Raw genomic sequence first — 140,350 nt, forward strand, 5'->3', positions numbered from 1 at the left:
GTGGCTCAGGGTGGTCAAACCAGTGGCAGTCTTGTATAAGTTTTAAGTTAATTGTCCGACTACGCCACCCGTGGATTGCGGTCAGGGTGTACCGCCGCTGCGAGGCAGACCGCTGAGGCTGGTGTGATGTGTGCAGCAAAGGATGGAATAACTCCCCACGGGAAGAGTATAGCCTCAGGGCAGAGAATGTGGATGATGGGAGTGATGGTGCACGGGCGTCCCAGCACTAGTAGTGCTGTATGCGGTGAGAAAGCACAGAGACAAGGTGTTGCAGTTCAGGTTCTTTACTCACAGTTCTCATCCAGGTCACTTGTGCGCAGGTAGAACCGCCCGAGCCGTGCTGCGTCCACCAGGCAAGGGGCTCGACCAACCCCCAAGTGATTCCAGAGTGTGGCACAGGACTCCCTTCTGTCCTTTCGTCAGCCGTGCCCCACCAGTGACACTACTCCTGTCCAGCTGCCTCGGATCTTCTCCGGGGAGGACTGGGTGCCCACTTCCCTGACCCTATGTGGTGTGCCTTTCTAGTAGGTGTAGTGAGAGGTCGCACCAGTAAATGGTCACAACCGCCGGTTCTTGGTTAAGGATTAGTCACCTCCACCAACTTGGGATCCGGTACCCTGTTCTGCCAACCCATCACCCGTAATCTCCTGGGTCCTTAGGGTTCCTTCTGCCTTCGTGTCTCTGGGCCTCTCTTGGTGTTCTGTTCCTTTCTGTTTCTGTTCCTTTCTGTTTCTGTTCCTTTCTTCTGGCTCTGGCCTTCACTCTAGGCCTGCCTCGTGGAGCTGGGCCCAAACTGAGCCACAGCTCCCCGTCAGCCCTCCTGGCTGAACTCCTTCTCTCACTCCTCTGACTGAACTCTCTGACTTTCTTCTCTTTCAGTGCTGGCTGGCCTCACAGGCTAGGCCTGCCTCCGGAGCAGAGCTCCACAGAGGCACTGCTCTGTCACTTCCTCCCTCTGACTAAACACTGATCTAAGATGGTGCCCACCTTATATACCTCCCTCTCTGTGTATGAGCCCAGGTGACTTGCAACCAATGGGCTCCTACCTATGCCCAGAGACCGTCCCCTCCTGCTCCTACATCACTGGGTTTTCCTCCCCCCTCCCCACTCCAGCCAGGGACATGGTCTGTCGTGCCTGCATTACTGTCTAATGGGAGCACCGTTGAGCTGTCCCCCGGAAATGGGGTGAGTGTGTGTATGCAGCTTACTGAGTCCTGGTCCACACACTATCGTCACCCGGGAGTGGAATATCACACCCCTGGTTGAGGTGCAATACCCCTGTAGCAACCGAACCCTCGGGGCGCTACACATGCGTCGCATCTTTCCAGACCGCAGCATGTCAAGTTCTTTTGCGGAGACTTGCGTCTCCGCAAGAGAAACTGGATCAGTACAATGTATGCTTGGTTCAATGAACAGAAGCGGATTCACCTGCGTGCAGCACTTTGGATGCAGCATAAAGTGTAAAGTATACTGCATTCAAAGCGCTGCCCAGACCCTTACATCTCCCTATCCTCCGCTAGCCTCAAGCAAATGATACAGACACATTCCCTTTAAACAATAATGCCCTCTTAGCAATTAATAATACTCTAAGTTCCCCTAAAAGTAGTAATGCTCCCTGAGTGACCCTTTAATTAACCTTCAGTTAGTCGCAACAAAATACACTACTTAATACTTCCACTTCGCTGTGGCGCGTGTAGTCAATGTCGACTTTGTGTTTCAGCCACTCAACATTATTTTTTTAAATCTCAGCTAGCTGTCATTGAATAAGATCAATCTTTTTTTGTATCAAGATTCAAGAGACTATTTAAAAAAAAGCCATGTGGGTTACTCACACAGGTGAAGGGCTGAATGTGGGAGAGCACCTGCTTGTAATTGTATCTACTGGACTCAGACTGATACAATGTATCAGTGCCGGAGTATGTAACAAACTAAGAGATTTGTGATGAGGGCCATAGAGGATACAATTGAAGCAAACCCTCACTTGGTGACCAATCTTAATGACCTGTATCCAGTCGGCTTGTAAGCGCTAAAGGGGTTGTCCCAAAAGTGATTGCGATCATCTGGATAAATTGGGTATGGGCAATTTGGACCCCCACGGATCACAAGAACCTATGCCTCTCATAATCGGTGGAAGGAGTGAGTCCCATTTCATCATGCCACAGCCATTCTAGACCAGAGCAATAAAAGGGTTAAACAGCCAGGATGGGGGGGGTGCTGAGCATGTGATTCAGGAAGGCCCAGGACACCCCTGCAGGGTTTATTCTACAGTGCCGCAAAAACACATATTGGCTGCTTTAAGGGCTTCAGTAGCATCAACAGAAACTTACTGTTAAAACATGGACATTGACTTTAAACTGTACCTCTAGCAGGCAGAGGGGTGGAGGTGGTGGAGACAAGCAGGAGGGAGACCGTCAGGAAGTAGGTGAAGCCGGAGTCTGCGTTAGATCCCATTATTACCAGCACTGTTTTTGTATCATTATTGCACTGTGATGAGGATCTATGGAAATCATTCAGCACCCATATTCCACCCAAAACCAATCTTTTGCATAAATATTTCGTCCTGTTATTTATCCTCCTGCTGCCTAAGCCCCTGAGATAATTTCCCTGTTAGGTGGAAATAACCTTTCCTTATCTGCTGCATCCTGAAATAACACAGGCTCCATATGGAGTTTCCAATCTTCTTTCCCCGCGCTGATTACAGATCAGGACACGTTTCCATTGTGCTCGGTGCCCAGAATTCCCAGGATTTGGTGCAGAGATTCGGTCGGCTCTGGTTATTCTGCATTGTTGATGTAGATGGCAGGTAGCGACTTGCAGGGATTTTCTTCCTTGACGTGTAATTATTTACAGCGGGCCTGGGGGCCTCTAGGCTCATCCTCCTGACTTCAAGGATTAAGCCGCTCAGGGACAGTCAACTATATTTAGACCAAAGCGCAGATCAGTGCACAGAAATAAAGCCATGTCCTCCGTGCCGTTATCAATCGCTTTATACCTCATCATTATAAAGAAGAATTTTCCCCTTAAATCCCTACATTTTGACTTTTTGCTATCAAATTGTTGAAAGAAATGTATCATTGTTATATCATTTTCTGGAAAAGCTGACAAACATTATGCCTCAATGCATAGACATTTACACAGCAACCACAAGGGGGAGCTCACTGCATACAGATGTATACAGTCACCATTAGAGGGAGCTCACTTCATGCAGATTTATACAGTTACCACTAGAGGGAGCTCCCTACATACAGATTTATACAGCCACCACTAGGGGGAGCTCACTACATACAGATTTATACAGTTACCACTAGGGAGAGCTCACTGCGTACAGATTGTATAGTCAGCACTAGAGGGAGCTCACTACATATAGATGTGTACAGTCATCACTAGGGGGAGCTCACTACATATAAATTTATACAGTCACCACTAGATGGAGCATACTACATGTAGATTTATAGTTATCAATAGGGGAATCTCACTGAATACAGATTTATACAGTCACCACTAGGGGGAGCTCACTACATACAGATTTATACAGTTACCACTAGGGGGAGCTCACTACATACAGATTTATACAGTCACCACTAGGGGGAGCTCACTACATACAGATTTATAGTTATCACTAGGGGAATCTCACTACATACAGATTTATACAGTTACCACTAGGGGGATCTCACTATATACAGATTACATAGTTAGCACTACAGGGAGCTCATTACATATAAATGTATACAGTCACCACTAGATGGAGCATACTACATATAGATTTATAGTTACGGGGGAGCACACTACATGGTGGCTGTATAAATCTGCATGTAGTGAACTCTTTTATTATAAAAATACAAAACTTACAATAAATAAATAGCAAAATCCAAACCCCGGTAAAAGCAAAAGTACGTGTCCAGCATTACCCCCCTCCAGCCAAAGCAACCCCCAAAAAAACCTCTCTCTCTTCTTCTTTCTCAGAGAAGCTTCCTCCTTCCATCTTTCTCTCTTACGCTGTTTTCTGCCCTTTACTCTTGTCTTGTCACTTTAGAGAAGAAACATTTTATTAATACACACATCATACCAAACCTGACAAAGAAAACTCCGGTCCATCGCCCAAAAAGAAACATAAAAGCCACCTGGCTTAAAACACATCTATATAAACCACACAATTTATTTATTTATTTTATTTTTTTCCTTTTTTGTTTGTTACACAGCAAATACAATTATAACAAACCTGCCACTAACCCCCCCACCACTAAAAAACCCCACACAATACAAAAATTAAGCTCAACGAGGAACTCATGACCTCCTGCCTACAAGACAGGTGCATTAACCCAATAAGCCACAGGATCATCACCTTACAATACAATGCTTCATAACTCTCTACATTACAACACTTCCCCAGAGCCAGGATTGGTGCCTGTAAGCCATATATCAGTATTTCACTGCTGCAAAACAAAAATCTGATAGTGAAAAGCCACCAGGAGACCGGAGATGACAGGCGTCTATCCTAACAATCCTTACTCTACCAGCCGTCCCTACCTGTCTAGACATCTGCCCCTATTTATCTACCTACCTTTACCTGTCTCTCCCTGCCTGACCCTACTGCCCTACCTAACTCACTGCGTGCCTACCTAACTGTCCCTCGGCTGTCCCTGTCCTGTCCCTACCTATCTACCTGTCCCTACTGAAGCTATCTACCTGTCCCTACCACTTACCTGCTTATCTAGGCCCTAGGGTACATTAAATGAGAACCCTCTCCAGAGAAGAGGGGCCCTCGCTGCACCGAGCCCGTCATACTCCAGAGAGAGCACCTTCACCAGGCCACCCAGAATGTTCCTAACAACCTCGTCCCGGGGGAGGATTTTCTGTTGAGTTGAGACTAAGCACCGTGCGTTCCACGTGTAAAACGTGACGACTAAACTGACTAGAAATAAAGTGCCCCGATCTCGGCCACCCAAGGATCTGAATGCCCCATACGCCCACTCCACATAGGAAAGGTGTGCCAGCCGAGGCCAGCCTATGAAAGCACCCACCCCGTTGTAGACCCCTGTATTAAAAGGTCACTGAAGGAGGAAGTGCTCCATGCTTTCCAGCGTGTCGCAACACTCCTCACAGGGACAACCCTGGTCTTCGGAGTTCCTACACTTCAGGTTGTCCCTTACATACAGTTTCCCATGGAAGCAGCGCTAAACCAAGTCCCAAAACTTCAAGCGGACCCGTGTAGAATTCAATAACCTCAGCCCGCCCTCCAGATCCCGACTTGGGCAATCTTTGAGCACCAGAGGCTTCTGGAAATGGGTCAACAGGACCCTCCTGTCAAGGAATTTCCTCGACATGGTCCTGATCTCCCACATTCCCAGACCCCACCGGCGGATTACCTTCAGAACTGGGGTAGCATAAGCCGGGAGATGTCCATGCGGTGTGCATAGGTCCTTCACTTGCCCTCCTGTCTCCCATTCCTGGAAGAAGGGCCGAAGCCATCCCCTGCAGGAGAATACCCACGTAGGAGCCCTCTCTGACCAGAGGTTGGCGATGTTAGTCTTGACGAAAGTGTTTACTAGAAACACCACTGGGTTGACCATACCCAACCCTCCTAGTCTCCTCATGCGATACGTGACCTCTCGTTTGACTAGGTTCAGCCTATTTCCCCATAACATCTGGAAAAACAGGCTAGACCCGAGTCCAGAGCGGCTCTGGCAATATGCAGACACTGCCCAGGTATATTAACAAGGGTAGCAAAAAACCCTTAATCAGGCTAACTCTTTCCCTCAAAGACCAACCCTTCCACTGATCGACCTTCTGGGTGGCGATCTTTAGTCTCTCCTCCCAATTTTGCTCGGGCTAGTCCCCCGGGGCAATTTCAATGCTTATAATTTTTGCCGAAGCCTGTAGCTCTGGAAGAGTGTCCGGGAGACCAAAGCTAGGGTCTCCCCCTCCCAGCCAGAGACTCTCACACTTTTCCTGATTAATTATGGACCCAGAAGCCTCTGAGTAGCGACCAACCTCAGACATGTCCCACTCCGCCTCCTCACCAGAGGATACAAAAAGGGAGATGTCATCAGCATACGCCACCACCCTCAGAGTGGCTTCTGGGGCCACCTGGTCCATCCTGACTCCCGCCAACGGCCCGCGCTCAACACTCCTTAAAAGGGGATCTATCGCGAACACGTATAATAGCGGGCTCAACGGACAGCCATGGCGGATCCCAGACCCAACCTCAAAAGGGCGGCCAGATCAACCATTCACGAGCGGGAAAGTCTCTGCCCCCGCATACAAGATCTTTAGCCAATTTACAAACCCCCTAAGGCAGACTGAACCTCAGAAGGACGGACCAGAGGTAATCGTGGTTAACCGGATCAAAAGCCTTTGCCTGGTCTAAAGACAGCAAATACCCCTTCCAGTGACCTGCCCTACCCTGCCCAACTGCCTCTCGGACACCGAGTACTGCACTAAAAGTGCTGCAGCCTGGAACAGAGCAATGCTGGGCCCTCGAAAGGAGCTGGGGTGCAAACTTCACCAGTCGATTAAACAGCACCTTTGCCAGAACCTTCCAGTCCGTATGGAGAAGCGCTATGGGACACCATTTCTCAATACGGGACAAGTCCTTACCCTTTGACAGGATAATCAGGGCTGACTGCCTCATTGACCGGGAAAGAGCGCCCGAGGAGAGACACTCGTTAAACACCTCAGTCAAGAGGTGGACCAAGGAGTCCCAAAAGGTCTTATAAAACTCGGATGTTAAGCCATCTGGACCTGGCGATTTCTTAGGCCGAAGCCCATCAATGGCCAGTCGCACTTCCTCTTCCCTGATTGCCTCTGTCAAAATGTAGCGCTCCGAGGGTTCTGTCGCTACAGAGGTATTGCATCTCACCCAGAGGTGCGATTTCTCACTTCCAGGTAAGGATGGAGCGTGGCTCAGGACCCTAACACCCACATGCACTACACCACATTTCCGGGGGACAGGGCGACAATGCTCCCAAGAGTGAGCACAACTGTCCCTGATCCCTGGCTGGAGTGGGGGAGGGAACACCTAGAAAGGGGGAACCCGGTAGTGTGTGGGTGGGGAGAGTAGATCCAGGGTGCACTGAAGGAGGAGTATATAAGGTGGGCACCATCTTAGGAGTTGAGTTCAGTCAGAGAGAGAAGAAGACAGGGAGCAGGGGCTCTTTACGAGCTCTGCTCCGCGGGCAGGCCAAGTTACAAGGCCTGGGCCTGGAGGAGAAGGAAGGAGAGGAGAGGAACGGAGGAGGCTCCAGGAGTGGAGTGAAGGGACCCCAGGGGTGCGGACCGGCCAGTCGCCACCGTACGCCCGCCGCTACCAGAGTAGGGGGGTCAGGCCAAGAAAGGGAACCGGATCCCTCATCTAGTGGAGAAGAGCAACTACCCTCGGCTAGTAACCGGAGGCCTTGGCATTGCACGTGTTACGGCCCCTAACTACACCATATAGGGCCCAGGGAAACGGAACATACGTTTGCCCGCCAAGGCCCGAGGCAGCTGGATAGAAACGTGGTCAAATGTGGGGTACGACGGGCCAGAGAAAGGACACATGAAGGGGGTCCTGAAAAGCATTCCAAAGGTACCTGGGAGTTGGCCGAGCCCCTCACCTGGTGAGCACAGTACGACGTGGGCAGTCATTACCTGCAGAAGTGGCTTGGAGTGTAAAACTGTGTGTAAAGACCCTGGACTGCATCACTGGACTCTGAGTCATTACTGTTGCTCCCGCGCACCATCACCCCCACCATCTGCTCTCACTGCCCTGAGGCTATACTCCTCCCGTGGGGAGTTATACTACCCTTTGCTGCACACACAACATCAGCCTCAGCGGTCTGCCCCGCAGCGGCGGTTCTCAGTGACCGCAATCCACGGGTGGCGTAGTCGGACATTTAAACATTAAAAACCAAATAAACAGATCCGCCACTGGTTTGACCACCCTGAGCCACGGGACTGGGTCGCCGCCACGGAGACTACAAACCCCCAGCATTACACAGAGACCCGGCTCCGGGTATTTCCCCCACACACGGCCCAGGGGGCGCGTCAACTTTGGCGTAGTCGGCAGGATTTCGTGCCCGCAACCACCGGGTACTGCGTGCCTGAAAAAGAAAAAAAAGACTGTTTCACTGTAGTGGATGTGGCGCCCGCCCCAGCAGAACGGACGCCATTATGTGCGCGCCAAAAGACGACAAGAAGCCACCTCCCATCGTGGGCCATGTCCCGGAATGGCACCAAAGACGGAGCCCACCCCCAACGGCCATGAGTGCGGCTGTAGAGATGTCCATCAACGTGGAGGGGCTGCCCCTGAGAGTGATTGCCAGCAGGTTGCCCCGGGACCACCCCCAACAGGGGTGGAAGGGAAAGAAAACCGAAGGGCAGGGTGTGGTTTGGTTCAGTCTTGGCAGACCACACCCGGAGATGGCGAGCAGCACCAGCCCCAGTACCCGTGCCAGTGGCCTGCTGCAGGCCGAAGAGACTTCGTGCAGCTTCGCGTAGCTGATGGCCCAGCTCCCCAGAGAAGACCCTGAATTCCTCCGGGCTGGGCTGAAGGATTTGGACCGGAGGATGGTCCAGGCGCAGCGGGAGGCCATCGCGGGGTGGAGAGAGGAAATGGCCCGGTGGGTCGCGACCCGGCAGCAAGTGGCGCTGCCAGGACCGACAGCGTGCCTGCCCCTGAGGACAGAGAGAGGCGGTCGGAGGCCGAGAGCAGCGCTGCTGTGGAAGCAGATAAGGGGGACGCCCCTTCTACCAGCCCTGACGCCACTAGCCTGCCCCTGGACCCCATCGCGGAGTCGATCGACCCGGGAGTCGCTGCACCTCCTCCGCTCCCGCCGCCTACACCTAGGCCCCAAGTCCCGAGCGCAGCCGCTGGACCGCGCCCCACGCCGTGCCCCTTGATCCCGGGTGCGGCCGGAGGCGGCCCGCTCCAAGCCTGGTCGCAAGGCCTGATGCCCCCAGGCGCTTTCCACCAATTAGCGCCCCCGGTCCCAACATTACCACCCCTGGGCATGGCCTTATACAGTCAAATCACCGGTCCTGATCGAGAGCCGGTCCCCCTACTACGCGGATGGGTTCACCCTTGCCACCGGAGGGGCCCGTCCGCGGAGGCCAAAGCCCCGCTTCCTCTGCTCCTGCCCGCTCCGCAGCCAATCACCATCCTCCAGCTCCCGGATGAAGAGGTCCAAATTGAGTGGGATCAGACCGGGGATGACCTGATGGGGTTCTCGCAAGAGACACGGGCGGACGCAGCCCGCAGGCGAGAATTCTGCCGCCGGGAGATGGCGCAGCTAGAGAAGGAGGGGCAGGCGCGGCGCCAAAGACAGGAGCAGCTACAGGCCCGGAGCGTGGAGGAGAAGACCCAGGCCCGCCGAGACCCCCAGGCTGCATGGGGTCCCGAAGTCACCGGGACTGTGGTCAAGTTCCACCAGGAAAAGGGGTGGGGGTTCATTCGGGACCCGACGACAAACACAGACATCTTCGTTAACCGGAGGGATGTGGAGAGTCGCCTGCCCGAGGGTCACCCGAGATGGGATCTGTTCCCGGGAGATCTGGTGTCATATACCCGACACCGAGGCCTGCGGGGGTGGTACGCCCTCAACGTTCAGTGGGTAGAGGCACAGCACTACCCTGAACCCTGCTACATGGAGGACCCGGACGGGTCTGAACAATATGATGAGCAGGAACGTCCACCAGGGGGACACCGCTACTAGAGAGCAGCAGCCCGAACTGTATATAGTCACCCGTCAGGGTAAAAGAAAAAGAGTTTAAAGTTCACCCCGGTTGGGGATTGTTGTCCGTTTCTTTGTTAAAGTTACCAGAAAAGGGTCCGTGAACTATCCGGCTGAGGACTGGGAGCAGCCAATCCTTGTAAATAGTTGCACTTCTTAAAGTGCCCCCTATTGATTTTATAAGAATCTACAACAAACGACCTCAGAACACAAACCCATTAGAGGTGGCCGAAGGCGAGGTCCAGCATCTGGATTGTCTATGCCCTGCAGCCACCCCAGGGCCTCCGTTGAGGGTTTGGGATGGGTCTCTCAAGTTCGTGTTTGCAAGTTTGCACTTTAAAGAAAATGGACACCTAGTTGCAGACCGTGCTGTAACCTGTTTAAAAAAAAAAAGTTTTATCTGAAAAATGTTTTATATTCAAAAGAAGTGTTTATATGTGCGAAGAAAGTTCTATAATGTAGTTAAAGAAACGTAAACAGTGACGTTAAGAGAAAACGAGTCTCCCATAAAGGGAAAATAATTAATTGTTGGTAATTTTATATGTGAATGCATTCAAAAGTTTTTGCATGTCCTAATTTACGTTGTCTTTTGCTCTGTTCCAGCCCGCGGATGTGCTGTGATTTACCAGCGGTGAATGTAGCGCCCCGAGGGTTCGGTCGCTACAGAGGTATTGCATCTCACCCAGAGGTGCGATATCTCACTTCCAGGTAAGGATGGAGTGTGGCTCAGGACCCTAACACCTACATGCACTACACCACATTTCCGGGGGACAGGGCGACAATGCTCCCAAGAGTGAGCACAACTGTCCCTGATCCCTGGCTGGAGTGGGGGGAGGGAACACCTAGAAAGGGGGAACCAGGTAGTGTGTGGGTGGGGAGAGTAGATCCAGGGTGCACTGAAGGAGGAGTATATAAGGTGGGCACCATCTTAGGAGCTGAGTTCAGTCAGAGAGAGAAGAAGACAGGGAGCAGGGGCTTTTTACGAGCTCTGCTCCGCGGGCAGGCCAAGTCACAAGGCCTGGGCCTGGAGGAGAAGGAAGGATAGGAGAGGAACGGAGGAGGCTCCAGGAGTGGAGTGAAGGGACCCCAGGGGTGCGAACCGGCCAGTCGCCACCGTACGCCCGCCGCTACCAGAGTAGGGGGGTCAGGCCAAGAAAGGGAACCGGATCCCTCATCTAGTGGAGGAAAGCAACTACCCTCAGCTAGTAACCGGAGGCCGTGGCATTGCACGTGTTACGGCCCCTCACTACACCCATTAGGAAGGCACCATATAGGGCCCAGGGAAACGGACATATGTTTGCCCGCCAAGGACCGAGGCAGCTGGACAGAAACGTGGTCAATTGTGGGGTACGACGGGCCAGAGAAGGGACACATGAAGGGGGTCCTGAAAAGCATTCAAAAGGTACCTGGGAGTTGGCCGTGCCCCTCACCTGGTGAGCACAGTACGACGTGGGCAGCCATTACCTGCAGAAGTGGTTTGGAGTGTAAAACTGTTAGTAAAGACCCTGGACTTCATCACTGGACTCTGAGTCATTACTGTTGCTCCCGCGCACCATCACCCCCACCATCTGCTCTCACTGCCCTGAGGCTATACTCCTCCCGTGGGGAGTTATACTACCCTCTGCTGCGCACACATCAGCCTCAGCGGTCTGCCCCGCAGCGGCGGTTCTCAGTGACCGCAATCCACGGGTGGCATAGTCGGACATTTAAACATTAAAAACCAAATAAACAGATCCGCCACTGGTTTGACCACCCTGAGCCACGGGACCGGGACGCCGCCACGGAGACCCGGCTCCGGGTATTTCCCCCACACACGGCCCAGGGGGCGCGTCAAAAACTTGAAGCGAGGGGTCATCCCCTGGCTCAGGGATAGCCCGGCCAGGAAAGCCGACATCACTTACCGATCAAGATCCTTCTTTCCCAAGAGGTGTGAGTAGAAAGATCTGCTCACATCCAGGATCCCTGATTTGGATCTGTTTAGGGAACCCGTACCGTCGACCAAACCTGTCAACTCACTGACATCTTACATTTTCTGTAGGGGTCGGGCGAGCGGTACCTCCCGAAATCCCTCTCAAAAACCAAAGATGTGTGCCTATCTTACTGACACCTCTTGAGTAAAGACTTCACTTTGAAGATCTCCTCACAGTCATCTCCAGTCGAGATGAGATTTTTGAGTTTCCTCCTCAGTTCCTGATACAGGCGATACCTGTCCAGGCTCCTGAGGCTCAAGAGCTGGCGGAAGAATCTCGCAACCCGTTCCTTGAACATCTCCCACCAATCTGACTTATTGCTACAGAGATCCAAAAGGGGTACCTGGCTCTGAAGAAGTCCTCAAAGGATTGTCTTATCTCCGCTTCCTCCAAGAGGGAAAAATTCAGCTTCCATAGTCCTTTTCCCATCCGAGGAGTTTCTGCAACATTCAGAGAAAAATAAATCAGACAGTGATCAGAGAACTCCACCTCAACAACGGATACTGCTGAAGAGACGGCTTCCTCCTATAAATAAAACCTGTCTATCCTAGACCTGCAGCTACCTCTATGAAAGGTGAAACTACAGTGACCTGGGGTGTGCCGGATGTGGACATCCACCAGGCGAGCGTCACTAGCTATGCTATTAAGAGTTTTACTATCATAAGCCAGCCGGTCAATGAAGCCTTGTGACAGAATTAAAGTCACCTCCAAAGACCACCTGCCGGCTCGTAAAAAGATAGGGCTTAATCTTCAGGAAGAGACATTTACGGTCCCACTTTGACTGTGGACCATAGATGTTAATGAGCCGAAGCTCTTGTCCCCTCATGAAGACGTCTGAGACCAGGCACCTCCCCATTTCTACCTCGATAACTCTCCAGCATTCAACCGATTCAGTCTTAAAAAGGACTGCCACCAAACTACACGGCTCGGCCGCAAGAGACCAGTAGGAGGACGCGCACCTTCACTCGCTCTCCACCTTGTGTATGGCCCCCATATCCGTAAGTCTGGTCTCCTGCAAAAACAAAATTTCAGCGTCAAATCGGGTGAGAAAATCAAAGGCCGCAAATCTAGCCACATCAAACTTTATACTAGCGACATTAATGGACGCCAGAGTCAACGGGGTGTGTGCTGCCATCATGAGTGATCGAGTTAGATGGCCTTTTTCTTCACCCCACCCTTTTTCCTAGCCTGTTCATCTCCGGACGATGAAGCCCCTCCTCTTCTTTTCAGAGAGACAGAGGTATCCATCCCTACCACCTCTTTCTCATCTCCGGACCCAAGGATGGCCCCACCTTCCGAGGAAGACACACCCTCTGGAGAAGGAACCCCACCCCCCCTCCCAAGGACCCTGCCGAATGTTACCTCTGGAACCTCACCCCCGACCCCCATCTCAGAAGGGTCGTCAAGGACTTGGAACCGGTTGGAGAGGGGGATGAGAGGGGAGTCGGTGGGACCTTCCTTAGGCACCTTGGTCAGGGAGGGAGAAGATTTTACAGCTCCCTTCTTTTTCTCCTTTTTTTTACTTTTGTCACTCTTGGTACCCTTGTCACCCATTTCTTTCGGCTGTTCCCCTCCATCCTCATCAAAACTTTCATACTGGGAGAGATCTGAGAGATCAGCCACTTCCTCTTTCTCCATCCGTCTGATCTCCTCATTCACCTCAGTGACATGGGCCGCTGCCATTACTCCAGTTTCTGGAGGCTCCTCCTGCCCCATGCCCTCCTGACACCTTGCCTGCTTCCGCTGGTAAGAGGGGCCCCTAGCCCTGCCATTCCTCACCGGCCCCTCAGCTCCTCCCCCGCTGCCACCTCCAACCTCTGCAGAAGTTGCACAGCCAAGAACTTCCTCGCGGCTCCCCTCCGCCCAGCCGACCATGGCATAAGAGAAGGAACGAGGGCAGCGGCTGAACAGGTGAGCTAGATCACCACACAGGTGACATCGAATGACACCACAGGATGCGGCGAGGTGACCCACCCCACCACACAAGGCACATTTCTGCACCTTGCAGCCCGCGCTGAAGTCGAGGATCACCGCACCTGTGGCAGACCCTCGGCTGCCCCTGGTAGAAGACCAGAATCCGATCCATTCCCAGGAAAGGCGAGGAAGGGATGTGGGTGACAGTGCCCCATGAACGCTTCAACTTCACCATGAAGGTCCAGCCTCCTGACCAGATGCCAAAATCGTCCCGGTTCTTCTTAGGGACACCCACAACCTCGCCGTACTAGCTCAACCAGGTCATTATGTCGATGCCAGAAAGAGACTCATTACACGTTAAAACGGTCACTTTCTTCGGCCCACTTTGGCGAGAAATTGCCTCCATGGCAAACCCTCGCCAGCCAGGCTCCTCTTTTACCAGCTCATAATTCGACCGAAAGAGCTCCAAGCCCTCCTGCTGAGCAAATCTGATATCAAAGGTGGAGGTCCCAAAAGGATGTATCAGAGCAAAGATGTCAATAGCCCTGAAGTCCATCTTCATGAGGAGCTTCACCACATTTGTCCTGGATGGACACACCTCATCGTCCCTCAAGCAAAGACAAACCACATTTCTCCTGCAGACCCCCTGCCCGGCTGTCGGGAGGGACCACACAGTCCCCCCCCCCCCCTTTCTCTTGGAAGACAGCTAGACCAAACTTATCTAGCCAGAAGGACAACTCCACCTCTCTTCCCTCTACATTGATCGTTTGCTCCCCTTTTTTGAGGGCCTCCAGGAAACGGCGGCGAAAAGCATCATTCCCTGGGTCCGGAGATGAGGAAGACCCCTGTAGATCCCCATCGGCAGCAGCCGCATAACTAATGGTGCCTGCAGGCGAGGGGGGCGATGGACCAGCCCCTAAATTCCCTGAACCCTCAACCTCACAGTCAACCATCTCCACCTCGCTTACCTCAGCTTCGCCATTTCCACTAGAAGTCCCCGCGCTGGCACCATTCACACCAACCATTCCTCCAGCAGAATCCACATTGACACCATTCACAGCCCCCATTCCCACAGCAGAAACCGCCCCTCCAACACCTGACCCTACACCATTGTCACAGACACTATTCACACCACTTCCATTCTTATTTACATTTTCATTTGTAGTTTTTACTCTGCTTTCTGCTGGGGGGGTTGTTATTTGCAATGGAGCTGCACTCTTTAAGGGAGAAGCTGCAGGGTTTAATTAACAAACCCTGCTTTTCAGCATGTGCTGGCAAGCTGCTGCAGACTGTTGCTCCAGCCTCTCCTGCAGAGCATCTCCACGCTCCTGTGTGCACTTCACCGCCGGGTCCCCCGCAGATACAGGAGGTGACACACATGCAGAGGACCCCGGTGGCACAACCCCCTCCAGCGAGGGTGCGGTCCGGGCCGGCATTACCGCAGCCATTACAGCTGCACCCGAGATGATAACCGGTGCCGGGGTACCTGACTTTGACCCAGCATCGGATCTGCATGTGGGGGACCCCGACAATGATGCGGCCCCGGCTGACAGAGCACCGCCAACACTACGGGGAGCGGCGACCGTCGGTAAGGTACCCACAGTCTCCACCCCCCGAGCGTCAGCGGGTGCAGCAGGCGCCAGGCCATCCCCTGCTTTCACGGAGGACTGGACCTGGACACCTCCACAGATTTTATCACCGCCCGCCACAGGGCCATGCTCCAGACAACGCACATTGTCCGGCTGCAGCCACAAGCCCACTCTCGCCCCCTCTGCTACCGCCAGCAGAGACGGCGACCTGCGCCCTATGTCTTGTACTCTCCCCGCTCCCTCGCACCGGACCCACGGCAGGGCCCGGGCCGGGGTGGGTAGCGGGCTCCACACAGCGTGACCGGGGGGGGGGGTCCCAGGAATGGGGACAAACACCAACTTCTCCTCCGATATTTTCTTCCTTTTTTCTGTTTCTTTTCCCCCCTTCTGGTTGGCTCGTCCACGCAAACCTCATCCCCAAACTTCAGGTGGGCATAATTTACTGGGGATTCTAGCTGACAGATCTGCTGCATGACGAGGCAACCCCCACTACTGCTTTTATCGCTGCTGCTATCATCCGCATCACCCCCATCATCCTCTGAAATACTATTGTCTGATGGGAGTGGGACCTGCACTGGATCTATCCCGCTGTGTGTGGCCTGGAGATCACTTACCAAGCCCGCAGGTGGGTACGGTGCCTCCTCCATCTCCACATGGTCCACCTCCTCCACCTGGGTCGGACGCCGAGACCCCTCTGGCTCCTTTACAGCAGTCATGTTGTGGAACCAGTCCTCATTTTCCAGCTTTTCCTGAAACGGCCCGCTGTTGTCTAATATGGCCGCTCTCCGGGCTTCCATGCCCTCGATGCATATCCCCAGGCTGGATATCCTGGCTGTTAGGGCAGACTTGTCTGTGTGGGAGGCTCCGTCTGCAGCCTGCCTCGCCTCCTTCATCTCCTCCCGGAGCCTTCTCAGGGTCTTCCCGGCCTCTTCATACTCACAGAGGTACACATGGATCCGGGAGCCATAGCTGGTAACCGGCTCCCGTGTGGCCCTAGTGCCCCAATCCTTCTGCACCGCTTCTGCCGCACCTCTGCGAGTACTCCGCTCACCTCCGGGAGGAGACACCGCAGTGGCCCTCGCCTCAGCCTTAGGGGCTTTGCAGCCTTCCTGGGTCTTCCTGGGCTCCTCCATGCTTTGAGCCTTGTTGGATCTGGTGACCCTCTTTGCTGGTAGCAATGAGCTCCCACCCCTCGCCGGCTTAGACCGAGGGGTGGGAGGCGGGGACTCAGCCCTACAGTTCATCCATTTAAACCCTCTCTTCCCTGGGTCAGAGAGGGGGATTCCTGGGTGTAAAAAAACTGGTGTCTCCTATAGAGCAAACGAAGCAACACACCTTCCTCCACAGACTACAGGCTCCTAGTGGTGTCTGTAGAAATCTGTATGCAGTGAGCTCCCTCTAGTGGTGCCTGTAAAATTCTGTTTGTAGTGAGTGGTGATTGTATATTTATGTATGTAGTCACAGTTGCATACAGCTAGAATTATTAGCTATACAGAAATATTCTGAGATTAAAGACTGAAAGAGAGTAGTGCACATTACAGGTGTAGTACCTGTGACAGAGCTCGCACTAGAGTCCATTGCTATGGGGGTCTTGTCATCCTACAGCTTATAGTATTGCCCTGCAGGACATATTGATTGACAGGTGCATGATTTGTATCACTTGCACAACTTTGGATACAATTTGCATGATATCCAGCAATTGATGATCCTACTTCCTGGCGGCCTGAATGTGGAGTTTCCCATGTGCTGCCAGATAGTGATGAGCTATGAAAACCAGGGGGGACACTTGTTTCCACATTCACACAACGCTACTGGTGAAGCTTCTATAATTCTTGTCCGGGGCGATATTTGGGCTCAGGTTTCTCTGTTACTTTACAAAGCATCTTTGAGCCTCTTTCCTATTATGAATATGACATTTCTTGTTTTTGGATCTATATTAGGTTATGTTCACACATTGCGTTTTTGCTGTGTTTTTTTTAATGCAAATTTTAAGCTGCGTTTTTTCAGTACCAACAAAAGCTATGAAATTTCAGAAATCTCATGCACACGCATTGTTTTGTTATTTTCCTGACTGAATTTCTTAATTTTTTTTTTTTTTTAATGGATTTATCCCTGCATTTCTGCCCCATATCTCTCTCTTTTTTCAGTCTGTCTTTTAGTAAGTGTGTGTTTTTATTTTTATTTTCAGCTCACTTTTATCTCCCCCGGCCTCTTTCTATATCTGGAGCCCTATCTGACCATTGGAAGAGAACCTGATTGTTTTTGGATGACAAATTGGTTGAATCTAAATAGAACTCTTTCCCTTTAAGGATGAGGAGCGGACATGGACACCTATTTAGTATGGACATTTATTGCAACATCATCTGTTATGTATTATATGCATGACCTTTTGGTGCAGGGCGAATGGGGTGACACTTGTCACTCCACCGATATGATGTATCTCCTTCTCCGTTGTTGAGTAATCTGTCCTGCTCCATATTTATTCCTTATATGCTCATGATCGATTCCTGTGGTCCGACCTTGTGAGCATGCGCCGGATGCTGCGGTCATGTGGCCGCGGCGCGGTCTCGGGTGGGCGGCGTCCCGGAACATGTGACGTCAGTGTAGGAGTTCCCCTCTTCCTGGACGCCGCCTGAGACCGCGCCGCTGTCACCAATGTCTGCTGTTATGCGGTGACATGCGCCGCTATTGGTCAGTAACTAATTGCTTCACATGGGACCCACATGTATATAAGAGGCCCTGTATCCACACACACCCCCCACCACGCCCCCTGAGGAATTATGGAAAGATGTGTCGGGGCCACCCCTGGCACTGCTGGTCACCTGTTTACTTTCACTAAGTATGTCTTACTTAACCCTTTCCATGTGATGCTTGTACTTTTTATGTGTTGCTGAAAAAACCTCTGATGGTTGTTTATACTGTGACTTGTTACAGGTCACTTGATCTATGTTATTTAACTTTTTTCTGCACACATTGTCTGTGACTAATGGATTGTATGGGTTGGACTATGTGACCTAGTATAGGTCCAATGTGAATTTGATACCAGCTGTGTCTCTATCTACCCCCTGCTGCCTCACATGCCCATGTTATGTCTTTTCACACATGTTATTTATACCTGTTATTTCTTAAAAAATACATAAATAAAGCATTTCTCTCTTAGTCAACATATGGCGTTTTAATTATGTTATCTTGGGGTTTTGAAAATACCTACGGTCTCTCTGGTTTATATAATGAATTGGAAAACTGCTGCGTTTTTGAAAATTGCAGCATGTCCCTCCTTTCACCGTTTTTCAGACATAGAAATCTTTTTCCACTAAATAATTTGATCAAATTGAACTTTTTTTTCCAAAAATGGTTTTATGGTTTCACATATGTCTTGCATTGGTGACCTGTGTTCATGCTTCAGTGTTAGAAGCAAAGCTGAAGTTTAGTATCCTGAAAAACGCAGCAACAAAAAAAGCAGCAAAACCTACTTTTTGTAAGCAGCTTCTTTACTGCCAAGAGAGCAATGCAGGAAAAAAAACACAGCAAAAAAGCAACATGTGAACATAGCCTTATAATGGACTAAACACCTGTTTGTCCCCTGCAGACAGCAGGGACCCTATTTAGTATTTCTTCCTGTCAATGTATCAGTGGTAGTGTGGGTTATAGATAACTCAGTGACAAAGAATTTATAATTGGTGGAGAAAGGTTGAACTTCATGGACTCGAGTCTTTTTTTCAACCTAAGTAATGTATGCAGCCATTTTCCAGAATGCAAGGGGTTAATGGTGTGACTTGCATTACCCAGAAGGGCCTAGCAGGGGGCGCTGTGGTCACACTTCCTAGATTTGGCATTTGTAGATGGGTAGGGAGTGTTGTATTGAGAAAAGTCTTCTATCCACACCCAGCCCTTAATTCCAGACTTAGAGACGGGTCAGACCAGAAATCGACAGGCAGGAAGGAGGGTGCGACAGAAGCAGAGGTAAGAGAGGGGCATGGCTGATACCCAGGGGTACAGAGGATTTGGGGCATAGGCATTGTGTCAGCAGAAGCTCAAGATGTCACATGGAAATGTGTTTACTCTGAATTGTGTGGCAGGTGGTCTGAGGAGCAGGGAGGGGGTCTACACTGCAGGCATAGGCCGCTCTCACAACAAATAGATTGTCAGCTTTTCAGACAAGGGTTTGTACATTGTGTATATATCAGTTATATATGTGTGTGTGTGTGTGTTTTAGAAGGTTGGAGGGGATTAGGACCCTCCATCACCCCCCCTCCCCCATGCTTACTCTATCCATACATCTTTTTGGTTTGCAGCTCTCTGTATCCGATCTATGTACAGTATACAGCAATGTATAATTTATATACATCTACACCATACAGTACTTAAAGGGGAGGTTCTCTATGAACAACCAGGGTGCTGGAAACCGACTGTGTTTAAAAGTTTCTCGAAGTTTGTGAACTTTTTTTTTTTTTTTCTTTACTTGCTCTATGTATGATGTTTCTTATGATGTTTTCCCCGTTCGCTAGGACTTGAAAAACGAAACAAAAAAAGTTACAAATTAAAAAAAAAAAACACAAAAAAGAAAAAAATAAGGCACCGCTACAAATGTAACAACTAAAAACATCACCAGAAGACACGTAAAAATGCTGTAAAAATGTTTAAAATGAATTCCAGATTAAAAACAAACAAAGCTAAAGCATGTGTGAGGGCCCTTGGGAGCCAATCTCAGGGGCCACATCTGTCTGTTTGCATCACTACTTCCCTGTGACTTTCGGGACACATCCATGAATGTGTGTATACACGGATGCAGACGTGTAAATATTCTCTGTCATGGCTCCGCTGAGATCTATCGTTACAGGTATCAAGTCTAATAGACTTTTTAGAAAATGAACTTCCCCTTTAAGTGGCAGCATAAACCAGTTAGGTTGTGCTGTGGGTAGTACCAAGAGTAACACATGACTTGTATCTATTTTAATAGCAGAAGTTGCTTTGTTGCCATCTCATCATTTAGCAAACAAATTGCATTAGAAATCCGTCCATGGTACGGTGATCCGTGACGTTCAGATGTAGCAGAGCTTAGACGGACCCCATACTAATGTAGAATCCAACATCTGCTGAATGTAACTACTTCGGTGTAATTTATTGGGTCATTTTAGGTTGTTGTGGTACAAAAGAAACAAAAAAGCTGTTGCATTTTAGAAACCATCAACAAGCTGCTGTTGCTGGATCCTGTCTGTATCTTTGTACACTAATGATGCATTTATTGATGATCAGGATGGCCCTCCTAATTCTTCCATTATCATCTAATGTTATAATCAAGCAGGAAATCATTGTATCCTCACAGACAAACATAAAGGAACGTTATCAGTCAACTGCAAATTACTGACTTTTTCCAGTTAACACACAAGTTGGCAAACAGGTTATATTTGCTGAAAATAGTTAACGTTTTCACTTTCAGACCATGTACAGATAGCAGAAGCATCCTGGCATGTATTCTCCCCCAGAATCATAGAGCGCCTCCTGCTGGCACAGAACACCTTTCCTTGTACAGAACAGTAGGAATTGCTAATATATCACATGCAGAAGATGGGTGATACTACTGGGTGGAGTGAATGTCCCCTCCCCCGATCTGGATGCTTTACCTAAGACTAGTGCCATCGCATGTGACACAAGTGACATCATCGGTCTCCAGTTATAAGTTATAGGAGATGTCAGAGCGCCGAGGATATCAGCTTAGGGAATTACACAAATATCCGTGTCCCTTACAGAACGCATCAACCTAGGTAATTACCTGCTGAGCCTCCTATCATGGAGTAAGAACCGACACCGAACCGCTGCTGCCCGGGAGGAGGCAATCAGTCATAATTAATCATTACATAAGTGGTGACGACATGAACAAGGCGGAGTCTTATAATGACTATTATAGTAGTTATATTCTTGTACATAGAGGCAGTATTATAGTAGTTATATTCTTGTATATAGGAGCAGTATTCTAGTAGTTATATTCTTGTATTATAGTAGTTATATTCTTGTACATAGGAGCAGTATTATAGTAGTTATATTCTTGTACACAGGGGGCAGTATTATAGTAGTTATATTCTTGTATATAGGAGCAGTATTATAGTAGTTATATTCTTGTACATAGGAGCAGTATTATAGTAGTTATATTCTTGTACATAGAGGGCAGTATTATAGTAGTTATATTCTTGTACACAGGGGGCAGTATTATAGTAGTTATATTCTTGTATATAGGTGCAGTATTATAGTAGTTATATTCTTGTACATAGGAGCAGTATTATAGTAGATATATTCTTGCACATAGGAGCAGTATTCTAGTAGTTATATTCCAGTACATAGGGGGCAGTATTATAGTAGTTATATTCTTGTACATAGGGGGCAGTATTATAGTAGTTATATTCTTGTACATAGGGGCAGTATTCTAGTAGTTATATTCTTGTACATAGGAGCAGTATTATAGTAGTTATATTCTTGTACATAGGAGCAGTATTATAGTAGTTATATTCTTGCACATAGGAGCAGTATTCTAGTAGTTATATTCCTGTACATAGGGGGCAGTATTATAGTAGTTATATTCTTGTACATAGGGGGCAGTATTATAGTAGTTATATTCTTGTACATAGGGGCAGTATTCTAGTAGTTATATTCTTGTACATAGAGGGCAGTATTATAGTAGTTATATTCTTGTACATAGGAGCAGTATTATAGTAGTTATATTCTTGTACATAGGAGCAGTATTATAGTAGTTATATTCTTGTACATAGGGGGCAGTATTATAGTAGTTATATTCTTGTACATAGGGGCAGTATTATAGTAGTTATATTCTTGTACATAGGGGGCAGTATTATAGTAGTTATATTCTTGTACATAGGAGCAGTATTATAGTAGTTATATTCTTGTACATAGGAGCAGTATTATAGTAGTTATATTCTTGTACATAGGGGCAGTATTCTAGTAGTTATATTCCTGTACATAGGGGGCAGTATTATAGTAGTTATATTCTTGTACATAGGAGCAGTATTATAGTAGTTATATTCTTGTACATAGGGGGCAGTATTATAGTAGTTATATTCTTGTACATAGGAGCAGTATTATAGTAGTTATATTCTTGTTCATAGGAGCAGTATTATAGTAGTTATATTCTTGTACATAGGGGGCTGTATTATAGTAGTTATATTCTTGTACATAGAGGGCAGTATTATAGTAGTTATATTCTTGTACATAGAGGGCAGTATTATAGTAGTTATATTCTTGTACATAGAGGGCAGTATTATAGTAGTTATATTCTTGTACATAGGAGCAGTATTATAGTAGTTATATTCTTGTACATAGGGGCAGTATTCTAGTAGTTATATTCCTGTACATAGGGGGCAGTATTATAGTAGTTATATTCTTGTACATAGGAGCAGTATTATAGTAGTTATATTCTTGTACATAGGAGCAGTATTATAGTAGTTATATTCTTGTACATAGGAGCAGTATTATAGTAGTTATATTCTTGTACATAGGGGGCAGTATTATAGTAGTTATATTCTTGTACATAGGGAGCAGTATTATAGTAGTTATATTCTTATACATAGGGGCAGTATTATAGTAGTTATATTCTTATACATAGGGGCAGTATTATAGTGGTTATATTCTTGTACATAGGAGCAGTATTATAGTAGTTATATTCTTGTACATAGGGGCAGTATTATAGTAGTTATACTCTTGTACATAGGGGCAGTATTATAGTAGTTATATTCTTGTACATAGGGGCAGTATTATAGTAGTTATATTCTTGTACATAGGAGCAGTATTCTAGTAGTTATATTCCTGTACATAGGGGGCAGTATTATAGTAGTTATATTCTTGTACATAGGGGGCAGTATTATAGTAGTTATATTCTTGTACATAGGGGGCAGTATTATAGTAGTTATATTCTTGTACATAGGGGGCAGTATTATAGTAGTTATATTCTTGTACATAGGGGGCAGTATTATAGTAGTTATATTCTTGTACATAGGGGGCAGTATTATAGTAGCTATATTCTTGTATATAGGGGCAGTATTATAGTAGTTATATTGTACATAGGAGCAGTATTATAGTAGTTATATTCTTGTACATAGGAGCAGCATTATAGTAGATATATTATTATACATAGGGGCAGCATTATAGTAGTTATATTCTTATACATAGAGGCAGTATTATAGTAGTTATATTCTTATAAATAGGGGCAGTATTATAGTAGATATATTCTTATACATAGGGGCAGTATTATAGTAGTTATATTCTTATACATAGAGGCCGTATTATAGTAGTTATATTGTACATAGGGGCAGTATTCTAGTAGTTATATTCTTGTACATAGGAGCAGTATTATAGTAGTTATATTCTTGTACATAGGGGGCAGTATTATAGTAGTTATATTCTTGTACATAGGAGCAGTATTATAGTAGTTATATTCTTGTTCATAGGAGCAGTATTATAGTAGTTATATTCTTGTACATAGGGGGCTGTATTATAGTAGTTATATTCTTGTACATAGAGGGCAGTATTATAGTAGTTATATTCTTGTACATAGAGGGCAGTATTATAGTAGTTATATTCTTGTACATAGGAGCAGTATTATAGTAGTTATATTCTTGTACATAGGGGCAGTATTCTAGTAGTTATATTCCTGTACATAGGGGGCAGTATTATAGTAGTTATATTCTTGTACATAGGAGCAGTATTATAGTAGTTATATTCTTGTTCATAGGAGCAGTATTATAGTAGTTATATTCTTGTACATAGGGGGCTGTATTATAGTAGTTATATTCTTGTACATAGAGGGCAGTATTATAGTAGTTATATTCTTGTACATAGAGGGCAGTATTATAGTAGTTATATTCTTGTACATAGGAGCAGTATTATAGTAGTTATATTCTTGTACATAGGGGCAGTATTCTAGTAGTTATATTCCTGTACATAGGGGGCAGTATTATAGTAGTTATATTCTTGTACATAGGAGCAGTATTATAGTAGTTATATTCTTGTACATAGGGGGCAGTATTATAGTTATATTCTTGTACATAGGGGGCAGTATTATAGTAGTTATATTCTTGTACATAGGAGCAGTATTATAGTAGTTATATTCTTGTACATAGGAGCAGTATTATAGTAGTTATATTCTTGTACATAGGGGGCAGTATTATAGTAGTTATATTCTTGTACATAGGGAGCAGTATTATAGTAGTTATATTCTTATACATAGGGGCAGTATTATAGTAGTTATATTCTTATACATAGGGGCAGTATTATAGTGGTTATATTCTTGTACATAGGAGCAGTATTATAGTAGTTATATTCTTGTACATAGGGGCAGTATTATAGTAGTTATATTCTTGTACATAGGGGCAGTATTATAGTAGTTATATTCTTGTACATAGGGGCAGTATTATAGTAGTTATATTCTTGTACATAGGAGCAGTATTCTAGTAGTTATATTCCTGTACATAGGGGGCAGTATTATAGTAGTTATATTCTTGTACATAGGGGGCAGTATTATAGTAGTTATATTCTTGTACATAGGGGGCAGTATTATAGTAGCTATATTCTTGTATATAGGGGCAGTATTATAGTAGTTATATTGTACATAGGAGCAGTATTATAGTAGTTATATTCCTGTACATAGGGGGCAGTATTATAGTAGTTATATTCTTGTACATAGGGGCAGCATTATAGTAGTTATATTCTTGTACATAGGAAGCAGTATTATAGTAGTTATATTCTTGTACATAGGAAGCAGTATTATAGTAGTTATATTCTTGTACATAGGGGAGCAGTATTATAGTAGTTATATTCTTGTACATAGGGGAGCAGTATTATAGCAGTTATATTGTACATAGGAGCAGTATTATAGTAGTTATATTCTTGTACATAGGAGCAGCATTATAGTAGATATATTATTATACATAGGGGCAGCATTATAGTAGTTATATTCTTATACATAGAGGCAGTATTATAGTAGTTATATTCTTATAAATAGGGGCAGTATTATAGTAGATATATTCTTATACATAGGGGCAGTATTATAGTAGTTATATTCTTATACATAGAGGCCGTATTATAGTAGTTATATTCTTATACATAGGGGCAGCATTATAGTAGTTATATTCTTGTACATAGGAAGCAGTATTATAGTAGTTATATTCTTGTATATAGGGGCAGTATTATAGTAGTTATATTCCTGTACATAGGGGGCAGTATTATAGTAGTTATATTCTTGTACATAGGAGCAGTATTATAGTAGTTATATTCCTGTACATAGGGGGCAGTATTATAGTAGATATATTCTTATACATAGGGGCAGCATTATAGTAGTTATATTCTTGTACATAGGAAGCAGTATTATAGTAGTTGTAACGGGTCTGGGAGGTGGAACCTCTGAGCAACTCTACAAGGGGGCGGTCCTTGTGAGGAAGCGGGTGGCTCCCAGGGAAGACGGGCAGGTACTCACGGCAAGTGACAGGGACAGTCTCTGGGTAGAAGGGCTGGTAGTCACGGCAAGTGACAGGGACAGTCTCTGGGTAGACTAGCAGACAGGTAGCAGGTGGATGCTCCCAGGTGAGCGGGCAAGAGTCTCTGGATGGGCAGGTGGTACGGCAGAGTCTCCAGGTAGGCTAGCAGGTGGACGCTCCCAGGTGAGCGGGCAAGAGTCTCTGGACTGGCAGGTGGTCACGGCAAGTGACGGCAGAGCCTCCAGGTAGGCTAGCAGACAGGTAGCAGGTGAGCGCTCCCAGGTGAGCGGGCAGGCTGGTCCATAGACAGACTGACAGGTGTTGGAAGGCAGACCGTCGGACCGCAGGCTTGCTAGCAGGTAAGCGGATATCAGGCAGGTATCAAGCAGGAATCTGGCAGGTAACTAGCAACGGGACCTGAGGGCTGAAGCAGAGTGAAGGCTTTGCAACAACATTGCTCGGGCACCTCCATTTTGGAGGAGGTGCCTTATATATGGTGAGGTCCTCCGGCCATTGGCCGGGGACTCCTTAGGATGGCGCGCGCGGCCCCTTTAAGAGAGGGGGAGCGCGCGCGCCCTAAGCACAGTGGCCGGGAAGCAGCGCACTCTGCCAGCAGAGCGGGAGGAGGACGCCGGGCATGGAGTGGAGAGGTGAGGGGAACAGCGTCCCTGCCTAGCAGGAGGCAGGGACGCCGACGCTACAGTAGTTATATTCTTGTACATAGGGGCAGTATTATAGTAGTTATATTCTTGTATATAGGAGCAGTATTATAGTAGTTATATTCCTGTACATAGGGGGCAGTATTATAGTAGTTATATTCTTGTACATAGAGGCAGTATTATAGTAGTTATATTCTTGTACATAGGGGGCAGTATTATAGTAGTTATATTCTTGTACATAGGAGCAGTATTATAGTAGTTATATTCTTGTACATGGGGGCAGTATTATACTAGTTATATTCTTGTACATAGGGGGCAGTATTATAGTAGTTATATCCTTGTAAATAGGGAGCAGTATTATAGTAGTTATATTCTTGTATATAGGGGCAGTATTATAGTAGTTATATTCCTGTACATAGGGGGCAGTATTATAGTAGTTATATTCTTGTACATAGGGGCAGTATTATAGTAGTTATATTCTTGTACATAGGAGCAGTATTATAGTAGTTATATTCTTGTACATGGGGGCAGTATTATAGTAGTTATATTCTTGTACATGGGGGCAGTATTATAGTAGTTATATTCTTGTACATAGGGGCAGTATTATAGTAGTTATATTCTTGTACATAGGGGGCAGTGTTATAGTAGTTATATTCTTGTACATAGGAGCAGTATTATAGTAGTTATATTCTTGTACATGGGGGCAGTATTATACTAGTTATATTCTTGTACATAGGGGGCAGTATTATACTAGTTATATTCTTGTACATAGGGGGCAGTATTATACTAGTTATATTCCTGTATATAGGGAGCAGTATTATACTAGTTATATTCTTGTACATAGGGGGCAGTATTATACTAGTTATATTCTTTGACATATGAGCAGTATTATAGTACTTGTATTCTTGTAGTTTGGGGGCAGTATTATAATACTTGTATTCTTGTACATAGGGGGCAGTATTATAGTAGTTATATTCTTGTACATAGGGGCAGTATTATAGTAGTTATATTCTTGTACATAGGAGCAGTATTATAGTAGTTGTATTCTTGTACTTTGGGGGCAGTATTATAGTAGTTGTATTCTTGTATGTGTGCGTGTGTGTGTGTATATATATATATATATATATATATATATATTTACTATGTATTTATTATATAGGAATTATTGTAGTGAGTTGCGCTGCCCTGTAAATCTGGGTATAACTTGTATATAGATTCTATGTTGCCCCATCTACACGTGACTTAATTATAATTTAATGCCACTTTTCACAGTACTACTCCACCTGAGGCTTTGTTTTTTTGCACGTGCCTCTATCTTATGACATTGTTGTTGAGGCCATTAAAGTTTGGGAAACCTATTGGAATGTAGTCTGAGAGGCGCGAGTATTAAAAAAAAAAAAATAAATAAATATTTATTTATGGATTTCCTGATTGCGGCGGTGACATTACACAATCTGTGTCATATTTCTAGGAAGAGACTGAAAAGGAGAAATGTCAGGAAAGGTCAAACATTGTGACAAAAATATGAATCTCAAAAATGCACATGATATAAAGTATCAGATCGGCCTTCTTAGATGGAACATTGCAGTGAATGGTTGTTTCTCTGTTTTTTCCTTTTGTTTTCTAAAGGGAAAATCTGAAATAACATCTGCTTATATCTGGTGTCGCTGCTGCGATTTCCCAGAGGAGCAAATCCTGGAACGTTTCGTGGTTCTTCAGCTTTAAGATGAACATCACAGACCATCTGTAATGAAATGGTTCAGATGTGATAGTTTGTGTCCTTATATGAACCCGACCAGATAAGATCTGAGGGGTATACAGCCGGGTGCTGGGTAATATGGCATGTCCGTAAATTATAGAGCTACCTCAGTACGGTGCCAAGTGACCATGCAACTTGCATAGAGTGCAATATATTTCCAAAATCGGGGAGTGACATTTTATGACAGATTTAATTTAGCCTTGTATTTCTGTATAAAAGACTTCTTGATGTCAATGAATGGAAATGGTCATAGTTTACAATCAGAGTTTTTTACTATGGGGCTAAGAACTAACAGGCAGTTAGTTGCTGACTACCTGCCTGTTGTGCCCGGCATCGATCTGTGAGCAGTTACAGATCGCTCCTGCTGGCGATTCTGCAGCCTCCACTGATGTCACATCGACAGAGCAGTGGCTTCTTTTCTGCTCTCTTGACAGGGCATAACTGCTGACGTCATACTGATTGATAGCCGGCTCCCTGCTTCTTCACTGCAGGGAGTCAACTGTCAATCAGCATGATGTTGGCAGTCGCAGCCCCGAATAAGAAGAGATGCTCTGTTGATGGGGAGCAGCTGAGTTACTGGCAGTAGCAGTCGGTGACCACTCTGACACCAGGATCAACAGGCGGGTAGTTCCCTCTGTTAGTTTTCAGACCCATAGTAAAAAAAATATATATATATATACAGTACAGACCAAAAGTTTGGACACACCTTCTCATTTAAAGATTTTTTTCTGTATTTTCATGACTATGAAAATTTTACATTCACACTGAAGGCATCAAAACTATGAATTAACACATGTGGAATTATATACTTAACAAAAAAGTGTGAAAGAGCTGAAAATATGTCTTATATTCTAGGTTCTTCAAAGTAGCCACCTTTTGCTTTGATGACTGCTTTGCACACTCTTGGCATTCTCTTGATGAGCTTCAAGAGGTAGTCACTGGAAATGGTCTTCCAACAATCTTGAAGGAGTTCCCAGAGATGCTTAGCACTTGTTGGCCCTTTTACCTTCACTCTGCGGTCCAGCTCACCCCAAACCATCTCGATTGGGTTCAGGTCTGGTGACTGGAGGCCAGGCATAGGCGGATTATAATGAGGGCAATCTGAGCTACCGCCCGGGGCTCTGTGGGGTCCATGGCCAGATTGCTCTCATTATAATATGTGCGGCGCCGCGGCACATACCGGCAGTCAGAGGTGGGGGGCCCCCGGACTGCTCCCCCAGCACGGCCGCTGCTTCTTCTTCGGCTGGGCCAGCACTGCACCTGTTAACTTCCCTGTGCGCGGCCGTGTCTGCTAGTGTGACGTCACGCAGTGCCCTGCACTGCTACTTACCACCGGAGAGGAGCTGGACGACGGGAACCGGGGGATGGTGAGTGAGTGTGTGTGTGTGTGCAGATGTCATTGTGTGATGTCTGTTTATATGTATTTTTGTGTTTATGGGTGTATGTATGTATATGTTTGTGTGTGTGCGTGACTGCGTGCGGCCTCCTGCTGTGTATAGATGGCTATGTGTGGCCACCCGCTGTGTATAGATGGCACCGTGCGGCCCCCTGCTGTGTATAGATGGTGCCGTGCTGCCTCCCGCTCTGTATAGACGGCGCCGTGCGGCCTCCTGCTGTGTATAGATGGCTACGTACGGCCCCCTGCTGTGTATAGATGGCTATGTGCGGCCTCCTGCTGTGTATAGATGGCTAAGTGCGGCCTCCCGCTGTGTATAGATGGCTAAGTGCGGCCTCCCGCTGTGTATAGATGGCTAAGTGCGGCCTCCCGCTGTGTATAGATGGCTAAGTGCGGCCTCCCGCTGTGTATAGATGGCTAAGTGCGGCCTCCCGCTGTGTATAGATGGCTAAGTGCGGCCTCCCGCTGTGTATAGATGGCTAAGTGCGGCCTCCCGCTGTGTATAGGAGGATTGTGGCAGCTTATATTGTGTGTAGGGTCTCATACTGTATATAGGGGATGTCGACATACTTAACTGTGCTCAATATTAAGTCATACAATTAATGTAAAAAATATTATTATAATTAATATAGTAATATTATGCCAAATTAATTTCATGTGAACTATCACATGATCTATCACAGGGGATCACGTAACATGTCACGTGATACATCAGGTGTGTGTGTGGGGGGGGTCACGCCTTCTAAACTGCCCGGGGCCCTTGCTACTCTTAATCCACCCCTGAGGCCAGGTCATCTGGCGTAGCACCCGATCACTCTCCTTCTTGGTCAAATAGCCCTTACACAGCCTGGAGGTGGGTTTGGGGTCATTGTCCTGTTGAAAAATAAATGATGGTCCAACTAAACGCAAACCGGATGGAATAGCATGCCGCTGCAAGATGCTGTGATAGCCATGCTGGTTCAGTATGCCTTCAATTTTGAATAAATCCCCAACAGTGTCACCAGCAAAGCCCCCCACACCATCACACCTCCTCCTCCATGCTTCACGGTGGGAACCAGGCATGTAGAGTCCATCCGTTCACCTTTTCTGCGTCGCACAAAGACACGGTGGTTGGAACCAAAGATCTCAAATTTGGACTCATCAGACCAAAGCACAGATTTCCACTGGTCTAATGTCCATTCCTTGTGTTCTTTAGCCCAAACAAGTCTCTTCTGCTTGTTGCCTGTCCTTAGCAGTGGTTTCCTAGCAGCTAGTTTACCATGAAGGCCTGCTGCACAAAGTCTCCTCTTAACAGTTGTTGTAGAGATGTGTCTGCTGCTAGAACTCTGTGTGGCATTGACCTGGTCTCTAATCTGAGCTGCTGTTAACCTGCGATTTCTGAGGCTGGTGACTCGGATAAACTTATCCTCAGAAGCAGAGGTGACTCTTGGTCTTCCTTTCCTGGGTCGGTCCTCATGTGAGCCAGTTTCTTTGTAGCGCTTGATGGTTTTTGCAACTGCACTTGGCGACACATTCAAAGTTTGCCCAATTTTTCGCACTGACTGACCTTCATTTCTTAAAGTAATGATGGCCACTCGTTTTTCTTTACTTAGCTGCTTTTTTCTTGCCAGAATACAAATTCTAACAGTCTATTCAGTAGGACTATCAGCTGTGTATCCACCAGACTTCTGCACAACACAACGGATGGTCCCAACCCCATTTATAAGGCAAGAAATCCCACTTATTAAACCTGACAGGGCACACTTGTGAAGTGAAAACCATTTCCGGTGACTACCTCTTGAAGCTCATCAAGAGAATGCCAAGAGTGTGCAAAGCAGTCATCAAAGCAAAAGGTGGCTACTTTGAAGAACCTAGAATATAAGACATATTTTCATAGTCATGAAAATACAGAAAAATCTTTAAATGAGAAGGTGTGTCCAAACTTTTGGTCTGCACTATATATATATATATATATTTATTATATTCCTGAACAACCACATTAATATATCAGATGGTCCTGCTTACACAGCTGCTTGGTTTGTTAGGCTATGTTCACACAAGTTGTGTTTTGCTGCGTATTTTGCAGCAGATTTTTATGCAAATTTTCAGCTGCGTCTAGCAGTACCAGGAAAGTTTATGAGAAACCAGAATTCTCTGTTCACACACGTTGCTTTTTGTTTGCTGCATATTTTCTGCCTTGCTTGCGTTTTTGGAAAAATAGAAACTGTGACTTCTTTCAGCGTTTATGCAGCATTTTTGATGGCAAAATAGAATGGGATTCTTTTTTTCACAGAACTTTATGTACATGCCTAAATAGAGACAGAAGGACAGTGAAAAAAAAAAAAAAAAGCATCAAAAACGCAGGAAAACCTGCATTTTTGTTGCAGCCGTTTTCCTGCCAGAGAAAAGTTGTCAGCAGATTTAGCTGCAGAAAAAAACACAAGGTGTGTGAACATACCCCTACATTGATACTTTGTAAGGCTACATGCTGTTATCCTGGAGTCCAGGACACCAGAGATTTGCTGTGTTTAGCTCACAGAGGATTATTACTTACAATCAACAGTAACCCCAGTTCTGTGTCAGGCAGAAAAGTAACATTACTATTGCCTGCCTGGCAGCAGAGATGTTAAAAATAGAGAACAATTGAATTTAAAAGTGTATTAGAAAGTTGCAGAACTTTTTTAACATTTTTTTTTTATATACAATGTTTCTGCTTCAATGACGTAAGTCTGAACAATCCCTTATATTGCACAATAAACTCCAGGCTACATAGCAGTGCTACAGTTTCTGCACTGTGTAAACTGTAACCAACACTGTGATCTTTATATGCTGTCATCTGGGGAACAGAAATGAAAAATGTAGATGCGGAGCAGCACTGACGACATTACATAGAGCTTCCCAAGACTACAGAGTCAAACTGATACTTGCAAAGTGTTCAACAAAGGGTTACGGAGACGCGTGGCTAGTTATAGCATGGTGGACTACGTTTATCCATCACGGTGAATATTCGTCGCTCAGTTTCCAGTTACTGTGATATTTTTGTTCGCTTGTCGTTTCCTCTCCTACAAGGGGGGATTATTCGTGCGCCGGAGCCGAGTACAGTGCCTTCTTGTTGAGTCATGTAGGTGCGGTTAGTGGGGGTGCGGTGCGCCTGCTGCACATATAAACACGTCCTGGACAGGCAGACCTCTTCCCAGAATTCCCGGCTGGGGCTGCCAGGAGGAGCACTCTGAGTGCTTATAGGAGAAGCAGCAAATGTGCCCGGGGGAACAGTCTGCGCGGCCCCTACACGCAGCGTACCTTCCCAGCACCACACCCCATCTGCCGTGGTAACATGGAGCGATGTCGTACAGCTGCTCTCTGGAGGATGGCGCGGATGGCGCGGAGCTGCAGTTCCTGTACAGTGTCGCGTTGTGTATCCTGGGCAGAAAAACTCTGCATTTCTACCGCAAATTACTGCCTTTATTTATTTATTTATTTATTTATTTATTTTACTCACTTATATAGTACTATTAATTCCACAGCGCTTTACAGACATTATCATCACTGTCCCCATTGGGGCTCACAATCTACATTACCTATCCGTCTTTGGAGTGTGGGAGGAAACCGGAGAACACGGGGGAAACCCGGGCAAACACGGGGAGAATATACAAACTCCTTGCAGATGTTGTCCTTGGTGGGATTTGAACCCAGGACCCCAGCGCTGCAAGGCTGCAGTGCTAACCACTAAGCCACCATACAGTGCTAACCACTGAGCCACCATACAGTGTTAACCACTGCGTCACCATACAGTGCTAACCACTGCGTCACCGTGCTGCCCTCAATTAGTTTTTTTCAGCGCAGTAGTTTCTGTGTTTTTTTGGTCATTGTTTACCATGCTAGTACCGATACATAAGTGAATGAGTCCTACACTGTCATCAGGCCGTGACATGTGCGCACAGTAGAGCGTTTGTTGCAATGTATCAGGCACTGCTCTGTGGACTAAACCCACTGGCATAAATCAGTGGAGTGGCTGGTTTGCAGTTTATGGATGTACATTGGAACTTTTCTTTTCTCTGACATAAATCAGAGATCTTACATATGTGAGAGTCCAGAGAAACTGCTTTGTTTGCAATGTGTGGAATAGAAAATCCTAGATGAGGATCCTCCGCCCTGGGTGGGAACAGCTAGCGGAACAATGAGGGCTTATTTCGGTTGCAGTAGTTGTCACCATTACTGATCATTCAGTTCATCGCAAAGTAAGAAGGATGTCGGCTATAGGGGGTGCAGAGCCAGCAGAAGCTGCAGAGGATGCAGGGCCCTGGTGCCTGAAGGGGTGCAGACATCTCAACTACATTACGCCATGTCATATATGGACATGAGCTACTCACACAGCTCACGAATTGTTGCAGTGTATCCGTGTAAATTAGGTGTGGGGAACCTCTGGCCCCTGGGTCCTTTACAGCCGTTGGGTAGATTTCTGGGTGCTGTGGTGCTCGGACCACCAGCCACTTAATCCTTCCCTAGAGTGTGCGCACACAGCGTTCACTACTGAAAGCCAAAGCGCATGCAACACTGGATTACATCCTGATGCTGCTGGCATGCGTCCGCATCAGAATTTTCTTTGCAGGAGGAGTTGTAGCGAAACCTGTCACACTCTTTGTAATGGATTCACGAGTTGCAATGTCTTCTATGTGATGTATATACAGCAGTCTGTGTCTCCTGTGTGATGTATTCACCACTCCCAGTGTATCTTATGCGATGTACTGTGTATTCATCAGTCTGTGTCTCCTATGTGATGTATATTCCGCAGTCTCTGTGCCTCCTATGTGATGTACTGTATATTCAGCAGTCTGTGTCTCCTATGTGATGTATATTCCGCAGTCTCTGTGCCTCCTATGTGATGTACTGTGTATTCATCAGTCTGTGTCTCCTATGTGATGTATATTCCGCAGTCTCTGTGCCTCCTATGTGATGTACTGTATATTCAGCAGTCTGTGTCTCCTATGTGATGTATATTCAGCAGTCTCGGTGCCTCCTATGTGATGTACTGTATATTTGTAACGGGTCTGGGAGGCCGAACCTCTGAGCAACTATACAAGGGGGCGGCCCTTGTAAGGAAGCGGGTGGCGCCCAGGGAAGATGGGCAGGTAGTCACAGCAAGTGACAGGGACAGTCTCTGGGTAAACGGGCAGGTGGTCACGGCAAGTGACCGGGACAGTCTCTGGGTAAACGGGTAGGTGGTCACGGCAAGTGACCGGGACAGTCTCTGGGTAAACGGGTAGGTGGTCACGGCAAGTGACCGGGACAGTCTCTGGGTAAACGGGCAGGTGGTCACGGCAAATGACCGGGACAGTCTCTTGACAGGCGGGTGATCACGGCAAGTGACGGCAGAGCCTCCAGGTAGGCAAGCAGGCTGGTAGCAGGTGGATTCTCCCAGGTGAGCGAGCAAGAGTCACTGGACAGGCAGGTGGTCACAGCACGTGACGGCGGGGCCTCCAGGTAGGCTAGCAGACAGGTAGCAGGTGAGCGCTCCCAGGTGAGCGGGCAAGAGTCTCTGGACAGGCTGGTGGTCACAGCACGTGACGGCGGAGCCTCCAGGTAGGCTAGCAGGCAGGCAGCAGATGTGCGCTCCCAGGTGAGCGGGCAGACGGATCCATAGACAGACTGGCAGGGCTGGTAGGCAGACTGTCAGACCGCAGGAATAGAAGCAGGTTGACACAAGACAGGCAGGTAGCAGACAGGAAACTGGCAGGTAACTGGAAACGGGACCTGAGGGCTGAAGCAGAGTGATGAACTGTGCTACAACATTGCTCGGGCACCTCCATTTTGGAGGAGGTGCCTTATATATGGTGAAGTCCTCCGGCCATTGGCCTGGGACTCTTTAGGACGGCGCGCATGGCCCCTTTAAGAGAGGGGGAGCGCGCGCGCCCTAAGCACTGTGGCCGGGAAGGAGCGCGCGCTGCTAGCAGAGCGGGAGGAAGACGCCGGGCACGGAGCGGAGAGGTGAGGGGAACAGCTTCCCTGCCTAGTAGGAGGCAGGGATGCCGACGCTACAGTACCCCCCCCTTTAGGCCCCCCCTTTTTTAGGCCAGACAGGAATTTAGCAAGGATGAGAGGGGCATGGATGTTCTCCCGGGGCTCCCACGTTCTCTCCTCAGGACCAAACCCCTTCCAATCTACCAGAAAAAGTCTTTCCTCTTACTCTTTTGGTGGCCAGAATGTTCTCTACCTCAAACTGGTTTTCAGCGGAAACCGGAGCAGGAGGCGTACCTGTAGACTTGGAAAAGGAGTTAAGTACCACGGGTTTGAGGAGAGATACATGGAAGGAGTTAGGGATCCGCAGGTTGGCCGGGAGTTTCAATTTATAGGCCACCGGGTTGATCTGTTTGATAACCTCCAGTGGGCCGATGAACCGAGGCCCTAACTTGTAGGAGGAAATCTTGAGCCGGACATACTTGGACGAGAGCCAGACTTTATCTCCAGGACGGAATTGTGGAGGATCCAGGCGTTTTTTGTCAGCGTGTTTTTTCATCCGCTCGGACGACTGAAGGAGTGCGGATCGGGTACTCTCCCAAATGGAGGAAAATTCGCTAACGAGAGATTCCGCAGCCGGATTGTCCACCGAGGTGGAGACGGGAAATGGGATCCGAGGATGCTGACCGAAGACTACAAAAAACGGGGATTTGGAGGAAGATTCGCTCTCGTGATTGTTGTAAGAGAATTCGGCCCATGGCAGGAGATCCACCCAGTCTGAATGGTGGGCATTAACGAAGTGCCGGAGGTAACTGGTCAGGATCTGATTGATCCGCTCCACTTGACCATTGGACTGTGGATGGTAAGCGGAGGAGAAGTCCAGGGTGACGTCTAGCAGTTTACATGTGGCTCTCCAGAAGCGAGAGGTGAACTGAACCCCACGATCCGACACGATGTGGAGAGGCAGGACATGAAGACGGAAGATGTGGCGGATAAAGTCTTTAGCCAGCTCGGGTGCAGACGGGAGGCCTGGCAGGGGAATGAAATGGGCCATTTTGGAAAAGCGGTCAGCGACCACCCAAATGACTGTACAGCCGGCAGAGACAGGGAGATCTGTTATGAAGTCCATAGCTATATGCTGCCAGGGGGCAGCAGGTACTGGAAGAGGAAGGAGGCGACCGGCTGGCAGGTGTCTTGGAACCTTGTTGCGGGCGCAGGACACACAGGCAGAAACAAAGTCTATTACGTCCTTGTGCAGGGTAGGCCACCAGTAGTGCCGGGTAATAAGCTGGAGGGTCTTTTTCTGACCGGCGTGGCCAGCTAGTTTAGACGAGTGACCCCAGTGTAGGATCCTCTCCCGATCAGGTACAGTGACGAACGTCTTACCGGGAGGGAGACGATTTAGACTCACGGGAGCCACCTGCATTACTCTGGCGGGATCGATGATATGTTTAGGTTCCTCCTCTAGATCAGACACCAGGAAGGATCGGGACAAGGCGTCCGCTTTGATGTTTTTGTCAGCCGGGCGAAAATGAAGAACAAAATCAAAGCGAGCAAAAAACAAGGACCACCGGGCTTGGCGCGGGTTAAGTCTCTGGGCACTCTGGAGGTAAGCCAAGTTCTTGTGGTCAGTGTAAATTATTACCGGGTGAAGAGTCCCCTCGAGCAGGTAACGCCACTCCTCCAAAGCCAGTTTAATGGCCAATAACTCTCAGTCTCCAATAGAATAGTTGCGCTCAGAAGAGGAGAAGAGTTTGGAGAAGAAGCCGCAAGTTACCATTCTCCCGGAAGACGATTTTTGGGTAAGTATCGCTCCGGCTCCAGAGGAGGAGGCGTCAACTTCCAGGAAGAACTGCTTGTTGCCGTCCGGACGATGCAGCACCGGGGCGGAGGAGAAAGCCTGTTTTAAGGAAAGAAAGGCTTCCTCTGCTGCGGGCGGCCATTCTCTGGGATTAGTGCCCTTACGGGTGAGCGCGGAAATTGGGGCAGTCCGGGAAGAGAAGTGCGGTATAAAGAGGCGGTAATAGTTGGCGAAGCCCAGGAACCGCTGAATAGCCTTCAACCCCTCTGGTCGAGGCCACTTCTCGATGGCAGACAGTTTCTCAGGATCCATTCGTAGGCCGGTCTGAGAAATTATGTAGCCCAAAAACGGAAGCGAGGTCTGCTCAAAGAGGCACTTCTCATATTTAGCGTAGAGGTGGTTCTGCCTGAGCCTGAGCAGGACCTGACGAACATCCCTCCGGTGAGTCTGGAGATCCGGAGAGAAGACCAAGATGTTGTCCAGGTACACCACTACGCAGGAGTAGAGAAGGTCCCGGAAGATGTCATTGACCAACTCTTGAAAGACGGCGGGAGCGTTACAGAGACCAAAGGGCATTACGAGGTATTCATAGTGGCCGTCCCGCGTGTTGAATGCCGTCTTCCACTCATCTCCCTGACGGATACGGACCAGGTTATACGCCCCACGGAGGTCCAGTTTGGTGAAGATTCTAGCCCCCCTCAGGCGGTCAAATAATTCAGGAATGAGCGGGAGGGGGTATTTATTCTTCACTGTAATCTGGTTAAGGCCTCCATAATCTATACATGGACGGAGTGAGCCGTCCTTCTTTTTGACGAAGAAGAAGCCTGCTCCCGCCGGGGAGGTAGATTTCCAGATAAATCCCCGGGCCAGATTCTCCTCAATATATTCAGACATGGACCGGGTCTCTGCTGCGGACAAAGGGTAGATACGCCCACGGGGAGGAGTAGAGCCGGGTATCAGGTCGATTGGACAGTCATATGGTCTATGAGGGGGTAATGTCTCTGCTTCTTTTTTATTGAAGACATCCGCATAAGACCAATAGGGAACCGGTAGACCGGGTAGATTGACTGGGGTAGGAGAAGGACGAACAGGATGAACGGGAACTAGACAAGTCTTATGGCAGTCCTGTCCCCAGCGAAGGACCTCTCCGGTCTGCCAGTCTAGCACGGGTGCATGTTTCTGGAGCCAAGGTAGACCCAGCAAGAGTGCGTGAGAGAGTCCAGGTAGAACATGAAAAGAGATGCTCTCAGAATGCAGCATTCCCACCTGCAGAGTTATGGATTCTGTGATGAGTTGGATGGGATGTGGTAAGAGGCCCCCATCCACGGCGGCGACAGATAAAGGTACGGCCAGAGGTTTGGTAGGAATGCGGTACCTCTCTACCAGGGATTGAGAGATGAGATTACCAGCAGCTCCTGAGTCAAGTTGAGCCAGTTCGAAATAGCGGTTCTCTCCGCAGGTGATAGAGACTGACAGCATCAGGGATGGAGAGGGTTTACTTTTGTCTAGGGCGACCTCTCTGAGCGACCCTAGACACAGGCGTTTCCCGATCTCTCTGGGCAGGAACGGATCCGGTGCTCCTTACTGCCACAGTAGAAGCAGCTCCCCTCGGCACGGCGTGAGTCTTGACGGGTTTTGACCATCTTGGTCTGGTCGACCTGCATAGGCTCAGGTGAGTGTGCCTGGGGAGTAACGGAGGGAGTGACGGGTTTCTGGAAAGTAGGGGCTAGACGTGGAAACCTCCTCTCACGGGTGACCTCTTTGGCGCGCTCCTGGAACCGGATGTCAATCCGGGTGGCAAGTGTTATCAAGTCGTCGAGAGTGGTAGGAATGTCCCGACTGGCAAGTTCATCTTTAATACGGCCGGACAGACCCTCCCAGAAGACAGACACCAGAGCGTCGTTATCCCAGGCCAGCTCCGAAGCAAGGGTACGGAACCGTATGGCATATTGGCCCACGGTGAGATCTCCTTGACGGAGGCGTAGCAGAGACGATGCGGATGAGGTCTTCAGTCCGGGTTCGTCGAAGACTTTCCAGAAAGCCGTGAGAAAGGCTGGCAGGTCGGACACCAGGAGGTCTCCTCTCTCCCATAGAGGATTTAGCCAGGCCAGGGCCTCCCCCGTGAGATGAGACATGATGAAGGCAACTTTGGCCCGGTCGGAGTTAAACTGGTGGGACAGGAGTTCAAAGTGCAGGGTGCACTGGTTTATGAAGCCCCGAGCTTGAGCGGGGTCGCCTCCGAAGCTAGGAGGTGCAGAAAGCCGGGGTCCGGGGCAGGATACCATGGTATTGGTGGGCAGCGGCGCTGCCGGGTTGCGAGTCATGACGCTAGCGGTGGTTGCTGGTGGAGCAGTCAGAGTGTCCAGGCGAGAGTTGACATTCCGCAGGTGACCCAGGATGGACTCCTGTTGGGACCTCTGACAGGACAGTTCATGACATAGATCCGAGAGCAAGGGAGCTTGGGTGCCACCGGGTTCCGGTGCCCGAGCAAACTGTAACTGGTCTGGGAGGCGGAACCTCTGAGCAACTATACAAGGGGGCAGCCCTTGTAAGGAAGCGGGTGGCGCCCAGGGAAGACGGGCAGGTAGTCACAGCAAGTGACAGGAACAGTCTCTGGGTAAACGGGCAGGTGGTCACGGCAAGTGACCGGGACAGTCTCTGGGTAAACGGGTAGGTGGTCACGGCAAGTGACCGGGACAGTCTCTGGGTAAACGGGCAGGTGGTCACGGCAAATGACCGGGACAGTCTCTTGACAGGCGGGATCACGGCAAGTGACGGCAGAGCCTCCAGGTAGGCAAGCAGGCTGGTAGCAGGTGGACGCTCCCAGGTGAGCGGGCAAGAGTCTCTGGACAGGCAGGTGGTCACAGCACGTGACGGCAGGGCCTCCAGGTAGGCTAACAGGCAGGTAGCAGATGAGCGCTCCCAGGTGAGCGGGCAAGAGTCACTGGACAGGCAGGTGGTCACAGCACGTGACGGCGGGGCCTCCAGGTAGGCTAGCAGACAGGTAGCAGGTGAGCGCTCCCAGGTGAGCGGGCAAGAGTCTCTGGACAGGCTGGTGGTCACAGCACGTGACGGCGGAGCCTCCAGGTAGGCTTGCAGGCAGGCAGCAGATGTGCGCTCCCAGGTGAGCGGGCAGACGGATCCATAGACAGACTGGCAGGGCTGGTAGGCAGACTGTCGGACCGCAGGAATAGAAGCAGGTTGACACGAGACAGGCAGGTATCAGACAGGAAACTGGCAGGTAACTGGAAACGGGACCTGAGGGCTGAAGCAGAGTGATGAACTGTGCTACAACATTGCTCGGGCACCTCCATTTTGGAGGAGGTGCCTTATATATGGTGAAGTCCTCCGGCCATTGGCCGGGGACTCCTTAGGACGGCGCGCACGGCCCCTTTAAGAGAGGGGGAGCGCGCGCGCCCTAAGCACTGTGGCCGGGAAGGAGCGCGCGCTGCTAGCAGAGCGGGAGGAAGACGCCGGGCACGGAGCGGAGAGGTGAGGGGAACAGCTTCCCTGCCTAGTAGGAGGCAGGGACGCCGACGCTACAATATTCAGCAGTCTGTGTCTCCTATGTGATGTATATTCAGCAGTCTCGGTGCCTCTTATGTGATGTACTGTATATTCAGCAGTCTGTGTCTCCTATGTGATGTATATACAGCAGTCTCTGTATCTCCTATGTGATGTGCATATATTATACACCGCTGTGAGTTCTTTTCCATAACTTATCATTGTAAAGAGTCGCCTGTGCCCCAGACCCGACCCAAACCTGGAAGAGCAGTTTCAAGTAGCATCATCCATACCACCTAACATCACAACTCACCAAAGAGGAGCAGCTTCAGCCGTCACATTAAGGCTGAGTTAACTGTTTAACTAAATATAACAAGAGCATTTGTAACTTTATGACTTTGTACGGCTGTGAATGATGGTATAAATATCAGAGTGGCCGTGGGCAGAAAGGTAGGTCCCCCGCACCTGGTCCAGGCACTAACACAAGTGATCACCTATGTAGGCAGCGCTGGGTCTCTTACAGATGCACATTGGTTTGTTTACCTGCACAGACAGCAAGCAGAGATCTTAAAAAATGTGAGCAATTAGAGCATTTGAAGATACTATAGAATACAAGGGGGGAAAAGACCTTTCTTTTTTTATATCCATAAAACGTTTCTCCTCCATGAGCAGCGTCTAATATGCCCTTAAACTGCAATACTAGAAACGACCATTGACAAGAGTGGCGCTGTTGCTGGAAAAAGGTGAATTTAAATTTCCACCTGTGAACTGCAGATCTGGAGTATTTCAGGGATTTGATGTGACAGCAGTGTCCGGCTGTACCGGGCAGCAGAGTTCTCATTTCCAGCCTGTAGATAAAATAAACTAAAGCTTTCCAGAATAAAACTGATGGGGATTTGTACGAGGGATGTTGCAGTTTCATCACTATATGAGAATTTTTGGCTTTGTTGTGAACGCTCCCTCCTGTAAAGATTCTTTGGTCACACCCAGGTCACATTCTTAAACGGTGAGTTCTCCAGTATGCACGCACCTCTTAAAGAAAAGCGACCGCAAAATCTAAACCAATGGTGTTCTAGCGTTATTTTAGTGTTACGATATTTTTGTTTTGATTTATCAGCGGTTACAGATCAGTCATAAGATGAGTTTGTTTCCTTAGGCGCCAGCACATTAGTGGCATGTATACAGATAATGGCTGAGAGTGCAAAGGACCGCCCAAAGTCACCGCTCATGAGGCAAAGGGTTGGCAAGAAGTCCATATATTATTCCCCTGGACTAAGTGCAATGATCATTGGAGGAAAGAGGGCTCAGACTTCACCGCCCCAATAGTTTACATTTAGATTAGAATAATGTTCATACAATGTTGAGTTTCTGTGTACATGCATTACTGATCCTGAGATACATCCTGTATTATACTCCAGAGCTGCACTCACTATTCTGCTGGTGCAGTCACTGTGTACATACATTACATTACTGATCCTGAGATACATCCTGTATTATACTCCAGAGCTGCACTCACTATTCTGCTGGTGCAGTCACTGTGTACATACATTACATTACTGATCCTGAGATACATCCTGTATTATACTCCAGAGCTGCACTCACTATTCTGCTGGTGCAGTCACTGTGTACATACATTACATTACTGATCCTGAGATACATCCTGTATTATACTCCAGAGCTGCACTCACTATTCTGCTTGTGCAGTCACTGTGTACATACATTACATTACTGATCCTGAGTTACACCCTGTATTATACTCCAGAGCTGCACTCACTATTCTGCTGGTGCAGTCACTGTGTACATACATTACATTACTAATCCTGTACTGATCCTGATTTACATCCTGTATTATACTCCAGAGCTGCACTCACTATTCTGCTGGTGCAGTCACTGTGTACATACATTACATTAGTGATCCTGAGTTACGTCCTGTATTATTCTCCAGAGCTGCAGTCACTGTGTACATACATTACATTACTGATCCTGAGTTACATCTTGTATTATACTCCAGAGCTGCACTCACTATTCTGCTGGTGCAGTCACTGTGTACATACATTACATTACTGATCCTGAGTTACATCCTGTATTATACTCCAGAGCTGCACTCACTATTCTGCTGGTGCAGTCACTGTGTACATACATTACATTACTGATCCTGAGTTACATCCTTGTATTATACCCCAGAGCTGCACTCACTATTCTGCTGGTGCAGTCACTGTGTACATACATTACATTACTGATCCTGAGTTACCTCCTGTATTATACTCCAGAGCTGCACTCACTATTCTGCTGGTGGAGTCAATGTGTACATACATTACATTACTGATCCTGAGTTACATCCTGTATTATACTCCAGAGCTGCACTCACTATTCTGCAGCTTTAGAGATCAAGTCTACCAGCATTCGCAATCCCTGCAGAGCACTACTTTGTGGCATCTGACAAGTTTTCTTACTGTTTCCAATGATAAACTTGTGAATGCAGCTCTGGAGGACGCTGCAGGTTGTGGAGAGTTTGCTCCTTTCTCTACTTTTTCTCTTTACTGACACAGATTTTCCAGCTCTTTCTATTGAAAGGAAACAAAAACCAGATGCCGCTCTGTCACACTCTTTGTAATGGATTCACGAGTTGCAATGTCTTCTATGTGATGTATATACAGCAGTCTGTGTCTCCTGTGTGATGTATTCACCACTCCCAGTGTATCTTATGCGATGTACTGTGTATTCATCAGTCTGTGTCTCCTATGTGATGTATATTCCGCAGTCTCTGTGCCTCCTATGTGATGTACTGTATATTCAGCAGTCTGTGTCTCCTATGTGATGTATATTCCGCAGTCTCTGTGCCTCCTATGTGATGTACTGTGTATTCATCAGTCTGTGTCTCCTATGTGATGTATATTCCGCAGTCTCTGTGCCTCCTATGTGATGTACTGTATATTCAGCAGTCTGTGTCTCCTATGTGATGTATATTCAGCAGTCTCGGTGCCTCCTATGTGATGTACTGTATATTTGTAACGGGTCTGGGAGGCCGAACCTCTGAGCAACTATACAAGGGGGCGGCCCTTGTAAGGAAGCGGGTGGCGCCCAGGGAAGATGGGCAGGTAGTCACAGCAAGTGACAGGGACAGTCTCTGGGTAAACGGGCAGGTGGTCACGGCAAGTGACCGGGACAGTCTCTGGGTAAACGGGTAGGTGGTCACGGCAAGTGACCGGGACAGTCTCTGGGTAAACGGGTAGGTGGTCACGGCAAGTGACCGGGACAGTCTCTGGGTAAACGGGCAGGTGGTCACGGCAAATGACCGGGACAGTCTCTTGACAGGCGGGTGATCACGGCAAGTGACGGCAGAGCCTCCAGGTAGGCAAGCAGGCTGGTAGCAGGTGGATTCTCCCAGGTGAGCGAGCAAGAGTCACTGGACAGGCAGGTGGTCACAGCACGTGACGGCGGGGCCTCCAGGTAGGCTAGCAGACAGGTAGCAGGTGAGCGCTCCCAGGTGAGCGGGCAAGAGTCTCTGGACAGGCTGGTGGTCACAGCACGTGACGGCGGAGCCTCCAGGTAGGCTAGCAGGCAGGCAGCAGATGTGCGCTCCCAGGTGAGCGGGCAGACGGATCCATAGACAGACTGGCAGGGCTGGTAGGCAGACTGTCAGACCGCAGGAATAGAAGCAGGTTGACACAAGACAGGCAGGTAGCAGACAGGAAACTGGCAGGTAACTGGAAACGGGACCTGAGGGCTGAAGCAGAGTGATGAACTGTGCTACAACATTGCTCGGGCACCTCCATTTTGGAGGAGGTGCCTTATATATGGTGAAGTCCTCCGGCCATTGGCCTGGGACTCTTTAGGACGGCGCGCATGGCCCCTTTAAGAGAGGGGGAGCGCGCGCGCCCTAAGCACTGTGGCCGGGAAGGAGCGCGCGCTGCTAGCAGAGCGGGAGGAAGACGCCGGGCACGGAGCGGAGAGGTGAGGGGAACAGCTTCCCTGCCTAGTAGGAGGCAGGGATGCCGACGCTACAGTACCCCCCCCTTTAGGCCCCCCCTTTTTTAGGCCAGACAGGAATTTAGCAAGGATGAGAGGGGCATGGATGTTCTCCCGGGGCTCCCACGTTCTCTCCTCAGGACCAAACCCCTTCCAATCTACCAGAAAAAGTCTTTCCTCTTACTCTTTTGGTGGCCAGAATGTTCTCTACCTCAAACTGGTTTTCAGCGGAAACCGGAGCAGGAGGCGTACCTGTAGACTTGGAAAAGGAGTTAAGTACCACGGGTTTGAGGAGAGATACATGGAAGGAGTTAGGGATCCGCAGGTTGGCCGGGAGTTTCAATTTATAGGCCACCGGGTTGATCTGTTTGATAACCTCCAGTGGGCCGATGAACCGAGGCCCTAACTTGTAGGAGGAAATCTTGAGCCGGACATACTTGGACGAGAGCCAGACTTTATCTCCAGGACGGAATTGTGGAGGATCCAGGCGTTTTTTGTCAGCGTGTTTTTTCATCCGCTCGGACGACTGAAGGAGTGCGGATCGGGTACTCTCCCAAATGGAGGAAAATTCGCTAACGAGAGATTCCGCAGCCGGATTGTCCACCGAGGTGGAGACGGGAAATGGGATCCGAGGATGCTGACCGAAGACTACAAAAAACGGGGATTTGGAGGAAGATTCGCTCTCGTGATTGTTGTAAGAGAATTCGGCCCATGGCAGGAGATCCACCCAGTCTGAATGGTGGGCATTAACGAAGTGCCGGAGGTAACTGGTCAGGATCTGATTGATCCGCTCCACTTGACCATTGGACTGTGGATGGTAAGCGGAGGAGAAGTCCAGGGTGACGTCTAGCAGTTTACATGTGGCTCTCCAGAAGCGAGAGGTGAACTGAACCCCACGATCCGACACGATGTGGAGAGGCAGGACATGAAGACGGAAGATGTGGCGGATAAAGTCTTTAGCCAGCTCGGGTGCAGACGGGAGGCCTGGCAGGGGAATGAAATGGGCCATTTTGGAAAAGCGGTCAGCGACCACCCAAATGACTGTACAGCCGGCAGAGACAGGGAGATCTGTTATGAAGTCCATAGCTATATGCTGCCAGGGGGCAGCAGGTACTGGAAGAGGAAGGAGGCGACCGGCTGGCAGGTGTCTTGGAACCTTGTTGCGGGCGCAGGACACACAGGCAGAAACAAAGTCTATTACGTCCTTGTGCAGGGTAGGCCACCAGTAGTGCCGGGTAATAAGCTGGAGGGTCTTTTTCTGACCGGCGTGGCCAGCTAGTTTAGACGAGTGACCCCAGTGTAGGATCCTCTCCCGATCAGGTACAGTGACGAACGTCTTACCGGGAGGGAGACGATTTAGACTCACGGGAGCCACCTGCATTACTCTGGCGGGATCGATGATATGTTTAGGTTCCTCCTCTAGATCAGACACCAGGAAGGATCGGGACAAGGCGTCCGCTTTGATGTTTTTGTCAGCCGGGCGAAAATGAAGAACAAAATCAAAGCGAGCAAAAAACAAGGACCACCGGGCTTGGCGCGGGTTAAGTCTCTGGGCACTCTGGAGGTAAGCCAAGTTCTTGTGGTCAGTGTAAATTATTACCGGGTGAAGAGTCCCCTCGAGCAGGTAACGCCACTCCTCCAAAGCCAGTTTAATGGCCAATAACTCTCAGTCTCCAATAGAATAGTTGCGCTCAGAAGAGGAGAAGAGTTTGGAGAAGAAGCCGCAAGTTACCATTCTCCCGGAAGACGATTTTTGGGTAAGTATCGCTCCGGCTCCAGAGGAGGAGGCGTCAACTTCCAGGAAGAACTGCTTGTTGCCGTCCGGACGATGCAGCACCGGGGCGGAGGAGAAAGCCTGTTTTAAGGAAAGAAAGGCTTCCTCTGCTGCGGGCGGCCATTCTCTGGGATTAGTGCCCTTACGGGTGAGCGCGGAAATTGGGGCAGTCCGGGAAGAGAAGTGCGGTATAAAGAGGCGGTAATAGTTGGCGAAGCCCAGGAACCGCTGAATAGCCTTCAACCCCTCTGGTCGAGGCCACTTCTCGATGGCAGACAGTTTCTCAGGATCCATTCGTAGGCCGGTCTGAGAAATTATGTAGCCCAAAAACGGAAGCGAGGTCTGCTCAAAGAGGCACTTCTCATATTTAGCGTAGAGGTGGTTCTGCCTGAGCCTGAGCAGGACCTGACGAACATCCCTCCGGTGAGTCTGGAGATCCGGAGAGAAGACCAAGATGTTGTCCAGGTACACCACTACGCAGGAGTAGAGAAGGTCCCGGAAGATGTCATTGACCAACTCTTGAAAGACGGCGGGAGCGTTACAGAGACCAAAGGGCATTACGAGGTATTCATAGTGGCCGTCCCGCGTGTTGAATGCCGTCTTCCACTCATCTCCCTGACGGATACGGACCAGGTTATACGCCCCACGGAGGTCCAGTTTGGTGAAGATTCTAGCCCCCCTCAGGCGGTCAAATAATTCAGGAATGAGCGGGAGGGGGTATTTATTCTTCACTGTAATCTGGTTAAGGCCTCCATAATCTATACATGGACGGAGTGAGCCGTCCTTCTTTTTGACGAAGAAGAAGCCTGCTCCCGCCGGGGAGGTAGATTTCCAGATAAATCCCCGGGCCAGATTCTCCTCAATATATTCAGACATGGACCGGGTCTCTGCTGCGGACAAAGGGTAGATACGCCCACGGGGAGGAGTAGAGCCGGGTATCAGGTCGATTGGACAGTCATATGGTCTATGAGGGGGTAATGTCTCTGCTTCTTTTTTATTGAAGACATCCGCATAAGACCAATAGGGAACCGGTAGACCGGGTAGATTGACTGGGGTAGGAGAAGGACGAACAGGATGAACGGGAACTAGACAAGTCTTATGGCAGTCCTGTCCCCAGCGAAGGACCTCTCCGGTCTGCCAGTCTAGCACGGGTGCATGTTTCTGGAGCCAAGGTAGACCCAGCAAGAGTGCGTGAGAGAGTCCAGGTAGAACATGAAAAGAGATGCTCTCAGAATGCAGCATTCCCACCTGCAGAGTTATGGATTCTGTGATGAGTTGGATGGGATGTGGTAAGAGGCCCCCATCCACGGCGGCGACAGATAAAGGTACGGCCAGAGGTTTGGTAGGAATGCGGTACCTCTCTACCAGGGATTGAGAGATGAGATTACCAGCAGCTCCTGAGTCAAGTTGAGCCAGTTCGAAATAGCGGTTCTCTCCGCAGGTGATAGAGACTGACAGCATCAGGGATGGAGAGGGTTTACTTTTGTCTAGGGCGACCTCTCTGAGCGACCCTAGACACAGGCGTTTCCCGATCTCTCTGGGCAGGAACGGATCCGGTGCTCCTTACTGCCACAGTAGAAGCAGCTCCCCTCGGCACGGCGTGAGTCTTGACGGGTTTTGACCATCTTGGTCTGGTCGACCTGCATAGGCTCAGGTGAGTGTGCCTGGGGAGTAACGGAGGGAGTGACGGGTTTCTGGAAAGTAGGGGCTAGACGTGGAAACCTCCTCTCACGGGTGACCTCTTTGGCGCGCTCCTGGAACCGGATGTCAATCCGGGTGGCAAGTGTTATCAAGTCGTCGAGAGTGGTAGGAATGTCCCGACTGGCAAGTTCATCTTTAATACGGCCGGACAGACCCTCCCAGAAGACAGACACCAGAGCGTCGTTATCCCAGGCCAGCTCCGAAGCAAGGGTACGGAACCGTATGGCATATTGGCCCACGGTGAGATCTCCTTGACGGAGGCGTAGCAGAGACGATGCGGATGAGGTCTTCAGTCCGGGTTCGTCGAAGACTTTCCAGAAAGCCGTGAGAAAGGCTGGCAGGTCGGACACCAGGAGGTCTCCTCTCTCCCATAGAGGATTTAGCCAGGCCAGGGCCTCCCCCGTGAGATGAGACATGATGAAGGCAACTTTGGCCCGGTCGGAGTTAAACTGGTGGGACAGGAGTTCAAAGTGCAGGGTGCACTGGTTTATGAAGCCCCGAGCTTGAGCGGGGTCGCCTCCGAAGCTAGGAGGTGCAGAAAGCCGGGGTCCGGGGCAGGATACCATGGTATTGGTGGGCAGCGGCGCTGCCGGGTTGCGAGTCATGACGCTAGCGGTGGTTGCTGGTGGAGCAGTCAGAGTGTCCAGGCGAGAGTTGACATTCCGCAGGTGACCCAGGATGGACTCCTGTTGGGACCTCTGACAGGACAGTTCATGACATAGATCCGAGAGCAAGGGAGCTTGGGTGCCACCGGGTTCCGGTGCCCGAGCAAACTGTAACTGGTCTGGGAGGCGGAACCTCTGAGCAACTATACAAGGGGGCAGCCCTTGTAAGGAAGCGGGTGGCGCCCAGGGAAGACGGGCAGGTAGTCACAGCAAGTGACAGGAACAGTCTCTGGGTAAACGGGCAGGTGGTCACGGCAAGTGACCGGGACAGTCTCTGGGTAAACGGGTAGGTGGTCACGGCAAGTGACCGGGACAGTCTCTGGGTAAACGGGCAGGTGGTCACGGCAAATGACCGGGACAGTCTCTTGACAGGCGGGATCACGGCAAGTGACGGCAGAGCCTCCAGGTAGGCAAGCAGGCTGGTAGCAGGTGGACGCTCCCAGGTGAGCGGGCAAGAGTCTCTGGACAGGCAGGTGGTCACAGCACGTGACGGCAGGGCCTCCAGGTAGGCTAACAGGCAGGTAGCAGATGAGCGCTCCCAGGTGAGCGGGCAAGAGTCACTGGACAGGCAGGTGGTCACAGCACGTGACGGCGGGGCCTCCAGGTAGGCTAGCAGACAGGTAGCAGGTGAGCGCTCCCAGGTGAGCGGGCAAGAGTCTCTGGACAGGCTGGTGGTCACAGCACGTGACGGCGGAGCCTCCAGGTAGGCTTGCAGGCAGGCAGCAGATGTGCGCTCCCAGGTGAGCGGGCAGACGGATCCATAGACAGACTGGCAGGGCTGGTAGGCAGACTGTCGGACCGCAGGAATAGAAGCAGGTTGACACGAGACAGGCAGGTATCAGACAGGAAACTGGCAGGTAACTGGAAACGGGACCTGAGGGCTGAAGCAGAGTGATGAACTGTGCTACAACATTGCTCGGGCACCTCCATTTTGGAGGAGGTGCCTTATATATGGTGAAGTCCTCCGGCCATTGGCCGGGGACTCCTTAGGACGGCGCGCACGGCCCCTTTAAGAGAGGGGGAGCGCGCGCGCCCTAAGCACTGTGGCCGGGAAGGAGCGCGCGCTGCTAGCAGAGCGGGAGGAAGACGCCGGGCACGGAGCGGAGAGGTGAGGGGAACAGCTTCCCTGCCTAGTAGGAGGCAGGGACGCCGACGCTACAATATTCAGCAGTCTGTGTCTCCTATGTGATGTATATTCAGCAGTCTCGGTGCCTCTTATGTGATGTACTGTATATTCAGCAGTCTGTGTCTCCTATGTGATGTATATACAGCAGTCTCTGTATCTCCTATGTGATGTGCATATATTATACACCGCTGTGAGTTCTTTTCCATAACTTATCATTGTAAAGAGTCGCCTGTGCCCCAGACCCGACCCAAACCTGGAAGAGCAGTTTCAAGTAGCATCATCCATACCACCTAACATCACAACTCACCAAAGAGGAGCAGCTTCAGCCGTCACATTAAGGCTGAGTTAACTGTTTAACTAAATATAACAAGAGCATTTGTAACTTTATGACTTTGTACGGCTGTGAATGATGGTATAAATATCAGAGTGGCCGTGGGCAGAAAGGTAGGTCCCCCGCACCTGGTCCAGGCACTAACACAAGTGATCACCTATGTAGGCAGCGCTGGGTCTCTTACAGATGCACATTGGTTTGTTTACCTGCACAGACAGCAAGCAGAGATCTTAAAAAATGTGAGCAATTAGAGCATTTGAAGATACTATAGAATACAAGGGGGGAAAAGACCTTTCTTTTTTTATATCCATAAAACGTTTCTCCTCCATGAGCAGCGTCTAATATGCCCTTAAACTGCAATACTAGAAACGACCATTGACAAGAGTGGCGCTGTTGCTGGAAAAAGGTGAATTTAAATTTCCACCTGTGAACTGCAGATCTGGAGTATTTCAGGGATTTGATGTGACAGCAGTGTCCGGCTGTACCGGGCAGCAGAGTTCTCATTTCCAGCCTGTAGATAAAATAAACTAAAGCTTTCCAGAATAAAACTGATGGGGATTTGTACGAGGGATGTTGCAGTTTCATCACTATATGAGAATTTTTGGCTTTGTTGTGAACGCTCCCTCCTGTAAAGATTCTTTGGTCACACCCAGGTCACATTCTTAAACGGTGAGTTCTCCAGTATGCACGCACCTCTTAAAGAAAAGCGACCGCAAAATCTAAACCAATGGTGTTCTAGCGTTATTTTAGTGTTACGATATTTTTGTTTTGATTTATCAGCGGTTACAGATCAGTCATAAGATGAGTTTGTTTCCTTAGGCGCCAGCACATTAGTGGCATGTATACAGATAATGGCTGAGAGTGCAAAGGACCGCCCAAAGTCACCGCTCATGAGGCAAAGGGTTGGCAAGAAGTCCATATATTATTCCCCTGGACTAAGTGCAATGATCATTGGAGGAAAGAGGGCTCAGACTTCACCGCCCCAATAGTTTACATTTAGATTAGAATAATGTTCATACAATGTTGAGTTTCTGTGTACATGCATTACTGATCCTGAGATACATCCTGTATTATACTCCAGAGCTGCACTCACTATTCTGCTGGTGCAGTCACTGTGTACATACATTACATTACTGATCCTGAGATACATCCTGTATTATACTCCAGAGCTGCACTCACTATTCTGCTGGTGCAGTCACTGTGTACATACATTACATTACTGATCCTGAGATACATCCTGTATTATACTCCAGAGCTGCACTCACTATTCTGCTGGTGCAGTCACTGTGTACATACATTACATTACTGATCCTGAGATACATCCTGTATTATACTCCAGAGCTGCACTCACTATTCTGCTTGTGCAGTCACTGTGTACATACATTACATTACTGATCCTGAGTTACACCCTGTATTATACTCCAGAGCTGCACTCACTATTCTGCTGGTGCAGTCACTGTGTACATACATTACATTACTAATCCTGTACTGATCCTGATTTACATCCTGTATTATACTCCAGAGCTGCACTCACTATTCTGCTGGTGCAGTCACTGTGTACATACATTACATTAGTGATCCTGAGTTACGTCCTGTATTATTCTCCAGAGCTGCAGTCACTGTGTACATACATTACATTACTGATCCTGAGTTACATCTTGTATTATACTCCAGAGCTGCACTCACTATTCTGCTGGTGCAGTCACTGTGTACATACATTACATTACTGATCCTGAGTTACATCCTGTATTATACTCCACAGCTGCGCTCACTATTCTGCTGGTGCAGTCACTGTGTACATACATTACATTACTGATCCTGAGTTACGTCCTGTATTATACTCCAGAGCTGCACTCACTATTCTGCCGGTGCAGTCACTGTGTACATACATTACATTACTGATCCTGAGTTACATCCTGTATTATACTCCAGAGCTGCACTCGCTATTCTGCTGGTGCAGTCACTGTGTACATATATTACATTACTAATCCTGTACTGATCCTGAGTTACATCCTGTATTATACTCCAGAGCTGCACTCACTATTCTGCTGGTGCAGTCACTGTGTACATACATTACATTACATTACTGATCCTGAGTTACGTCCTGTATTATACTCCAGAGCTGCACTCACTATTCTGCTTGTGCAGTTACTGTGTATATACATTACATTACTGATTCTGAGTTACATGTTGTATTATACTCCAGAGCTGCACTCACTAATCTGCTGGTGCAGTCACTGTGTACATACATTACATTACTGATCCTGTACTGATCCTGAGTTACATCCTGCATTATACTCCACAGCTGCACTCACTATTCTGCTGGTGCAGTCACTGTGTACATACATTACATTACTGATCCTGAGCTACATCTTGTATTATACTCCAGAGCTGCACTCACTATTCTGCTGCTGCTGTTACTGTGTATATACATTACAGTACTGATCCTGAGTTACATCCTGTATTATACTCCAGAGCTGCACTCACTATTCTGCTGGTGCAGTCACTGTGTACATACATTACATTACTGATCCTGTACTGATCCTGAGTTACATCCTGCATTATACTCCACAGCTGCACTCACTATTCTGCTGGTGCAGTCACTGTGTACATACATTACATTACTGATCCTGAGCTACATCTTGTATTATACTCCAGAGCTGCACTCACTATTCTGCTGCTGCTGTTACTGTGTATATACATTACAGTACTGATCCTGAGTTACATCCTGTATTATACTCCAGAGCTGCACTCACTATTCTGCTGGTGCAGTCACTGTGTACATACATTACATTACTGATCCTGTACTGATCCTGAGTTACATCCTGCATTATACTCCACAGCTGCACTCACTATTCTGCTGGTGCAGTCACTGTGTACATACATTACATTACTGATCCTGAGCTACATCTTGTATTATACTCCAGAGCTGCACTCACTATTCTGCTGCTGCTGTTACTGTGTATATACATTACAGTACTGATCCTGAGTTACATCCTGTATTATACTCCAGAGCTGCACTCACTATTCTGCTGGTGTAGTCACTGTGTACATACATTACATTACTGATCCTGAGTTACATCCTGTATTATACTCCAGAGCTGCACTCACTATTCTGCTGGTGCAGTCACTGTGTACATACATTACATTACTGATCCTGAGTTACATCCTGACCCTGTATTATATTCCAGAGCTGCACTCACTATTCTGCTGGTGCAGTCACTGTGTACATACATTACATTACTGATCCTGAGTTACATCCTGTATTATACTCCAGAGCTGCACTCACTATTCTGCTGGTGCAGTCACTGTGTACATACATTACATTACTGATCCTGAGTTACATCCTTGTATTATACCCCAGAGCTGCACTCACTATTCTGCTGGTGCAGTCACTGTGTACATACATTACATTACTGATCCTGAGTTACCTCCTGTATTATACTCCAGAGCTGCACTCACTATTCTGCTGGTGGAGTCAATGTGTACATACATTACATTACTGATCCTGAGTTACATCCTGTATTATACTCCAGAGCTGCACTCACTATTCTGCAGCTTTAGAGATCAAGTCTACCAGCATTCGCAATCCCTGCAGAGCACTACTTTGTGGCATCTGACAAGTTTTCTTACTGTTTCCAATGATAAACTTGTGAATGCAGCTCTGGAGGACGCTGCAGGTTGTGGAGAGTTTGCTCCTTTCTCTACTTTTTCTCTTTACTGACACAGATTTTCCAGCTCTTTCTATTGAAAGGAAACAAAAACCAGATGCCGCTCTTCACTCGCTTCCTGTATAATATCCCCCCGGCCTCCCATATGCTGCGCTGACATTATATTCTGTAGGGTGGGCACTCGGTGGATGCAGAACTTATGAACCCCATTCTTACTACAAGTCGCAGATATTTAACCATTTCACGCTCCTCTTGCACTGACTTCTGAGTTTGTTTTCTTCTCCATTCACATCCAAAGTGAAGGCAAATATCCTGGCAGTCATTGTATCTGGCGATCCTGTGACGTCACAGCTTGTACCGGTCTCGTTATGTCCCCCGGAGCTGCAGACTTATTCTGTGCTTTGCTTTGGGTGTGAATGGAGACTACATCTACACGTCACTCAGGATGGTTTCCAGCGAGCGGGTGACTCTCCGTGGGTCAGAACATCCCACACCCAGACTGTGCTGTCAGGAGCTCCTGAGTCAGAGAGGGGACGTCCGCGCTGTCACAGCTCTGACATATAATGAGCGATATTGTTCCCTTACTGTCAGTGCCGATCATTCATCCAACATACTGAGACTTATCATTGTGTCACAGCCGCAGAACCCCCCCCCCCCATCACAGCGTGTCATCCGCAGATCCCCCCCCCATAACGGCACGTCATCCGCAGAACCCCTATAACAGCACATTATCCGCGTCCTCCGCAGTTCACCCCCCCCATAACGGCGCATCATCCGCAGATCTTCCCATAACTGCTTATTATCCGCAGAACCCCTATAATAGTGCGTCATCCGCAGATCTTCCCATAACTGCTTATTATCCGTAGAACCCCCATAATAGTGAGTCATCCACGGATCCCCCATAACAGCGCGTGATCTGCAGAACCCACATAATAGTGCATCATCCACACATTCCCCATAACGGTGCATCATCCACAGACCTTCGCCCCTCCCCCCTGTAACTGTGCGACATCCTGCAGGTGATTCCCCCATAACGCTGTGCATCCTTCGCAGGTGATATAGTGTTGTGTGTCAGCCGCTCAGGGTCCTGTTGTTCTTCAGCTTTGTGTGTTTGCTTTGTTCTTTCCTGGTTAGGGAGCTTTCACATTGCGCTCAGGCACTCGTTCGGTGGTCCCATTGGGGCTTAGGTCCAAAATCCCTCGCAAAATAGGATATGGATGTATGCACTGACGGGGCCATAGTCTATAATGGTGCTGACACAGCGAACGTGCGCTCTGCCGTGCATCATTTTCGAGAGTGTACGCCTCCTGGAGACGGACACACAGACTGGGCCACTGAATGAATGGGACAGCACCTTACATTGTCGCTTTGTTATTTCCTTTTTACATTGCAGCTTTGTGTGTTTGCATTGTTCTTTTCTTGTTACATTGTAGCATTGTTTTTTCCTTGTTACATTGTAGCATTCTCCTTTCCTTGTTACATTGTAGCATTCTCCTTTCCTTGTTACATTGAAGCATTCTTCTTTCCTTGTTACATTGTAGCTTTGTGCTTGCCTTGTCGCCTTGTCTCTTTGTGCTTTCCTTGTCTCTTTGTGCTTTCCTTGTCGCTTTGTGCTTTCCTTGTCGCTTTGTGCTTTCCTTGTCGCCTTGTCGCTTTGTGCTTTCCTTGTCGCTTTGTGCTTTCCTTGTCGCTTTGTGCTTTCCTTGTCGCTTTGTGCTTGCCTTGTCGCTTTGTGCTTTCCTTGTCGCTTTGTGCTTTCCTTGTCGCTTTGTGCTTTCCTTGTCGCTTTGTGCTTTCCTTGTCGCTTTGTGCTTTCCTTGTCGCTTTGTGTTTTCCTTGTCGCTTTGTGTTTTCCTTGTCGCTTTGTGCTTTCCTTGTCGCTTTGTGCTTTCCTTGTCGCTTTGTGCTTTCCTTGTCGCTTTGTGCTTTCCTTGTCGCTTTGTGCTTTCCTTGTCGCTTTGTGCTTTCCTTGTCGCTTTGTGTTTTCCTTGTCGCTTTGTGCTTTCCTTGTCGCTTTGTGCTTTCCTTGTCGCTTTGTGCTTTCCTTGTCGCTTTGTGCTTTCCTTGTCGCTTTGTGCTTTCCTTGTCGCCTTGTCGTTTTGTGCTTTCCTTGTCGCTTTGTGATTTCCTTGTCGCCTTGTCGTTTTGTGCTTTCCTTGTCGCTTTGTGCTTTCCTTGTCGCCTTGTCGCTTTGTGCTTTCCTTGTCGCCTTGTCGCTTTGTGCTTTCCTCGTTGCCTTGTGCTTTCCTCGTTGCGTTGTCGCTTTGCTGCTTCTTGTTCCTGTTGGCGCAGATCATTTACAGAGGTGGAGATAGCCATTAATAAAAACCTAAAAATAACTGATGGACACCTCCCGCGTTCTCCTTTTCCTGTACATATTGCGACAGAGAACTGAGTTGGTTACAAATCCGTCATTACTTCCACGTGATGGTGACGCCCTGACTCCTCTCATCACACTAAAATCACTTCATTCACTGACAACAAGCAGAGATCTTGTAACTAGTGAGGACATGAAACAAAAAGTATATACAAGGCAGTGACGGTGGTCGTATAAACAACAAACACCTTTTTTAAAGGGGGTTGGACAGAATTAAAAACACGTGTGCTTTCTTTTGAAAATAGCACCACCACTGTCAACAGGATGTGTGTGGAATTGCAACTAAGCCCCATTAATTTCAGTGGAGTCTCTGTATCAGACATTACCATGGATAGACGAGGCGCCATTTTTGGAAGAAAGGAGAAGTGTTAATAGGGGTAAAATAGTACAACTTTTTTGAGTACTTAGATTTTTCAGATTTGGAACTTCCCTTGAATTGAGAGTAATATCCTGTGGGTGTGATGTAAATGTTGTGATTTGGAAAACCCTCCTTTTATATTGAGGTAATCTTCACCATTTTGCTCTCCTCTGTCATTGTCATACAGGGGGCCGTTGGGGGTCAATCCTCGGTAGCAGCAGACACGTTGTGGTCGGGGTTATTCCGCTTCTCGCTGCTCATTCACATTTTCTGATGACGACGAAACGGAAATAATTTTTCTCCTTATTGAAATTTTAATGACCTGATGTTTGTGTCTGGAGCCTCGATGGGGAGCAAAGCTCAGCAGATCAGGATGCCGCTGTGTATCCGCCGAGCGGAGGCCTCGCTGCCCTGTCTGCGCCTGATAATGGCAGCATGGAGGGGGTCTCGTGTGTGTGCACTACTAGCTTATGTTTATCAATGGTCAGAAGTGGTCCTGGATTCATCTTCTCTTCCTCCGGTGGTCCTAGGGGAAGGAGAACACCTCCTTGCTGGCCGAGTGGTCAGAGAGCTTTGCTTCCTCACTCGTGGCCTCAAAGGTCGCGTGGGCATGGGGCCCCATCCGTGGCGGGGTGGCGTTTGGGCATGGGGCCCCGTCCCTGGCGGGGGGCCGCGTGGGCATGGGGCCCCGTCCCTGGCGGGGGGCCGCGTGGGCATGGGGCCCCGTCCCTGGCGGGGGGCCGCGTGGGCATGGGGCCCCGTCCGTGGCGGGGGGGGCCGGGTGGGCATGGGGCCCCGTCCCTGGGGGGGGGGGGGCCCGCGTGAGCAGTATCACGGTGCTTCTTAGTGTCCCTAGTGGACATAGAGATCTCTCAGTGATCAGAAAGTGCCACTCTGATGGCCCAGTAATGGATCGCTCTCCTGGTGATTTTTCTGAGCTCATCACCAGGAGACCATCACATAAGATAATATGAGGCTGGGGGGATTGTCAGTAACATCCACCTGTAGGGAAATGGCGATGTATATGACCCCATGTGTTGCCCTGCGGCCCCGGTGTGCACAGTGTCCCTGTATCTGCTCAGGCTCCGCACCGTTGCTCATCTGTCCGGACTGTGTGACGCCATCTGGACTCTCGGTGCTCAGATTTCCATAGATTGGCGTTCAGTGTAATCTCTGCACACGGTCAGGGCTCAGGCCGCTCCGTGGTACTGACTCTGCTCATTAACCTCACACAGGCGGATTATATATAACCATCTCCATAACGAGCCTGAGCCTGAGCCTGGTGCTGGGCCACAGCGAGCGCCACCGGTATTACACCGCGCACCATGACTGCAATATTCAGGAGCAGCGTCAGGAGGATGAGCGGCCCAGAGTCCCACTGGGAATATTCAGATATCCTTCTATAAATCATGTGGCGGGGCCGCCCGTGCCGGGATGTAGCAGGGTCGTCCTCATAAGAGCTATAGACACAAAATTTTAGGAGACTTCTGACGTGTTGGAGCCATAAAATCATTAGTTGTGTAAGGAGGTGGCGTACCAGTGAAGGCGCAGGGGTCCAACCACAAGAGGACGTGGGCGATAATGTATGGAGACAGAACACGACACACATGCCCACTTCTAGATGAGGATTTACTTGGGGCGCTTACACCATTTAGCCCAATCTGAGTAGATGCCTCAATAAAATCAGGATAGTTGTGGAGTTTGCAACATGCGTCGCCACCGCTGACCACTGTGTGCCGGAAAAACCTGTTGGGGGCAAATAGTCGTCTGTAAATCTGCCCCATGTAGCCGGACGGCAGCTCCATCCACCAGCTGAGGATATGATGGCCTCTGGTCACTGTTTACAAATGCAAAACTATAAAAACTATTTGAGCGGTCGTCAGTAGGGGGTCGCTGGTCGTCAGTAGGGGGTCGCTGGTCGTCAGTAGGGGGTCGCTGGTCGTCAGTAGGGGGTCGCTGGTCGTCAGTAGGGGGTCGCTGGTCGTCAGTAGGGGGTCGCTGGTTGTCAGTAGGGGGTCGCTGGTTGTCATTAGGGGGTCGCTGGTCGTCAGTAGGGGGTCGCTGGTCGTCAGTAGGGGGTCGCTGGTCGTCAGTAGGGGGTCGCTGGTCGTCAGTAGGGGGTCGCTGGTCGTCAGTAGGGGGTCGCTGGTCGTCAGTAGGGGGTCGCTGGTCGTCAGTAGGGGGTCGCTGGTTGTCAGTAGGGGGTCGCTGGTTGTCAGTAGGGGGTCGCTGGTCGTCAGTAGGGGGTCGCTGGTCGTCAGTAGGGGGTCGCTGGTCGTCAGTAGGGGGTCGCTGGTTGTCAGTAAGGGGTCGCTGGTCGTCAGTAGGGGGTCGCTGGTCGTCAGTAGGGGGTCGCTGGTCGTCAGTAGGGGGTCGCTGGTCGTCAGTAGGGGGTCGCTGGTCGTCAGTAGGGGGTCGCTGGTCGTCAGTAGGGGGTCGCTGGTCGTCAGTAGGGGGTCGCTGGTTGTCAGTAGGGGGTCGCTGGTTGTCAGTAGGGGGTCGCTGGTTGTCAGTAGGGGGTCGCTGGTTGTCAGTAGGGGGTCGCTGGTTGTCAGTAGGGGGTCGCTGGTTGTCAGTAGGGGGTCGCTGGTTGTCAGTAGGGGGTCGCTGGTCGTCAGTAGGGGGTCGCTGGTCGTCAGTAGGGGGTCGCTGGTCGTCAGTAGGGGGTCGCTGGATTCCGTTGAGTTCTAATTTTACTCTTGGTGATTCCTTTCTTCTTTATGGTGAGCAGAATATTGATGACGAATAAACATTGATGGTTTCTGAGGCTTCACGTTATAGGTTTATACATAATTTACACCTTTTGACTGGAGGCAAAAGTAAACGATTTGGGTCCCCCCAATCTGTGCACCGGACCCACCCACCATGACTATTCTAATTCTGGCGTCTTGTGGCAGAGCAGCTCTTGGGTCTCCTCTGTAACTACGTCCAGTCTTCTGACATCCAGGTGCCCGGGGAGAGGCAGGTGTCTTGTGCCCCCTTAACCTGTGAGCTGTTACCAATCCCTGGTTGCCTCCCCTCAGTCCAGTATTGAGACCCTTCTCCTCCCGGCACATGTATTGTATCTTGGATGATGCCCTTTTGACTCTTTGGTTTTATTCAGCTTTTTTCCTGAAATCTACCATGTATACATTGTTATACTTTTTTTTCCTTTTTATTTGTTTAATGACATTTTTCCTATTTTATGTAACTCTTTTATTACACCCGCTCTATCTACTTTAATTTCAGGTAGAAAAAGTGTTAAAATGGAACACTTGTTCTTAGTAATGAATGAAAACAGTACCGAGTCATGTGCGGTGTAGGTGATTCCTTGCTGTCTTCATTCATTAGCTGCTCAGCGTCTGTCATCTGGTTTGCTGCCTATGCAGAGTGCAGCAGCCCATGACAAACTCCTAGCGAATGCTGCGCTCTGCATTGGCAGATCACTGCCCCGCTCCAAGAATAAGCTTCACTTAACTGGGGCCACTCATTCAAGAGTGGGGCTAGGTCAAAATTTTGCCCCTAATAGACCTTGGTGCCCCAGGAGCCGCCCTTGTGTCCTCCCCATGTACTACGCCACTACTCCCACTCAACTTTCATCTTCAAGATCTTGAGGCTTCCAAACTGTGTGAATTGTCCCTTGCACCAGGATGGAAGGCCGCTGTATGGGCCGGTACCCCAAATAACAAAACATTATGGTATAAAAGGCCACTTCTACAAAGTCTGACGACTCACCCCTGTGTGTGGCCCTGATGGGGGTCTTCCTCAGTGCTTGTGCAGTGCGAGTCAGTCCAACTCCTGTCCCTGTCGCGCCCCATGTGCATTCAGAGAAGCAGAGGCCCATGACTGGGTGCGGACCTCCTGGGCCGGGGAAGCGGTGGCAGTGTGGCGCTCATCACAAAAGGGGACGAGACCTTCCCCCGATGTTTAGGGGTCACTCCTGAGCGCTACAAGACTCCTAATTCCAATGACGGAGGGGGTCCCGGCTCAGTGGTCGACATAGATGAGATCTCCACGTGACACCCCAGCTTTACCATTTACTTGTGGGGTCACCCGGACCCCCATTATGTCCTCTTTATATTTTGGGTGTCGGAGGTCTCACTTTGACCTTCTTGTATACAAGAATAATGTGAATTCGTGATGACTGATTCGTATCTTTCCTTTTCTTCCTTTTTAGGATTTTTGTTTTTTGATTTGCAGCCATGTCCTACCCCAATGCCCCCCCACCATACAATGATCGAGACCCATTAAATTACCCTGGTGGGTACAACCAACCTGGTGGATACCCTCCACCTGCTGGATACCCTCCCAGCAATTACCCCCAGCCCGGTGGCTATCCTCCTCCGTATGGACAACCTGGTGGATTCTACCCACAGCCTCAGCCCGGTGGATATCCTCAGCCGGGGGGATATCCTCAGCCGGGGGGATATCCAGAGCCAGGACATAACGAGCCCCCCAAGCCGGTGATGCCGATGCTTCCGAACATTCCTATGAACCCCGGTAAGTGCCAGCGGTCTTCAGACGTTTCCTCCTCGTGGGCGGTTTCTTCTTGGCCCAGATCTGGTCTGGGTTCATCATCGCACACGAGCTGCGGCGGCCGCCATTGCTGGAGAGATGTACAAGACACCTGACCAATTATATTAATTTTCGTTATCCCGCAGGCGATTCGGACATCTACAACACCACCACAGGGGACGGGGAGTTCGGCTCTTGGGACGACAAAGCCGTGCGACACGCGTTCATCCGTAAGGTGAGTCTCCAGAAACGCGAGGAGAAAAAAAAAATGTCCGTTATGTGTAAAATCTATAATAATGAAGCAATTCTGCAAATAATCTTGATGAAAAAGCACCTACCGTTTTGTGTTCACAGCTCCTCGACAGACTTATGTGTCTCCATAGTAACAGACTACAGGCACACTCTGTGTAGTCTGATCTTGCAGTCTTGTGTTACTCCACTTCCTTATCTATAGTGTATAGGCTATGAAGAAGAGGGGAACACATGCCGGGTCTGACTACGCAGGGTGTGTTTGTAGTCTGTTACCATGGAAATGCATGAGTTTGCATGGAAGCAATGTATGCAAAACGGGGGAACGTTTTTAATCAGGAAGATTTTGTAAAGTTGGCAGGTTTTTTGGTGCATTAGAACAAAAAATAAACTTGGTTGCAAAACTATTCATACCCTTTAATTTAAAAAAAAATGAATGATTTGTGTCTGCAGCTCAGTCTAAGCTCGGGGGTCCGCAGAATGCAGAGGAGAGAGGGGGTGGTAGTTACAGCATGGTCTGCGCTCTCGTTCTTGACCTCGTGTTCTTGTCTTTCAGGTTTACGCCATCATATCGCTGCAGCTATTGGTCACGGTGGCCATCATCGCAGTCTTCACCTTTGTGTAGGTTTCATCTCCTGCTCTGATAACATGTTGTCATATTCTGTCCTGATATCTTCCTGTAGGACGGTGTTCAGACGCAGTATTGTCATTGATGACTGGGCACACATTATCGGCTGATCTGATGGATTGTATTGGGCGCCGTTCACACGGGGGTATTATGGGGCCGGGAACTGGTGATCTTTTCTGTGTGCAGTGCTGCACAATAACGTCGCTGCATTATAACAAGCTGCTGTAGATTTTCCCCCTGAATGACGGCCGTGTATGTATCTCGTGCAGGGAACCGGTCTACACCTTTGTGAGGAGGAATCCGGCTGTGTATTATGCATCTTAGTGAGTATATACCGCACTATCTGTCCTGTATACCCCAGGAGCGCTACCGTGTGTATGACTGATGTGTCTGCTCTACTTCACAGCGCCGTCTTCTTTGTTACATACCTAGTTCTTGCCTGCTGTCAGGGGCCAAGGTAAGTCTCCTATACTCCAGAGCTGCACTCACTATTCTGCGGGTGCAGTCTCTGTGTACATACATTACTTTACTGATCCTGAGTTACATCCTGTATTATACTCCAGAGCTGCACTCACTATTCTGCTGGTGCAGTCACTGTGTACATACATTACATTACTGATCCTGTACTGATCCTGAGTTACCTCCTGTATTATACTCCAGAGCTGTACTCACTATTCTGCTGGTGCAGTCACTGTGTACATACATTACATTTCTGATCCTGAGTTACATCCTGTATTATACTCCAGAGCTGCACTCACTATTCTGCTGGTGCAGTCACTGTGTACATACATTACATTACTGATCCTGAGTTACATCCTGTATTATACTCCAGAGCTGCACTCACTATTCTGCTGGTGCAGTCACTGTGTACATACATTACATTACTGATCCTGAGTTACCTCCTGTATTATACTCCAGAGCTGCACTCACTATTCTGCTGGTGCAGTCACTGTGTACATACATTACATTTCTGATCCTGAGTTACATCCTGTATTATACTCCAGAGCTGCACTCACTATTCTGCTGGTGCAGTCACTGTGTACATACATTACATTACTGATCCTGAGCTACATCCTGTATTATACTCCAGAGCTGCACTCACTATTCTGCTGGTGCAGTCACTGTGTACATACATTACATTACTGATCCTGAGTTACCTCCTGTATTATACTCCAGAGCTGCACTCACTATTCTGCTGGTGCAGTCACTGTGTACATACATTGCAGGGGGTTGCGCTCCGCACCCACACTGCGGTTGTCATCTCGTCTCTGAATGTTGCGCTTCTTTCTCTTGCAGGAGGCGCTTCCCCTGGAACGTGATTCTTCTGAGTATATTTGTGAGTACGACGTCTCTATTTGTGGCGGCGGAGGTGGTGGTTGTTCTGTCCCTCTGTCCCCGATGTCTTTGTCCCTGTTGACCTCACGTGCACTTTATTCGCCCCCGTCCCCCTCATCTTGATTCCTGCCCCTCTCCCCCCCGACGCTCCGCTGCTTGCTGTGACGCCCGGTTTCTGCAGGTTTTGTCTCATGACCGTTCTCTCTCCGCAGACGCTCGCCATGTCCTTTATGACCGGGACAATCGCAAGGTCAGTAACTTGTCACACGCTGGGGCTGTAGAGGACGTCATCACTCCTGCAGCAGCCGCTGGTTTTCTAATTCTGTTGTTCTCGGGGTTTGTCTAAATAAAGTTAGTACAGAGTGAGTAATGTCATCAGATCCAAGGACATCATCAACCGAAGCTTCTAGACCTATAAAAGATTCCATGAGGATATTTTTCCCATAGGACACACTGGACAGGTGAATGGAGGAGTTGTGGATCCCACTCCCCTACTCTCTGACATCACCAGTTATCCTCCTGTAACTCCACCCCCTCACCAGTAGACTTCACCAGTCCACATCATATAACCCCACCCCCTGTATGACATCATTACTCATCTCCATATAACCCCACCTATATATGACATCATCTCTACTAATATAACCCCACCCCCTATATGACATCATCACGATATAACCCCACCCCCTATATGACATCACCATATAACCCCACCCCTATATGACATCACTCATCATATAACCCCACCTATATATGACATCATCACTAATAACTATATAACCCCACCCCCTATATGACATCATCACACATCACTATATAACTCCACCCCCTATGACACCACTCCTCATCATATAACCCCACCTATATATGACATCATCACTGATAACTATATAACCCCACCCCTTAAGACATCACCAGAACTTTAACCCCACCCTCTTTATGACCTCACCTGTATTCCTCCTATAACCCCACCCCTTACGACATCACTAGTACTCCTCACGTAACCCCATCACCTATGACATCACCATTCCTTACATAACCCCCCACCCCTGTATGACCTCACCAATTCTTAAATAACCCCCTCCCCCTGTATGACATCACCAGAAATGCTCATATAACCCCGCCCCCTTACTGTCTTATAACCTTTATACTTTGTGTGCCCACGATGCGTTTTTTTAAGCGTTTCCGCAGCGGCAAAAACTCTGCAGAAACGCTTGGTAGAAGGTCTGCCATGTCCCCCAATGATAATCCCCATGTGCTGTGCACATGCTGCGGAAATGTCCGCTGCGGATTATCATTGCGGAAAAAAACGCAGCACTACCAATTATTTTGCGGAAGCGCTGCGTTTTCGCCGCCATTGACTTGCATTAGACCACATGGAATCCGCATCACTGGATCTGTACATGCAGAATCCATGCGTTTCAATGTGCGGATGGTACCCGGGTGTGGAGGACAGGAGACTCTCCTCCGGACCTGGGTACCATGGTGGGCACATAGCCTTACACTACACCAAGGGTCTGTTTCTTCTTTATTTGCTGAGGCATGAATGTTATTTGTTGTTCCCTGTTATCAGCCACATAAGGACACAACCTCAGCCCTGTGATCTCTACATTATTATCTAACCTACAGAAGCTTTGATGTGAATAGGGTATGACTGATATTATCCGAGCCCCCTCCCCCCGATAAGTTGGGGGTCTCGGTAGTTCCACCTGATGTGACTGCGGTGACACCTGAAGAAGGCGAGAAGTCGTCTCTCCACGCAGTAACCACAGCCGCGCACAGTACGAGCCGCTGAGGAGCGTGCGGTCAGGAAATGGGTCACACGGGGCGTTTACGTGTCTGTAGTCGATGTAACCGTATAGTCATAGATGAAAAACCTCCATTCTTTACACTGCAGGCTATTCAGGGAACTGGAAAATTGGGTAGAACCTGTTAATAGGGCGCGACCATAAAACGGCCAAATGTTGCTTTTTTTTTTTCTCTTTGACGAGGTGTGAATGGTCACTATGGTTTTTCCTTCAGTTTCTACAGTTCTAGAGCCGTGTTGATCTGCATAGGAATCACTGCGATCGTCACCATCGCGGTGACCGTCTTCTGCTTCCAGACCAAGGTACGACGCCGTCACCCCCAGAGCCGCATTGTGGGGGCTTCTTATTTCTTCTACCCTCATGACTTGGTGTTATTTAAACAAAAATAATTAATTTCACCATATAAGTGCAGTGAAAAGCTGAAAAACAAACCGCGCCGCCATCGTATTTTTAAATTTTTTTTTTTTTTTTGTTCTTACACTTTTCATTGTGTGGAACTAGGAAGATCCAGCTGAACAAATCTTCTAAAATCCATATTTTATTGGGTCATGCAAAAAATATTTTAAAAGTCCACCTTGGAGAAGAACAGCAAACGCGTTTCGCACTAAAAGTTCTTAATCATTGCATAGCCACTTTTCATTGTGTGGTACGATTATGGGGAGACCAAACTTGTGATTTTGTTTTACTTTTTTTTTTTTTTTTATGGATAAAAAGGAAATCTGAACTATGCAAAAATAAATAAAATTGAAAATAAATAGTTTTATCACCATTTTCCGAGATCCGGAACTTTTCTTTTTTTATCGCTGGAGCCTACGGGGGGTCTTGTTTTTGAGCATCAAGCTGTAGTTTTTATCGGTAATATTTTACATATGATGTTTTCATCGCTTTGTATTGTTGTTGTTTCTTTTTATGGGAAGTGCAGGCATCAAAAAAAAAAAGTAAATTCTGTTTTTTCATTTTTTTTAGTAACGGGTAAAACATGTTTTGTTTCATTTTTCCACTCCTAGAAGGTTCCTTTAAGTCATATTTGGCCTTTGACTTGGTTTTCGTTTGTGTCTCCTGACAGGTGGACTTCACCTCCTGTGCTGGACTGTTCTCCGTGCTGGGAATCGTCCTCTTCGTCACAGGCATCGTGACCGCCATCGTCCTGGCATTTAAATATGTGAGTATAAAAACGTCTAAGTGACTAAATATGGTGGAAAGAGGGGAGTGGTGCTGATTCTGCTTCTTCCCTGTGATCTGTCAGCTGCTCGTCATCTGTAATAATCCCCTCTGGGATCCACTGATTGCTCCCTGGGGTCTCCCCTCCCCCCACCTCCGGAGCAGTGGTATATAAACTCCCCCCCCCCCCGGATTGTGTACGCAGAATGTACGTACAAACAGGAAACACGCCGGGGTCATGAACGGTTACAGGGTTTATACAAGACAATGAAATCTAAAGTAAATGAAAGAAGAAAAAAATTAAATACAAAAAGTTACACAATATTCTATACGATGGGCACCACCTGCTGGCCAGAGCTGGAACTGCTATGAAAAGTTTACAAAAATAAGTAGAAATAATGTAAAGACAATAAGATCTTTTTTTTTTTTTTTCTCTTACAAATTCATTGAATGCCATATTAATTGTTTCCTATGAGAATTTAAAAAAAAATATACCCCCCCAAAAAATTACAAAAATTAAAAAGAAATCTCTTGAATGGTGCATCACCCAAATTTCGCCTCTCACGAACAACTAGCAAGGTCATGCAAGGTTAACCCTATTAGCGTTTTCATTTAATTAAAGGGGAACATACTCCTATATATTAGATCATTGAGTATCTAGCATTGCCCCAGTATACGTCCCTGATTTGCCCCTTTTAAGATGGGATTCTCTGATAACGGCAGGCAGAGCAGTGGCTGCAGACGGTGAGGGTTGTAATACCGGAATGTCCATGTTGAAGGTGACAGCTCATGTGTTTCCTTGTCTCTTGCAGGTATATTGGCTACATATGTTGTACGCGGCTATTGGGGCTGTTGTTTTTACTCTGGTTAGTGTATTTTATTTTTTTACTAATTTGTTACTTTTTTTTGGATTATGCTGATTGTTCTTTAGCGATAAAGTGCGGTTCTGACACCTAATCTGTCCACCCTTATGTAAGTGATCTCCTAAAAGCTGTTGTCAGGAATTAGACAGACATGGCTGCCCTTCTCCAAAAAACTGCACCGCACTTATCTACAGGTTTCATCCAGTATTGCAGCTCAGCTCCGTTGAAGCGACTGCTTCAGAGCTGCAATACCATGCACAACCTGTAGACCAGGGGGGGGCGCTGTTTTTGGAGGCAGGAAGCAATGGTTTTGTAATCCAGGACAACCTACTTGGCACAGAGATTTCCCTGCTTTAGATTTTGGAAACCATATCTGGCCAGAAGATTTTTAACGCTGGGGGCCCGGGTGTGGAGACCCTCACCTATTGCTAGCCGGAGGAAATAATTTGCTTGCGTTTAATCCCCCTCCACTTTGTCTGTGACAGTTCCTGGCCTACGACACCCAACTGGTGATCGGAAACCGGAAGCACACGATTAACCCCGAGGAGTACGTCTACGGCGCCATGAAGATCTACACCGACATCGTCTACATATTCATCAACTTGCTGCAGATTGTGGGGAGCAGGACGTAGAAGACCCCCGGCTCTGAGCGGCAGCGCTGTGTCGGCCCCTGTGGGCATTTTTTGCAGTCTGATCACAACTTTTATATTTTTTTTGTATATCCAGCAGAACTTGTGCCGGAGGCTTTTACATTTGCAGACTGTCCACTGTCCCTTCTAATACTACTGTCCCCTCGCATTTACCCAATTTTTTTTTTTTAGCGTTACCTATTTTTGTAGGGTAACGTTTCTCATTGTGGAGACCACCACAGGTCAGGCAGTGCTCCCAGGGAAAAAAAAAGTATGCAAATTTGAGAGGAAGGGGAGGGAACTGCCTCCTCTGCTGCCACCTATTGGAGGCCATGTGCAACCCTTTATCAGAAATTGGTAAGACCACAGAGAAAGGTGAGGCCCCCCTCATTGCCTTTCAGTGAAGGATTGTAGATAGACCCCTGGCTGTCAGATGCGAATGGGGGGCAGAGGGGGTGTCCTTGATTTAAATGGTTAAATGTCATCTTCTTAGTGCATTTTTTTTTTTTTACAAACTGGTGCAAAGGCAAAACTTTTACACTATAGCGCCCCCTGCTGGTTGTGATCAGCTGTCCTCCGGTCTTCTCTTCTGTATAGGTCAAGCATTACTGATGTTTATTCATATATATATTATAAGTGCCATTTCTTCTGTATCACTGTATGATATTAAACCTGATTAGTCCTGGACATTGATCACCGCCTGAGTCTCCAGAAGACTGATACATTGTATCTGTTACTTCCTATTCAACAGTGTAGCAAATGCAGACAACATAAGAGAACAAAATGTATCGTTCTCTCATCAGCCATTCCAGGCTGCCTGTGCTGCTGGTCATTGATTGATTTAAAGAGAACGAGTCAGAAAGAAATGACCTATTTTTAAAATTTGGAGTTTTTTTGTTAAGCTTTTTTTTAACACTTTTGGCAATTATTTATATTTTTTCTACATTAAAAAAAATATATAGAAATCCTGCAATTTTCACACCGGACAAGTTATACACTTTCAGGAAATGCACATGTACATTAGCAGCAATGAACAGACTCTGACCTTGTCTGTTGTATTGAAGCATCTAATGAGCGTGTGCGAAGTCATTGTGAAGGAAGGAGGAGGAGGTGAGCCGTGAAAACACAGGATCCACCAATCACAATTGATATCTGCTCTGTATTGGAGGTATTTTGCTTGCAGTGTAATCCTGCCTCTGCTGATAAGGAGACTTCTGAAAAATCTTTCCTGAAACAGCCCAAGTCACCAGCGTGAAAATTGCAAGATTTCCGATTTTTGTTTTTTTAAATAATTGTGATATCAAAAAAAAATTACCAAAACTTTAAAAAAAAAAATACATGTGACAGTAAAAGCTGATTAATGTCATTTTCTGATGATTTCCTTTAAGAAAACCTTGCCTGCCCCTCCACGATTATTACTTTATATCACATCTCCAGAGCTGAAACATCCTGTGACCTTCATGTCCACATGTGACTGATATCAGCCGTGCGTCTTATAAAGCTGCTGAACTATTATAAGCTGATTTTAGTGTTGGGGGCTCTTCAAAATGCAATTCCAAAAAAATATGTGTATTGGATAGCTTGCTAATTGCAGGGGTCCGATTCCCCAAGTGATTCTGAGTCTAGGACCCTGGAAATCTATCCTGAATAGTTATTTCCAGCAGTCTCATAGACAATGAATGGAGCAGAGGTGCATTTAGTTATTTTGGCAGCCTCATAGACAATGAATGGAGCGGAGGTGTACTTAGTTATTTCCGGCAGTCTCATAGACCATGAATGGAGCAGAGGTGCACTTAGTTATTTCAGGCGGTCTCATAGACCATGAATGGAGCAGAGGTGCACTTAGTTATTTCCGGCAGTCTCATAGACTGTGAATGGAGCGGAGGTGCACTTAGTTATTTCAGGTGGTCTCATAGACCATGAATGGAGCAGAGGTGCACTTAGTTATTTCCGGCAGTCTCATAGACCATGAATGGAGCAGAGGTGCACTTAGTTATTTCAGGCAGTCTCATAGACCATGAATGGAGCAGAGGTGCACTTAGTTATTTCCGGCAGTCTCATAGACCATGAGTGGAGCGGAGGTGCACTTAGTTATTTCAGGCGGTCTCATAGACCATGAATGGAGCAGAGGTGCACTTAGTTATTTCCGGCAGTCTCATAAACCGTGAATGGAGCGGAGGTGCACTTAGTTATTTCAGGTGGTCTCATAGACCATGAATGGAGCGGATATGCGCTTAGTTATTTCCAGCAGACCCATAGACAATGAATGGAGTGGGGGGGGGTGCAATTAGTTATTTCCGGCAGTCTCATAGACCATGAATGGAGAGGGAATTCTGTAAGTTCCGGCAGACCCATAAACAATGAATGGAGCTATTTCCAGCAGTCCCAACTTCCGCTCCATACATTGTCTATGGGACTGCCATAAAAAAGCGATCGCACCTTCACTCCATTCAGGATGGAGCTGCAGCACTGCAATGTCAGGATCCCTGGGGGTCCCGGTGGTCAGACCCTCGGCAAACAGCAAGTTATCCCCTATCCTTTGAATGATTTTTTTGGGAATAACCCTTTAAGACTTTTCCCTCAGGATCAAAAGGGAACGTTTCTGAAGACTGACGTTTCGTACGACAAGCGCTGGAGTAGAAAGCGCTAGGTGTATTGCGTCACGCGTATTATTCGGTTTGGCGCCTCTTTTTTGCTGTCTATGCACCGGAGAATGTGCGCACGTATCATGTGCAAAATAAGAAAAACTGTAAAAAAAAAAAACTGCACTGAGTGAACGCGCTGCAGAGATTGCTCAGTCGTTTTGATTGCAGCCAGGGTCACAGCGCAGGAGGATGGGAGTTGCACCGGGCGCGGACAGTATCACTTGTAAAATAAAGATGCTTTTTATAATGCACTGAATTGTAAGCTGCGTTTTGTTAGCAAATTCTGATGAATATAGTACAGTGATAAAAACCAATTCAGGCTGCTGCTCTGTCCTTCCCCCATGCTTTACACTGCAGCTCCACTCAACTAGAACACAGATGCAATAAGCGACTCCAGCGTAGCTGCATGGTCGATTTGTTTCCAGTCTTGTCAAAGCCTCAGGCAGCAGCTCTGTCCCCCATGCTTTACACTGCAGCTCTGCTCACTTACAGCACAGATGTAATTAGTAACTGTATCTTAACTGAACTGTCTAATGTATTTCAAGATTGTACCTCCAGTCTCAGGCTGCAGCTGTGTCCCCCATGCTATACACTGCAGCTTTGCCTGTTCATAGTAGCTGTGTGTAAAAGCAAATCATCAGCCTGGAAAGAAGATTCCTACTAGAGCGCGGACAGAGTATATAAAGTACAAGAGACCAAACCAGCAGTGAGCAGGAAGATTATAGGAATCAGGATGACAACCACTATGGCTGCATTATAGCACTTGCCTGGAGGGGGTGCTGGTGCCTGGAGTGGCATTAATATCAGACTTTCCATAAATCAATAATACACATGAATATAAGAAACTTTCTAATATATGTTATCAGAAATCTGACTCTTTCTCCATTTATGAGCTCCTTCTCCTGAACTCAAGTGCAACTGCTCGCTCACTGAGGGGTCAGGTTACAGTTGCCAATTAAAATATCTATGTGGAAAAGAGGGGAAGAGCAGAGACAAAAAGAAGCACAGACAAACTGCTGCTTGTAGTGTTTTAGAACCCACACAACCTGGATTCACAGCTATACTATAATGGCTTCCAAGCTGTTGATTTCCTGTATTTTATCTTACTCCAGTGCTGGATTTACAGATACACCGCTCAGTACTGCCGCATAATGTCCTATAGGCTGCAACTTTCTATAAATATTTAAATTACATTTATAGCTTTTCTATAATTTCTCCTGATTAATTTGCTCAGTCTTGGTTTACTCAGTCCTCCATCCTGCAGTTTTCTAGTAAATGTTATATCTCACCCCAGTGCTGGATTCACAGTTACAGTGCTTATTACTGATGTATAGTGTCCTCCATGCTGCAGCTTTCTAGTATATCTCACTGCCGAACTGGATTCTCAGCAACACTGCTTAGTACTACTGTATAATTCATAGCATCTCCTCCTTCCTGATTAATTTGCTCAGTATTACTTTACACTGACCTCCAAGCTGCAGTTTTCTAGTAAGTGTTATATCTCACAATGGTGGATTTACAGCTACACTGCTTATTACTGATGTACAGTGTCCTCCATGCTGCAGCTTTCTATCGTTATAAAGCACCCCATTTCTGAATTAACAGCTACACGGCTTAGTATTGATGCATAGTGTCCTCCATGCTGCAGCTTTCTAGTGTTATAGCTCACTGCAGAGCTGGATTCACAGCTACACGGCTTAGTATTGATGCGTAGTGTCCTCCATGCTGCAGCTTTCTAGTGTTATAGCTCACTGTAGAGCTGGATTCACAGCTACACGGCTTAGTATTGATGCGTAGTGTCCTCCATGCTGCATCTTTCTAGTGTTATAGCTCACTGCAGAGCTGGATTCACAGCTACATTGCTTAGTATTGATGCATAGTGTCCTCCATACTGCAGCTTTCTAGTGTTATAGCTCACTGCAGAGCTGGATTCACAGCTACACTGCTTAGTATTGATGCATAGTGTCCTCCATACTGCAGCTTTCTAGTGTTATAGCTCACTGCAGAGCTGGATTCACAGCTACACGGCTTAGTATTGATGCGTAGTGTCCTCCATGCTGCATCTTTCTAGTGTTATAGCTCACTGCAGAGCTGGATTCACAGCTACATTGCTTAGTATTGATGCATAGTGTCCTCCATACTGCAGCTTTCTAGTGTTATAGCTCACTGCAGAGCTGGATTCACAGCTACACTGCTTAGTATTGATGCATAGTGTCCTCCATACTGCAGCTTTCTAGTGTTATAGCTCACTGCAGAGCTGGATTCACAGCTACACGGCTTAGTATTGATGCGTAGTGTCCTACATGCTGCATCTTTCTAGTGTTATAGCTCACTGCAGAGCTGGATTCACAGCTACATTGCTTAGTATTGATGCATAGTGTCCTCCATGCTGCAGGTTTCTAGTGTTATAGCTCACTGCAGAGCTGGATTCACAGTTACACTGCTCAGTACTACTGTATAATGTCCTCCATGCTGCAGCTACTGAACATGCGCTATATAGAGACAAGTAATAAGGAATCCCTCATGTCTGTGGGTGCGGTGTATGGGAGACATCAAAATAACTCATCTCCATTTACTAGCTCAGAGACAACTGAAAATTTGCCAGAAATAGTTATTCCTCATTTATACGTACAGGACAACTTATTCTGAACAATCACCTGGAACGATAAAGCTAACTTACTGGTAAATTTCACTTATTTTTATTTCAAAATGATTTTTAATACATAAAAAAAAGCTTAATATTCAGTTAAGTTGCACCCACACATCATATACAACGCAACATATCCAGAGAAGTCCAATGCGGGGGCTCCATTTCTGGATATGAACTGGTTAAGTATCGTGACAAAGAAAAAATAAAATAAAATGTGAATGCGACTCCCGATTTGTTCCCCGTGTGTTCTCGCTTCTGGCCAGCAGAGGGCGCAGTGGCTGCCGTTACGCCGGTCGGGTGAACCTGCCGCTCGTGTATTCCCCCTTGTTGGCGTCTCGCATTCGCTGCCGCGCTTTCATCTGCTCCACGCGCCTCTTGTCAACTTTGTTCTTTGCAAAAAGGAACAGCAGGATGCCGGACGGGAAGCCGATCACCCTGCGGGAGAAAGAACATGGCGTCCGGGCCGCGGAGACTGTAAAGGCGAATATGGCTGCATCACCAATACCATGACATTTATGTGATTAACTCCTTTAATCCATGCCAGAAAGCTGTAAAATGTAGAAGGGGTCCAGGTGGTGCCAAGCCCATCCCAGAATGATGTCTGCACTGAACCCCGACCCCAGGAAACCAATGGAGATGTATATGATCTACAGGAATTTCACACAGGAGATCACAGACATGGCATTTTAAGAGTTAAGCTGGACTTCCCCTTTAAAGGCGTGCTACAACCTTGATCAAAGACATACTATTGATGTAAACCTCTGCTGAAAAGGGGTATTATACTCCAGAGCTGAGCTCACTATTCTGCTGGTGCAGTCACTGTGTACATACATTACATTACTGATCCTGAGTTACATCCTGTATTATACTCCAGAGCTGCACTCACTATTCTGCTGGTGCAGTCACTGTGTACATACATTACATTACTGATCCTGAGTTACATCCTGCATTATACTCCAGAGCTGCACTCACTTTTCTGCTGGTGCAGTCACTGTGTACATACATTACATTACTGATCCTGAGTTACCTCCTGTATTATACTACTGAGCTGCACTCACTATTCTGCTGGTGCAGTCACTGTGTACATACATTACTGATCCTGTGTTACATCCTGTATTATACTCCAGAGCTGCACTCACTATTCTGCTGGTGCAGTCACTGTGTACATACATTACTGATCCTGAGTTACATCCTGTATTATACCCCAGAGCTGTACTCACTATTCTGCTGGTGCAGTCACTGTGTACATACATTACATTACTGATCCTGAGTTACATCCTGTATTATACTCCAGAGCTGCACTCACTATTCTGCTGGTGCAGTCACTGTGTACATACATTACATTACTGATCCTGAGTTACATCCTGTATTATACTGCAGAGCTGCACTCACTATTCTGCTGGTGCAGTCATTGTGTACATACATTACATTACTGATCCTGAGTTACCTCCTGTATTATACTACTGAGCTGCACTCACTATTCTGCTGGTGCAGTCACTGTGTACATACATTACATTACTGATCCTGAGTTACATCCTGTATTATACTGCAGAGCTGCACTCACTATTCTGCTGGTGCAGTCATTGTGTACATACATTACATTACTGATCCTGTGTTACATCCTGTATTATACTCCAGAGCTGCACTCACTATTCTGCTGGTGCAGTCATTGTGTACATACATTACATTACTGATCCTGAGTTACATCCTGCATTATACTCCAGTGCTGCACTCACTATTCTGCTGGTGCAGTCACTGTGTACATACATTACATTACTGATCCTGAGTTACATCCTGTATTATACTCTAGAGCTGCACTCACTATTCTGCTGGTGCAGTCATTGTGTACATACATTACATTACTGATCCTGAGTTACCTCCTGTACTATACTACAGAGCTGCACTCACTATTCTGCTGGTGCAGTCACTGTGTACATACATTACTGATCCTGTGTTACATCCTGTATTATACTCCAGAGCTGCACTCACTATTCTGCTGGTGCAGTCACTGTGTACATACATTACATTACTGATCCTGAGTTACATCCTGTATTATACTCCAGAGCTGCACTCACTATTCTGCTGGTGCAGTCACTGTGTACATACATTACATTACTGATCCTGTACTGATCCTGAGTTACATCCTGTATTATCCTCCAGAGCTGCACTCACTATTCTGCTGGTGCAGTCACTGTGTGCATACAGTACATTACTGATCCTGAGTTACATCCTGTATTATACTCCAGAGCTGCACTCACTATTCTGCTGGTGCAGTCACTGTGTACATACATTACATTACTGATCCTGAGTTACATCCTGCATTATACTCCAGAGCTGCACTCACTTTTCTGCTGGTGCAGTCACTGTGTACATACATTACTGATCCTGAGTTACATCCTGTATTATACTCCAGAGCTGCACTCACTATTCTGCTGGTGCAGTCACTGTGTACATACATTACATTACTGATCCTGTACTGATCCTGAGTTACATCCTGTATTATACTCCAGAGCTGCACTCACTATTCTGCTGGTGCAATCACTGTGTACATACATTACATTACTGATCCTGTACTGATCCTGAGTTACATCCTGTATTATACTCCAGAGCTGCACTCACTATTCTGCTGGTGCAATCACTGTGTACATACATTACATTACTGATCCTGAGTTACATCCTGTATTATACTCCAGAGCGGCACTCACTATTCTGCTGGTGCAATCACTGTGTACATACATTACATTACTGATCCTGTACTGATCCTGAGTTACATCCTGTATTATACTCCAGAGCTGCACTCACTATTCTGCTGGTGCAATCACTGTGTACATACATTACATTACTGATCCTGAGTTACATCCTGTATTATACTCCAGAGCGGCACTCACTATTCTGCTGGTGCAGTCACTGTGTACATACATTACATTACTGCTCATTAGTTACATCCTGTATTATCCTCCAGAGCTGCACTCACTATTCTGCTGGTGCAGTCACTGTGTGCATACAGTACATTACTGATCCTGAGTTACATCCTGTATTATACTCCAGAGCTGCACTCACTATTCTGCTGGTGCAGTCACTGTGTACATACATTACATTACTGATCCTGTACTGATCCTGAGTTACATCCTGTATTATACTCCAGAGCTGCACTCACTATTCTGCTGGTGCAATCACTGTGTACATACATTACATTACTGATCCTGAGTTACATCCTGTATTATACTCCAGAGCTGCACTCACTATTCTGCTGGTGCAATCACTGTGTACATACATTACATTACTGATCCTGTACTGATCCTGAGTTACATCCTGTATTATACTCCAGAGCTGCACTCACTATTCTGCTGGTGCAATCACTGTGTACATACATTACATTACTGATCCTGAGTTACATCCTGTATTATACTCCAGAGCGGCACTCACTATTCTGCTGGTGCAGTCACTGTGTACATACATTACATTACTGCTCATTAGTTACATCCTGTATTATCCTCCAGAGCTGCACTCACTATTCTGCTGGTGCAGTCACTGTGTGCATACAGTACATTACTGATCCTGAGTTACATCCTGTATTATACTCCAGAGCTGCACTCACTATTCTGCTGGTGCAGTCACTGTGTACATACATTACATTACTGATCCTGAGTTACATCCTGCATTATACTCCAGAGCTGCACTCACTTTTCTGCTGGTGCAGTCACTGTGTACATACATTACTGATCCTGAGTTACATCCTGTATTATACTCCAGAGCTGCACTCACTATTCTGCTGGTGCAGTCACTGTGTACATACATTACATTACTGATCCTGTACTGATCCTGAGTTACATCCTGTATTATACTCCAGAGCTGCACTCACTATTCTGCTGGTGCAATCACTGTGTACATACATTACATTACTGATCCTGTACTGATCCTGAGTTACATCCTGTATTATACTCCAGAGCTGCACTCACTATTCTGCTGGTGCAGTCACTGTGTACATACATTACATTACTGATCCTGAGTTACATCCTGTATTATACTCCAGAGCGGCACTCACTATTCTGCTGGTGCAGTCACTGTGTACATACATTACATTACTGCTCATTAGTTACATCCTGTATTATACTCCAGAGCTGCACTCACTATTCTGCTGGTGCAGTCACTGTGTACATACATTACATTACTGATCCTGAGTTGCATCCTGTATTATACTCCAGAGCTGCACTCACTATTCTGCTGGTGCAGTCACTGTGTACATACATTACATTACTGATCCTGTACTGATCCTGAGTTACATCCTGTATTATACTCCAGAGCTGCACTCACTATTCTGCTGGTGCAGTCACTGTGTACATACATTACATTACTGATCCTGAGTTACATCCTGTATTATACTCCAGAGCTGCATTCAATATTCTGCTGGTGCAGTCACAGTGTACATACATTACATTACTGATCCTGTATTGATCCTGAGTTACATCCTGTATTATACTCCAGAGCTGCACTCACTATTCTGCTGGTGCAATCACTGTGTACATACATTACATTACTGATCCTGAGTTACATCCTGTATTATACTCCAGAGCTGCACTCACTATTCTGCTGGTGCAGTCACTGTGTACATACATTACATTACTGATCCTGTACTGATCCTGAGTTATCTCCTGTATTATACTCCAGAGCGGCACTCACTATTCTGCTGGTGCAGTCACTGTGTACATACATTACATTACTGCTCATGAGTTACATCCTGTATTATACTCCTGAGCTGCACTCACTATTCTGCTGGTGCAGTCACTGTGTATATACATTACATTACTGATCCTGAGTTACATCCTGTATTATACTCCAGAGCTGCACTCACTATTCTGCTGGTGCAGTCACTGTGTACATACATTACATTACTGATCCTGAGTTACATCCTGTATTATACTCCAGAGCTGCACTCACTATTCTGCTGGTGCAGTCACTGTGTACATACATTACATTACTGATCCTGAGTTACATCCTGTATTATACTCCAGAGCTGCACTCACTATTCTGCTGGTGCAGTCACTGTGTACATACATTACATTACTGATCCTGAGTTACATCCTGTATTATACTCCAGAGCTGCACTCACTATTCTGCTGGTGCAGTCACTGTGTACATACATTACATTACTGATCCTGTGTTACATCCTGTATTATACTCCAGAGCTGCACTCACTATTCTGCTGGTGCAGTCACTGTGTACATACATTACATTACTGATCCTGTACTGATCCTGAGTTACATCCTGTATTATACTCCAGAGCTGCACTCACTATTCTGCTGGTTGCTGGGAATATTTGGGTAGACTGCAGTAGTTTCTGCTCACCATGCATACCCCACTTTCTTCATGGGATTCTGAGCTTTGGCCCCGGCGACATACAAGTTGCTCCTGTACTCCGGAGCCTCGCTCTTTGGGGCGGCACATGATGGGGAGGTTGTGTGCACAGATTTGGCGTTTTCGGTTATTGGAGGTCTCAGGAAGTTCGTTCTTCTGTAGATTGAGCCTGAAATCAAAAATATTATACAGATATAGAAAAACAAGAGTGGACTGTGCATGATACTGCGCGCACACTGCGGGGCCTCGTACCGCGCAGCGGTCTATGGCGGGGCCTTGTACCGTGCAGGGGTCGATGGCGGGGCCTCGTACCGCGCAGGGGTCGATGGCGGGGCCTCGTACCGCGCAGGGGTCGATGGCGGGGCCTCGTACCGCGCAGGGGTCGATGGCGGGGGGGGGGTTGTACCGTGCAGGGGTCGATGGCGGGGCCTCGTACCGCGCAGGGGTCGATGGCGGGGGGGGTTGTACCGCGCAGGGGTCGATGGCGGGGGGGGGTTGTACCGCGCAGGGGTCGATGGCGGGGGGGGTTGTACCGCGCAGGGGTCGATGGCGGGGGGGGGTTGTACCGCGCAGGGGTCGATGGCGGGGTGGGTTGTACTATGCATGGGTGTATGGCGGGGGCTTGTACCGCGCAGGGGTCTATGGCGGGGCCTTGTACCGCGCAGGGGTCGATGGCGGGGCCTCGTACCGCGCAGGGGTCGATGGCGGGGCCTCGTACCGCGCAGGGGTCGATGGCGGGGCCTCGTACCGCGCAGGGGTCGATGGCGGGGCCTCGTGCCGCGCAGGGGTCGATGGCGGGGGGGGGTTGTACCGCGCAGGGGTCGATGGGGGGGGTTGTACCGCGCAGGGGTCGATGGCGGGGTGGGTGGTACTATGCATGGGTGTATGGCGGGGGCTTGTACCGCGCAGGGGTCTATGGCGGAGGTTGTACTGTGCGGTGGAGAAGGTATAATCTCAGTACAATCTTATAAGACGTCATCACTGCATATAGCAGGAATCACATCTACACAATGGAGAGACATTATCTCATCACTAATAAGAACTATAAGTCCCAGCACACCCTGTCAGTCTGATCACACAGTGCCCCTGCCCTCCACAAGTCCTCTCCTCTCTACAGCACCCATCAGACCTGCACCATCACACCATTAGACACCTGCAGCTCCACATCAAACATGCACAGCCCCCATAACTCGCCCTGGGTTGCCCCCATTACCCCAGCAGCTCCTGACGCCCTCTGACATCAGCGCTGTGACCCTGGAGGCTGCCATCTTCTCTGAGCTCTGCCTGCACACAGCTGCATCTCCTGCTTCCTGTGGAGCACATTGCATTGTGGGAGTTGTAGTTTTCGGGTGCAGAAGTTTTTTCTTCTTGTGACTGCAGCCTGAGGCTCTTTCTTCTGCTCTCGGTTGTCAGCACAGGTTGGATTTTTTTCTGGCGCCACTCTAGGGTAAATACAACGTATTGTCCCTTATGTCACAGTTTGGGACAGGACGGAGATCACAGGAAGTCGCCATTGTTTTATGGTGTTCTCCATGCAGTGTGGATGACAATGGGAACTTTATTCTCTGGGTCAATAACAATACTCAGATATGAAATTTATATAGTTATTTTTGTACAATAAAAAAATCCCACTTTCTTTATAAAAAAAAATATAGATTTTTGTGCTGCCTTTATAGACCCAGAAGAAATGCAACTTTCCGTTATTGGAGGTAAGTGAAGATTCGTCTTCTGCGGGACGACTTGTAGTTCTCCAAGGCTCCATTATAAGGCACATTTCAGTTATTGAAAACTTTTTAATTTTTTTTATTGTAAAATAAAGTGACTTTTGTAATTTTTGTTAACTCTTACAGCTTGAAAGAAAACCATTTGTATTTCCAATATTTCTGCACAATTTTGTCCTAAAGCTACATCAGAATTTCACATAAGTCCTAAAAGTAGATAAAGAACAAAATGACAGAAATGAGCTAAAAATATTAGATCTGGTCATTTTTTTCATTGAGGAAAATTATCCCAATATCAGGTGTCTGTGAGTGGTAAAAGTAAGTGAACCTTTAGGATCAGCAGATAATTTGAAGGTGAAATTAGAGTCTGATGTTTTCAATCAATGGGACGACAATCGGGTGTGAGTGGGCGACCGGTTTTATTTAAAGTACAGGAATCTATCAAAGTCTGAAATTCACAACACAACACGACTGTGTATATGTATCATGGCCGGAACAAAGGAAACTTCTGAGGAGAAGAAGAGTTATTGATACTCAGACTGGAAAAGGCTAAAAACCATCTCTATAGAGTTCAGACTCCACTAATCCACAGTCAAAGAGATTTACTACAAGTGGAGGAAATTCAAGACCATTATTACCCTCCCCAGGAGCGGTTGACCATCAAAGATCAGTCCAAAGGAATCGTGCATAATAGTCTGGAAGGTCACAAAGGAACCCAAGGTAACCGCTAAGTAACTAAAGGCCTCTCTCACATTAGTGAATGTTTATAATACCATCAGGAGACACTGAACAATGGCATGCAGGGTAGGACTGTCAGGAGAAAGACGCTGCTCTCCAAAAATAAGATTGCTGCCTGTCTGCAGTTTGGTAAAGATCAGCTGGAGGAGCCAGAAGGCGATGGGAAAAATGTTTTGCAGACGGATGAGACCAAAATACAGTTTTTTTGGTTTAAATGAGAAGCGATATGTTTGGAGAAAGAAAAGCCGTAAACTAAAGTGTAGGAACCTCCTACACTGTGACACAATGATACTACCGCCACCGCGTATCAGGAACGGCCGCCATCACTGATGGAACAATGAGTTCTAGGAAAATGTCCAGGTGTCTGTCCATGAGCTGAATCTCCAAAGAACAGGGGTCACGGCAAGACGCCCTAAAGCCACAAGTCTTTCTACAAAACAAAGAATAAAGGAGAAGTTCTGGGAAGTCACAGTCCAGACCTAAATCCTATAGAAATATTGTGGAAGGTAATGAGAGAAAACCGCCAACATAGCAGAGGTGAAGCTGTTCTGTAGGGAGAAAAAAGCTAAAATTCCTCCATCCGATGTGCAGGAATAATCAGCAATTACCGGAGACTATTAGATGCCGTTATTGCTGGACAAGGAGATCACACCAGACACTGAGGGTAAAGGCCATGGCCCCACTATCAGTATTCGGTCAGTATTTTTTCTCAGGAGTGGGAGCCAAAACCAGGAGTGGGTGATAAATGCAGAATTGGTGACTTGTTTCTATTCTACCTTTTCTCTGATTGTTCCTCACCTGGTTTTGGCTCCAACTCACGAGAAAAAATACTGACCGAATACTGACCGAATACTGATAGTGGGGCCGTGGCCTAAAGGGGTCACTTACTTTTACCAATCACAGACATGATATTGGAACGTTTTCCTCAATAACAAAATACATTTTAGAAGTCTGATATTTGTGTCTCATTTGTTTGATTTGGTTCTTGAATTTTAGGATTTGTGCAAAAATCTGATGTTTTAGGTTAAATTTCTGCAGAAATCTGGAAAATTCTGAAGGGATCAAAAACTATGCAGATTGGTGAGGGAAAGTTATCACAAAGGGACATAACTAGAGGGTGCAGGGAGGACGCGCTGCAATGGGGGATGTGCTGCAATGGGGGATGTGCGGAGGACGCGCTGTTATGGGGGATGTGTGGAGGACGAGCTGTTATGGGGGATCTGCGGAGGACGCGCTGTTATGGAGGATATGCGGAGGATGCGCTGTTATGGGGGATCTGCGGAGGATGCGCTGTTATGGGGGATCGGCGGAGGATGCGCTGTTATGGGGGATGTGCGGAGGACGCGCTGTTATGGGGGATGTGCGGAGGACGCGCTGTTATGGGGGATGTGCGGAGGACGCGCTGTTATGGGGGATGTGCAGAAGATGCACTGTTATGGGGGATCTGCGGAGGACGCGCTGTTATGGGGGATGTGCGGAGGACGCGCTGTTATGGGGGATGTGCAGAAGATGCACTGTTATGGGGGATGTGCAGAGGACGCGCTGTTATGGGGGATGTGCAGAAGATGCACTGTTATGGGGGATGTGCAGAGGACGCGCTGTTATGGGGGATGTGCAGAAGATGCACTGTTATGGGGGATCTGCGGAGGACGCGCTGTTATGGGGGATGTGCAGAAGATGCACTGTTATGGGGGATGTGCAGAAGATGCACTGTTATGGGGGATCTGCGGAGGACGCGCTGTTATGGGGGATGTGCAGAAGATGCACTGTTATGGGGGATGTGCAGAAGATGCGCTGTTATGGGGGATCTGCGGAGGATGCGCTGTTATGGGGGATCTGCGGAGGACGCGCTGTTATGGGGGTACTGCGGATGATGCTCTGTTATGGGGGCTCTATAACCCCACAATGTTAGGGCTCCGGTTACATTTCCGGGCTTTTCACGCTTCTTTACTTTACCCTAATTTCCAACTTTATGACACATTTCCGCCTTCACAGAGGAAAATGGCAAAGTGAAACTACAATCCCCAGCAAACCCCCTGCGAGCATGCGCACTGCACCTTGTTTATGTGCCCAAACTGCGGTGTCACTCTAACGTGCTGGGACAGGAGACGTTTGTGATTGGTTGATGTCTGGCACCTTGTGATTCTATTGGCAGCGGAGAGGCCCGCCCTCGCCTCAGCTGACGGTTCAGGTTAGGTTGCGGGGTGTGCTTGGAAGGAGGAGCGCCCACGTGTGTCTGGCGGCGGCTGCAGGCCGGAGAGGGTGCGAGGGGTTTCCCCGCGGCGGCGCCTCAGTCTCCGTACACCGAGAAACTTTACTGTAAGTCCCTCCGGCTTCAGTCCCCTTCTGGGGCCCCAACTACAACCGGAGACACGTGGGGGTGAAAGTGTTAACTGTCTGGAGGGTCCCAAGAGCTACATGAGTGGGTGTGAGGTCAGGGCTGCTCTTACCACGTGATTTCCAGGCATGTAGTCTCACGTGACTCTGAGTTTAGTAAGTCTTGTATCACTAGTTCCCCGCGGTCAGACTCGCTGATTGCTGTCAGTGACTAGGAGCATCTGAAGGAGAACAGGTAGAGAGGAGTGATACACCGCACAGCTGAGGGTTCGCTACACTTGTATTCAGTCTCCTGGAGCGTCTGATACATTGTAACAACCCTCCAGCTGTGAGAAGTGTGACGTCTGCTCCGGTTCTCAGCCCTGGATGTGAGTCTTATGGAGTCACCCGGCCGTTCCTTCCACTGCTGAGGGTCTGCGCCTCTGCGTCATGCTTTACCTTTCTGGTGCTCTCTCCCTGTGTCATCAGCAGCAGCCGCCACCCTGTGTCCCGGTGATCGGAGGGCGATGGAAGGAGCGGGGGCCGGTGCCGGAGGAGGGGCTGGGTCGCCCAGTCCGGAGCCTGAGGAGGGGGCCGCGGCCGCTGTGGACTTTCACGATGATGAAGAGATTATTGAGGTCCTGGAGCTGAATGAAGGAGAACCGGACCCAGGTAGGTGGTCTGGCCCCTGTGTAATGGTGGGATGGACCCCGCTGCTGATCTCGGGTATACGGGGGTCCCGAGCTGACCCCTCTGTGCTGTCGCCAGTACCTGCCTCTGACAGCACCGATCAGTGCAAGCGCCGGTCTCTGCTGTGACACCTTGTAAGTCCATCTAGTTCAACCCATAGCCTAACATGTTGATCCAGAGGAAGGCAAAAAAAACCCATGTGGCAAACACTAAGCTCCACATTGGGGAAAAAAATTCCTTCCTGACTCCATACGACAATCAGACTAGTTCCCTGGATCAACGCCCTATCAAGGAATCTAGTATATATAACCTGTAATATTATACTTTTCAAGAAAGGAATCCCGGCCCTTCTTAAATGTTAGTAGTGAATCCCTCATTACAACATCATGCGGCAGAGAGCTCCATAGTCTCACTGCTCTTACAGTAAAGAATCCACGTCTGTGATTATGATTAAACCTTCTTTCCTCCAGACGTAGAAGATGCCCCCTTGTCCCCGTCTCAGGCCTCAGAGTAAAAAGATCAGTAGAAAGGTCTTTGTACTGTCCCCTCATATACTTGTACATAGTAATAAGATCACCCCTAAGCCTTCGTTTTTCCACAGTAAATAACCCCAAGTGTAATAACCTGTCTTGGTATTGCAGACCCCCCAGTCCTCTAATAACCTCGGTCGCTCTTCCAATGTGTAATGCTGCTGTCAGTCTCAGCTGTCGTCATCTGTGTGTTGTGCCCCTGGTGCGGTCCGTTCTGGCTTTTCTCGCCGGGTGCAGATTACAGGTTCAAATCCGTTAGAGAGGCAAAAAGAAAGTAATTTTAAGTTTTGTTTTTTTTTTAATTTATTAAAAAGGTTAGAAAAAAGCAAAAAAAAAAGTTAAATCTCTGCTCTTTTTCCCATAAAAAATAAACTTATTCAGCGTCACCACATCCAAACAGTCAGAGCCATCCAAATATACAATGATTAAGATAAAAGCCATAAAAATAAAAAAAAAATAACAATGTGCCAGAATTGGTGTCCAGAAAATTGCCCAAAAGAAAAATACCGCCAGGAATACCCACAGGAAAATTGCCCACAAGGAAAGTTGCCCACACGGTTAATATGACATCAGTTATCACCTCCCCCCTGACCTGTAATATGCTATAAAGCTCTGGAGCCTGTGTGCAGTGTGACCCCTGCTGTACCAAATTCTCTGTGTGTGAATACAGCCTTAGCCCTCTTTAATAAACTGTTACTTTGTGCTTGTGGGAATTCATGGCTGTGGGCATTTTTCATGGAGCCGCCATACAGATCCATGTGTGGGAAGTGAAACAATCTAGTCTCAGAAAATGACGACACAAATGCAATTTTTTATTTTTTCGCGGAGTTCAGAATTTTTTTTTTTTTAACATAAATAATTGAAAAAAATATGCAAGTTTGTCTTCTGCTTGCTGTCAGTGAATGAGAATATCCCTGGTAATGTCTATAGAGCTGTCCTGGTGTAGAAGTGGCAGAAACTGCCCTAAAAGTCGCAAAAAACTTTTAGAACTTTTGCAAAATACTCTGCACTTATCCTAATTCTTCCCTTGTGTGGCGGGTGCATGGAGGACCCCTGGCTGCTGCTCTCGGTGACCAATGTTTGATCCTCTATGGGGGTCCCGTAGGCGGTCTTCCAGGCTTTAGATTCCTTCTCTGATCCTCAGACGACCTGGCCAGCGACATGGAGGACGTGGACTTTGCTGATGAACCCGAAGATGGAGAAATGGGGGATGAGGAGTGGGACACGGAAGATGAGGGTGTGGAAGAAGGAGCCGAACCTCACGATGACAGTGAGCTGACTTACTCCAAGCACACAGGTACCTGTATGGTTCATTTTCACCATCTCTGCTTGCTGTCAGTGAGTGTAAACATTCTCATTTACTTCTAGAACATTTCATTGACAGCTGCGATTTTGCTACAAATTGTATCCATTAGCAACATAATCTGATGTTTGTTACAATGTGTTGGTGCAGCTGTTTAGCAATGCTTGGGATATGGGGTTGCAGTCTGCATTTTATGTCTTTGCTCTTCTCCTTGTTCAGCTTCTGTGTTCTGCGTCAGTCTGGACCCCAAGGAGAATAATCTGGCAGTGACTGGAGGAGAGGATGACAAGGCCTGTGTCTGGAGGATCAGTGACGGAGAGACGCTGTTTGAGTGCACGGGTGAGTGTCCTGTGTGACGTCCTGTCACTGACTGCACCGGGCACAATGCGCCTAGGTGACCGTTCACACCTGATGGTGAACATCTCCTCACCGGGAAATCCTATCTGTAAACCAAAAACAAGAAGAATGAATGCAGAAGCTTCATAATCCTCTGTACCCTGATCTGTCATCACCTATTCCCAGGTCACAAGGACTCCGTCACCTGTGTGACATTCAGCTATGACTCCACCATGGTGGCAACCGGAGACATGAGCGGCCTCATCAAGGTATGGAAGGTGGAAGACATGCAGGAGATATGGTCGTTTGAAGTGGCTGACCTCGAGGTAAAAGGTCCATGATAGCAGATTTATTACTGTACGTAGGGAGCAGTATTATAGTAGTTATATTATAGTACATAGGGGGCAGTATTATAGTAGTTATATTCCTGTACATAGGAGCAGTATTATAGTAGTTATATTCTTGTATATAGGGGCAGTATTATAGTAGTTATATTCTTGTACATAGGGGCAGTATTATAGTAGTTATATTCTTGTACATAGGAGCAGTATTATAGTAGTTATATTCTTGTACATAGGAGCAGTATTATAGTAGTTATATTCTTGTACATAGGAGCAGTATTATAGCAGTTATATTCTTGTACATAGGGGCAGTATTATAGTAGTTATATTCTTGTACATGGGGCAGTATTATAGTAGTTATATTCTTGTACATGGGGGCAGTATTATAGTAGTTATATTCTTGTACATAGGGGGCAGTATTATAGTAGTTATATTCTTGTACATAGGGGCAGTATTATAGTAGTTATATTCTTGTACATAGGGGGCAGTATTATAGTAGTTATATTCTTGTACATAGGAGCAATATTATAGTAGTTATATTCTTGTACATAGGAGCAATATTATAGTAGATATATTCTTGTACATAGGAGCAATATTATAGTTGTTATATTCTTGTACATAGGGGGCAGTATTATAGTAGATATATTCTTGTATATAGGGGCAGTATTATAGTAGTTATATTCTTGTACATAGCAGCAGTATTATAGTAGTTATATTCTTGTACATAGGGGCAGTATTATAGTAGTTATATTCTTGTACATAGAGAGCAGTATTATAGTAGTTATATTCTTGTACATAGGGGCAGTATTATAGTAGTTGTATTCTTGTACATAGGGGGCAGTATTATAGTAGATATATTCTTGTGCATAGGAGCAGTATTATAGTAGTTGTATTCTTGTACATAGGGGGCAGTATTATAGTAGATATATTCTTGTACATAGGAGCAGTATTATAGTAGTTATATTCTTGTACATAGGAGCAGTATTATAGTAGTTATATTCTTGTACATAGGGGGCAGTATTATAGTAGTTATATTCTTGTACATAGGAGCAGTATTATAGTAGTTATATTCTTGTACATAGGGGGCAGTATTATAGTAGTTATATTCTTGTACATAGGGGGCAGTATTATAGTAGTTATATTCTTGTACATATGGGGCAGTATTATAGTAGTTATATTCTTGTACATAGGGGGCAGTATTATAGTAGTTATATTCTTGTACATAGGGGGCAGTATTATAGTAGTTATATTCTTGTACATGGGGCAGTATTATAGTAGTTATATTCTTGTACATATGGGGCAGTATTATAGTAGTTATATTCTTGTACATAGGGGGCAGTATTATAGTAGTTATATTCTTGTACATAGGGGGCAGTATTATAGTAGTTATATTCTTGTACATAGGGGCAGTATTATAGTAGTTATATTACAGTACATAGGGAGCAGTATTATAGTAGTTATATTCTTGTACATAGGGGGCAGTATTATAGTAGTTATATTCTTGTACATAGGGGCAGTATTATAGTAGTTATATTCTTGTACATAGGGGCAGTATTATAGTAGTTATATTCTTGTACATAGGGGCAGTATTATAGTAGTTATATTCTTGTAGATAGGAGCAGTATTATAGTAGTTATATTCTTGTAGATAGGAGCAGTATTATAGTAGTTATATTCTTGTACATAGGGGGCAGTATTATAGTAGTTATATTCTTGTACATAGGGGGCAGTATTATAGTAGTTATATTCTTGTACATAGGAGCAGTATTATAGTAGTTATATTCTTGTACATAGGGGGCAGTATTATAGTAGTTATATTCTTGTACATAGGAGCAGTATTATAGTAGTTATATTCTTGTACATAGGGGGCAGTATTATAGTAGTTATATTCTTGTACATAGGGGGCAGTATTATAGTAGTTATATTCTTGTACATAGGGGGCAGTATTATAGTAGTTATATTCTTGTACATAGGAGCAGTATTATAGTAGTTATATTCTTGTACATAGGGGGCAGTATTATAGTAGGTATATTCTTGTACATAGGGGGCAGTATTATAGTAGTGTTATTCTCTCTCTTTGTCGGTGTTGTATTACTTTTGGCGTCATCTCCGCAGTCTTTCTCTTGCAGTGGTTGGAGTGGCATCCTTGTTCCCACGTGTTGCTTTGTGGTACAGCAGACGGTAATACCTGGATGTGGAAAATACCCAGTGGAGAGTGTAAAACTTTCCAAGGACCCAACTGCCCGGCTACCTGTGGACAGTTCTTACCAGACGGTGGGTTTTCATTAAGTTTTTGGCCTCTTATTCATTTCTTAAGCTTTTTATTGTAATAATTTGTAGTAAGTAATACAATAATGGTATAATTTTATTTTTATTTTTTTTCCATTTTCAATAAAATATTTTCTTTTTCTGTGTCTGTTCGTTTTTCGTTCTACCTACAGATATAAAATCTTAAACTTTTTTTTTCATTTCTTTTTTTTTTTTTGTGAAGGCAAGAAAGCTGTTGTTGGCTATGAAGATGGAAGTGTGCGGATCTGGGACCTGAAGCAGGGGAACACGCTGCACGTCCTGAAAGGTAGCACAGCGCTCCTAGTGGACTCTCTGTGAAGTGCAATGTTAAACGGGATCTTCTTTAATATTTTCATCTTTTATCGACCCAACTTTGTGCATTATTTTTTATTTATTTTATTTTTGGGGGGGGTGGGGTAGAATAGCTGTATAATAACGCTGCAGCTGCTGTCTCTTATATTTTCTCTTTAGCTGGTGATAATAATAATTACTTTTCTCTACAATTTGCCTTTCAGGCGCCGATGCCCATACAGGACCTCTGACGTGTGTGTCGTCCAATGTCGACGGTAGCCTAATTCTCAGTGGTTCTGTGGATTGCGACACAAAAATGATGAACACGGCCACTGGGAAGGTGAGGATGTCAATGTTCAGCTCATCCTGCAAAAAAAATAAATAAAATAAATTAAATAAAAACTCCCTCAATCTTCAATGGCAGCGCAAAAGAAAATGGTTTTCAAAGTTTTACCTTTGGGAAAAAAAAAAGTAGAAAAATAATCCAAAATCAGGTTGATGTAGTGCGGTACAAATGTAAGAAAAATAATGAAACTCAGAAAACTTTTTTTTGCCTAAGAAAAAATAGTGTTTTCCATCTCAGTCTGTCCTCCGGCGTCTTCTCTCTTCATTTATGTATCGCAGGTCGGTTTCATCATTCTCCTTTTTTTTTTGCAGGTTGTCGGAGTTTTCCGGACAGAAAGTAACGTCTCCAAAGCCTCCAAACGGGAGGAAGGGGAAGCGGAGACCAATTCGGTGGAGTCGGTGGGATTCTGCAGCGCGTAAGTGACAACATCTGTTATATCTTATATTAACCCCTTCCCCGACACACACGTCTTAACGCTAGGTCCAGGTGTGCGGAGCCGGCGGCTGCCTGTTACTGGCTGCTCAGATCGCTGCTGTTTAACCATTTAGATGCCTGCTGTCAATCACTGCGAGCAGCATTTATATGGCTTAATCATTGGAGTTCTTATCCACCAACTTCCATCGTTCACCCCCCCAGCATGATGGGTTGTGAAAGCAGCCGGAGGGGTCTCGTGAAAGCCCCTATAGCTGCGATCTTAGTCCTATGAAGCCCAGCCCTGTATATCGCAATATACTGCAATACTCTGGTCCAGCAGCATAAAGTACAAGCGATCAAACCATCCCAGCTTCCGGTACCCTAATGGGAATGAAATAAAAAAAAAAAAAAAAAAAAAAAAGTTTAAAATATATAAAAGTTTAAATCGCTCCCTTTAAAAAAATAAATAAACATATTTGTTACTGAAAAAGGTTCGATCTATGCCAATATAAAATGATTTTTACGTTAAATGTCGAGGGGAAAAATCAAAAATCCCCTTTTTTTTTTTTTTTTTTTTTGGGTTCCCGCAGTTCTCATAAAATATACAAAAAAGTGATAAACCCAAATGTTAGAAATACCCCAAAGTAGTGCTGCTAAGAACATCAGTTCAGTGCACAGAAGCCCTCACACTGCTCCATCCGCATATAAAAGTGAAGTCGCCACAATTTTTTTTTTTTTATTTTTTTTTTTTTTACTAATTTTACATTTTTTTTATTATGAGAAAAACAAAATGATCTGGACAAGTTTGGCATCGCTATAATCTACGGACTTGGAGAATCGTGTTGCTCGGTCATTTCTACCGCACACCGAATGCTGTAAAATAAAAATGTGACGGACAACTTTTTTTTTTTTTTTTCTTACCATCCTCCCCACTTTTGGATTATTTTTCCCCGATTTCCAGGACTTTATATGGTAAATTTTGATTATCGTTGTACAAAACTACAACTCGTCCTTTTTACTGTTATGTGAAAGGAAAGGTAAAATAGTTATTTATGGCTTTATGAACAATGGGAGGAAAAAAAACAAAAACTTTAAAAACTAAATATTTTTCAGGTTCCTTAATGGGTTAATGACACTCAGTGCTATTAGTACCTTTACTCCTAATAAAATGGTGGTGTGGGTGCATGTGACATTATATAAATAGTTTTTGCTATGTATGTATCTTGTGTGGTGTTTTTTTTTTCTTGCTGTTTGGAACACCCCTACATTTCCAGTGTACGGTGGTCTGATCCACAGTGATGCAGTCAGTTGGGCAGAGGAGCTCGCAGCATCTTGGAACAGACCATTCTCTACACATAATGGAGGGGTGACCTCGCTAAACATTTAAACTTTTAAAGCACATTTGGCAGTTAGCGTTATATGCCATAAGATGCTGATTATTATTTGTTGTTTTTTTATTTATTACTATTTGGTGTCCAATGGTCTGAAAGTTTTGATAACGATCCATGGGACAAAAGTAGTTATAGTGATAATATAGGAGATATATAATATGAATTTAAGGTCCTCAGAAAATAATCTGCCCCCCGTGATGTCTGCACATGAAGGTCGGCTCCCCCCCTCCCCCCCCGTCCTGCACAATATGTATGGAGATATAGATACGTATTAATCATGTCGGTCCTTGCAGTCTGCCTCTGGCCGCGGTCGGTTACCTGGATGGAACTTTGGCAATTTATGACGTTTCCACCCAAACTCTGCGACACCGGTGTCAACACGAAGTGAGTGGCGGCACTTTTCTGCTTTTTCTGCAGCGGTTGCAATCTTGCTCCAATATCACTATAAATGTTCATCTGGGCTGTATGATACAATTTGTGGGATTGGTGCCTGCCATTTTATCACCATTTTCTTCACTGTTGATTAATTATGAAAATAATCTTTTATAGGGGTTAGAGACATTTATTCCAACTTCCCCGCATTAATAAGAGTGGCCCCTAGAGGGAGCTCAATGCATTCTGTGTTATCACGGAGTCCTGAGCTCCCCCCAGTGGTGACACCGACCATTACATTTTAGTATCTATGAAGGGGATTTGGAGCTTTGTATCAGACAAGCTGATGATTATGTGATTTAACCGCTTCTTTCAGTGCATTATTGACGCATATGTCTGACGTATTTGCAGACTTCTGCTTGGTGAAGCTTCTGTGTCTTTATGTGACACTAATCTTTATATGAGCAGCATTGTGTGTGCAGGATGCTGGTGTCTGGGGGGGGTGTAACCTCCGTCCCTCTGCTTTCTAGTCCGGCATCGTACAGCTCCTCTGGGAGGATAACTCCCCTGTGGTCTACACCTGCAGCCTGGATGGGGCTGTCAGGCTGTGGGACTCCCGATGTGGAAAAATGATCAGCGAATACTGCGGCCACACCGCCGAGATCCTGGACTTTGCACTAAACAAGTGAGTATTTGTCCCAGACCCCACGGTGGTGATCTACAGTGTCAGGGGTGAATCCTGCACTATAGGGGAGAAGTAGAAATGAACCAACATGGACCAGTTACCTGGATCTAATAATTATCTGAAATATTGCAGAATTCTGCAAAAAAGACAAACTCAAGAGGCTTGCTTTCCAGCATGCTGTAAAGTATATGGTTAAAGGGGTCATCTTCTTTTTAAAAACTTGCCGGAGGGAAAGGAAGCAAATAATTTAAATAAATATGGATTACTTGCGCCCCCTGAACCCTCCCGGTGGTCTGTGCACGGGCTGGAGGGGCTGAAGTCCTGTCCATTCAGTCACATGACTGCAGAGCTCACTGATTGGCTGCAGGTGATGGAGCGGTGCGGTTCCTGAGTAATGGGTCGGGGCCAGTTTTTTTTTTTTTTTTTTCATTTTTCTGTATTTAATGTAAAAAAAAAAAAAAACTAAAGACCCTCGCATTGATAACATTTTGTGGGTGATACAATGTTACTACATCTTCTTTCTGTTCTTGTGTTTCAGAGACGCTTCCATTGTGGTCACTGCATCCGGGGATCACAAGGCGAAAGTATTCTGCGTGCAGAGACCCGACCGTTAGAGGCGCCGTCCACTCACTGTAACGCGCAGACGCCCCCTGCTGACCGGAGGCCGGAGCTGTCACTTCTGTTCTGTACACGTTTCATAGGTGTGGACGCTTTCTTACGTCATACGGACATCCCCGTGTGTGTGCGGAGATGAGCGCGTGGTGGCCGCATGTTTCTGTCTTTCACACTCTTATTTTTGGGGGGTGGTGGGGGGGAGGGTTGTATGAAATATTAATATTAAGGGAATCCACTACTGAGCAAAAGTGAGAGACGGTGGACACCGCTCAGCCGCACACAGTGGGGGGCGCCGTTATATGAAATTCTGCTCCTCTCGCGGGGAAAAAAAAAAAAAAATATTTAAAATTATTCTAAAATATATATTCCTATCAAGAGGCTTCCACCAAGGACTTGTGTCTCGTATCATTTCAGTCTTTATTCGGACTTCCTAAATTTTCCTTCCTTTTAACTGGATTAATATGAAAAATACTTTTTTTTTTTTTATTATTATTATTATTTTGCTTCTATCCAAAGTGACAAGTGAGAGCGAAGTTGTTTTTTTTTTTTAAGTTTTTACACGTAAGGGCTGTTCATATTGTTGCTTTTGCATTCGTAAAGCTTTTGCGTAAGAAAAAAAAAAAAGATGAAATAAACGATATAATAATTATGTATAAATCTATGCATCTCGCTAATACAAATCAGCAGGAATCTGGGGGTGGAAATGTATTTTTTTTTTTTCTTGTTGGGGTCCATGTACTTTAATATACCAGACGTTGCATTTTTAGGAAGATAAATGCAAGAGGAGAAGAAGAAAAAAAAATAAAAGCGCCCTATAGTGCAACCTCTATTGTATCCGGCGGCCACTTTACCGGCCGCTACTTTTATACATGTGCCGCGGTGTCTATGGCTGATATACCTGTTCTTCACCATATAATGGGGGCATCTGCTGCTTTCCCTGGGGTCGGTTCTCTATCAGGTTGACCCTCCCTCCCACAATGGCGGCTTATTCTGTATGAAGCTCAGGTAACGGGATCGCAGTCCTCGGCCGTGGTCATAATACCGGAATCCACATCCGTGTGTCTCCCTGTGATCTGATCTGCACCTCAAAATCGCCCCCCCCCAATGAGGCTCGTGACCGCGGCGCTGATTATTTATATGACTCGTATTACTGTGTGTGATGCTGTAGAATTAAAGAGACGAAGCTTTCTTACACCAGACGCTCGTTTGTGGTTATTTTCTGCTTTTTTGTCGCTCTGGTTGGTATCAGTTGAAATAATGACCCGTAAAACAGCAAAATAAAGATTAAAAAAAAAGTAACACTAGATTTTTCTTTTTATTAATTTGTGTTGCAGTTCATATCAAAAAATCTATAATTTTTTGTTTTGTTTTTAAGATATAGCCGTCCTTGTGTGTGTTGTATTCCCTTTAAAATTTCAATAAAAATAACAAAAATACAAGAATGATACTTTACAGCTGCTGCACTTTGCATGGAGGCTGCAGGGGCGGAGCCTAAAGAACACTGGTGTCGTGCTCCGCCCCCAGAGTTCGTGTGATACAATGTATCAGCTTCAGAAGGGGCTGCTGGAACAGTGGTGACTGCTGGGGGTTGTGGTTCCTGATGTGACTATAATGTGATGCAATGAATCGTTTCCATTTGTGCCACTCACTGAGAAGGAGATATAACCCTGATAGGAGTTGTAGTACAGGCCATATTGGTTGTTCAATCGGATTTCCTAGCATTTGAGGAGTTTGCATTGTTTAATGGGTCAGAGTCCTATAAGTCATTCAGCCAGTAGGTGGCGCCGTTGTCCTGGTATCCACAGATCAGTGTGGTACCACAAGCAGCAGCAGTTCTGAGCTGCAGACCCGTTACATGCTCAGACTTTGGGTTTCACAGGTGGACGGAGGTTCAGAAACCGGCTGCTGCAGAATCTCAGACGAAGCCCAAAATAGAGGCTGGAGAAATCAATAATAATCAGCACTAACAACAAACCGCTGATAAATCTCCATCCTTGGATTCCTTCTATATTGGTGACCTCGGCAGCTCAGAAAATCCCAAAGTCTCCGACCGATATAAAGAGGCACAACCAGAGCTGTGGAGTCAACGTCTCTGAGTCTTTGTCCATTTTGGTGGCGTCTTTATAAAATGGACCGACTCCTAAAATATATAACACATTGGGTGCAGTAGTACAGTGCAGGATGTGCTGCAAATGTTTTCATAAGAATTTGGGAAAGTTATGAAATGTCCTATAAATGTCTCTTCTGTTCCTGATATAAGGATGTCAGCTTTTAGTTGACATGAATCGCGGCTGCACTTTATGTACACGCTCAGCAGTGACCAGTGCTGCACTTTATGTACACGCTCAGTAGTGACCAGTGCTGCACTTTATGTACACACTCAGTAGTGACCAGTGCTGCACTTTATGTACACGCTCAGTAGTGACCAGTGCTGCACTTTATGTACACGCTCAGTAGTGACCAGTGCTGCACTTTATGTACACGCTCAGTAGTGACCAGTGCCTCACTTTATGTACATGCTCAGTAGTGACCAGTGCTGCACTTTATGTACACGCTCAGCAGTGACCAGTGCTGCACTTTATGTACACGCTCAGCAGTGACCAGTGCTGCACTTTATGTACACGCTCAGTAGTGACCAGTGCTGCACTTTATGTACACGCTCAGTAGTGACCAGTGCCTCACTTTATGTACACGCTCAGTAGTGACCCAGGCTGCACTTTATGTACACGCTCAGTAGTGACCGGGGCTGCACTTTATGTACATGCTCAGTAGTGACCGGGGCTGCACTTTATGTACACGCTCAGTAGTGACCCAGGCTGCACTTTATGTACACGCTCAGTAGTGACCCAGGCTGCACTTTATGTACACGCTCAGTAGTGACCGGAGCTGCACTTTATGTACATGCTCAGTAGTGACCAGTGCTGCACTTTATGTACACGCTCAGTAGTGACCGGTGCTGCACTTTATGTACATGCTCAGTAGTGACCGGGGCTGCACTTTATGTACACGCTCAGTAGTGACCCAGGCTGCACTTTATGTACACGCTCAGTAGTGACCCGGGCTGCACTTTATGTACACGCTCAGTAGTGACCAGAGCTGCACTTTATGTACATGCTCAGTAGTGACCCGGGCTGCACTTTATGTACACGCTCAGTAGTGACCAGTGCTGCACTTTATGTACACGCTCAGTAGTGACCAATGCTGCACTTTATGTACACGCTCAGTAGTGACTAGTGCTGCACTTTATGTACACACTCAGCAGTGACCAGTGCTGCACTTTATGTACACGCTCAGTAGTGACTAGTGCTGCACTTTATGTACACGCTCAGTAGTGACCGGGGCTGCACTTTATGTTCACGCTCAGTAGTGACCAGTGCTGCACTTTATGTACACGCTCAGTAGTGACCAGTGCCGCACTTTATGTACACGCTCAGCAGTGACCAGTGCTACACTTTATGTACACGCTCAGTAGTGACCAGTGCTGCACTTTATGTACACGCTCAGTAGTGACCAGTGCTGCACTTTATGTACACGCTCAGTAGTGACCCGGGCTGCACTTTATGTACACGCTCAGTAGTGACCAGAGCTGCACTTTATGTACACGCTCAGTAGTGACCAGTGCTGCACTTTATGTACACGCTCAGTAGTGACCAGTGCCTCACTTTATGTACATGCTCAGTAGTGACCAATGCTGCACTTTATGTACACGCTCAGTAGTGACCAGTACTGCACTTTATGTACATGCTCAGCAGTGACCAGTGCTGCACTTTATGTACACGCTCAGTAGTGACCAGTGCTGCACTTTATGTACATGCTCAGTAGTGACCAGTGCTGCACTTTATGTACATGCTCAGTAGTGACCAGTGCTGCACTTAATGTACACGCTCAGCAGTGACCAGTGCTGCACTTTATGTACACGCTCAGTAGTGACCAGTGCTGCACTTTATGTACCTGCTCAGCAGTGACCAGTGCTGCACTTTATGTACACGCTCAGTAGTGACCAGTGCTGCACTTTATGTACATGCTCAGCAGTGACCAGTGCTGCACTTTATGTACACACTAAGTAGTGACCAGTGCTGCACTTTATGTACACGCTCAGTAGTGACCAGTGCTGCACTTTATGTACACGCTCAGCAGTGACCAGTGCTGCACTTTATGTACACGCTCAGCAGTGACCAGGGCTGCACTTTATGTACACGCTCAGTAGTGACCAGTGCTGCACTTTATGTACACGCTCAGTAGTGACCAGTGCCTCACTTTATGTACATGCTCAGTAGTGACCAGTGCTGCACTTTATGTACACGCTCAGCAGTGACCAGTGCTGCACTTTATGTACACGCTCAGTAGTGACCAGTGCTGCACTTTATGTACACGCTCAGCAGTGACCAGTGCTGCACTTTATGTACACGCTCAGTAGTGACCAGTGCTGCACTTTATGTACACGCTCAGTAGTGACCCAGGCTGCACTTTATGTACACGCTCAGTAGTGACCCAGGCTGCACTTTATGTACACGCTCAGTAGTGACCGGGGCTGCACTTTATGTACATGCTCAGTAGTGACCGGGGCTGCACTTTATGTACACGCTCAGTAGTGACCCAGGCTGCACTTTATGTACACGCTCAGTAGTGACCCAGGCTGCACTTTATGTACACGCTCAGTAGTCACCGGAGCTGCACTTTATGTACATGCTCAGTAGTGACCAGTGCTGCACTTTATGTACACGCTCAGTAGTGACCGGTGCTGCACTTTATGTACATGCTCAGTAGTGACCGGGGCTGCACTTTATGTACACGCTCAGTAGTGACCCAGGCTGCACTTTATGTACACGCTCAGTAGTGACCCGGGCTGCACTTTATGTACACGCTCAGTAGTGACCAGAGCTGCACTTTATGTACATGCTCAGTAGTGACCCGGGCTGCACTTTATGTACACGCTCAGTAGTGACCAGTGCTGCACTTTATGTACACGCTCAGTAGTGACCAATGCTGCACTTTATGTACACGCTCAGTAGTGACTAGTGCTGCACTTTATGTACACACTCAGCAGTGACCAGTGCTGCACTTTATGTACACGCTCAGTAGTGACTAGTGCTGCACTTTATGTACACGCTCAGTAGTGACCGGGGCTGCACTTTATGTTCACGCTCAGTAGTGACCAGTGCTGCACTTTATGTACACGCTCAGTAGTGACCAGTGCCGCACTTTATGTACACGCTCAGCAGTGACCAGTGCTACACTTTATGTACACGCTCAGTAGTGACCAGTGCTGCACTTTATGTACACGCTCAGTAGTGACCAGTGCTGCACTTTATGTACACGCTCAGTAGTGACCCGGGCTGCACTTTATGTACACGCTCAGTAGTGACCAGAGCTGCACTTTATGTACACGCTCAGTAGTGACCAGTGCTGCACTTTATGTACACGCTCAGTAGTGACCAGTGCCTCACTTTATGTACATGCTCAGTAGTGACCAATGCTGCACTTTATGTACACGCTCAGTAGTGACCAGTACTGCACTTTATGTACACGCTCAGTAGTGACCAGTGCTGCACTTTATGTACACGCTCAGTAGTGACCCGGGCTGCACTTTATGTACACGCTCAGTAGTGACCAGAGCTGCACTTTATGTACACGCTCAGTAGTGACCAGTGCTGCACTTTATGTACACGCTCAGTAGTGACCAGTGCCTCACTTTATGTACATGCTCAGTAGTGACCAATGCTGCACTTTATGTACACGCTCAGTAGTGACCAGTACTGCACTTTATGTACATGCTCAGCAGTGACCAGTGCTGCACTTTATGTACACGCTCAGTAGTGACCAGTGCTGCACTTTATGTACATGCTCAGTAGTGACCAGTGCTGCACTTTATGTACATGCTCAGTAGTGACCAGTGCTGCACTTAATGTACACGCTCAGCAGTGACCAGTGCTGCACTTTATGTACACGCTCAGTAGTGACCAGTGCTGCACTTTATGTACCTGCTCAGCAGTGACCAGTGCTGCACTTTATGTACACGCTCAGTAGTGACCAGTGCTGCACTTTATGTACATGCTCAGCAGTGACCAGTGCTGCACTTTATGTACACACTAAGTAGTGACCAGTGCTGCACTTTATGTACACGCTCAGTAGTGACCAGTGCTGCACTTTATGTACACGCTCAGCAGTGACCAGTGCTGCACTTTATCTACATGCTCAGTAGTGACCAGTGCTGCACTTTATGTACACGCTCAGTAGTGACCAGTGCTGCACTTTATGTATATGCTCAGTAGTGACCGGGGCTGCACTTTATGTACATGCTCAGTAGTGACCAGTGCTGCACTTTATGTACACGCTCAGCAGTGACCAGTGCTGCACTTTATGTACACGCTCAGTAGTGACCAGTGCTGCACTTTATGTACACGCTCAGCAGTGACCAGTGCTGCACTTTATGTACACGCTCAGCAGTGACCAGGGCTGCACTTTATGTACACGCTCAGTAGTGACCAGTGCTGCACTTTATGTACACGCTCAGTAGTGACCAGTGCCTCACTTTATGTACATGCTCAGTAGTGACCAGTGCTGCACTTTATGTACACGCTCAGCAGTGACCAGTGCTGCACTTTATGTACACGCTCAGTAGTGACCAGTGCTGCACTTTATGTACACGCTCAGCAGTGACCAGTGCTGCACTTTATGTACACGCTCAGTAGTGACCAGTGCTGCACTTTATGTACACGCTCAGTAGTGACCCAGGCTGCACTTTATGTACACGCTCAGTAGTGACCCAGGCTGCACTTTATGTACACGCTCAGTAGTGACCGGGGCTGCACTTTATGTACATGCTCAGTAGTGACCGGGGCTGCACTTTATGTACACGCTCAGTAGTGACCCAGGCTGCACTTTATGTACACGCTCAGTAGTGACCCAGGCTGCACTTTATGTACACGCTCAGTAGTGACCGGAGCTGCACTTTATGTACACGCTCAGTAGTGACCAGTGCCTCACTTTATGTACATGCTCAGTAGTGACCAATGCTGCACTTTATGTACACGCTCAGTAGTGACCAGTACTGCACTTTATGTACATGCTCAGCAGTGACCAGTGCTGCACTTTATGTACACGCTCAGTAGTGACCAGTGCTGCACTTTATGTACATGCTCAGTAGTGACCAGTGCTGCACTTTATGTACATGCTCAGTAGTGACCAGTGCTGCACTTAATGTACACGCTCAGCAGTGACCAGTGCTGCACTTTATGTACACGCTCAGTAGTGACCAGTGCTGCACTTTATGTACCTGCTCAGCAGTGACCAGTGCTGCACTTTATGTACACGCTCAGTAGTGACCAGTGCTGCACTTTATGTACATGCTCAGCAGTGACCAGTGCTGCACTTTATGTACACACTAAGTAGTGACCAGTGCTGCACTTTATGTACACGCTCAGTAGTGACCAGTGCTGCACTTTATGTACACGCTCAGCAGTGACCAGTGCTGCACTTTATCTACATGCTCAGTAGTGACCAGTGCTGCACTTTATGTACACGCTCAGTAGTGACCAGTGCTGCACTTTATGTATATGCTCAGTAGTGACCGGGGCTGCACTTTATGTACACACTAAGTAGTGACCAGTGCTGCACTTTATGTACACGCTCAGTAGTGACCAGTGCTGCACTTTATGTACACGCTCAGCAGTGACCAGTGCTGCACTTTATCTACATGCTCAGTAGTGACCAGTGCTGCACTTTATGTACACGCTCAGTAGTGACCAGTGCTGCACTTTATGTATATGCTCAGTAGTGACCGGGGCTGCACTTTATGTACACGCTCAGTAGTGACCAGTGCTGCACTTTATGTACAAGCTCAGTAGTGACCAGTGCTGCACTTTATGTACACGCTCAGCAGTGACCAGTGCTGCACTTTATGTACACGCTCAGCAGTGACCAGGGCTGCACTTTATGTACACGCTCAGTAGTGACCAGTGCTGCACTTTATGTACACGCTCAGTAGTGACCAGTGCTGCACTTTATGTACACGCTCAGCAGTGACCAGTGCTGCACTTTATGTACACGCTCAGCAGTGACCAGGGCTGCACTTTATGTACACGCTCAGTAGTGACCAGTGCTGCACTTTATGTACACGCTCAGCAGTGACCAGTGCTGCACTTTATGTACACGCTCAGTAGTGACCAGTGCTGCACTTTATGTACACGCTCAGCAGTGACCAGTGCTGCACTTTATGTACACGCTCAGCAGTGACCAGGGCTGCACTTTATGTACACGCTCAGTAGTGACCAGTGCTGCACTTTATGTACACGCTCAGTAGTGACCAGTGCTGCACTTTATGTACACGCTCAGCAGTGACCAGTGCTGCACTTTATGTACACGCTCAGTAGTGACCAGTGCTGCACTTTATGTACACGCTCAGCAGTGACCAGTGCCGCACTTTATGTACACTCTCAGTAGTGACCGGGGCTGCACTTTATGTACACGCTCAGCAGTGACCAGTGCTGCACTTTATGTACACGCTCAGTAGTGACCAGTGCTGCACTTTATGTACATGCTCAGCAGTGACCAGTGCTGCACTTTATGTACATTCTCAGTAGTGACCGGGGCTGCACTTTATGTACATGCTCAGCAGTGACCAGTGCTGCACTTTGACCAGTGCCGCACTTTATGTACACGCTCAGCAGTGACCAGTGCTGCACTTTATGTACACGCTCAGTAGTGACCGGGGCTGCACTTTATGTACACGCTCAGTAGTGACCAGTGCTGCACTTTATGTACACGCTCAGCAGTGACCAGTGCTGCACTTTATGTACACGCTCAGTAGTGACCAGTGCTGCACTTTATGTACATGCTCAGCAGTGACCAGTGCTGCACTTTATGTACACGCTCAGTAGTGACCAGTGCTGCACTTTATGTACATGCTCAGCAGTGACCAGAGCTGCACTTTATGTACACGCTCAGTAGTGACCAGTGCTGCACTTTATGTACATGCTCAGCAGTGACCAGAGCTGCACTTTATGTACACGCTCAGTAGTGACCAGTGCTGCACTCTATGTACACGCTCAGTAGTGACCAGTGCTGCACTTTATGTACACACTCAGTAGTGACCAGTGCTGTACTTTATGTACACGCTCAGTAGTGACCAGTGCCGCACTTTATGTACACGCTCAGTAGTGACCAGTGCTGCACTTTATGTACACGCTCAGTAGTGACCAGTGCTGCACTTTATGTACACGCTCAGTAGTGACCAGTGCTGCACTTTATGTACACGATCAGTAGTGACCAGTGCTGCACTTTATGTACACGCTCAGTAGTGACCAGTGCTGCACTTTATGTACACGCTCAGTAGTGACCAGTGCTGCACTTTATGTACACACTCAGTAGTGACCAGTGCTGTACTTTATGTACACGCTCAATAGTGACCAATGCTGCACTCTATGTACACGCTCAGTAGTGACCGGGGCTGCACTTTATGTACACTCTCAGTAGTAACCAGTGCTGCACTTTATGTACACGCTCAGTAGTGACCAGCGCTGCACTTTATGTACACGCTCAGTAGTGACCGGGGCTGCACTTTATGTACACGTTCAGTAGTGACCAGTGCCGCACTTTATGTACACGCTCAGCAGTGACCAGTGCTGCACTTTATGTAAACGCTCAGTAGTGACCAGTGCTGCACTTTATGTACACGCTCAGTAGTGACCAGTGCTGCACTTTATGTACACGCTCAGTAGTGAACGGGGCTGCACTTTATGTACACGCTCAGTAGTGACCGGGGCGGCACTTTATGTACACGCTCAGTAGTGACCGGGGCTGCACTTTATGTACACGCTCAGTAGTGACCAGTGCTGCACTTTATGTACACGCTCAGTAGTGACCGGGGCTGCACTTTATGTACATGCTCAGTAGTGACCAGTGCTGCACTTTATGTACATGCTCAGTAGTGACCAATGCTGCACTTTATGTTCACGCTCAGCATTGACCAGTGCTGCACTCTATGTACATGCTCAGTAGTGACCGGGGCTGCACTTTATGTACACGCTCAGTAGTGACCGGGGCTGCACTTTATGTACACGCTCAGTAGTGACCAGTGCTGCACTTTATGTACACGCTCAGTAGTGACCAGTGCTGCACTTTATGTACACGCTCAGTAGACCCAATGCTGCACTTTATGTTCACGCTCAGCAGTGACCAGTGCTGCACTCTATGTACATGCTCAGTAGTCACCGGGGCTGCACTTTATGTACACGCTCAGTAGTGACCGGGGCTGCACTTTATGTACACGCTCAGTAGTGACCAGTGCTGCACTTTATGTACACGCTCAGTAGTGACCAATGCTGCACTTTATGTACACGCTCAGTAGTGACCGGGGCTGCACTTTATGTACACGCTCAGTAGTGACCGGGGCTGTACTTTATGTACACGCTCAGTAGTGACCAGTGCTGCACTTTATGTACACGCTCAGTAGTGACCAATGCTGCACTTTATGTACACGCTCAGCAGTGACCAGTGCTGCACTTTATGTACACGCTCAGTAGTGACCAGTGCTGCACTTTATGTACACGCTCAGTAGTGACCAGTGCTGCACTTTATGTACACGCTCAGTAGTGACCAGTGCTGCACTTTATGTACACGCTCAGTAGTGACCAGTGCTGCACTTTATGTACACGCTCAGTAGTAACCAGTGCTGCACTTTATATACATGCTCAGTAGTGACCAGTGCTGCACTTTATGTACACGCTCAGTAGTGACCAGTGCTGCACTTTATGTACACGCTCAGTAGTGACCAGTGCTGCACTTTATGTACACGCTCAGTAGTGACCCGGGCTGCACTTTATGTACACTCTAAGTAGTGACCAGTGCTGCACTTTATGTACACGCTCAGTAGTGACCCGGGCTGCACTTTATGTACACGCTCAGCAGTGACCAGTGCTGCACTTTATGTACACGCTCAGTAGTGACCCATGCTGCACTTTATGTACACGCTCAGTAGTGACCCGGGCTGCACTTTATGTACACGCTCAGTAGTGACCAGAGCTGCACTTTATATACATGCTCAGTAGTGACCCGGGCTGCACTTTATGTACACGCTCAGTAGTGACCAGTGCTGCACTTTATGTACACGCTCAGTAGTGACCAATGCTGCACTTTATGTACACGCTCAGTAGTGACCAGTGCTGCACTTTATGTACATGCTCAGTAGTGACCAGTGCTGCACTTTATGTACACGCTCAGTAGTGACCAGTGCTGCACTTTATGTACACGCTCAGCAGTGACCAGTGCTGCACTTTATGTACACGCTCAGTAGTGACTAGTGCTGCACTTTATGTACACGCTCAGTAGTGACCGGGGCTGCACTTTATGTACACGCTCAGTAGTGACCAGTGCCGCACTTTATGTACACGCTCAGTAGTGACCAGTGCCGCACTTTATGTACATTCTCAGTAGTGACCGGGGCTGCACTTTATGTACATGCTCAGCAGTGACCAGTGCTGCACTTTGACCAGTGCCGCACTTTATGTACACGCTCAGCAGTGACCAGTGCTGCACTTTATGTACACGCTCAGTAGTGACCGGGGCTGCACTTTATGTACACGCTCAGTAGTGACCAGTGCTGCACTTTATGTACACGCTCAGCAGTGACCAGTGCTGCACTTTATGTACACGCTCAGTAGTGACCAGTGCTGCACTTTATGTACATGCTCAGCAGTGACCAGTGCTGCACTTTATGTACACGCTCAGTAGTGACCAGTGCTGCACTTTATGTACATGCTCAGCAGTGACCAGAGCTGCACTTTATGTACACGCTCAGTAGTGACCAGTGCTGCACTTTATGTACATGCTCAGCAGTGACCAGAGCTGCACTTTATGTACACGCTCAGTAGTGACCAGTGCTGCACTCTATGTACACGCTCAGTAGTGACCAGTGCTGCACTTTATGTACACACTCAGTAGTGACCAGTGCTGTACTTTATGTACACGCTCAGTAGTGACCAGTGCCGCACTTTATGTACACGCTCAGTAGTGACCAGTGCTGCACTTTATGTACACGCTCAGTAGTGACCAGTGCTGCACTTTATGTACACGCTCAGTAGTGACCAGTGCTGCACTTTATGTACACGATCAGTAGTGACCAGTGCTGCACTTTATGTACACGCTCAGTAGTGACCAGTGCTGCACTTTATGTACACGCTCAGTAGTGACCAGTGCTGCACTTTATGTACACACTCAGTAGTGACCAGTGCTGTACTTTATGTACACGCTCAATAGTGACCAATGCTGCACTCTATGTACACGCTCAGTAGTGACCGGGGCTGCACTTTATGTACACTCTCAGTAGTAACCAGTGCTGCACTTTATGTACACGCTCAGTAGTGACCAGCGCTGCACTTTATGTACACGCTCAGTAGTGACCGGGGCTGCACTTTATGTACACGTTCAGTAGTGACCAGTGCCGCACTTTATGTACACGCTCAGCAGTGACCAGTGCTGCACTTTATGTAAACGCTCAGTAGTGACCAGTGCTGCACTTTATGTACACGCTCAGTAGTGACCAGTGCTGCACTTTATGTACACGCTCAGTAGTGAACGGGGCTGCACTTTATGTACACGCTCAGTAGTGACCGGGGCGGCACTTTATGTACACGCTCAGTAGTGACCGGGGCTGCACTTTATGTACACGCTCAGTAGTGACCAGTGCTGCACTTTATGTACACGCTCAGTAGTGACCGGGGCTGCACTTTATGTACATGCTCAGTAGTGACCAGTGCTGCACTTTATGTACATGCTCAGTAGTGACCAATGCTGCACTTTATGTTCACGCTCAGCATTGACCAGTGCTGCACTCTATGTACATGCTCAGTAGTGACCGGGGCTGCACTTTATGTACACGCTCAGTAGTGACCGGGGCTGCACTTTATGTACACGCTCAGTAGTGACCAGTGCTGCACTTTATGTACACGCTCAGTAGTGACCAGTGCTGCACTTTATGTACACGCTCAGTAGACCCAATGCTGCACTTTATGTTCACGCTCAGCAGTGACCAGTGCTGCACTCTATGTACATGCTCAGTAGTCACCGGGGCTGCACTTTATGTACACGCTCAGTAGTGACCGGGGCTGCACTTTATGTACACGCTCAGTAGTGACCAGTGCTGCACTTTATGTACACGCTCAGTAGTGACCAATGCTGCACTTTATGTACACGCTCAGTAGTGACCGGGGCTGCACTTTATGTACACGCTCAGTAGTGACCGGGGCTGTACTTTATGTACACGCTCAGTAGTGACCAGTGCTGCACTTTATGTACACGCTCAGTAGTGACCAATGCTGCACTTTATGTACACGCTCAGCAGTGACCAGTGCTGCACTTTATGTACACGCTCAGTAGTGACCAGTGCTGCACTTTATGTACACGCTCAGTAGTGACCAGTGCTGCACTTTATGTACACGCTCAGTAGTGACCAGTGCTGCACTTTATGTACACGCTCAGTAGTGACCAGTGCTGCACTTTATGTACACGCTCAGTAGTAACCAGTGCTGCACTTTATATACATGCTCAGTAGTGACCAGTGCTGCACTTTATGTACACGCTCAGTAGTGACCAGTGCTGCACTTTATGTACACGCTCAGTAGTGACCAGTGCTGCACTTTATGTACACGCTCAGTAGTGACCCGGGCTGCACTTTATGTACACTCTAAGTAGTGACCAGTGCTGCACTTTATGTACACGCTCAGTAGTGACCCGGGCTGCACTTTATGTACACGCTCAGCAGTGACCAGTGCTGCACTTTATGTACACGCTCAGTAGTGACCCATGCTGCACTTTATGTACACGCTCAGTAGTGACCCGGGCTGCACTTTATGTACACGCTCAGTAGTGACCAGAGCTGCACTTTATATACATGCTCAGTAGTGACCCGGGCTGCACTTTATGTACACGCTCAGTAGTGACCAGTGCTGCACTTTATGTACACGCTCAGTAGTGACCAATGCTGCACTTTATGTACACGCTCAGTAGTGACCAGTGCTGCACTTTATGTACATGCTCAGTAGTGACCAGTGCTGCACTTTATGTACACGCTCAGTAGTGACCAGTGCTGCACTTTATGTACACGCTCAGCAGTGACCAGTGCTGCACTTTATGTACACGCTCAGTAGTGACTAGTGCTGCACTTTATGTACACGCTCAGTAGTGACCGGGGCTGCACTTTATGTACACGCTCAGTAGTGACCAGTGCCGCACTTTATGTACACGCTCAGTAGTGACCAGTGCCGCACTTTATGTACACGCTCAGCAATGACCAGTGCTCCACTTTATGTACACGCTCAGTAGTGACCAGTGCTGCACTTTATGTACACGCTCAGTAGTGACCAGTGCTGCACTTTATGTACACGCTCAGTAGTGACCCAGGCTGCACTTTATGTACACGCTCAGTAGTGACCAGTGCTGCACTTTATGTACATGCTCAGTAGTGACCAGTGCTGCACTTTATGTACACGCTCAGTAGTGACCAGTGCCTCACTTTATGTACATGCTCATTAGTGACCAGTGCTGCACTTTATGTACACGCTCAGTAGTGACCAGTGCTGCACTTTATGTACATTCTCAGTAGTGACCGGGGCTGCACTTTATGTACATGCTCAGTAGTGACCAGTGCTGCACTTTATGTACATTCTCAGTAGTGACCCAGGCTGCACTTTATGTACACGCTCAGTAGTGACCGGGGCTGCACTTTATGTACATGCTCAGTAGTGACCGGGGCTGCACTTTATGTACACGCTCAGTAGTGACCCAGGCTGCACTTTATGTACACGCTCAGTAGTGACCCAGGCTGCACTTTATGTACACGCTCAGTAGTGACCGGGGCTGCACTTTATGTACATGCTCAGTAGTGACCGGGGCTGCACTTTATGTACATGCTCAGTAGTGACCGGGGCTGCACTTTATGTACATGCTCAGTAGTGACCCAGGCTGCACTTTATGTACACGCTCAGTAGTGACCCAGGCTGCACTTTATGTACACGCTCAGTAGTGACCAGAGCTGCACTTTATATACATGCTCAGTAGTGACCCGGGCTGCACTTTATGTACACACTCAGTAGTGACCAGTGCTGCACTTTATGTACACGCTCAGTAGTGACCAATGCTGCACTTTATGTACACGCTCAGTAGTGACCAGTGCTGCACTTTATGTACATGCTCAGTAGTGACCAGTGCTGCACTTTATGTACACGCTCAGTAGTGACCAGTGCTGCACTTTATGTACACGCTCAGTAGTGACCAGTGCTGCACTTTATGTACACGCTCAGCAGTGACCAGTGCTGCACTTTATGTACACGCTCAGTAGTGACTAGTGCTGCACTTTATGTACACGCTCAGTAGTGACCGGGGCTGCACTTTATGTACACGCTCAGTAGTGACCAGTGCCGCACTTTATGTACACGCTCAGTAGTGACCAGTGCCGCACTTTATGTACACGCTCAGCAGTGACCAGTGCTCCACTTTATGTACACGCTCAGTAGTGACCAGTGCTGCACTTTATGTACACGCTCAGTAGTGACCAGTGCTGCACTTTATGTACACGCTCAGTAGTGACCCGGGCTGCACTTTATGTACACGCTCAGTAGTGACCAGTGCTGCACTTTATGTACATGCTCAGTAGTGACCAGTGCTGCACTTTATGTACACGCTCAGTAGTGACCAGTGCCTCACTTTATGTACATGCTCATTAGTGACCAGTGCTGCACTTTATGTACACGCTCAGTAGTGACCAGTGCTGCACTTTATGTACATTCTCAGTAGTGACCGGGGCTGCACTTTATGTACATGCTCAGTAGTGACCAGTGCTGCACTTTATGTACATTCTCAGTAGTGACCCAGGCTGCACTTTATGTACACGCTCAGTAGTGACCGGGGCTGCACTTTATGTACATGCTCAGTAGTGACCGGGGCTGCACTTTATGTACACGCTCAGTAGTGACCCAGGCTGCACTTTATGTACACGCTCAGTAGTGACCCAGGCTCCACTTTATGTACACGCTCAGTAGTGACCGGGGCTGCACTTTATGTACATGCTCAGTAGTGACCGGGGCTGCACTTTATGTACATGCTCAGTAGTGACCGGGGCTGCACTTTATGTACACGCTCAGTAGTGACCCAGGCTGCACTTTATGTACACGCTCAGTAGTGACCCGGGCTGCACTTTATGTACACGCTCAGTAGTGACCAGAGCTGCACTTTATATACATGCTCAGTAGTGACCCGGGCTGCACTTTATGTACACGCTCAGTAGTGACCAGTGCTGCACTTTATGTACACGCTCAGTAGTGACCAATGCTGCACTTTATGTACACGCTCAGTAGTGACCAGTGCTGCACTTTATGTACATGCTCAGTAGTGACCAGTGCTGCACTTTATGTACATGCTCAGTAGTGACCAGTGCTGCACTTTATGTACACGCTCAGCAGTGACCAGTGCTGCACTTTATGTACACACTCAGTAGTGACCAGTGCTGCACTTTATGTACACGCTCAGTAGTGACTAGTGCTGCACTTTATGTACACGCTCAGTAGTGACCGGGGCTGCACTTTATGTACACGCTCAGTAGTGACCAGTGCCGCACTTTATGTACACGCTCAGTAGCGACCAGTGCCGCACTTTATGTACACGCTCAGCAGTGACCAGTGCTGCACTTTATGTACACGCTCAGTAGTGACCAGTGCTGCACTTTATGTACACGCTCAGTAGTGACCAGTGCTGCACTTTATGTACACGCTCAGTAGTGACCCGGGCTGCACTTTATGTACACGCTCAGTAGTGACCAGTGCTGCACTTTATGTACATGCTCAGTAGTGACCAGTGCTGCACTTTATGTACACGCTCAGTAGTGACCAGTGCCTCACTTTATGTACATGCTCAGTAGTGTCCAGTGCTGCACTTTATGTACACGCTCAGTAGTGACCAGTGCTGCACTTTATGTACACGCTCAGCAGTGACCAGTGCTGCACTTTATGTACACGCTCAGTAGTGACCAGTGCTGCACTTTAGGTACATGCTCAGTAGTGACCAGTGCTGCACTTTATGTACACACTCAGCAGTGACCAGTGCTGCACTTTATGTACACGCTCAGTAGTGACCAGTACTGCACTTTATATACACGCTTAGTAGTGACCAGTGCTGCACTTTATGTACATGCTCAGTAGTGACCAGTGCTGCACTTAATGTACACGCTCAGCAGTGACCAGTGCTGCACTTTATGTACACGCTCAGTAGTGACCAGTGCTGCACTTTATGTACACGCTCAGTAGTGACTAGTGCTGCACTTTATGTACATGCTCAGTAGTGACCGGGGCTGCACTTTATGTACACGCTCAGTAGTGACCAGTGCTGCACTTTATGTGCCTGCTCAGCAGTGACCAGTGCTGCACTTTATGTACACGCTCAGTAGTGACCAGTGCTGCACTTTATGTACACGCTGAGCAGTGACCAGTGCTGCAATTTATGTACACGCTCAGTAGTGACCAGTGCTGCACTTTATGTACACGCTCAGTAGTGACCAGTGCTGCACTTTATCTACATGCTCAGTAGTGACCAGTGCTGCACTTTATGTACACGCTCAGTAGTGACCAGTGCTGCACTTTATGTATATGCTCAGTAGTGACCGGGGCTGCACTTTATGTACATGCTCAGTAGTGACCAGTGCTGCACTTTATGTACACGCTCAGCAGTGACCAGTGCTGCACTTTATGTACACGCTCAGTAGTGACCAGTGCTGCACTTTATGTACACGCTCAGCAGTGACCAGTGCTGCACTTTATGTACACGCTCAGCAGTGACCAGGGCTGCACTTTATGTACACGCTCAGTAGTGACCAGTGCTGCACTTTATGTACACGCTCAGTAGTGACCAGTGCTGCACTTTATGTACACGCTCAGCAGTGACCAGTGCTGCACTTTATGTACACGCTCAGTAGTGACCAGTGCTGCACTTTATGTACACGCTCAGCAGTGACCAGTGCTGCACTTTATGTACACACTCAGTAGTGACCAGTGCTGTACTTTATGTACACGCTCAGCAGTGACCAGTGCTGCACTTTATGTACACACTCAGTAGTGACCAGTGCTGCACTTTATGTACACTCTCAGTAGTGACCAGTGCCGCACTTTATGTACACGCTCAGTAGTGACCGGTGCTGCACTTTATGTACACGCTCAGTAGTGACCAGTGCTGCACTTTATGTACACGCTCAGTAGTGACCAGTGCTGCACTTTATGTACACGCTCAGTAGTGACCAGTGCTGTACTTTATGTACACGCTCAGCAGTGACCAGTGCTGCACTTTATGTACACACTCAGTAGTGACCAGTGCTGCACTTTATGTACATGCTCAGTAGTGACCAGTGCTGCACTTTATGTACACGCTCATTAGTGACCAGTGCTGCACTTTATGTACACTCTCAGTAGTGACCAGTGCCGCACTTTATGTACACACTCAGTAGTGACCAGTGCCACACTTTATGTACACGCTCAGTAGTGACCAGTGCTGCACTTTATGTACACGCTCAGTAGTGACCAGTGCCGCACTTTATGTACACGCTCAGTAGTGACCAGTGCTGCACTTTATGTACATGCTCAGTAGTGACCAGTGCTGCACTTTATGTACACGCTCAGTAGTGACCAGTGCTGCACTTTATGTACACACTCAGTAGTGACCAGTGCTGCACTTTATGTACACACTCAGTAGTGACCAGTGCTGTACTTTATGTACACGCTCAGCAGTGACCAGTGCTGCACTTTATGTACACGCTCAGTAGTGACCAGTGCTGCACTCTATGTACATGCTCAGTAGTGACCAGTGCTGCACTTTATGTACATGCTCAGTAGTGACCAGTGCTGCACTTTATGTACATGCTCAGTAGTGACCAGTGTTGCACTTTATGTACACGCTCAGTAGTGACCAGTGTTGCACTTTATGTACACGCTCAGTAGTGACCAGTGTTGCACTTTATATACACGCTCAGCAGTGACCAGTGCTGCACTTTATGTACACGCTCAGTAGTGACCAGTGGTGCACTCTATGTACATGCTCAGTAGTGACCAGTGCTGCACTTTATGTACACGCTCAGTAGTGACCAGTGCTGCACTTTAGGTACATGCTCAGTAGTGACCAGTGCTGCACTTTATGTACACGCTCAGTAGTGACCAGTGCTGCACTTTATGTACATGCTCAGTAGTGACCAGTGCTGCACTTTATGTACACGCTCAGTAGTGACCAGTGCTGCACTTTATGTACACGCTCAGCAGTGACCAGTGCCGAACTTTATGTACACGCTCAGCAGTGACCAGTGCTGCACTTTATGTACACGCTCAGCAGTGACCAGTGCTGCACTTTATGTACATGCTCAGTAGTGGCCAGTGCTGCACTTTATGTACACGCTCAGTAGTGACCAGTGCTGCACTTTATGTACACGCTCAGTAGTGACCAGTGCTGCACTTTATGTACACGCTCAGTAGTGACCAGTGCTGCACTTTATGTACACGCTCAGTAGTGACCAGTGCTGCACTTTATGTACATGCTCAGTAGTGACCAGGGCTGCACTTTATGTACACGCTCAGTAGTGACCGGGGCTGCACTTTATGTACACGCTCAGTAGTGACCCAGGCTGCACTTTATGTACACGCTCAGTAGTGACCCGGGCTGCACTTTATGTACACGCTCAGTAGTGACCAGAGCTGCACTTTATATACATGCTCAGTAGTGACCCGGGCTGCACTTTATGTACACGCTCAGTAGTGACCAGTGCTGCACTTTATGTACATGCTCAGTAGTGACCAGTGCTGCACTTTATGTACACGCTCAGTAGTGACCAGTGCCTCACTTTATGTACATGCTTAGTAGTGACCAGTGCTGCACTTTATGTACACGCTCAGCAGTGACCAGTGCTGCACTTTATGTACACGCTCAGTAGTGACCAGTGCTGCACTTTAGGTACATGCTCAGTAGTGACCAGTGCTGCACTTTATGTACACACTCAGCAGTGACCAGTGCTGCACTTTATGTACACGCTCAGTAGTGACCAGTGCTGCACTTTATGTACACATTCAGTAGTGACCAGTGCTGCACTTTATGTACACGCTCAGTAGTGACCAGTGCTGCACTTTATGTACATGCTCAGTAGTGACCAGTGCTGCACTTAATGTTCACGCTCAGCAGTGACCAGTGCTGCACTTTATGTACACGCTCAGTAGTGACTAGTGCTGCACTTTATGTACACGCTCAGTAGTGACCGGGGCTGCACTTTATGTACACGCTCAGTAGTGACCAGTGCTGCACTTTATGTACCTGCTCAGCAGTGACCAGTGCTGCACTTTATGTACACGCTCAGTAGTGACCAGTGCTGCACTTTATGTACACGCTCAGCAGTGACCAGTGCTGCACTTTATGTACACGCTCAGTAGTGACCAGTGCTGCACTTTATGTGCACGCTCAGTAGTGACCAGTGCTGCACTTTATCTACATGCTCAGCAGTGACCAGTGCTGCACTTTATGTACACACTCAGTAGTGACCAGTGCTGCACTTTTTGTATATGCTCAGTAGTGACCGGGGCTGCACTTTATGTACATGCTCAGTAGTGACCAGTGCTGCACTTTATGTACACGCTCAGCAGTGACCAGTGCTGCACTTTATGTACATGCTCAGTAGTGACCAGTGCTGCACTTTATGTACACGCTCAGCAGTGACCAGTGCTGCACTTTATGTACACGCTCAGCAGTGACCAGGGCTGCACTTTATGTACACGCTCAGTAGTGGCCAGTGCTGCACTTTATGTACACGCTCAGTAGTGACCAGTGCTGCACTTTATGTACACGCTCAGCAGTGACCAGTGCTGCACTTTATGTACACCCTCAGTAGTGACCAGTGCTGCACTTTATGTACACTCTCAGTGGTGACCAGTGCCGCACTTTATGTACACGCTCAGTAGTGACCGGTGCTGCACTTTATGTACACGCTCAGTAGTGACCAGTGCTGCACTTTATGTACACGCTCAGTAGTGACCAGTGCTGCACTTTATGTATACACTCAGTAGTGACCAGTGCTGTACTTTATGTACACGCTCAGCAGTGACCAGTGCTGCACTTTATGTACACACTCAGTAGTGACCAGTGCTGCACTTTATGTACACTCTCAGTAGTGACCAGTGCCGCACTTTATGTACACACTCAGTAGTGACCAGTGCCGCACTTTATGTACATGCTCTGTAGTGACCAGTGCTGCACTTTATGTACACGCTCAGTAGTGACCAGTGCCGCACTTTATGTACACGCTCAGTAGTGACCAGTGCTGCACTTTATGTACATGCTCAGTAGTGACCAGTGCTGCACTTTATGTACACGCTCAGTAGTGACCAGTGCTGCACTTTATGTACACACTCAGTAGTGACCAGTGCTGCACTTTATGTACACACTCAGTAGTGACCAGTGCTGTACTTTATGTACACGCTCAGTAGTGACCAGTGCTGCACTTTATGTACACGCTCAATAGTGACCAGTGCTGCACTTTATGTACACACTCAGTAGTGACCAGTGCTGCACTTTATGTACACGCTCAATAGTGACCAGTGCTGCACTTTATGTACCTGCTCAGCAGTGACCAGTGCTGCACTTTATGTACACGCTCAGTAGTGACCAGTGCTGCACTCTATGTACATGCTCAGTAGTGACCAGTGCTGCACTTTATGTACATGCTCAGTAGTGACCAGTGCTGTACTTTATGTACATGCTCAGTAGTGACCAGTGTTGCACTTTATGTACACGCTCAGTAGTGACCAGTGTTGCACTTTATGTACACGCTCAGTAGTGACCAGTGTTGCACTTTATGTACACGCTCAGCAGTGACCAGTGCTGCACTTTATGTACACACTCAGTAGTGACCAGTGCTGCACTTTATGTACACGCTCAGTAGTGACCAGTGCTGCACTCTATGTACATGCTCAGTAGTGACCAGTGCTGCACTTTATGTACACGCTCAGTAGTGACCAGTGCTGCACTTTAGGTACATGCTCAGTAGTGACCAGTGCTGCACTTTATGTACACGCTCAGTAGTGACCAGTGCTGCACTTTATGTACATGCTCAGTAGTGACCAGTGCTGCACTTTATGTACACGCTCAGTAGTGACCAGTGCTGCACTTTATGTACACGCTCAGCAGTGACCAGTGCTGAACTTTATGTACACGCTCAGTAGTGACCAGTGCCGAACTTTATGTACACGCTCAGCAGTGACCAGTGCTGCACTTTATGTACACGCTCAGCAGTGACCAGTGCTGCACTTTATGTACATGCTCAGTAGTGACCAGTAATGCACTTTATGTACACGCTCAGTAGTGACCAGTGCTGCACTTTATGTACACGCTCAGTAGTGACCAGTGCTGCACTTTATGTACACGCTCAGTAGTGACCACTGCTGCACTTTATGTACACGCTCAGTAGTGACCAGTGCTGCACTTTATGTACACGCTCAGTAGTGACCAGTGCTGCACTTTATGTACACGCTCAGCAGTGACCAGTGCTGCACTTTATGTACACGCTCAGTAGTGACCAGTGCTGCACTTTATGTACACGCTCAGTAGTAACCAGTGCTGCACTTTATGTACATGCTCAGTAGTGACCAGTGCTGCACTTTATGTACACGCTCAGTAGTGACCAGTGCTGCACTTTATGTACATGCTCAGTAGTGACCAGTGCTGCACTTTATGTACACACTCAGTAGTGACCAGTGCTGCACTTTATGTACACACTCAGTAGTGACCAGTGCTGCACTTTATGTACACACTCAGTAGTGACCAGTGCTGCACTTTATGTACACGCTCAGTAGTGACCAGTGCTGCACTCTATGTACATTCTCAGTAGTGACCATTGCTGCACTTTATGTACATGCTCAGTAGTGACCAGTGCTGCACTTTATGTACATGCTCAGTAGTGACCAGTGTTGCACTTTATGTATACGCTCAGTAGTGACCAGTGTTGCACTCTATGTACACGCTCAGCAGTGACCAGTGCTGCACTTTATGTACACACTCAGTAGTGACCAGTGCTGCACTTTATGTACACGCTCAGTAGTGACCAGTGCTGCACTCTATGTACATGCTCAGTAGTGACCAGTGCTGCACTTTATGTACACGCTCAGTAGTGACCAGTGCTGCACTTTAGGTACACGCTCAGTAGTGACCAGTGCTGCACTTTATGTACACGCTCAGTAGTGACCAGTGCTGCACTTTAGGTACATGCTCAGTAGTGACCAGTGCTGCACTTTATGTACACGCTCAGTAGTGACCAGTGCTGCACTTTATGTACATGCTCAGTAGTGACCAGTGCTGCACTTTATGTACACGCTCAGTAGTGACCAGTGCTGCACTTTATGTACACGCTCAGCAGTGACCAGTGCTGCACTTCATGTACACGCTCAGTAGTGACCAGTGCCGAACTTTGTGTACACGCTCAGCAGTGACCAGTGCTGCACTTTATGTACACGCTCAGCAGTGACCACTGCTGCACTTTGTGTACATGCTCAGTAGTGACCAGTGCTGCACTTTATGTACACGCTCAGTAGTGACCAGTGCTGCACTTTATGTACACGCTCAGTAGTGACCAGTGCTGCACTTTATGTACACGCTCAGTAGTGACCAGTGCTGCACTTTATGTACACGCTCAGTAGTGACCAGTGCTGCAGTTTATGTGCACGCTCTGCAGTGACCAGTGCTGCATTTTATGTACATGCTCTGTAGTGACCAGTGCTGCACTTTATGTACAGGCTCAGTAGTGACCAGTGTTGCACTTTATGTACACGCTCAGTAGTGACCGGGGCTGCATTTTATGTACACGCTCAGCAGTGACCAGTGCTGCACTTTATGTACACGCTCAGCAGTGACCAGTGCTGCACTTTATGTACACCCTCAGTAGTGACCAGTGCTGCACTTTATGTACACGCTCAGTAGTGACCAGTGCTGCACTTTATGTACACGCTCAGCAGTGACCAGTGCTGCACTTTATGTACACGCTCAGTAGTGACCGGTGCTGCACTTTATGTGCACGCTCAGGAGTGACCGGTGCTGCACTTTATGTGCACGCTCAGGAGTGACCAGTGCTGCACTTTATGTACACACTCAGTAGTGACCAGTGCTGCACTCTATGTACACGCTCAGTAGTGACCAGTGCCGCACTTTATGTGCACGCTCAGCAGTGACCAGTGCTGCACTTTATGTACCCGCTCAGTAGTGACCAGTGCCGCACTTTATGTACACGCTCAGCAGTGACCAGTGCTGTACTTTATGTACACGCTCAGCAGTGACCAGTGCCGCACTTTATGTACACACTCAGTATTGACCAGTGCTGCACTTTATGTACACGCTCAGTAGTGACCGAGGCTGCACTCTATGTACATGCTCAGTAGTGACCGGGGCTGCACTTTATGTGCACGCTCAGTAGTGACCAGTGCTGTACTTTATGTGCACGCTCAGTTGTGACCAGTGCTGCACTTTATCTACACGCTCAGTAGTGACCAGTGCTGCACTTTATGTACACGCTCAGTAGTGACCAGTGCTGCACTCTATGTACATGCTCAGTAGTGACCGGGGCTGCACTTTATGTGCACGCTCAGTAGTGACCAGTGCTGCACTTTATGTACACGCTCAGTAGTGACCAGTGCCGCACTTTATGTACACTCTCAGTAATGACCAGTGCTGCACTTTATGTACATGCTCAGTAGTGACCAATGCTGCACTTTATGTACACGCTCAGTAGTGACCAGTGCTGCACTTTATGTACACGCTCAGTAGTGACCAATGCTGCACTTTATGTACACGCTCAGTAGTGACTAGTGCTGCACTTTATGTACATGCTCAGTAGTGACCAGTGCTGCACTTTATGTACACGCTCATTAGTGACCAGTACTGCACTTTATGTACATGCTCAGTAGTGACCAGTGCTGCACTTTATGTACACGCTCAGTAGTGACCGGGGCAGCACTTTATGTACACGCTCAGCAGTGACCGGGGCTGCACTTTCTGTACACGCTCAGCAGTGACCAGTGCTGCACTTTATGTACATGCTCAGTAGTGACCAGTGCTGCACTTTATGTACATGCTCAGTAGTGACCAGTGCTGCACTTTATGTACACGCTCAGTAGTGACCAGTGCTGCACTTTATGTACACGCTCAGTAGTGACCAATGCTGCACTTTATGTACACGCTCAGCAGTGACCAGTGCTGCACTTTATGTACACGCTCAGTAGTGACCAGTGCTGCACTTTATGTACACGCTCAGTAGTGACCAATGCTGCACTTTATGTACACGCTCAGCAGTGACCAGTGCTGCACTTTATGTACACGCTCAGTAGTGACCAGTGCAACACTTTATGTACACGCTCATTAGTGACCAGTACTGCACTTTATGTAAATGCTCCGTAGTGACCAGTGCTGCACTTTATGTACACGCTCAGTAGTGACCAGTGCTACACTTTATGTACATGCTCAGTAGTGACCAGTGCTTCACTTTATGTACATGCTCAGTAGTGACCAGTGCTGCACTTTATGTACATGCTCAGTAGTGACCAGTGCGGCACTTTATGTACACGCTCAGTAGTGACCAGTGCTGCACTTTATGTACATGCTCAGTAGTGACCAGGGCTGCACTTTATGTACATGCTCAGTAGTGACCAGTGCTGCACTCTATGTACATGCTCAGTAGTGACCAGTGCTGCACTTTATGTACACGCTCAGTAGTGACCAGTGCTGCACTTTATGTACATGCTCAGTAGTGACCAGTGCTGCACTTTATGTACATGCTCAGTAGTGACCAGTGCTGCACTTTATGTACATGCTCAGTAGTGACCAGTGCTGCACTTTATGTACACGCTCAGTAGTGACCAGTGCTGCACTTTATGTACATGCTCAGTAGTGACCAGTGCTGCACTTTATGTACATGCTCAGTAGTGACCAGTGCTGCACACAGGATAGGATTAGATTCACGGCTCAGCAGACAGTATCACACAGGATAGGATTAGATACACGGCTCAGCAGACAGTATCACACAGGATGGGATTAGATACACGGCTCAGGAGACTGTATCACACAGGACGGGATTAGATACACGGTTCCGGAGACATTATCACACAGGATGGGATTAGATACACGGCTCAGCAGACAGTATCACACAGGATGGGATTAGATACACGGCTCAGCAGACAGTATCACACAGGATGGGATTAGATACACGGCTCAGCCGACAGTATCACACAGGATAGGATTAGATACACGGCTCAGCAGACAGTATCACACAGGAGAGGATTAGATACATGGCTCAGCAGACAGTATCACACAGGATAGGATTAGATACACGGCTCAGCAGACAGTATCACACAGGAGAGGATTCGATACACAGCTCAGTAGGCAGTATCACACAGGATAGAATTAGATACACAGCTCAGTAGACAGTATCACACAGGATAGGATTAGATACACGGCTCAGCAGACAGTATCACACAGGAGAGGATTAGATACACAGCTCAGCAGACAGTATCACACAGGAGGGTTGGATACACAGCTCAGCAGGCAGTATCTCACAGGAGGGTTGGATACACAGCTCAGCAGGCAGTATCACACAGAAGAGGATTAGATACACAGCTTAGCAGACAGTATCACACATGATGGTTAGATACACAGCTCAGTAGACAGTATCACACAGGATAGAATTAGATACACAGCTCAGTAGACAGTATCACACAGGATAGGACTAGATACACAGCTCAGCAGACCTTATCACACAGGATAGGATTAGATACACAGCTCAGCAGACAGTATCACAAAGGATAGGATTAGATACACGGCTCAGCAGACAGTATCACACATGAGGGTTGGATACACGGCTCAGCAGACAGTATCACAGAGGATAGGATAGGATTAGATACACGGCTCAGCAGACAGTATCACACAGGATAGGATAGGATTAGATACACGGCTCAGCAGACAGTATCACACAGGATAGGATTAGATATATGGCTCAGCAGACATTATCACACAGGATAGGATTAGATACACGGCTCAGAAAACAGTATCACACAGGATAGGATTAGATACACAGTTTAGCAGACAGTATCACACATGAGGGTTGGATACACGGCTCAGCAGACAGTATCACACTCTCAGTAGTGACCAGTGCTGCACTTTATGTACACGCTCAGCAGTGACCAGTGCTGCACTTTATGTACACGCTCAGTAGTGACCAGTGCTGCACTTTATGTACATGCTCAGTAGTGACCAGTGCTGCACTTTATGTACACACTCAGTAGTGACCAGTGCTGCACTTTATGTACACGCTCAGTAGTGACCAGTGCTGCACTTTATGTACACACTCAGTAGTGACCAGTGCTGCACTTTATGTACACGCTCAGTAGTGACCAGTGCTGCACTTTATGTACACGCTCAGTAGTGACCAGTGCTGCACTTTATGTACATTCTCAGTAGTGACCAGTGCTGCACTTTATGTACACGCTCAGCAGTGACCAGTGCTGCACTTTATGTACATGCTCAGTAGTGACCAGTGCTGCACTTTATGTACACGCTCAGTAGTGACCAGTGCTGCACTTTATGTACACGCTCAGTAGTGACCAGTGCTGCACTTTATGTACACGCTCAGTAGTGACCAGTGCTGCACTTTATGTACACGCTCAGTAGTGACCAGTGCTGCAGTTTATGTGCACGCTCTGCAGTGACCAGTGCTGCACTTTATGTACATGCTCTGTAGTGACCAGTGCTGCACTTTATGTACAGGCTCAGTAGTGACCAGTGTTGCACTTTATGTACATGCTCAGTAGTGACCGGGGCTGCACTTTATGTACACGCTCAGTAGTGACCGGGGCTGCATTTTATGTACACGCTCAGCAGTGACCAGTGCTGCACTTTATGTACACGCTCAGCAGTGACCAGTGCTGCACTTTATGTACACCCTCAGTAGTGACCAGTGCTGCACTTTATGTACACGCTCAGCAGTGACCAGTGCTGCACTTTATGTACACCCTCAGTAGTGACCAGTGCTGCACTTTATGTACACGCTCAGTAGTGACCAGTGCTGCACTTTATGTACATGCTCAGTAGTGACCAGTGCTGCACTTTATGTACACGCTCAGTAGTGACCAGTGCTGCACTTTATGTACACGCTCAGCAGTGACCAGTGCTGCACTTTATGTACACGCTCAGCAGTGACCAGTGCCGCACTTTATGTACACGCTCAGCAGTGACCAGTGCCGCACTTTATGTACACGCTTAGTAGTGACCAGGGCTGCACTTTATGTACATGCTCAGTAGTGACCAGTGCTGCACTTTATGTACACGCTCAGTAGTGACCGGTGCTGCACTTTATGTGCACGCTCAGGAGTGACCAGTGCTGCACTTTATGTACACGCTCAGTAGTGACCAGTGCCGCACTTTATGTGCACGCTCAGCAGTGACCAGTGCTGCACTTTATGTACCCGCTCAGTAGTGACCAGTGCCGCACTTTATGTACACGCTCAGCAGTGACCAGTGCTGTACTTTATGTACACGCTCAGCAGTGACCAGTGCCGCACTTTATGTACACACTCAGTAGTGACCAGTGCTGCACTTTATGTACACGCTCAGTAGTGACCGAGGCTGCACTCTATGTACATGCTCAGTAGTGACCGGGGCTGCACTTTATGTGCACGCTCAGTAGTGACCAGTGCTGTACTTTATGTGCACGCTCAGTAGTGACCAGTGCTGCACTTTATGTACACGCTCAGTAGTGACCAGTGCTGCACTTTATGTACACGCTCAGTAGTGACCAGTGCTGCACTCTATGTACATGCTCAGTAGTGACCGGGGCTGCACTTTATGTGCACGCTCAGTAGTGACCAGTGCTGCACTTTATGTACACGCTCAGTAGTGACCAGTGCAGCACTTTATGTACACTCTCAGTAATGACCAGTGCTGCACTTTATGTACACGCTCAGTAGTGACCAATGCTGCACTTTATGTACACGCTCAGTAGTGACCAGTGCTGCACTTTATGTACACGCTCAGTAGTGACCAATGCTGCACTTTATGTACACACTCAGTAGTGACTAGTGCTGCACTTTATGTACATGCTCAGTAGTGACCAGTGCTGCACTTTATGTACACGCTCATTAGTGACCAGTACTGCACTTTATGTACATGCTCAGTAGTGACCAGTGCTGCACTTTATGTACACGCTCATTAGTGACCAGTACTGCACTTTATGTACATGCTCAGTAGTGACCAGTGCTGCACTTTATCTACACGCTCAGTAGTGACCGGGGCAGCACTTTATGTACACGCTCAGTAGTGACCAGTACTGCACTTTATGTAAACGCTCAGTAGTGACCAGTGCTGCACTTTATGTACATGCTCAGTAGTGACCAGTGCTGCACTTTATGTACACGCTCATTAGTGACCAGTACTGCATTTTATGTACACGCTCAGTAGTGACCAGTACTGCACTTTATGTAAACGCTCAGTAGTGACCAGTGCTGCACTTTATGTACATGCTCAGTAGTGACCAGTACTGCACTTTATGTAAACGCTCAGTAGTGACCAGTGCTGCACTTTATGTACATGCTCAGTAGTGACCAGTGCTGCACTTTATGTACACGCTCATTAGTGACCAGTACTGCACTTTATGTACACGCTCAGTAGTGATCAGTACTGTACTTTATGTACATGCTCAGTAGTAACCAGTGCTGCACTTTATGTACACGCTCAGTAGTGACCAGTGCTGCAATTTATGTACACGCTCAGCAGTGACCAGTGCTGCACTTTATGTACATGCTCAGTAGTGACCAGTGCTGCACTTTATGTACACGCTCAGTAGTGACCAGTGCTGCACTTTATGTACACGCTCAGTAGTGACCAATGCTGCACTTTATGTACACGCTCAGCAGTGACCAGTGCTGCACTTTATGTACACGCTCAGTAGTGACCAATGCTGCACTTTATGTACACGCTCAGCAGTGACCAGTGCTGCACTTTATGTACACGCTCAGTAGTGACCAGTGCTGCACTTTATGTACATGCTCAGTAGTGACCAGTGCAACACTTTATGTACACGCTCATTAGTGACCAGTACTGCACTTTATGTACATGCTCCGTAGTGACCAGTGCTGCACTTTATGTACACGCTCAGTAGTGACCAGTGCTGTACTTTATGTACACGCTCAGCAGTGACCAGTGCCGCACTTTATGTACACACTCAGTAGTGACCAGTGCTGCACTTTATGTACACGCTCAGTAGTGACCGAGGCTGCACTCTATGTACATGCTCAGTAGTGACCGGGGCTGCACTTTATGTGCACGCTCAGTAGTGACCAGTGCTGTACTTTATGTGCACGCTCAGTAGTGACCAGTGCTGCACTTTATGTACACGCTCAGTAGTGACCAGTGCTGCACTTTATGTACACGCTCAGTAGTGACCAGTGCTGCACTCTAGGTACATGCTCAGTAGTGACCGGGGCTGCACTTTATGTGCACGCTCAGTAGTGACCAGTGCTGCACTTTATGTACACGCTCAGTAGTGACCAGTGCAGCACTTTATGTACACTCTCAGTAATGACCAGTGCTGCACTTTATGTACACGCTCAGTAGTGACCAATGCTGCACTTTATGTACACGCTCAGTAGTGACCAGTGCTGCACTTTATGTACACGCTCAGTAGTGACCAATGCTGCACTTTATGTACACGCTCAGTAGTGACTAGTGCTGCACTTAATGTACATGCTCAGTAGTGACCAGTGCTGCACTTTATGTACACGCTCATTAGTGACCAGTACTGCACTTTATGTACATGCTCAGTAGTGACCAGTGCTGCACTTTATGTACACGCTCATTAGTGACCAGTACTGCACTTTATGTACATGCTCAGTAGTGACCAGTGCTGCACTTTATCTACACGCTCAGTAGTGACCGGGGCAGCACTTTATGTACACGCTCAGTAGTGACCAGTACTGCACTTTATGTAAACGCTCAGTAGTGACCAGTGCTGCACTTTATGTACATGCTCAGTAGTGACCAGTGCTGCACTTTATGTACACGCTCATTAGTGACCAGTACTGCATTTTATGTACATGCTCAGTAGTAACCAGTGCTGCACTTTATGTACACGCTCAGTAGTGACCAGTGCTGCAATTTATGTACACGCTCAGCAGTGACCAGTGCTTCACTTTATGTACATGCTCAGTAGTGACCAGTGCTGCACTTTATGTACACGCTCAGTAGTGACCAGTGCTGCACTTTATGTACACGCTCAGTAGTGACCAATGCTGCACTTTATGTACACGCTCAGCAGTGACCAGTGCTGCACTTTATGTACACGCTCAGTAGTGACCAATGCTGCACTTTATGTACACGCTCAGCAGTGACCAGTGCTGCACTTTATGTACACGCTCAGTAGTGACCAGTGCTGCACTTTATGTACATGCTCAGTAGTGACCAGTGCAACACTTTATGTACACGCTCATTAGTGACCAGTACTGCACTTTATGTACATGCTCCGTAGTGACCAGTGCTGCACTTTATGTACACGCTCAGTAGTGACCAGTGCTACACTTTATGTATATGCTCAGTAGTGACCAGTGCTGCACTTTATGTACATGCTCAGTAGTGACCAGTGCTGCACTTTATGTACATGCTCAGTAGTGACCAGTGCTGCACTTTATGTGCACGCTCAGTAGTGACCAGTGCTGCACTTTATGTACATGCTCAGTAGTGACCAGGGCTGCACTTTATGTACATGCTCAGTAGTGACCAGTGCTGCACTTTATGTACACGCTCAGTAGTGACCAGTGCTGCACTTTATGTACATGCTCAGTAGTGACCAGTGCTGCACTTTATGTACACGCTCAGTAGTGACCAGTGCTGCACACAGGATAGGATTAGATACACGGCTCAGCAGACAGTATCACACAGGATAGGATTAGATACACGGCTCAGCAGACAGTATCACACAGGATGGGATTAGATACACGGCTCAGGAGACAGTATCACACAGGACGGGATTAGATACACGGCTCAGCAGACATTATCACACAGGATGGGATTAGATACACGGCTCAGCAGACAGTATCACACAGGATGGGATTAGATACACGGCTCAGCAGACAGTATCACACAGGATAGGATTAGATACACGGCTCAGCAGACAGTATCACACAGGAGAGGAATAGATACACAGCTCAGTAGGCAGTATCACACAGGATAGAATTAGATACACAGCTCAGTAGACAGTATCACACAGGATAGAATTAGATACACGGCTCAGCAGACAGTATCACACAGGATAGGATTAGATACACGGCTCAGCAGACAGTATCACACAGGAGAGGATTAGATACACAGCTCAGCAGACAGTATCACACAGGAGGGTTGGATACACAGCTCAGCAGGCAGTATCACACAAAAGAGGATTAGATACACAGCTTAGCAGACAGTATCACACATGATGGTTAGATACACAGCTCAGTAGACAGTATCACACAGGAGAGGATTAGATACACGGCTCAGTAGACAGTATCACACAGGATAGGATTAGATACACAGCTCAGCAGACAGTATCACACATGAGGGTTGGATACACGGCTCAGCAGACAGTATCATAGAGGATAGGATAGGATTAGATACACGGCTCAGCAGACAGTATCACACAGGATAGGATAGGATTAGATACACGGCTCAGCAGACAGTATCACACAGGATAGGATTAGATACATGGCTCAGCAGACATTATCACACAGGATAGGATTAGATACACGGCTCAGAAAACAGTATCACACAGGATAGGATTAGATACACAGTTTAGCAGACAGTATCACACATGAGGGTTGGATACACGGCTCAGCAGACAGTATCACACTCTCAGTAGTGACCAGTGCTGCACTTTATGTACACGCTCAGCAGTGACCAGTGCTGCACTTTATGTACACGCTCAGCAGTGACCAGTGCTGCACTTTATGTACACGCTCAGTAGTGACCAGTGCTGCACTTTATGTACACGCTCAGTAGTGACCAGTGCTGCACTTTATGTACACGCTCAGTAGTGACCCGGGCTGCACTTTATGTACACGCTCAGTAGTGACCAGTGCTGCACTTTATGTACACGCTCAGTAGTGACCAGTGCTGCACTTTATGTACACGCTCAGTAGAGACCAGTGCTGCACTTTATGTACATGCTCAGTAGTGACCAGTGCTGCACTTTATGTACACGCTCAGTAGTGACCCGGGCTGCACTTTATGTACACGCTCAGTAGTGACCAGTGCTGCACTTTATGTACACGCTCAGTAGTGACCAGTGCTGCACTTTATGTACACGCTCAGTAGTGACCAGTGCTGCACTTTATGTACACGCTCAGTAGTGTCCAGTGCTGCACTCTATGTACACGCTCAGTAGTGACCAGTGCTGCACTTTATGTACATGCTCAGTAGTGACCAGTGCTGCACTTTATGTACACGCTCAGTAGCGACCAGTGCTGCACTTTATGTACATGCTCAGCAGTGACCAGTGCTGCACTTTATGTACACGCTCAGTAGTGACCAGTGCTGCACTTTATGTACACACTCAGTAGTGACCGGGGCTGCACTTTATGTACACGCTCAATAGTGACCAGTGCTGCACTTTATGTACACGCTCAGTAGTGACCAGTGCTGCACTTTATGTACACGCTCAGTAGAGACCTGTGCTGCACTTTATGTACACGCTCAGTAGTGACCAGTGCTGCACTTTATGTACACACTCAGTAGTGACCAGTGCTGCACTTTATGTACATGCTCAGTACTGACCAGTGCTGCACTTTATGTACACGCTCAGTAGTGACCGGGGCTGCACTTTATGTACACGCTCAGCAGTGACCAGTGCTGCACTTTATGTACACGCTCAGCAGTGACCAGTGCTGTACTTTATGTACATGCTCAGTAGTGACCAGTGCTGCACTTTATGTACATGCTCAGTAGTGACCAGTGCTGCACTTTATGTACATGCTCAGTAGTGACCAGTGCTGCACTTTATGTACATGCTCAGTAGTGACCAGTGCTGCACTTTATGTACACACTCAGTAGTGACCAGTGCTGCACTTTATGTACACGCTCAGCAGTGACCAGTGCCGCACTTTATGTACACGCTCAGTAGTGACCAGTGCTGCACTTTATGTACACGCTCAGTAGTGACCAGTGCTGCACTTTATGTACACACTCAGTAGTGACCAGTGCTGCACTCTATGTACACGCTCAGCAGTGACCAGTGCTGCACTTTATGTACATGCTCAGTAGTGACCGGTGCTGCACTTTGTGTACACACTCAGTAGTGACCAGTGCTGCACTTTATGTACACACTCAGTAGTGACCAGTGCTGCACTTTATGTACATGCTCAGTAGTGACCAGTGCTGCACTTTATGTACACGCTCAGTAGTGACCAGTGCTGCACTTTATGTACACACTCAATAGTGACCAGTGCTGCACTTTATGTACACGCTCAGTAGTGACCAGTGCTGCACTTTATGTACACGCTCAGTAGTGACCAGTGCTGCACTTTATGTACATGCTCAGTAGTGACCGGTGCTGCACTTTGTGTACACACTCAGTAGTGACCAGTGCTGCACTTTATGTACACACTCAGTAGTGACCAGTGCTGCACTTTATGTACATGCTCAGTAGTGACCAGTGCTGCACTTTATGTACACACTCAGTAGTGACCAGTGCTGCACTTTATGTACACGCTCAGTAGTGACCAGTGCTGCACTTTATGTACACACTCAGTAGTGACCAGTGCTGCACTTTATGTACACACTCAGTAGTGACCAGTGCTGCACTTTATGTACACGCTCAGTAGTGACCAGTGCTGCACTTTATGTACACACTCAGTAGTGACCGGGGCTGCACTTTATGTACACGCTCAATAGTGACCAGTGCTGCACTTTATGTACACGCTCAGTAGTGACCAGTGCTGCACTTTATGTACACGCTCAGTAGAGACCAGTGCTGCACTTTATGTACACACTCAGTAGTGACCAGTGCTGCACTTTATGTACATGCTCAGTACTGACCAGTGCTGCACTTTATGTACACGCTCAGTAGTGACCGGGGCTGCACTTTATGTACACGCTCAGCAGTGACCAGTGCTGCACTTTATGTACACGCTCAGCAGTGACCAGTGCTGTACTTTATGTACATGCTCAGTAGTGACCAGTGCTGCACTTTATGTACATGCTCAGTAGTGACCAGTGCTGCACTTTATGTACATGCTCAGTAGTGACCAGTGCTGCACTTTATGTACACGCTCAGTAGAGACCTGTGCTGCACTTTATGTACACGCTCAGTAGTGACCAGTGCTGCACTTTATGTACACACTCAGTAGTGACCAGTGCTGCACTTTATGTACATGCTCAGTAGTGACCAGTGCTGCACTTTATGTACATGCTCAGTAGTGACCAGTGCTGCACTTTATGTACACACTCAGTAGTGACCAGTGCTGCACTTTATGTACACGCTCAGCAGTGACCAGTGCCGCACTTTATGTACACGCTCAGTAGTGACCAGTGCTGCACTTTATGTACACGCTCAGTAGTGACCAGTGCTGCACTTTATGTACACACTCAGTAGTGACCAGTGCTGCACTCTATGTACACGCTCAGCAGTGACCAGTGCTGCACTTTATGTACATGCTCAGTAGTGACCGGTGCTGCACTTTGTGTACACACTCAGTAGTGACCAGTGCTGCACTTTATGTACACACTCAGTAGTGACCAGTGCTGCACTTTATGTACATGCTCAGTAGTGACCAGTGCTGCACTTTATGTACACACTCAATAGTGACCAGTGCTGCACTTTATGTACACGCTCAGTAGTGACCAGTGCTGCACTTTATGTACACGCTCAGTAGTGACCAGTGCTGCACTTTATGTACATGCTCAGTAGTGACCGGTGCTGCACTTTGTGTACACACTCAGTAGTGACCAGTGCTGCACTTTATGTACACACTCAGTAGTGACCAGTGCTGCACTTTATGTACATGCTCAGTAGTGACCAGTGCTGCACTTTATGTACACACTCAGTAGTGACCAGTGCTGCACTTTATGTACACGCTCAGTAGTGACCAGTGCTGCACTTTATGTACACACTCAGTAGTGACCAGTGCTGCACTTTATGTACACACTCAGTAGTGACCAGTGCTGCACTTTATGTACACACTCAGTAGTGACCATTGCTGCACTTTATGTACACACTCAGTAGTGACCAGTGCTGCACTTTATGTACACACTCAGTAGTGACCAGTGCTGCACTCTATGTACACACTCAGTAGTGACCAGTGCTGCACTTTATGTACATGCTCAGTAGTGACCAGTGCTGCACTTTATGTACATGCTCAGTAGTGACCAGTGCTGCACTTTATGTACACGCTCAGTAGTGACCAGTGCTGCACTTTATGTAGATGCTCAGTAGTGACCGGTGCTGCAGTTTATGTATATGCTCAGTAGTGACCAGTGCTGCACTTTATGTACACGCTCAGTAGTGACCAGTGCTGCACTTTATGTACACGCTCAGTAGTGACCAGTGCTGCACTTTATGTACACGCTCAGTAGTGACCAGTGCTGCACTTTATGTACACGCTCAGTAGTGACCAGTGCTGCACTTTATGTACACGCTCAGTAGTGACCAGTGCTGCAGTTTATGTATATGCTCAGTAGTGACCAGTGCTGCAGTTTATGTACATGCTCAGTAGTGACCAGTGCTGCACTTTATGTACACACTCAGTAGTGACCAGTGCTGCACTTTATGTACACACTCAGTAGTGACCAGTGCTGCACTTTATGTACACACTCAGTAGTGACCAGTGCTGCACTTTATGTACACACTCAGTAGTGACCAGTGCTGCACTTTATGTACACACTCAGTAGTGACCAGTGCTGCACTTTATGTACACACTCAGTAGTGACCAGTGCTGCACTTTATGTACACACTCAGTAGTGACCAGTGCTGCACTTTATGTACACACTCAGTAGTGACCAGTGCTGCACTTTATGTACATGCTCAGTAGTGACCAGTGCTGCACTTTATGTACATGCTCAGTAGTGACCAGTGCTGCACTTTATGTACACGCTCAGTAGTGACCAGTGCTGCACTTTATGTAGATGCTCAGTAGTGACCGGTGCTGCACTTTATGTACACGCTCAGTAGTGACCAGTGCTGTACTTTATGTACACACTCAGTAGTGACCAGTGCTGCACTTTATGTACGTGCTCAGTAGTGACCGGTGCTGCACTTTATGTACATGCTCAGTAGTGACCAGTGCTGCACTCTATGTACATGCTCAGTAGTGACCGGGGCTGCACTTTATGTACACGCTCAGTAGTGACCAGTGCTGTACTTTATGTACACACTCAGTAGTGACCAGTGCTGTACTTTATGTACACGCTCAGTAGTGACCAGTGCTGCACTTTATGTACACGCTCAGTAGTGACCAGTGCTGCACTTTATGTACACGCTCAGTAGTGACCAGTGCTGCACTTTATGTACACGCTCAGTAATGACCAGTGCTGCACTTTATGTACACACTCAGTAGTGACCAGTGCTGCACTTTGTGTACACACTCAGTAGTGACCAGTGCTGCACTTTATGTACACGCTCAGTAGTGACCAGTGCTGCACTTTATGTACACACTCAGTAGTGACCAGTGCTGCACTTTGTGTACACACTCAGTAGTGACCAGTGCTGCACTTTATGTACACGCTCAGTAGTGACCAGTGCTGCACTTTATGTACACGCTCAGTAGTGACCAGTGCTGCACTTTATGTACACTCTCAGTAGTGACCAGTGCTGCACTTTATGTACACGCTCAGTAGTGACCGGGGCTGCACTCTATATACACTCTCAGTAGTGACCAGTGCTGCACTTTATGTACACACTCAGTAGTGACCAGTGCTGCACTTTATGTACACGCTCAGTAGTGACCAGTGCTGCACTTTATGTACACGCTCAGTAGTGACCAGTGCTGCACTTTATGTACATGCTCAGTAGTGACCAGTGCTGCACTTTATCTACACGCTCAGTAGTGACCAGTGCTGCACTTTATGTACACGCTCAGTAGTGACCAGTGCTGCACTTTATGTACATGCTCAGTAGTGACCAGTGCTGCACTTTATGTACACGCTCAGTAGTGACCAGTGCTGCACTTTATGTACCTGCTCAGCAGTGACCAGTGCTGCACTTTATGTACATGCTCAGTAGTGACCAGTGCTGCACTTTATGTACACGCTCAGTAGTGACCAGTGCTGCACTTTATGTACACGCTCAGTAGTGACCAGTGCTGCACTTTATGTACACGCTCAGTAGTGACCAGTGCTGCACTTTATGTACACGCTCAGTAGTGACCAGTGCTGCACTTTATGTACACGCTCAGTAGTGACCAGTGCTGCACTTTATGTACACGCTCAGTAGTGACCAGTGCTGCACTTTATGTACACACTCAGTAGTGACCAGTGCTGCACTCTATGTACACACTCAGTAGTGACCAGTGCTGCACTTTATGTACACGCTCAGTAGTGACCAGTGCTGCACTTTATGTACACGCTCAGTAGTGACCAGTGCTGCACTTTATGTACACACTCAGTAGTGACCAGTGCTGCACTTTGTGTACACACTCAGTAGTGACCAGTGCTGCACTTTATGTACACGCTCAGTAGTGACCAGTGCTGCACTTTATGTACACTCTCAGTAGTGACCAGTGCTGCACTTTATGTACACGCTCAGTAGTGACCGGGGCTGCACTCTATATACACTCTCAGTAGTGACCAGTGCTGCACTTTATGTACACACTCAGTAGTGACCAGTGCTGCACTTTATGTACACGCTCAGTAGTGACCAGTGCTGCACTTTATGTACACGCTCAGTAGTGACCAGTGCTGCACTTTATGTACACGCTCAGTAGTGACCAGTGCTGCACTTTATGTACACGCTCAGTAGTGACCAGTGCTGCACTTTATGTACATGCTCAGTAGTGACCAGTGCTGCACTTTATCTACACGCTCAGTAGTGACTAGTGCTGCACTTTATGTACACGCTCAGTAGTGACCAGTGCTGCACTTTATGTACATGCTCAGTAGTGACCAGTGCTGCACTTTATGTACACGCTCAGTAGTGACCAGTGCTGCACTTTATGTACACGCTCAGTAGTGACCAGTGCTGCACTTTATGTACACGCTCAGTAGTGACCAGTGCTGCACTTTATGTACACGCTCAGTAGTGACCAGTGCTGCACTTTATGTACATGCTCAGTAGTGACCAGTGCTGCACTTTATGTACACGCTCAGTAGTGACCAGTGCTGCACTTTATGTACACGCTCAGTAGTGACCAGTGCTGCACTTTATGTACACGCTCAGTAGTGACCAGTGCTGCACTTTATGTACACGCTCAGTAGTGACCAGTGCTGCACTTTATGTACACGCTCAGCAGTGACCAGTGCTGCACACAGGATAGGATTAGATACACGGCTCTGCAGACAGTATCACACAGGATAGGATTAGATACATGGCTCAGCAGACAGTATCACACAGGATAGGATTAGATACACGGCTCAGCAGACAGTATCACACAGGATGGGATTAGATACACGGCTCAGCAGACAGTATCACACAGGATGGGATTAGATACACGGCTCAGGAGACAGTATCACACAGGATGGGATTAGGTACACGGCTCAGGAGACAGTATCACACAGGATGGGATTAGATACACGGCTCAGCAGACAGTATCACACAGGATGGGATTAGATACACGGCTCAGCAGACAGTATCACACATGAGGGTTGGATACACGGCTAAGCAGACAGTATCACACATGAGGGTTGGATACACGGCTCAGCTGACAGTATCACACATGAGGGTTGGATACACGGCTCAGCAGACAGTATCACACATGAGGGTTGGATACACGGCTCAGCAGACAGTATCACACATGAGCGTTGGATACACGGCTCAGCAGACAGTATCACACAGGATAGGATTAGATACATGGCTCATCAGACAGTATCACACAGGATAGGATTAGATACACAGCCCAGCAGACAGTATCACACAGGATAGGATTAGATACACGGCTCAGAAAACAGTAACACACAGGATAGGATTAGATACACAGCTTAGCAGACAGTATCACACATGAGGGTTGGATACACGACTCAGCAGACAGTATCACACATGAGAGGATTAGATACACAGCTCAGCAGACAGTATCAAACATGAGGGTTGGATATACGGCTCAGCAGACAGTATCACACATGAGGGTTGGATACACGGCTCAGCAGACAGTATCACACATGAGGGTTGGATACACTGCTCAGCAGACAGTATCACACATGAGGGTTGGATACACGGCTCAGCAGACAGTATCACACATGAGGATTAGATACACAGCTCAGCAGACAGTATCACACAGGATAGGATTAGATACATGGCTCAGCAGACAGTATCACTAATGAGGGTTGGATACACGGCTCAGCAGACAGTATCACTAATGAGGGTTGGATACACGGCTCAGCAGACAGTATCACACATGAGGGTTGGATACACGGCTCAGCAGACAGTATCACACAGGAGAGGATTAGATACACAGCTCAGCAGACAGTATCACACAGGATAGGATTAGATACACAGCTCAGCAGACAGTATCACACATGAGGGTTGGATACACGGCTCAGCAGACAGTATCACACATGAGGGTTGGATACACGGCTCAGCAGACAGTATCACACAGGAGAGGATTAGATACACAGCTCAGCAGACAGTATCACACAGGATAGGATTAGATACATGGCTCAGCAGACAGTATCACTAATGAGGGTTGGATACACGGCTCAGCAGACAGTATCACTAATGAGGGTTGGATACACGGCTCAGCAGACAGTATCACACAGGATAGGATTAGATACACAGCTCAGCAGACAGTATCACACATGAGGGTTGGATACACGGCTCAGCAGACAGTATCACACATGAGGGTTGGATACACGGCTCAGCAGACAGTATCACACAGGAGAGGATTAGATACACAGCTCAGCAGACAGTATCACACAGGATAGGATTAGATACATGGCTCAGCACACAGTATCACTAATGAGGGTTGGATACACGGCTCAGCAGACAGTATCACTAATGAGGGTTGGATACACGGCTCAGCAGACAGTATCACACAGGATAGGATTAGATACACAGCTCAGCAGACAGTATCACTAATGAGGGTTGGATACACGGCTCAGCAGACAGTATCACACATGAGGGTTGGATACACGGCTCAGCAGACAGTATCACACAGGATAGGATTAGATACATGGCTCAGCAGACAGTATCACTAATGAGGGTTGGATACACGGCTCAGCAGACAGTATCACTAATGAGGGTTGGATACACGGCTCAGCAGACAGTATCACACAGGATAGGATTAGATACACAGCTCAGCAGACAGTATCACACATGAGGGTTGGATACACGGCTCAGCAGACAGTATCACACATGAGGGTTGGATACACGGCTCAGCAGACAGTATCACACAGGATAGGATTAGATACACAGCTCAGCACAGTATCACACACGAGGGTTGGATACACAGCTCAGCAGACAGTATCACACATGAGAGGATTAGATACACGGCTCAGCAGACAGTATCAAACATGAGGGTTGGATACACAGCTCAGCAGACAGTATCACACATGAGAGGATTAGATATACGGCTCAGCAGACAGTATCACACATGAGGGTTGGATACAGGGCTCAGCAGACAGTATCACACATGAGGGTTGGATACACAGCTCAGCAGACAGTATCACACATGAGAGGATTAGATATACGGCTCAGCAGACAGTATCACACATGAGGGTTGGATACAGGGCTCAGCAGACAGTATCACACATGAGGGTTGGATACACGGCTCAGCAGACAGTATCACACATGAGGGTTGGATACACGGCTCAGCAGACAGTATCACACATGAGGGTTGGATACACGGCTCAGCAGACAGTATCACACATGAGGGTTGGATACACGGCTCAGCAGACAGTATCACACAGGATAGGATTAGCTACACAGCTCAGCAGACAGTATCACACATGAGGGTTGGATACACGGCTCAGCAGACAGTATCACACATGAGGGTTGGATACACTGCTCAGCAGACAGTATCACACAGGATAGGATTAGATACACAGCTCAGCAGACAGTATCACACATGAGGGTTGGATACACGGCTCAGCAGACAGTATCACACATGAGGGTTGGATACACTGCTCAGCAGACAGTATCACACATGAGGGTTGGATACACAGCTCAGCAGACAGTATCACACATGAGGGTTGGATACAGGGCTCAGCAGACAGTATCACACATGAGGGTTGGATACAGGGCTCAGCAGACAGTATCACACATGAGGGTTGGATACAGGGCTCAGCAGACAGTATCACTAATGAGAGTTGGATACACGGCTCAGCAGACAGTATCACACATGAGGGTTGGATACAGGGCTCAGCAGACAGTATCACACAGGATAGGATTAGATACACAGCTCAGCAGACAGTATCACACATGAGGGTTAGATACACGGCTCAGCAGACAGTATCACACATGAGGGTTGGATACACAGCTCAGCAGACAGTATCACACATGAGGATTAGATACACGGCTCAGCAGACAGTATCACACATGAGGGTTGGATACACAGCTCAGCAGACAGTATCACACATGAGGGTTGGATACAGGGCTCAGCAGACAGTATCACACAGGATAGGATTAGATACACAGCTCAGCACAGTATCACACACGAGGGTTGGATACACAGCTCAGCAGACAGTATCACACATGAGAGGATTAGATACACGGCTCAGCAGACAGTATCAAACATGAGGGTTGGATATACGGCTCAGCAGACAGTATCACACATGAGGGTTGGATACAGGGCTCAGCAGACAGTATCACACATGAGGGTTGGATACGGGGCTCAGCAGACAGTATCACACATGAGGGTTGGATACACAGCTCAGCAGACAGTATCACACATGAGGGTTGGATACACGGCTCAGCACACAGTATCACACATGAGGGTTGGATACACGGCTCAGCAGACAGTATCACACATGAGAGTTGGATACAATGCTCAGCAGACAGTATCACACATGAGGGTTGGATACAGGGCTCAGCAGACAGTATCACACATGAGGATTAGATACACGGCTCAGCAGACAGTATCACTAATGAGGGTTGGATACACGGCTCAGCAGACAGTATCACACATGAGGGTTGGATACAGGGCTCAGCAGACAGTATCACACAGGATAGGATTAGATATACGGCTCAGCAGACAGTATCACACATGAGGGTTGGATACACGGCTCAGCAGACAGTATCACACATGAGGGTTGGATACACAGCTCAGCAGACAGTATCACACAGGATAGGATTAGATACACAGCTCAGCAGACAGTATCACACATGAGGGTTGGATACACGGCTCAGCAGACAGTATCACACATGAGGGTTGGATACACTGCTCAGCAGACAGTATCACACATGAGGGTTGGATACACGGCTCAGCAGACAGTATCACACATGAGGGTTGGATACACGGCTCAGCAGACAGTATCACACATGAGGGTTGGATACACGGCTCAGCAGACAGTATCACACATGAGGGTTGGATACACAGCTCAGCAGACAGTATCACACATGAGGGTTGGATACAGGGCTCAGCAGACAGTATCACTAATGAGGGTTGGATACACGGCTCAGCAGACAGTATCACACAGGATAGGATTAGATACACAGCTCAGCAGACAGTATCACACAAGATAGGATTAGATACACAGCTCAGCAGACAGTATCACACATGAGGGTTCGATACACGGCTCAGCAGACAGTATCACACATGAGGGTTGGATACACGGCTCAGCAGACAGTATCACACATGATAGGATTAGATACACAGCTCAGCAGACAATATCACACATGAGGGTTGGATACACGGCTCAGCAGACAGTATCACACATGAGGGTTGGATACACAGCTCAGCAGACAGTATCACACAGGATGGGATTAGATACACAGCTCAGCAGACAGTATCACACATGAGGGTTGGATACACGGCTCAGCAGACAGTATCACACAGAAGAGGATTAGATACACAGCTCAGCAGACAGTATCACACATGATAGGATTAGATACACGGCTCAGCAGACAGTATCACACATGATAGGATTAGATACACGGCTCAGCACACAGTATCACACAGGATAGGATTAGATACACAGCTCAGCAGACAGTATCACACATGATAGGATTAGATACACGGCTCAGCAGACAGTATCACACAGGATAGGATTAGATACACAGCTCAGCACACAGTATCACACAGGAGAGGATTAGATACACAGCTCAGCAGACAGTATCACACATGAGGGTTGGATACACAGCTCAGCAGACAGTATCACACAGGATGGGATTAGATACACAGCTCAGCAGACAGTATCACACATGAGGGTTGGATACACGGCTCAGCAGACAGTATCACACATGAGGGTTGGATACACGGCTCAGCAGACAGTATCACACAGGATAGGATTAGATACACAGCTCAGCACACAGTATCACACAGGATAGGATTAGATACACGGCTCAGCAGACAGTATCACACAGGAGAGGATTAGATACACAGCTCAGCAGACAGTATCACACAGGAGAGGATTAGATACACGGCTCAGCAGACAGTATCACACAGGATAGGATTAGATACACGGCTCAGCAGACAGTATCACACAAGAAAGGATTAGATACACGGCTCAGCAGACAGTATCACACATGAGGGTTGGATACACGGCTCAGCAGACAGTATCACACATGAGGGTTAGATACACGGCTCAGCAGAGAGTATCACACAGGATAGGATTAGATACACGGCTCAGCAGACAGTATCACACAGGATAGGATTAGATACACGGCTCAGCAGACAGTATCACACAGGATAGGATTAGATACACAGCTCAGCAGACAGTATCACACAGGAGAGGATTAGATACACGGCTCAGCAGACAGTATCACACAGGAGAGGATTAGATACACGGCTCAGCAGACAGTATCGCACAGGATAGGATTAGATACACAGCTCAGCAGACAGTATCACACAGGAGAGGATTAGATACACGGCTCAGCAGACAGTATCACACAGGATAGGATTAGATACACGGCTCAGCAGACAGTATCACACAGGATAGGATTAGATACACGGCTCAGTAGACAGTATCACACAGGAGAGGATTAGATACACAGCTCAGCAGACAGTATCACACAGGAGAGGATTAGATACACGGCTCAGCAGACAGTATCACACAGGATAGGATTAGATACACGGCTCAGCAGACAGTATCACACAGGATAGGATTAGATACACAGCTCAGCAGACAGTATCACACAGGAGAGGATTAGATACACGGCTCAGCAGACAGTATCACACAGGATAGGATTAGATACACGGCTCAGCAGACAGTATCACACAGGAGAGGATTAGATACACGGCTCAGCAGACAGTATCACACAGGATAGGATTAGATACACGGCTCAGCAGACAGTATCACACAGGAGAGGATTAGATACACAGCTCAGCAGACAGTATCACACAGGAGAGGATTAGATACACGGCTCAGCAGACAGTATCACACAGGAGAGGATTAGATACACAGCTCAGCAGACAGTATCACACAGGAGAGGATTAGATACACGGCTCAGCAGACAGTATCACACAGGATAGGATTAGATACACGGCTCAGCAGACAGTATCACACAGGATAGGATTAGATACACGGCTCAGCAGACAGTATCACACAGGAGAGGATTAGATACATGGCTCAGCAGACAGTATCACACAGGAGAGGATTAGATACACGGCTCAGCAGACAGTATCACACAGGATAGGATTAGATACACGGCTCAGCAGACAGTATCACACAGGAGAGGATTAGATACACGGCTCAGCAGACGGTATCACACAGGATAGGATTAGATACACGGCTCAGCAGACAGTATCACACAGGAGAGGATTAGATACACGGCACAGCAGACATTATCACACAGGATAGGATTAGATACACAGCTCAGCAGACAGTATCACACAGGATAGGATTAGATACACAGCTCAGCAGACAGTATCACACAGGAGAGGATTAGATACACGGCTCAGCAGACAGTATCACACAGGATAGGATTAGATACACGGCTCAGCAGACAGTATCACACAAGAAAGGATTAGATACACGGCTCAGCAGACAGTATCACACATGAGGGTTGGATACACGGCTCAGCAGACAGTATCACACATGAGGGTTAGATACACGGCTCAGCAGAGAGTATCACACAGGATAGGATTAGATACACGGCTCAGCAGACAGTATCACACAGGATAGGATTAGATACACGGCTCAGCAGACAGTATCACACAGGATAGGATTAGATACACAGCTCAGCAGACAGTATCACACAGGAGAGGATTAGATACACGGCTCAGCAGACAGTATCACACAGGAGAGGATTAGATACACGGCTCAGCAGACAGTATCGCACAGGATAGGATTAGATACACAGCTCAGCAGACAGTATCACACAGGAGAGGATTAGATACACGGCTCAGCAGACAGTATCACACAGGATAGGATTAGATACACGGCTCAGCAGACAGTATCACACAGGATAGGATTAGATACACGGCTCAGTAGACAGTATCACACAGGAGAGGATTAGATACACAGCTCAGCAGACAGTATCACACAGGAGAGGATTAGATACACGGCTCAGCAGACAGTATCACACAGGATAGGATTAGATACACGGCTCAGCAGACAGTATCACACAGGATAGGATTAGATACACAGCTCAGCAGACAGTATCACACAGGAGAGGATTAGATACACGGCTCAGCAGACAGTATCACACAGGATAGGATTAGATACACGGCTCAGCAGACAGTATCACACAGGAGAGGATTAGATACACGGCTCAGCAGACAGTATCACACAGGATAGGATTAGATACACGGCTCAGCAGACAGTATCACACAGGAGAGGATTAGATACACAGCTCAGCAGACAGTATCACACAGGAGAGGATTAGATACACGGCTCAGCAGACAGTATCACACAGGAGAGGATTAGATACACAGCTCAGCAGACAGTATCACACAGGAGAGGATTAGATACACGGCTCAGCAGACAGTATCACACAGGATAGGATTAGATACACGGCTCAGCAGACAGTATCACACAGGATAGGATTAGATACACGGCTCAGCAGACAGTATCACACAGGAGAGGATTAGATACATGGCTCAGCAGACAGTATCACACAGGAGAGGATTAGATACACGGCTCAGCAGACAGTATCACACAGGAT

General features: G+C 47.4%; 2 protein-coding genes and 1 long non-coding RNA gene across 9 annotated transcripts; 2 read left to right on the forward strand and 1 right to left on the reverse strand.

The window, feature by feature from the left end:
- Window positions 1-3,915: 3,915 nt before the first annotated feature.
- LOC141161909 (uncharacterized) lies at window positions 3,916-21,040 on the reverse strand. Its single transcript, XR_012250705.1, has 4 exons — window positions 20,954-21,040; window positions 12,637-12,689; window positions 12,021-12,117; window positions 3,916-4,027 (listed from the first exon to the last, which is right to left on the reverse strand). It is a non-coding gene; the product is annotated as an uncharacterized lncRNA (long non-coding RNA).
- Window positions 19,003-68,546, forward strand: TMBIM1 (transmembrane BAX inhibitor motif containing 1). The gene is made up of 12 exons (XM_073647413.1): window positions 19,003-19,143; window positions 60,843-61,165; window positions 61,327-61,415; window positions 61,986-62,050; window positions 62,327-62,380; window positions 62,464-62,514; window positions 63,354-63,393; window positions 63,605-63,642; window positions 65,415-65,502; window positions 66,267-66,362; window positions 67,174-67,227; window positions 67,710-68,546. Exons 2-12 carry the CDS (start codon window positions 60,868-60,870, stop codon window positions 67,854-67,856), a joined length of 1,020 nt encoding a protein of 339 aa, XP_073503514.1. The 5' UTR covers window positions 19,003-19,143; window positions 60,843-60,867; the 3' UTR covers window positions 67,857-68,546.
- Window positions 68,547-79,902: 11,356 nt separating this feature from the next.
- On the forward strand, window positions 79,903-94,077 carry AAMP (angio associated migratory cell protein). 7 transcript variants are annotated; one of them, XM_073647414.1, is made up of 12 exons: window positions 79,904-80,212; window positions 83,768-83,950; window positions 85,643-85,795; window positions 86,021-86,140; window positions 86,324-86,463; window positions 88,607-88,751; window positions 88,969-89,052; window positions 89,282-89,397; window positions 89,715-89,818; window positions 91,502-91,592; window positions 92,111-92,265; window positions 92,804-93,016. In XM_073647414.1, the coding sequence occupies exons 1-12, from the start codon at window positions 80,191-80,193 to the stop codon at window positions 92,877-92,879; spliced, it is 1,389 nt and encodes a 462-aa protein (XP_073503515.1). In that variant the 5' UTR covers window positions 79,904-80,190; the 3' UTR covers window positions 92,880-93,016. The 7 variants fall into 7 exon arrangements, with proteins under 7 accessions (XP_073503516.1, XP_073503515.1, XP_073503518.1 ...); XM_073647417.1 differs by lacking the exon at window positions 79,904-80,212 and adding an exon at window positions 83,124-83,281 and having other exon boundaries at window positions 83,771-83,950; XM_073647416.1 differs by lacking the exon at window positions 79,904-80,212 and adding an exon at window positions 83,125-83,281.
- The last annotated feature ends 46,273 nt before the right edge of the window (window positions 94,078-140,350 follow it).

The sequence above is a fragment of the Phyllobates terribilis genome, unplaced genomic scaffold, assembly GCF_046119375.1.
Source record: "Phyllobates terribilis strain yellow unplaced genomic scaffold, ASM4611937v1 Scaffold_9__5_contigs__length_417890890, whole genome shotgun sequence".
Classification (NCBI taxonomy): Eukaryota; Metazoa; Chordata; class Amphibia; order Anura; family Dendrobatidae; genus Phyllobates; species Phyllobates terribilis.

What these genes read in the sequence shown, in the direction of transcription:
- AAMP (XM_073647414.1), top strand. Translation starts at nt 80,191, where the DNA reads ATGCAACTTTCCGTTATTGGAG. An exon ending in TGAAGGAGAACCGGACCCAG is followed by an intron (nt 83,951 to 85,642) that starts GTAGGTGGTCTG and finishes TCTGATCCTCAG; the next exon opens with ACGACCTGGCCAGCGACATG. An exon ending in GACACCGGTGTCAACACGAA is followed by an intron (nt 91,593 to 92,110) that starts GTGAGTGGCGGC and finishes TCTGCTTTCTAG; the next exon opens with TCCGGCATCGTACAGCTCCT.
- TMBIM1 (XM_073647413.1), top strand. Translation starts at nt 60,868, where the DNA reads ATGTCCTACCCCAATGCCCCCCCACCATACAATGATCGAGACCCATTA. An exon ending in GCCTGCTGTCAGGGGCCAAG is followed by an intron (nt 62,515 to 63,353) that starts GTAAGTCTCCTA and finishes TTTCTCTTGCAG; the next exon opens with GAGGCGCTTCCCCTGGAACG. An exon ending in TGATTCTTCTGAGTATATTT is followed by an intron (nt 63,394 to 63,604) that starts GTGAGTACGACG and finishes CTCTCTCCGCAG; the next exon opens with ACGCTCGCCATGTCCTTTAT.